This window comes from Miniopterus schreibersii (genome assembly GCF_964146895.1).
Source record: "Miniopterus schreibersii genome assembly, chromosome: 17".
Lineage (NCBI taxonomy): Eukaryota > Metazoa > Chordata > Mammalia > Chiroptera > Miniopteridae > Miniopterus > Miniopterus schreibersii.
In genome coordinates, this window is record NC_138117.1 from 43,667,994 (window position 1) to 43,803,094 (window position 135,101).

Consider the following 135,101-nt stretch of genomic DNA (forward strand, 5'->3'; position numbering starts at 1 on the left):
AGTCCTCTGCAATAGTGCCTGAGCTGTGCTGGGTTTCAGCCTGGGCAGTGACAGCTTACCAGAAACTAAAACCCTTGTTTACATTGGGGGTCAGGTCACTGTTAATGTAAGAAGTCACTCAAACCTGTAAAGAATTTTTATGCATTTATTTGAGCCAAACTGTCAACAATTCCCAGGAAGCCAGAACCTCAACTGACTGAGATAATACTCCAGGGAATGGAAGTTTTGCACTTTATTTTATACATTACAATCAAAAGAGGAGATGTGCCCAGCTGGGTGTGGCTCAGCGGTTGAGCATAGATCTAGAATCCAGGAAATTGTGGTTCGATTCTCAGTCAGGGTACATGCCCAGTTTGTGGGTTTGATCCCCAGTCAGGGGCGTGCAGGAGGCAGCCGATCAATGATGACTCTCCCATCATTGATGTTTCTATCTCTCCTTCCCTCTCCCTTCCTCTCTGAAACCAATAGATATATTTTTTTAAAAAAAGGAGAGGCAAGTGGGTTACATGAAATCCATTGGTGATAGATCGGGGAGGTGGGAGAAAGCAAAGCAGGGAAACCTCTGGGATTGGATAGGAAGTAAAATGATAGACACACACGTCTTTTACTTAGGTGGGTGCAGGATAGTTAACAGTCAGCAATTAACTCAGTAACAGTGAGGGGATTTGTGGTCTCTGCAGAGTACTCTGTACCCTGAGGGCTCTGGAAAAAGGAAAATTACTCTGACATTCCAATGATATGTTATCATAGGTGCAAAAAGATACCAGACGTGTTCAGTTAGGGTAAAGATTGACCTTTGTCAGGGAAGATACTAGCCTAGGACACGAGGACCCCCCCCCCCTCCTTTTTAGTTAGAAAGTTTTCATTTCAGACCATCTTTTGCGGTTACTTTAGGTGTCTGAGTTTGCAAGGCTGCCACGCAGGCCTCCCTGAGCTTGCCAGGTGAGCAACCTTTTGGGCCACACCACTCTCAACGGTGCGTTAGCCCTCGCCCAGAGGCTGGAGATCCCCCAGCACCCAGACAGCCAAACACCCAAAGAGCAAAACACCAGGAACCCCCACTCCCTCCTCCGCTCTGGAGCCCGCCGGAAGTCCAGACCAACGAGAGGCCGCCCAGCCCTGGCCTGCCTAGAGCAGAACCGGAAGTTCTCAGGGCGGGGCCTGGGGCCGGTTTCCGGCCGGAATGCCCGAGGCCCTGCGGGCTTTGTCGGCAGGTCCTGCAGAGCCGGGGGGCCAGAGTTCTGTACAGAGCTGGAGCGGTCTTCTCACGGGTGGGCGTCAGGTGAGTGGCGCCTTCGTGGCCGCGGGCAGGTGGGCTGAGCGCCGCCTTCCCCTCACAGGTGTCCCGGAGTCTGGCGTCTGTGAGCCGGTCTCCCGGCAGCCCCCACGGCCGTCGCGCGGGGCTGCCAGTTCGGCCCTTGGCCCGCAGGGAGAGGAGATACCCGGTTCCACTCTCTTGGCTCCTTTCCCGGTTCCAAGACACCCACTCAGCCGTGGAGCCTCTGGCTTAAGCGTCTGTGTCGTGCTTCTCTAGCCTCCTACCCTCTGCGGTGGCCTTGGGGTGGGGACAGGTGCGGGTAACCCTGCTGTTGCTCTAAGCCGGCCTCCTCTCCTTGGACCCGAGGGACCTCTCGAAACGAGGCTGGGAGAGCGGCCGGGGCCTTGAGCCTCTGTGCTGGAGGAGATGCAGAGCCGGTACCTGCCCTGGCCAGGGTAGAAGTGGACAGGAAGATGAGATGAACAGAATTTCCTTCCACCCTCAGTCCTGAAGGAGAATTGCCAGGTGGGGAGAGGTGGTTTAGCTGCACTGTCTTAGCTCTTTCCTGAAAGTTCCCTTTCCCTAGATGTTTTCATCAGTCCCAGTGGCCATCTCTCTGATACCAGGGACATTGTGTGCTGCCACTGGCTACATCATGGTCGTGGGGTGCTCAGGGCCTGAGATTTATTTCCCAAGGATGTTAGCTGGAGGCAGTTTGACTTCGGAGTTCGTGCTCATGATTGCCCTGCAGCGCTTCTCTACTCTGAGGCCCAGTCCCAATGAATGACAGAAGCATCCCAGAGATGCCAATCTAACCAAGTTTTCAGGTATAACTTGCTCCTATCCACAGAGATGGAACTTTTGTCCCTATTAAAGCTGTAACATTGTAAACAGCATCTTAATACTGGCAGTAACCACAGTATTCCTCTTATGGGAGATACAGAGAGAAATTGGGGAGAGGTTGCTCTGTTTTTTCACAAGCCTCCTCTTGTGGCTTCAGTCTCTCCTGGAGTGATGGTGATGGATTCCTGACTCTCCTGGAAAGGTCTTGGGAATGGTAGGGAGAGGGGGCAGAGCTGAGAAGGCCCAGACAGCATTTATGAACCAGAGATGGAATGGTTGGTCAGGGAAGTAGCTGACCCATGACAGAGCAGTGCATTTGAAGCAGTTCAGGCATGTGCAGTACTGCCTCAAGTCATGGAAGATGACAGGTGAAAGGACACTGGACTTGTCAGGAAAGAAGATTGTTGGCATCCTTGGGCAGAGCCCTGGGAGCAGAAACCAAATGGCCGTGGGGTGGGGAGGAGGAGATGGTACTTAAGCAAGCCACTTTCCTGAACCTCATGGATGGCTGTGAGAAGAACGTAAGAAAACAAGGGAAGCACACACCAGTGCTCAGTTCCCTTCATCACGCAGTGGCAGGAGCACAGGTATGGCAGTGGCAGCTGTGGGTCAGCCACTGGCGTAGGTCGTGAAGAGCTCTAGTCCATGTCTCACTCAGGGGCCCCTGCTTTACTTTTCTTGTTATTCTCAAGGCTGAAACCTTCCTACTTCCTTTCTTTAGGCCGAAATCAACAGACAATGACTCTGACTGACCTGGGAGCCCAAGGCCGTAATGCCCCTTTACCAGTGCGGATGTGAGAACAGTTTCTAGTGCCACCCCCTTGCCACCCCAAAGCCACTCGGGGCTGCTCACAGGTTCCCACTCCCATATTCAGCTCCTGCTCATTTCCAGCACTGAGGATTGCCCCATCTCTTTCAACATCAACTCTGCATTTAGACAATTCATGTTCCATTTATCCAGCAAATTCTAGATAACGGAAGGGTGGGCCATGCTAGCCCATTGTCGTGTGGAAGCAGAAGTCTGGTGTATTTCATTCAGGTTTCTTTTTTCTTTGTCTTTTTTCTCATCAGTGAGGTAGATGGTTCATTCAGGTTTCTTTAAATGAAAGAGTATCAGTTTAATTTTTCTTGACAGAAGAAAAAGGAGCTAAGCAGAAACTGAAAGATTGCTGATTATTAGATGAATGTATATTCAAAGCAAAGTATATTTTGAAGACTTCCTCTAAAGTTAAAAAAATTGTAAAAGCAATTAAGAGGCACATATGTATATTTAAAGCTATATCCCTGTGAGCAGATGCAAGCTGTTTTCAGGTAGTAATAGTCATTTTAAACTTAAAAATCAGAAGATATCACTTACTTCCAACACAAAAACCAACATCCTACTCCTCTTCTTTTAAATTAAGAAAAATAACAAGGCTTAAAATGTAAGCTTACTTTTATAATACTCATTCCAGCTGATCTAATCAAAATATCCTGTAAAAATGACAGATTACACTTGGGAAGGAGAACAAACTTTTCACAATAGGGAATGGGTACTGGAGGAAGACAGGCCTGGACTTGAACCTTAATTCTGCCACGTACGGGCTTAGTGATCTTGGGTAGTTGAGTGTCATAGTCTCCGTTTTCTCATCTGTAAAGTAAAGTAAATACTCATCAGGTTTGGAGGAGTGTAAGAGACAATGCAGGTCCATTGTTAAGCACTGTGCCTGGTTCAGGTTCAAGGGCTCCTAATAGTACCTCTCCGTACCCCCAGTTCTGAACCAGTGAGGCATATGAAGAGTAACCTGTTGCCTTTCTGCTAGTCACAGGGCAGGATGGAGTGACACTGGAGTTCTTCAGGCTAAGGGCTAGTTAGACTTTCCTTCCTGCTCCCAGGCAGCATGGGCTGGCTGCAGCATCTCCTCAGGGGGCCTGTCCCCCACAATGCTGCAGGCTGGTAAGAGCAGAGCGGACTGCACCCTGTGGAGGAGGAGGTGCTGTGTGCCTACATGTGTTCCCACATCTTTCATTTGGTGAACTCTGCACCTCAGGGAACACCCCTCAGGACACCAGAAACACAGGGACAAATGTTCCCTCCAGCGCCTGATCCATCGTAGGGACTCAGTGAGTGAGTGCCTGTGATGGTGATACCATCTAAAGCACTCAGGACATCTGTGGGATGAACTTGAAGAGTGCCAGGATATAAATGGGGAGGTGTTGGAGGTAGATGGGCATCTTGTCTTTATTTCTGAAAATTGTGCATGTACGTGAGCGGGTGACTTTAAGGAGAGGCCTGGATGAATATATCTAAATAGCTAACAGTACTTATCTGTTGAACTTTTGGGGATTTTTAAGTTTTTCTCAGCATAGTTTTAGTTTTATATCTTGAAAAGTAACTAGTTAAAAGTAATTCTTATAAATAGGTGACAGATTATTTTAAACCAAGTTAGTGGGACTTTAACTCAGAAGAACGTTCTCAGTTACTGCCACCGGGCAGTGGCTATACGTGCTGTGTCGTGGCCACACTGAGTGGGCCACTGCTGCAGAAGCTGTGCTGCCAGACCAGTTGGCACATCTTGTGCTCAGCTTCTCATTGTCATCAGTTAGTGGCATGCGAATCCAGTTCCCTTTTCATCACTGGGAGCGTTACATCCAATGGTCAAGTAGTTTATTAGCCTTTTTCAGCGTGGTTTCAAATTGCTGTAACAGATTCAAAAATAGTGTTTCCAAGCAGGAAACTTGATTTCTCATGTTCCTTCTCATAGGCAGGTGGTGGCTGCACCCCTCATTCTCCAGAAGCCTGGCTACTGTGCCTTATCCGTGTGCCCCTGTGGGTGGGAGACAGGCCGTGTGCACACATGCCTTCTGTTTCTGTCTCCCTGCTGGACCTGTCACGGTCACATCCAACCTCAGGGGACTCTAGGAAATGTAGTCATTAGCTGGGTAGCCATGTGTCTACTAAAATCTCAAGTGGGATTGCTGTCACTCAAAGGAAGCAGGGATGCTGGGCAGTGTTATTCTCTGCCACAGTTTACCCCACTGGCCACCCTTCATCCCAGCCAGACTCTGGTGGCGCCAGTGCAGCTTCCCACAGTCACAGTCTAAACTCAGACAGTCCCAGCCTCCCGAGTGCTATCTCCAACACCCAGTGAAAGAGCTGGGTGACCAGGGTCGTTGAAGAGACCCACCCATCAAGCAAGGGGAAGAGCCCCAGACCCACCACAGTCGCTGGTCCTCAGCTGCAATGGATCACAGTGGAATTTGCACATGTCCTGATGGGAGGTACAAAAGTGAAGCAGTACTAGGACGTGTGGCCCAGCAGTCACACTACTGACGGGCACCCCATAGAAATGAGGGCCCATCTGCCAGAAGACAGGACAGGAGCCTTTATAGGGGCTTATTCATGGCCCCAACTACAAACCACCCAGGTGTCTGTGCCTGGGAAGGTGGAACGTGAACTGTGATGTATCCACGTAGGAGGGACTTTCAGAGGCACAATATTGAGTGTTAGCAGATATCTCTGGGGTGATGAAAATGTTCTGGAACCAATTAGTTGGTGGTGATATTGCCACAACTGTAGAAATGTTCTCGAAAATACTGAATCATGCACTTTATTATTTTTTTAATGTTTTTATTCAAAGGGAGGAAAGGAGAGGGGGAGAGAGATAGAAACATCTATAATGAGATAGAGTCACCAATTGGCTGCCTTCTCTACACACCCCATGGGGAGTGAGCCTGCAACCAGGCATGTGCCCTGACCAGGAATCGAACTGTGACCTCCTGGTTCATAGGTCGACACCAATGACAGCCATGCCAGCAAGGTTGAATTGTGCATTTTAAAATGGTGAGTTTTATGGTATGTGAAATGTATTTCAATAAAAGTGGGCACATTTTGAGAAAAGCGGAAGAGAACATACTGTATGATTCCATGTAAATAAAATTTTAAAATGGGATGAACTCACCTATAGTAAGAGAAATGGTTACCATGGGGGGGGGAGCCTTTCTGGCCACAGATGTGGTCTGTGTTGACCAGGGCTATGGTTCCTCAGGTGTACGTGATGACTTCATCAGGATGTTGCACTTTATGGAAATTGTAGCTCAGGTAAAAAAAACCATGTTGGAAGGGTGCCCTTTGGTAACAGCAATGCACGCATCACCTGGTCACAGCACTCTCCTTACCGTGCTCTGTCCTCTGATGCATCCTTGTGCTTGGCAGCCACATAGGAAGTGGGTTTGCAGCGGCCCTGTTTCCTACCAGTGCATATTGGGGTCGAGCAGTGACCTTGTGGCAGCATCCAGATGGAGCTCCCTGAAAGTGGAGTCAACTGGGGAGAGCTCTCAGGTGATGCACCTGTGAAGGCAGGATTGGGCAGTGGGATTCAAACAGCTGTGGCTGATCCCAGGGGGCTATCTTCCAGGCATCACTGGGGTAAGGGAGGCCCTCCAAGATTCCTGGCCCTTAATGTGCACAGCACCCAGCTGTCATGGAGGGATTTTGCTACTGTAATTAAGGTGCCAAGTCAGCTGCCATAGGAGCCCTTGGGAAGCAGGGTTTTCTGCAGCTTGTCACTGAAGACACAGCAGAGAGGGATCAATGAGTTCCTGTCTGGAGGATGCAGGTGCCCCTGAGGAACTGACCGCCAGCAAGGAAACAGATGCTGGCCTGCGACTACAAGGGACTGAATTCTGTCAACAATATGAGTTTGAAAATGGATTTTCCCAGAGCTTCCAGATGAGCCCTCAGCCTTGATGACACCTGTTTCCTTGAGCAAAGTCCCAGTCATGTTGGGTTGACTTTTGGCCTACAGCATTGAGGTGACAGGTGTGTGCTGTTTTCTGCTGCTAAACTTGTGAATTGCTATGCAGCGATGGATAGCTCCATGTGGGCCTTCCTGTGAGAGGGCACAGCCTTGGGGGAGACAGATTCTAGTCCGAGAATTCTAGAGCTGCAGGGAGGGTGTTACTCTGATATCCCAGAGACCATCAGTGTCTTGAGTCTCCCTCTATGGATTGGTTTCGTCTGTGTTTGAACTTTACGTAAATGGAATCATATAATATGAACTCTGTGCCTGGCTTCTTTTCTCAGCATCACATCTGTCAGATTTGCCTGTGCTTTTGTGTAGGGCAGTCCTAATTCCTTGCTGAATGCCATTCCCTTAGAATCCTTGTCGATGGAGCTCTGGATGGCTGTGACTAGTGCTGCTATGAACATCTCCACTCTAGACCTGTGCAGGGCAGGCCTTGTGTCCTTGGGTAGATGAAAGGGGTGGGTTTTAGTGCTCAAGGGGAGGTGTTTGCCTTATATTGGATCAAGGACAGCTTTAACCCATGTCACAGGGAGGGCATGGTGTAGGAACACACCCAGGTAGGTTGGCAAATGTGGGAGATAGGGAACATTCTCATCTCATTGCTTGTCGTCAGCCAAGGAGGAGGAGGCAGGGTTAGACATTTGATAAAAGAATAGAAATCAGGAAATGGTCTCCTAGGAGAGTTAGGGCAGTGTAGAAATTGCTCAGGGCGCCGTTAGGCAAAGCGTTCAAGAACGTAGGGAGCTCAGCAGTGATGCATACACAGATAGGAAGCAAGCAGAATTCAACTTGAGCAGGGTTTCCCACATAAGTATGATAGAGGAAGAAAAGGGCAGGGGAGTTAGGATCAATATGCAAGAGAATGGTTTTAATATATAACCCAAGTGAATATAAAACCGCAGACCAGGGGATCTAAATTGATGAGGAGGGAAGGGAGGACATGAAGGAATGAGGGACAACAAAGAGGTGGTAAGATTGGTAAATTTGTGTTTCTTTGGAAATACATCTTGATTTTGGTAATTCAAGTCATATCCCTACCCACTGGGCACCCGACCAGTCTATCCCCTGGAGTTGGATGGTGGAGCCCCAAGGAAGCCTTCCCAAATGGGGCGGCTGTTTGAGGGTAAGACAAGTGCTGTGGTCACCGTGTGTTGGGTCAAGAGTGTGAGCAGAGGACACATTTTCCTCTCGGTGGATGTGTTTTACCTCCACCCACTCCAGTGGGTTCCTGTCTGTTAACGAGGAAAAAGATGACCATGTTCTATTTTATTTTAGATTCTGATGTAGGAACTGGTGACGAGAAGGTGACTCTGCAGCCTGAATTTCTGAGGATGGATGTCCGCATACGACAATGTCAGGAACACTCACAGTGATGGAGCCCCCTGCCCCTGAGTCGGGGGGGGTTGCTGAACCCAGATTAGGGGGGCTTTTGGGAAACCTGGAAGGGCAGAGTCTGCAGAACTCCCTGTCTCAGGAGGTTGGTCTCAAGCAGGTGACAGTTACTCACTGGAGGATCCAAACAGGAGAGGCAGCCCAAGTGGGAAGTGAGTCAGGAGGCAGCCCAGTTCTGAGCTCAAACCTCCTCATCCTTCAGAGAGAACTTATAGAAGGGGAAGCACACCCATGTGAGACTTGTGGCAAAAGCTTCCCATTTACTTCAGACCTAGTTAGACATCAGATTTCTCATACTGGGGAGAAACCTTACAAATGTGACCAGTGTGGGAAAGGCTTCAGCCAGAGCTCCAACATTGCTGAGCACCAGAGCGTTCACAGCAGAGAGAGACTCTATGTGTGTAATGCTTGTGGGAAAGACTTCGCTCACTATGCAGATCTCATTGAGCATCAGAGAGCACATGCAGGACAAAAGCCATTCAAGTGCACTCAGTGTGGGAAAGCTTTCTGTCACAGCTCAGACCTGATTCGACACCAGCGCGTTCATACCCTGGAGAGGCCTTTTGAATGCAAAGAATGTGGGAAAGGCTTCAGTCAGAGTTCGTTACTCATTCGACATCAGAGAATTCACACGGGAGAAAGACCCTATGAGTGTAATGAATGCGGAAAATCCTTCATTAGGAGCTCAAGCCTTATTCGACATTATCAGATCCACACAGAAGTGAAACAGTATGAATGTAAGGAATGTGGAAAGGCCTTCCGTCATCGCTCAGACCTCATTGAACATCAGAGAATTCACACTGGAGAGAGGCCCTTTGAATGTAATGAATGTGGGAAAGCCTTTATTCGGAGCTCAAAGCTTATCCAGCATCAGAGGATCCACACTGGAGAGAGGCCTTATGTTTGCAATGAGTGTGGGAAGCGCTTCAGCCAGACTTCAAACTTTACTCAGCATCAGAGAATTCACACCGGAGAGAAACTCTACGAATGTAATGAATGTGGGAAAGCTTTCTTCCTGAGTTCATACCTTATTCGACACCAGAAAATTCACACTGGAGAGAGGGTATATGAATGTAAAGAATGTGGGAAAGCTTTTCTCCAGAAAGCTCATCTCACAGAACATCAGAAAATCCACACTGGGGACAGGCCCTTTGAATGTAAGGACTGTGGGAAAGCCTTCATCCAGAGTTCCAAGCTGCTTCTCCATCAGATCATTCATACTGGAGAAAAGCCCTACGTGTGTAGTTATTGTGGGAAAGGGTTTATTCAGAGATCAAACTTCCTTCAACACCAGAAAATTCACTCTGAAGAGAAACTCTATGAATGTAGTCAGTACAGGAAAGATTTCAGTTCTCCGAACTTTAAAAATAATCAAGGTGTTCACCAAGAGAGACTTTCCCTGAGTAAAACCCCCATACATTTGGGTGAGAAATCTGTAAGTCAGAGGGAACATACAGATAGCTTATAAAGTATTCTCCAACTCAGTGATGTTTGGGGAGTGGCATGAGTCCTGAATCACGTGGCTTTGGACATGTCAGCATTTCCCAGAGTCATGGATGGGCCTGCTTTAGGAGTGGGCTGCCACCTATGTTTGCAGCAGTGCCGGATGGCTGTCGTCTGCTAGGAACATGTGTCCTCAGGAGAACCACCTGACGACAGCTGACTCTGAGCTGGAATAGTTTGGGGGCAGGAGCTGGGTCTTGAAAAGTTTCTAGATTTTACTGCACACAGTTCATCCCTGACTTAAATCCCCTTTGAAGGAGAACAATCCAGTCATTACTTTAAACAGTATTATGTAGCAATTTTGATCTATCAAAAAGGCAAGTTGGAGCCCTAGCCAGATTTGCTCAGTGGTTAGAGCGTCAGCCTTAGAACTAAGGCTTCTGGGTTCCATTCCTGCCAAGGGCGCATACCTCAGTTGCAGGTTCAGCCTGGTCGGGGCACGTGCAGGAGGCAACCAATTGATGTCTCTCTCACATCAATGTTTCTCCTCCTTCCAGTCTCTGAAAAGCAATGGAAAAAATATCTTCAGGTGAGGATTTAAAAAAAAGGCAAGTTAGTTGGAGAAGTACTTATTTAAAGCCACAGGTTGGTTCCCTGTGGTCCTTAGGACATTCTAAGCCTCCTTTCCTGAATCCTGAGGTCTTTTGCTTCTTGGAGCCGTGTCTCCTACCACCTAACTCAGTGTTGCAGCAACATTAACTGCTGTTCCTGAATCCAAGCTCTCCCTGCTTCCTTGCCTCCAGCCTTGTTTGAATGTCTCCTCACTTCACCTGGTTAACTCCTCATCATGAGTCAAGACCACTGTGGCATCATGTCATGCTCAGCCCTGTCCCCCTCTGGGCTTCTGTCCCTCAGTTCTCACCTGTTACTACACTTATTTTGATATATAAGAATTGTGTATGTGTGTATATATATCTTCCATTACACTGCTCATTCTTTAAGGACAATGGTAACATCTGATTGATTTGTGTGTCCCTTGTGTCTAGTGCAAGACAATAAAAAGCACACCCCACGTTTTTGTATGTGGTGCCTCTCCTACTTTGTCCTTCTGTACTGCTATTTTAAAACCCTTGGATTTTTGTTGTTGTTTTATAAACTGTAATCTACTGGTCTGTTGGAAATACCTTCTTTTTTAGCCCGGTTGATGTCTGCTGCTTGCCCTTAAGCCAGAAGTTGCAGGCAGTGGCCAGTGTAAGCCTAGTGCCCTCATATTTGCTGCCATCAGAGCTCAGCCATGACCATGCACTTTCTTTGGGGAGCATTGTCTTTCCTTAGTTGCCTATGCATCTTTCTGGTTCACTCCAGGGCATAGAGTCGCAGTGCACTACATAACTTCTTTCTATCTTAGCAGTCCAGGACTGAACTCAACTCTTCTGTTACTCCCCGCCCTTTAGCTCATTTTGTCATTTATTTGAAAATGTATTGACCTGTAAGGACCAGCGGGAAGTCCTGGGAAAATAGGACTATCCAACCCGATGCCATTCCAAGTCTGATGGGGAAGCCAGATCATGGCACACTGAGCAAAATGTAGAAATATACGCATGTGTAGGAGCAGAGGCGAGGAGGTGACAGACGTAACGAAGATCTGCGATAGCTTCACAGAAGAGGTAGCATTTGAACTGGTCTATGGAGAAAAGTAGACATTTGTCAGAGAATAAGGAACTAAAGGAAATCTGAACAGAAACGGGGCATTGCAGATTCCTCTTAGTGGAGCTGTTCTGAAGCAGGCAGGTTTATTACACAGCGGGTAACTGCCTAGCGAGACCACGTTAGTTGTTGACTGAATTTTCTTTATATGAACATTAATCAAAACCACTTTTGAAATTGTATAAAATGTGTTTTTTCTTTTTGCCCATGAATGCATATTTTGAGTTAACAAATTCCAGCAACCCTAGAAGTCTCAAGGGAATAAATAGTTCAAAAAGGGCCTACAGTACTTTCTGGAGAACTCACCATTTGAAGTGTAGGCGGAGGTATTACTAGACCACCTTAATCAACTTTGTTGAGGTCAAGTTTCCACACAGTAAAACACCTGTTTTAAGTGTATAGAGTTTTAATGTACACCCGTGTAACCACCTTCATAATCAGAAAAAGAATATTTCTATCATCCAAAGGCTCCCTTTTGCTGTTTCTCAGTTAATCCCACCCCAGCCCCATGTAACCACTTTCTGTTGGTGTAGAGAAGCTTTGCTTTTTCTAGGACTTCATATAAATGGACGCATGTACTATGTAATCTTTTGCGTCTCACTTTCATTTTGGCATGTTTTAAAGATTCCACCCAGTGTAGTTTTGTGTTATAGTAGCTCTTTGCTGAGTCATGTTTGATTGTATAGATAAACCATTTATTCATCTGTTGTAGAAACTTGAGTTTCCAGTTTGGACTATTAAGAATAAAACTGCTATGAGCATTTGTATAAAAGTATTTATTTGGACATGCCTTTTATTTTTCTTGGGTAAATGACTAGGAATTTAATTGCTGAGTTATAACTGCGTTTTTAACTTTATAAAAAATTGCCAGCCCTGGCCTGTGGCTTGGTTGGTTGGAGTATTGTCCTGTACACCGAAAGGTGGTGGGTTTGAGTCCCAGTGGGGGCACATACCCAGGTTGCAGGTTCGATCCCCAGTTGGGGCGCGTGCAGGAAACAGACAATAGATATTTCACTCTCACATTGATGTTTCTCCCTCTCCCTCTCTCTAAAAAATCAATAAAAGCCCTCAAGGATTTAAAAAGTTTGCCAAAAATTTCTCCATACTGACTGTACCATTTTATACTCCCACCACAGTGTGTCAGGGTTCCAGCTGCTCCATATCTGCACCAATACTTGGCACTGTCACTCCTCTAACTCCATCCCAGTGGAGTTTGTGTCTTCTGCACCAAGTGGTGGTGCTGAGCATCTTCTTACGTGCATGTTGCTGTCCATATGGTCCCTATGATATGTCCACGACTTTTGGGTGGTTTGTCTTATTATTGACTTGTAAGACTCTTTTGAGTATTCTAGATGAAAGTCTTTTTCCAAATACAGTCTTTGGCCTTTTCATTTTCTTAATGGCACAGTGACTGTGGGAGAGCCTTCAAGCAGAAAGTCAACCTTCTCCAGCATCAGCTGGTGCCCAGTGGGAGAGGCCTTTCTGCTGTGTGGACTGCGGGAAGCCTTCCGTACCAATGAGCACTTTTGCCACCACCGGAGGCCCACCGTGGGGAGATGCCTTACATGTGCGACCAGTGTGGCAAGGCCTCCCAGTGGTCCAAGGGCTTCAGTATCCACCAGGACTGCACCTGACCAGGAGGTCCTACAAGTGCAACTGCTGCAGGAAAAACTTCCACCACCTAGGCTTCTTCACCAGGCACCAGAAAGCCCACAGGAACAGACAGGGCTAGGAGCCCCACAGCATGTGTCTGCAACTGTCTGGTACTGTAGTAGCTGGGCGCTCCTAACAATGTGGCAGGAAGAAGCCTTCTTATTTCTAGAATCGCAGGAAAGCTACCATCAGAGCTCCCTAGATCCCCTGAGCAGCTCTGCCAGGAGAAGTGGGTCCAAGGAGCATGGCAGCCCCTGTACCAGCAGGCTCAGTGTAGAGGCACAACCCAGCCAGTTGAGCCCTAGAGTCCAGGCCAAGACAGGGAGGACCAGGCAGGCTCCCTCCCTGTCCACATGGCCTTCCTTAGCAGGTTGGGATGCTGCCAGCACTCACCTCGTGCCCTGATGCACCTCACCTGCCCACTGCCCTGCTCTCTGGCCACTGCTCATGTTGGCATGTGCTCTAGCCCAGCCTACTTGGGCTCACTGTCCCCTCTGAGGGGGTCTCCCCATATAATCTTGGTGCCTGGTGTCCCTCCTACCCCTGCTGAGATGACTGGAAGCTGAACGGGGTCAGTGGCTCTTTTTTGGCAGGGGACATGGCTGCGAGTGGGCTTGTTCTGATCTCTGGCTTAGAGATCTTGGGGAAGAGCTCCAGGCCACCAGTGACAGGGAAACCCCCACAACACCAGCCTGATGAGCAGTGATGACCTGGGGCAGGAACCACAGAGCAGTAGGCAGGTGGTGAGAGGACAGAGGAGGATGGGTGTCACAGTCAGAGGGGGGCTCAGACTGTCCCTTGCACTGCTGGGCATCCCACACGGCCACGCTCCGGCCTGTAGGGTGGCACTCTTCTCCACCCGCACGAGTAGTCAGGACAGCCACTGGCTGGGGCAGACCAGGCCTGAATTTGAGCAGCTTGTTTAGAGGGACAAGCCAGAAAGCTGTGCAAGGAATAAGGAGCTAGCATAAGGACTTTTAAAGTAAACTCTGAAGCATAGCATACATACAAATATGTCCCAAATGGTAAGTATGCAAGAGAATGAATTTTCACAAAGAACGTAACAGTGGCCAATCTATGAGTGATGTGGTTGTCCATAGGTTCTAAACCTGGAAGGTGTGATGGAAATAGAAAGTGTTCTCAGGGTTAGGGGAGAGGTAAAGATAGGATCTTCATGAATTATGAGCTTAAATGTGCATGCTAACATTTTTCAGATGACCACTGAAAAAGAAGAGTATGATTTCCACAAAGTAGAAAAGCAAACGAAATGGGGGAGGGGTCCAGCTGAAACATAAAATAAGAAAATTCAGAAACTATGACATAAACTGATATAAAGCAATACTGCTATTAATACTGCAACTCAACCAGTATAAACTAACTACACTCTAGGGTAAAAAACAAAGATTGTCAGACTGTATTTTACAATTTAAGAACCATTTATACGTTTCTAGGGATGCATGTGAAATATTGACACCCATAGAAAAGGGTGTACAAGACAAAGCTGGAGCAGCCCCAGTAATAGCAGACACGCTGTGGGCAGACGTAAAGAACACTGCAAGTTGGTAAGACGTTCAATTCACAAGAAGAGCTAGTAATTCTAAACTCATATGCAACTAATAATTGCTTCAAAGTACATAAAGTCAATACATGACTACAAGGAGAAATGAACAAATGTCTACTCTTGCCCAGCCAAGCGTGGCTCAGCGGTTGAGCGTTGACCTAGGATCTAGGAGATCGGGGTTTGATTCCAGGTCAGGGCACATGCCCAGGTTGGGGGCTGCAGCCGATCAATGACTCTCTCATCATTGACGTTTCTGTCTCTCTCTCTCTCCCTTCCTCTCTCTGAAATCAATAAGGATACATTAAAAAAAAAAAAAAAAGTCTACTCTGAGTGATGTTTCTCAGGCACTAATTCACGGGAGCACTGGGCTAGAAGGTGCTGAGGACCCCAAATGACAGGGTTTGTACCTGCTTCCTCTATGTGGTTCACTCATGTTATGCTGTTCCCAGCAAACAGGACCTTCATCTTGAACCTGTGCTCTGAACTCCCATCACGGGGCCCAGGCCCAGTCCCTGTTTCCAATGCCATCCCATCCCAAGGGCCATCCCATTTGGAACATCAGGTCCACTGCCTGGATGCCACAAGGTTGTGCCCACCCCTACCAGCATTGTTCCCATGCTGGTCCTGCCTCTCCCACACTGCACTCTCCTTCAAAGACCCAGTTATTTAAAAACCTTCCCTCTGCCCTTGTCGGTTTGGCTCAGTGGTTAGAGTGTTGGCCTGCAGACTGACGGGTCCCGGGCTGGATTCCAACCAAGGGCACGTACCTCGGTTGCAGGCTCAATCCCCTGTGCTGGAGGTAACCAATCAATATGTCTCTCTCACATGGATGTTTCTCTCTCTCTCCCTTCCACTCTCTCTGAAAAGCAATGGGGAAAAATATTCTCAGGTGAGAATTAAAAAAATAAATGAACAAATAAAACCCTTCCCTCTGTGCTCAGGATGAAGTCACTGCCCTGGGGCCAGCACCCCCAGAAAGCCAGGCAGCCCCCTGGTACAGCCACTGATGAATACACACCACACCTAAGGGACATCTTAACCAGCCTCTGCACACTGGGACTGACAACTAAATGTGGTGCATGACCCTGGCACAACAGTGGCCACCAAGGGCACCGTTGAGACAGTTAACATTTTAATGTGAACAGAGGATTAGCTAATACTATTTTCTCCATACTAAATTTCCTGACTCGGATCACTGGGTTGTAGTAATGTAGGAGAATGTCCCTGTGCTCGAGAAACACTATAAGGAGTTAGAAGTGAAGGGGCATGACCTAGTGAACCTAATCTGCAATGTACAGGGGTGGGGGGACGAGCACACACACACCAAAGGGGTAGAAAGCAAACTGCTGGTGAACCTGGATAAATGGTATAGGAGACTTCACTGAACTATTCCTGCAACTTTTCTCTAAATTTGAAATTATATAAAAAATTACCCAACCCCCACAAGGGATTAAACAGAAAACCTCCCTTGCTTCCTGTGGTGCTTTCAACCGCAGGTGGCACCACACTGGCCCTCCTGACCACAAGGCCCAGTCGCCCAGCTTCCCCTGGCCCACCAGGTTCCTTTCCTGCTCCCCACTATCTGTCCGTGCCGGGATGTCCGTCTCTGCCACCGTCAGCCCTAGTGGGCAGGATGCTGATGTCCGGGACCTTCCCCGGCCCTGGCCCCCTGCAGGAGCAGCCAGAGATCAGCCCCGGTGTGGAGGGATGCTGGATCCCAGCTGACACACAGGGTGAAGGGTGCATCCAGCTACCTTGCAGCCTGGAAACTGGAAGCTTGAATAAGTGGTCCCGGAGCTGACAGGAAATGCTGAAGCAGCAAGGCGGGCGTCCAGGGAGGCGTGTGTGAGGGGGTCACACTTTTATTAACAATTGCACTCCCCAAATACGAGTCCTGCACACCGCCCCGCCCCCCCTTCCCGGTAGGTTCAGGCCGCAGCGTCCGTGTTCGCGGTCTCCTTTGACTGGCTCGATCCTGGGACAGGGTGAGTGATGGTCTGTGAAGCCACACGCACTGACGACCGTGAAGATTTCCGGGAGCCGGGGCGGGACAGGGCCAGGGACGGGACCCGGGAGCCCGCTTGCGACGGGTCCTGGGATGGGACTTGCGAACCTGCCTTCGGAGAGGCCTGCGACAGGGCCCTGGAGCCCACACGCAACGGGGTCATGGGCGGGATCCTGGAGCCCGCGCTCGAAGACGCCTGAGACGCGTTCCGGGAAGCCACGCGCGAGGGGCCCGGGGGGGAGACGGCGGGCCCCGGGCGCGAGGCGGGCGGCGGCGGCTGCCACAGCGCTGGGCCCCCGGCGCCCCGGCGCAGCCAGCCGTGCACTCGCTCCAGGTCCCGCGTGTCCTGGTGCTCGTGCTGCAGCTGCTCACGCTGCTCCAGCAGCTGGCGCCGCGTGTCGTGCAGCAGCTGGGCCCGGCGGAGCAGCCGCAGCAGCTCTTCCCGCAGCCGGCCGTTGTCCGCCTTGATGGCCTGCGTGTGCGCGATGAGCTCGCGCGCCGCCTCCCGCTCGGCGCGCCGCGCCAGGGACTGCACGCGTTGGCGCGCCTCGCGCTCGAAGGCCGCGGTGTCCTCCAGGAAGCGCCGCTTCACTCGGTGCAGCAGCTGCGTGTGCTCCACGCGCATGTGCAGCAGCTCGCGCTCCAGCGTCCGGATCCGGGCCAGCTGCTCCAGCTGCAACTCCTGCGGCCGCGGCGCGCGTCAGCGCGGGGGTGCGGCACGCGCCCAGCCCGCCCGCCCCCGCCCGCCCCCGCCCGCCCGCGGGGCGCGCGCACTGGCCTTGTAGGGCTGTAGCTCCTGCACTCGCCGCGCCATCTGGGCTGCGCGCGCCTCCATCTCCAGCAGCTGCGCGCGCACCCCGTCCTCGCGCCCGTGGTAGAGCGACTCCAGGTCGGCCCGCTGCCAGTGGATCTGCGTCAGGTCCGTGCGGTTCTGCTCCTCTAGCCCGACGATGGCGTTGGCGCAGCGTTGCGCGCGCGCGCTCACGTAGCTGGCGTAGAGCCGGTTCTCTTCGCGCAGGCGCAGCGCCTCGCAGTCGAGGAAGGCGTTCTCGCGCAGCACCCGGTCCACGCGCTCCTCGCAGGTGCGCAGCTGCTCCGAGAGCAGCCGGTACTCGCGCTGCAGGTACTGCGCACGCTCCGACAGGCGAGGCTCCGCGACCTCGGCAGCCGCGCTCTGCCCGCGCTTCTTCTTGGGCGCCATGGGTCCGGGCCTGGGGCACCGGGACGCGTGAGGGCACCGCCCCCAGCCCGCTCCTCCACCTCAGCCTTTTCCCTCCCCAGCCTGCCTACGCTAGAGAGGTGGGACGTGACTCGGAGTGACGAGGTTGGGGGGAGGCAAAGTCAGGCGTATGGGATTAATCGGAGGCCAGGGCACCGTGGCCAGCCTTTACTCGTGGGTTCCTTCGGGACCTCGGCCCTTTGCCAGAGTTCGCCCCCTTGAGTCAAGTTGGCGTTCAGCCCATACAGTCTCCGTGGAGACAGAACTTAGCCGCACTTCCCCACTGTCACCGGTTGCTTGGGCAACGGCCCCGCCCTGCAGAGGCCAGCCCACGGCGGGAAGGACTGTGGCTTCCGGAAGACGACCTTGGACTTGCTTCAGAATCAGACTAAGCAGCAGCCCGAGTATCCCCGGTCTCCAGGCGCCAGACTTGATTTAGCAGGCTGACTTCAGAGCCGTGGCGACTCACTCACACAGCTTCACCTGCACGCAAGGTGTGGCGGTACTTCTTAAAATTAGGAACACAATTGAGGCATTTTCCTCCTTGTAAAGAATGTATTTTATAAGTAAAATCAAAATGACATAAACTTTAAGACAACGCAGAATCTCCGTTTATTTTAACATTAAAATATTAAAGAGCCCTAGCCGTTTGGCTAAGTGGTTAGAGCGTCAGTTCGGACTGAAGGGTATCGGATTGGATTCCGGTTACACGTACCTTGGTTGCCGGCTGGATCCCCGGACAGGTCCAGACCGTGGGGGAGGCAACCAATGGATGTGTCTCTCTCACATCCATGCCTCCCTCTCTCTCCCCCTTCCATTCTCTCTGGAAAGCAATGGAAAAAATATCCTTAGGTAAGGATTAATATATATTTAATATATATATTAAAGAAACGTCATAACCTAAAACAGCATCTGAACGTTGGCCTTAAATGATACGGGTTTTTACTTATTTATCAAAAATTTATCTTTATTGTTGAAAAACGGGCTTTTAATATGATATTGGTGCCTGAGTAATAGAAAAATTGACAACAGACCGAGTAGAATCAAGGCAAAACAAAAATCCTTGAACCTGCAAGTGGGGTCTTTACCGAGGCCACTTGGGATGTTTTCCTCTAGCCACTCTCTAGGGCCTGGCATTTCCATACCAGAGTCTCTGCCCCCAGGGGCAGCCGCCTACGCCCTACACCCTGCTACCCTCGGGGTCTGCCTGGGGCCACTGTCCCCATTGGACAGATTTAGAAACTGAGACTGCGGGAGGTGGAGGCCTATTCCCACCCTCTGTCTGGTCCTCCGCACTCTGACCCTGTGCCTCCCAGGCAACGCTGCCCCTGCCTCTCCCGGGCTCCTGCGCCGCACTCAACTGTCACGGGAGTGTCTGGGTCAAACTTGGCCTTTTAATTTCTGTTGCTAGGTGAGGGACTCGATGGGCAGAGTTTTTTAAGTCCTCCCAGCCTCCTGAATTTCTCTGCGATTTGTCCCAGCTTTAAGACTTACATAACGCCTCCTTCCAGGAGAAGTCTGGTGAGGTTTTGTTCTCTTCTGTCCCGCCTCCTCGAGACTTTCTTCTTCCTGGGACTGCAATTACCAGTTGCGCGATCTGGGTGGAAGAGTTTGAGGAGCCGCGCGGACGCTGCGCTCGCGCCCCGCCCGCCCGGGTCCCGCCCGACGGCACCTAAACCACGCCCCGACGCGGCCCCGCCTCTCCGAGGTCGGCTCCGGCCCAGGCCCCACCCCCAGCCCCGGCCTGGCCCCGACCACCCTCAAGTCGCGCGCCACCTCGGCTCCGCTCCCTCCCAGCCCCTCGCAGCGTTGGCCCCTCCCCCGCCAGCCCCCCAACTTCGAGTCCGTCTCTCCCGCCTGAGCCTTCCTCTTATAACCGCCACCCGAGTCCTGGCTGCCGGGTTCGGGGCTTCGCCTCTGACCGGCGGAGATCAGGGGCAGAAGGGGACTTCTCCGCGCCGCAGGTTTCGGGGCACCTGGGTGATTCCAGGCGAAACGCCTCTCGGGGAAGAGGAGGGTGCCCTGCCAGGGGGCGGATGAGACGCCTTCCCGGGTCCCCGGGGGCCTTATCTCAGTGTGTTGGGGAAAGGGTGTCTCTAGTGTCCACCAGGTCCCACCGCTGCCCCTGGGAGACAGAACTCACCTCCGCGGGTCCAGATGCAAAGCCAGGCGTTACCTGTGACGTTACTCCCCATCCTCGAGGTCCCCCCTCCTCCCTTGCCCCCATGAAATAGGTGGTGATCTTTGTTCTTCCAGGGACCAAGACTTTGTCTCCCTCAGACTGAGGCTGAGGAGGGTCTGGGGTGTCACTCACCTCTTGGCCGGGTCACTGAGCTAGAAAGGTCCGGGGAGGAAAAGGCTGGAACCGTCCGTCTGTTCAGTTTCTGCCAAGGTTGCCCCTCCCCCACTCCATATCAGTCAGGTCCCCTCCCCACAGCGCCCTCTGCTGGGGTCGGCCCTGGACTCCCAGGCTGCAGCAGAAGGTTCCCTCTGCCTGTTCCTGGGATGCTGCTCCCAACACCCCTCAGGCCACTCAGCTCACCACCCTTCCCCAGGACCCACTCCCTACCTTGGATGCCCTCCCTGCTCAGCTTATGAGACTTGGCTGAGCGTCCCTCCTCAGAAGTAGCCAGTGGGGTTGGGCTGCTTGCCTGGCCCTGGGGTGAGCACTTCCAGAGCCTCTGCTCCCATTTCACAGATGGAGAAACTGATGCATAGAGTGACTTGTCCAAGGACTCCTGAGAGCACTGGAGTTGTGACTTGGACCTTGGGCCACATCCTCTCCCCATCCCTGTCCTGTGCCCTGAGACAAGGGGCAGAGCCAGCCACCTTTATTGAATCCGAAGCCTGAAGCCAGCACATGACCAGTGCCCACAACCCTTACACCTGCCAAGGCCAAGTGGACCTGTGGTATTAGAGTGGTTTCAGGTGATGCCAGAGACTCTCTCCTTGAAGCTCAGCCTTAGGAGCCTGAGAACCCACAGGGGTGGCCAGCTACTGAGTAGTGGTCAGACGAAGGGACCCTCGGGGATTATCAATATGGATGCCCCAACCCCACCCAAGTGCCTTGTACCTTGATCAGAAGCACGGCACTGATGGCGGTCACCATGGCAAAGGGGAAAGTGAGAGGAACATGAGTGAAGTCCAGGAGAGCCTATATATCCAACGTGTCCTCTGGCTGGCGTCAAGCCCTGGAGACCTGAGCCTGGCTGTCCTCTGGGTGGGACCTGAGTCTGTCTCCTTCCCTGTATCCCAGATTGTGTGCTGCCTGCAGGCCTGCCTTTCCTGCACCACCACCACCACCAGAACTGGCTCTTGGTCATGCATTCAGGCAAGGACCCTTCCTCAGTGGCCTCCCTTCCATAGCCAGGTACCTTGGAACCAGTGCCAGACTCACACCAGGCTCATGGTCAGCCCCAGGTGGGAAGCCCATATCCAGGTCATGATGTGCATCAGCCACGGTTGCCCCTGGAGGAAGCGATCTGCCCTCCCCAGACACATGGTGCAGTGAGGGCCATGCTGCAACGGCCGTTTCCCACCCATTTCCCAGGAGCAAAAGCAGACTGGAGCCAATGGGACCCTGGGCTGCATGCATGGAACACAGGAGAGCCAGACAGGGCTCTGTGGTGATGCCACTGTGGTGACCCTGGCTTTGGTCTGCTCAGGGTCAGCAGAGCCACAGATTGGAGAGGACTGGCTGGAGGACAGGATCTATGGGTTTGGCTCCCCAGTCCTCACTCTCACTGAAGGTCTGGCCAGTAGGGGTGGGACTTGGGGTGTGGTCCAGAGCAGCCTGAGGTCCAGGGGAGCCTCCCCAGGGGCTCCCCTACCTCTGTGAAGAAAGAGGATGACAAACAGAAAAATGCCCAGAGTCTAGAGCCCCTGCACAGGCACCTATGGCAATGCCCACAACCACCTCCTTAGGCTGGCTCAGAGATGACCCTGAGAGATGGCCATGAGGGGGCGCCCAGCAGGACACACCTCCTCTGGCATCCTCATTTCTGTCTGGAGGCATAATCTCAGAGACGACCACAAACGCAACCCCAACTAGTCCTCCTAGGAGGGGCCCAGGCAGGTGCCTGAAGAGTCCATAGCCCATACAGGAAGCAGGGTAGAGCAGAGGACAACTTTGGTGCTGGAGGAGCACACTAGGTCCACCCAGCAGGGTGCGGGAGGCTGTGCATGAGACAAGGACAGTGGCTACAACTGTGACATAGATGGAAACACAGCTGTGATATCTACTCAGACTTTGACACTGAGGAGCAAGGAAGGTGTAGGGCCCCCACACAAGGACTGTGATACACGGGAGCACAGGGTCCAAGCACGTGGACTGGGAAAGAATGCAGTCTGGGAGATGGGAGCCCTGTAAGTCTGGTCTCCTAAGTTACAAGGAGGCTGGTGATGGTTGGAGCTGGAGGTTCCCACCCGGTTGTTTCCTCCTAGGAGTTTTGACCTGCCACTGCCCACTCCCCCCTGACTCTGGGTCTCCTGGACAAAGCCTCCCCATATTGCCCATGGTTCAGCCGAAAATTAAGTACATGGTGTACTTTTTATCTAATGCATAATAAATATCCCAAGTTGATAATGGGCTCACTCAAAAGAAAGGCAAAGATTACCACGCATATGATCAAATTTATTGTTGACTAACAAGTGAGAAAACCTTTTTGACAAGGTTAATATCTGCAAGAATATTTGAACAAGAGAAAGTGGGACTTGGTAGAAATAATAGCCCTGAGATAAAACACATAATAGCAGATTTAAAAACAACTAATGGATGAGTCAAATATCCACTAAATTTGTGACATGATAATTGATTTAATAAGTGTAATGAAGTTCACTCTGCAGATTTTTTTTTTTTTCTTTCTGAAATTCACTGATGTTGGAATAATTGCTTATTGGCCACATTCTCAGTGGCAGAATGGCAGGGTCAAGATCTCCTCTGGCTTGGGGTTCATGGAGGAAGGGGAGAAAGAAGGGGCTGGGGTGGGCTCCAATCACAGCCCCACTCCTGGCCTTGGGGCCTCCATGGGTCCAGCTCTTATTCCCTTCAGTCTGTCCAGACAGTTATCAGTCCTCCCTCCACTTCCATCGATGTGCCTTCTACTCTGCCCTTTGTCCTCATGGGCATGTAGCATTTCAATTCACATTTATATTTAGGAAATACTCCCACTCGTTCAATGAATTTGCCATTTCATCTAAGTTATCAGGTATGTTGGTGTGAGGTTGTTAATAAACGAGGGTCATTATCTTTTCAATGTTTGAAAGGTTTGGTAGGAATGTGCTGTCTCTCATTTAATTTTAATCAGTCCAGCTACATTTTATTCCGTTTATTCAAAGAACCAGCTTTTCATTGGTTTTTCTCCTTATCCATTTCAGTGGTCCCTACTCTTATCTTTATTATTTCATTATCTGTACCTATTTTGGGTTTAATTTTCTTTGTTCTCTTTGTTTTCTTAAGGTGGAAACTTAAACTTTTCTAATATAAGCATTTAAAATTATAAATTTCCCTCTCAGGTTGCTTTGGCTGCATCCCACACACTCTCAGGTGTTCTCGTTTTCATTATCTTTCAGTTCAAAACAATTCATAATTTCCCTCGTCACTTCGACACACTGTTTATTTAGAAGTGAGCTGGTTAATCTCCTAATTTGGGGGGGGTGTCCAAACATCTTTGCTATTTATTTCAGTTCTGTGGGATCAGGGAGCATAATTTGGCACCGCTGGGGATGGCGTGGGCCGCTGCCCCCATCAGCAACGCAATGGACGGGCTCCTGCGAGCGACGCGCCACCCGCCAGCACGGCCGTCCCGGAGCCCGCAGGAAGGCCGGGGCCGCGGGCCGCGGCGGGTCCCCTCCCCGGGCAGAGGGCGGAAAGGGCGCCGTCCCGCGCGCCGGGCGCCTGCGGGGGGCTCCGACGGGCCCCGGGTTGGGCGGGGCTTGGGCTCGTCCGCCCCGCCCCCGGCCTGGCGCAGGCGCCCCGGAGGCGCCGCCGGGTTCCCAAGGCGACCGGCTCGGCGGCTGCCGCGGGCCGCGCGCGCCCCGGCATGTGCGCGGCCGAGGTGGACCCTCGCGTGGCCCGGCGATACGTGCTGAGGCGGCGGCTCGGGAAGGGGGTGAGGCCCCCGCGCGGCACGCGGGGCCGCGTCCGCCGCCGCCGGCGGGTTCTCGCCGCGGGGCGGCCGCGGGCTCGCCGCCGAGCCGGTGCCTGGGTTTCCTGTAGTCGGCCTGCGGCTGCCTCCTCCCAGGACCCTCGGCAGGGGCTTGGCCCTGGTGCTGGCGCCGCGCGCCGCCCCGCCTGCCCTCGGCTGTCCCCGTGGCCACATTCCGCCCTGGGCGGCTAGGCGCTCCTGCTGCAGTCGCGGGGGGGGGCGGAGAGGGTAAACGCGGTAGGCACGGCATGGGAGCCAGAAGCCCGTGCATGTCCGTGATTGTGAATGAGCATGTGGAATTGTGCCTGAGTGTACGTGAGGGTGCGTGACTGCGCGTGTTAATGGGGAGGGGGGAAAAAGCGGTTCAGTCAGTGCACACAGCAAGTACAAAGGCCCTGAGGTCAGAACCTGCTTGGCTTTGGGGCGAACCGCAGAGTTGTTGAGACTGGATATAAGTGATCGGAGGTGGGACTTTGGCTTCCACTTTTTAAAAAAGATATCTTTATTGATTTTTCAGAGAGGGGAAGGGAGAGGGAGAGAGAGAGAAACATCAATGATGAGAGTCATTGATGGACTGCTTCCTGCACACCCCCTGTTGGGGACTGAGCCCAAACCCAGGCATGTGCCCTGACCAGGAACCAAACCACCATCTCCTGGATCACAGGTTGCTGCTCAACCACTGAGCCATGCTGGCCAGGCTTGGCTTCTGTTTTTAGTGATGCAGAGAGCAGGCTCACCCTGCCTGTTGAGGATGGGGATGAGGGGGAGCAAGGGAGATTAATCAAGATGTCAGTCTCCACTAACCAGGTGAAACATGCAGGAGGCTCAGGCTGAGGTGGGGGCAGCAGTGATGGTAGAAATGGCCGGATTCTGAGGCATTCTGAAGGAACCAGCAGGATTTGCTGACAGGCTGGATAGAGTATGTGAGTGAGGGGTTAAGGTGCCTGGAGAAGGGTCCTGCCCTGGACCCCAACCCACCCTGGCCTCCATCTCCTCTTGCTGTCACCCTGCTCCAAAAGGTGCTGGGGTCCTGGGCAGCCTGCAGTGCCCTTACCATACTCCCATCCCTCCCTGCAGCCAGAGCAGGAAGGAGGAGCCTTGTCTGCAGGGCAGTCTGGTAGGGGGCTGGTGGGGCAGGAGGCTGACCTCACTCCTCTCCAGGCCTATGGAATTGTGTGGAAGGCCATGGATCGGAGGACTGGCGAGGTTGTGGCCATCAAGAAAATCTTTGATGCCTTTAGGAATAAGACAGATGCCCAGGTAATCAAGGGAGGAAGTGTGGGAAAGGGTGAGGGCAGGGCTGTGGGCTCACCCCTGCTGCTTTGGTACCTGGAAGCCCAATCACAGTGTGTTTCTGGCACTGCTCTAAGAAACAGTACCCATGGTTCAGTGGGTGTGTGGGTGAAGAACACCAGCCCCTCTGGGTCCTTCTGGCTTTGCACACACTTGTGTTTCTGTCTCATTCCAGAGAACGTTCCGGGAAATCATGCTGCTCCAAGTAAGTGGCCAAGGCATCTGCCCACTTCCCCAGGTGCATTCTTCCCAAACTGGGGGAAACCTGGCCCCTCCACCCCAGAACACAGATCCTGGCTCTCTCCTCAGGAATTTGGGGACCATCCAAACATCATTAGGCTACTGGATGTGATCCAGGCGGAGAATGACAGGGACATATACCTGGTGTTTGAGTCTATGGGTGAGCAAGGCCTCATCAGCCCCCAGCCTCACCTCTGTCCTAGCTTTGGACAACCCCCCCCCCCCCCAGTGACCTGGCTCCCTCTGTATGTCTCTCTGCTGCTCAGGTCCCTGCAGTGGCCAGCACCCTCACCTTGGGCAGTGTCCCTGTGCCCAAGGACAAACAGTCCTTGGCCGACCCTGGCAGTAACTACCTTGACTCCATCCCCACGAGGCTCCTGCTTTGTTCACTCTTCACAGCAGCCCTTTCCTTTCTCTACTCGTTTTATAAAACAAAGGCACAAAATAAAGTACTAAAAATAATTCCACAAACTTCTTGCTGTACCAACAAAGACAGTGAGCAGGTCCAAGAGCCCTGTGGGACCACTGGGAAGTGTACACGCCCAGGACATGGCCCTGAGGATGGCCAGTGGGACCTGGGGACTTCAGGCAGTGGGCGGACAGAGGTGCACCTGTGAGGGTTCAAAGTAGGACAGGCCTACCTGCTCTCTCCAGGACCCCGGGGTTAACCCAGACCCCCTTACTAAATTGCATGCCCCCTAGACACGGATCTGAATGCCGTCATCTGCAAGGGCACACTGCTGAAGGACATCCACAAACGCTACATCTTCTACCAGCTGCTGCGGGCCACCATGTTCATCCATTCAGGACGCGTCATCCACCGGGACCAGAAGGTGCTGCCCAACCTCTTTCCACTGCCCCCCAGCTCCGTGTGCACCCACTGTCCTGGCCCATCAGCCCTGAGCCCACCTCCTCTTCCCCAGCCATCTAACGTTCTCCTGGATGCCAGCTGCCTGGTGAAGCTCTGTGACTTTGGCCTCGCCCGCTCCCTCAGTGGCTTCCCTGAGGGGCCTGAGGGCCAGGCCCTGACAGAGTACGTGGCCACACGCTGGTACCGTGCTCCAGAGGTGCTGCTGTCCTCGAGCTGGTAACAGTGACACCCTCCTATCCTGTTGCCACCTTCCCTTTCAGGCCCCCCATGTCCTCTTGCCCAGCTAGGGCCCCTAGGCCTTCCTATGCCCCCCCACGTGTCCTCACCCACCCCTTCCCAACCGCCTTGATTTTCCCTTTTCCAAGCCTGCCTCTGCCCCAGGTACACCCCCGGGGTGGACATGTGGAGCCTCGGCTGCATCCTGGGAGAGATGCTGCGGGGAAGGCCCCTGTTCCCTGGCACTTCCACATTCCACCAGATGGAGCTGATCCTCCAGACCATCCCACCACCATCTGAGGAGGGTGTGTGTGTGCAGGGATCCACTGGGCAAGAGCACAAGGCTGTGGGGAGACAGTGCCCAACAGGCCAGGACTGATGGGGAGGATGACAGGCTGGGTCCAGAAGCCTTAGGAAGACTGGAAAACGCTGGGCAACAGGGAGGAGCTACTGGGGGTTTCAGGAAGCACCTGGACAGTCTGCAAGGCAGGTAGGGCCTGGCCTCATGTGTCCTCGAGGGTCCAGCAGTGCCCATGAAGGTTCTAGCCAGGTCAGGACAAGAGTGCTAGTCCTCTGAGTGGTGGTAGGGGCAGAACCCACACTGTTCTGGGAGCTGGGGAGGGGAGGTTGGGGGAAGAGGTGGAAGAAAGCAGCAGTGGGGGCATAGTGGAGCATACGGGGTGTCCTTCTTCTTCCTCTGAGGGGGGTGGGGCAAGAGAGGCAAGGACCAGGTCATGGGAACCCCATTCTCTCCCCAAGTCTCCACTTTCTTGGGTGGAAAGGGCAAGGATGGAGGTGTGTGAGCATGGCCATATGGTGAAGGTGTAAAGTTGTGCAAGGGCAGGCACAGGTGCGCATGCACATGTCCAGATATTCAAGGTCTGAGCTCTGCCAGGCAGCCCCAGACCTGGAGAGAGGAGGTCACTCCAGGGGCCAGAGGGATGGCTGGACCCAGACTTCCCTGAGCTGCTCCACCAGACCACCCCCTCCTGATCACACCACCTTCTACCACCCACCCTGCAGACCTCCTGGCTCTTGGCTCAGGCTACAGTGCCTCAATTCTGCACCACCTGGGGACCTGGTGAGTTGCAGGTGCTTGGGAGCCCGACTCCAGCACTCTTCCTGTATCCTTGCTTACCAGTCTAGACCCCAAACCAGCAATCGTTGGTCATACTAAAAAGAGGTCCCCAGTGTGGGCCCAGCTCAGGGTAGGGTGGAACCCACAGGAGCTGCTTTGAGTGGGTGGGTGGGGGACAGTGGACAGGAGGGGACCGGAAAGCAAGGCAGAGATCTGGTGACCCTTCCAGAGGGTGGTGAATGAGTTGAGGGGATCCAGAGACAGTTAAGTGGGGCAAGGCAAAAGGTTGAGCTTGGGTCACAGATGTGGATGTGGGGAGGAGCCCAGACCTGGAAAGGAGAGAATTCACTGGTACCAGCAGGCCACGGCAGACGCTGGACACCCTCCTGCCGGTGGACACGCCTCCAGAGGCCCTGGACCTCCTCAGCCGACTTTTGGTGTTTGCCCCGGACAAGCGGCTTAGCGCAGCCCAGGCACTGCAGCACCCCTACGTGCGGAGGTAGGGGTGGGAGACGCTGAGCTCCGTGGGAAAGGCTGGCTTCACCGCAGCCTGCCTCACTTCTCCTGCACCTGCCTCATGGGCTCCTGCAGGTTCCACTGCCCGGCCCATGAGTGGACACTAGAGGCGGATGTGCAGCTCCCAGTGCACGAAGGAGTCCAGCTCACAGCCGCTGAGTACCGGAGCCGCCTCTATCAGGTGCTCCAGACTGCGACCCGCATCATTTCCCATCCACTGCCCCCTCCAGGTGTCCCCTTGCCTAAGAGTTGCTCCCAATACTCTCACGCCCAAGCCTCGCCCCCCTGAGCACCCCTTCCCTCCCACAGATGATCCTGGAGCGTGGGGACAACAACCGCATTCTGAGAGAGAAAGACCTGGGGGATGTCCCATCAGGGGCAGAGCCCAGCGCCCCCCTGCCCCAGGCGTGTGCACTCACACCCAGAGCCATCCCCCAGCTCCCCTCCCTCTGGCCTGCGCAGGATCTTGGACACAGGCCTCAGAACAGCCCTGGCCACGATCTCCCTCACGGTGTGTGATCTGAGCGGGCTCGGGCCCTTAGGTGTGGGCGCAGCAACCCTCAGGCCCAGGACTTCTAACCCCAGGGCTCATCCTCCTACCCCACAGATGCCCCCTGGGGAGCCAAGAATGTCCCCAGGCAGAACTCCGCCCCCCTGCTCCCGTCTCCACCCCCTGGAGGTCCTGGGAGAGGGGAAAGGCTCCTCGGGGCATCGTTGGAATACCCCTCAGCACCCTCGCGGGTAGGTCGTGCACGGGGGACCCCTCCGCTGTGCCTTTGGGAAGGCGGACAGCACCCCAGACCCGCGACCGGCAGTGACCCCCTGACTGCGCTTCCCAGGTGCAGCCCCGGGGCCAGGGGGCGGGGCCTTCCCCGGCCGCGCAGGCCGCCGCCCGGGTGGCCGTCCACGCGCTTGTCCGGAAGGACCGGGGCCCGGCGCCCGGGGCGAGGGCGGCGGGCGCTCGGCAGGTGAGCCCGGCCCCCAGCCCTCCCCTCCCCGCCTCGCTCGGGGGTCGCCTCGCCCGCCCCAGCGCTCAGGGCCCCCGCTGCTTGCAGGGGTCTCTCTCCCGTCCTGGGGCGGCCCGGCTCCAGTCCCGGCCCGGCCGGAGGACGTCGGGCACTTCGGCCTCGCGGGGGATGCAGGGCGCCCCGAGGGCCCTGCTCGGGGGCGACTCCCACGCCCGCGGGACCGTGCGCCGCCCGCCCCCGCCCCCGGGACACCGCGCCTGAGCGCCGCCCGCCCCCGCCCCCGGGACACCCCGCCTGAGCGCCGCCCGCCCCCGCCCCCGGGACACCGCGCCTGAGCGCCGCCCGCCCCCGCCCCCGGGACACCCCGCCTGAGCGCCGCCCGCCCCCGCCCCCGGGACACCGCGCCTGAGCGCCGCCCGCCGCCGCCCCCCGGACACCGCGCCTGAGCGCCGCCCGCCGCCGCCCCCCGGACACCGCGCCTGAGCGCCGCCCGCCCCCGCTCCCCGCCCCCCGGGACACCGCGCCTGAGCGCCGCCCGCCCCCGCTCCCCGCCCCCCGGACACCGCGCCTGAGCGCCGCCCGCCCCCGCTCCCCGCCCCCCGGACACCGCGCCTGAGCGCCGCCCGCCCCCGCTCCCCGCCCCCCGGGACACCGCGCCTGAGCGCCGCCCGCAGCCGCAGCCGCCCCCGTCCCCGGGACACCGCGCCTGAGCGCCGCCCGCCCCCGCTCCCCGCCCCCCGGGACACCGCGCCTGAGCGCCGCCCGCCCCCGCTCCCCGCCCCCCGGGACACCCCGCCTGAGCGCCGCCCGCCGCCGCCCCCCGGACACCGCGCCTGAGCGCCGCCCGCCGCCGCCCCCGCCCCCCGGACACCGCGCCTGAGCGCCGCCCGCCCCCGCTCCCCGCCCCCCGGACACCGCGCCTGAGCGCCGCCCGCCCCCGCTCCCCGCCCCCCGGACACCGCGCCTGAGCGCCGCCCGCCCCCGCTCCCCGCCCCCCGGACACCGCGCCTGAGCGCCGCCCGCCCCCGCTCCCCGCCCCCCGGACACCGCGCCTGAGCGCCGCCCGCCCCCGCTCCCCGCCCCCCGGACACCGCGCCTGAGCGCCGCCCGCCCCCGCTCCCCGCCCCCCGGGACACCGCGCCTGAGCGCCGCCCGCAGCCGCGCCGCCCCAGTGCCCCAACGTCCGGCCGCCTCAGTCCGCTAACTTCCCCCAGTCCCGGCGCTCGCCACTCCCCCCCCCCCCCCTTTGCTTGGCCGCGTCGGAGTCCCAGGAAGCTTGTCCAGTGAGGTTCCCGCTCCAGCCCCAATCACCTCCAATAAAGCCTTGTCTGTCCGCAGCCTGCCTGCCTGTCTCTCGTCCTTAGTGAGGGACTCGGTCTTCACCGCCTTTCCGGGAGCCCATCCCCGTCCCACCCGTTACCCTGAGGTTCCTGTCTGCCCAGCATCCAGCCTTTCCCTCTAGGCTCATAGTGGTTCCTAAGGCGGCCTGCGGGGCGGGGGGCACCTTGGGGCTCGTCTGGTGCTACAGCATAGGGCTAAAGTTTGCAATATATAGTTGGGTGATTGCATATATTTGGGAACATGTTAAAGTATTTTGTGTTCTTGTTTTATTAACATCAAAATGCTAAGAATCACATTTGAGGAGCTGTGTTACTCAGCAAGACATGGGGAATGCAGACAGGAGGCTCCAAGAGCCCCCAGCCACTGGCCTCCAGCGGCCAGAAGGCTCCACTTCCCTCTTGGGCCCTCCCTAAGCACCAGGCCATGTGGAAACATTTGTCAGCAAACTCCAGTTCATCCAGCTCCCCAGACCTTTGTCACCTGGATGAAAGTCCTTGCTGTCACCCCTACCTGGGCAGTTGCTTTGGTAACCAGACTGTGAGCTACCAGCATATGAAAGGGGGCCTAGAGTCAGAACTGCAGCCTTCACTCAGTGCCCTTGTTTCTTAAATCCTTTCCCATTCTGAGTAATAAGGATTCTTACACTTAAAAAACCAGAAGCTATTTGAAAAGAAATAGCAGAGCCCAGCTGGTATGGCTCAGTGGTTGAGCATCGACCTATGATCCAGGAGATCTTGGTTCAATTCCTGGTCAGGGCACATGCCTGGGTTGCAGGCTAGATCCTCAGTATCCCCAATAGGGGGGTGTGCAGGAGGCAGCTGACCAATGACTCTCATCATTGATGTTTCTATCTTTCCCTCTCCCTTCCTCGCTCTGAAATTTAAAAACACACAAAAACAACCAAAAAATAAAAAACACAAAACACATTAAAAAAAAAAGAGAAACAGCAGAAACACTCATTTCTGAGTGTTTGTATAGTGCTTATATAGTGGGGAGACTTTCTAAGCATTTGGTGCCAAAATGTCATTCCAAATCAAAGTTACTCTCTGATGGTGAGAAAGATACAAGAAAGGTAAGCAGGAATGTTGGACAGACTAAGTTGGTGACAAAGGAAAGGATGCAGAACAGGGTGGAGCTGGGCACCTGCAAGGCAAGGACCATGCCCAGTGCATGGGACGGACGCAGGACCTCTTGGACCAGTGGGCTGGGGCTCAGGTGCCACTAGACCAAGTCCTCTGCCCCTCACCTGTTCACATACAAACACTCCGCATCCAGCCTCTTTCTGGCTGTGAATGTGTCTGTCAGGGCATGTGGAGACCATTCATGAGGCTGGGGCCACACATCATCCATCACCGAGGCCTGGTGCTTGCTGGAGGGGTGGCCAAGTCTGCTTCAGGTCTTGGGGGCAGGGCAGTCCTTATAGGTTCCCTCAGTAGCCCCCCCCCCCCCACTGTCTGCAACCATCTCTGCCTCCCTACAGTGAAAGGATGGGCTACCAAGAAAGGGGTCAGGAGGCAGGAGATGGACAGGGCAGGAAGGGAGCCTCCAGTGGCCTGAGATGGAGGTGGAGTCGTGGGCCCTGAGGAGGTGGGAGGCGCAGAGGAAGGATGGCGTGGCCAGGACACAGCAGAGGCAGTGTAGCCAGGAGGCCATGAGCAAGGGGAGCCCTGAGACACGAAGCCCTGAGTAAACTGGGAACTAAGGCACAAAGACATGAGTCCCTGAGGTGAATGAAGGCCCAAAGAGGACATGAAGTCCAAAGAGATGGAGGAGGCAGATGCCTAAGAATGGGAAGGTGGGGGCCTAGCAACAGGTGCTGGGAGGAGACAGAAGTTGGGCGAATAAGGCATGGGCAGTGAACAGCTGCAGCCCAAGAAGGGGAGGCCAGGGCATCCAGGGGGTGAGCCCCAAGGGGAGCTGAGCTCTGGTTGTGCTCATCCGGGTTCCAAACTGCTGTGGCCTGAGGGCCAGGAGGCTCATTTCTTGCTTTTGAACGTACCCAGGATCTTGGGCATGAACTTGCCCACTTTGCTGTCCCTGGCATCTTCCTCTGTTGGGCCCTCTCCTCCCCCTGGGCCCCCGGCCTCCTCCTTCTTGCAGAAGACCTCAAAGCGGCTGTAGACACGCTTTTCCTTGCGCATGCTCTCCATGCGGCGCAGCAGCCGGTCACGCTCCTCTGCACTGGCTGGCAGTGTGCGGCTCAGTCGGCCTTGTGTCCCCAGACTGTCAGAGCGGAAAATGGCCGAACACTTGTCCTTGTCGGACATGTCAGGGGCCAGGCCGCTGGCAGCTGGTGGGTGGCCTAGCTCAGGGCTGCTGTGGGCCGGGGAGGGGGTGGGGACTCCACGGTGCTTCTGGCCGTGGGCACTGATCTGCTCCAGAATAGCTTTTGTGTCGTCTCGCAGGTTGCTGCTGTACAAGGCATTGGCCGTGGCTGAGGTCATGCGCGCCCGCGGGCCCCGCTCCTCTCCTGTGGCAGCTTCTGTGCTGTCACCCCGGCTCAGTGATGGCCGCTGGGGGCTCTCAGGCTGCCCGTTCTCCTGTGGCGCTGAGAAGCTGCCCTCATCCTCTGTGCGCCGCTCACTCTTAGGGCTCAGCAACTGCCTGAGGCGCAAGGACCCCTTGCGCAGGACCTCCATGGGGCCAGTAGGCGCCTCCTCCACTGGCCCAGTCTTTGGAGACTCTCCAGAGAAGGTAAGGGTGAGGCTGCCCCTGCGCTCTGGCACGGGGGGCACCGGGCTTCCCCTGCGCTCTGGCACAGGGGGCACCGGACTGCTCCTGCGCTCAGGGTAGGCTGAGGTGGGGCTCCCCTTCTGCTCAGTAAATCCTGTGGTTGGGCTGCCTCTCCGAGTGGGAAACCCGGGGGTGGGACTCCCCTTCCGTTCGGGGTAGGCTGGGGTGGGGCTCCCTTTTGGCTCTGAGTGGGGCGCTTCCACTGGGGGGCTGTCCCGCCCTTGAGGGGAGGTAGAGAGGCTCTGGGCCAAGAGGAAGCGGGAAGGCAGCCTGTCGGTGCCACTCCGGCCCAGCGTGTCAAGCAGCTGAGTGGCAGTGAGTGTGGCAGCTCCTGGCTGCCGCTCAGCTTCCTGGTGCAGCCGCTGTGTGAAGGAGTCGCGGAGGTCGAGCAGGCAGCTCTCGAGGCTGCGTTGCTCACTCCCTGTGTTCCCTGGCACTGCCACCTCCTCCCCGCACGCCTGGGACACAACAGCCTTGCTATGGCTGGCGGAGGTGACTATGGCTGTACTGGAATCTCGAGCGGGGCCCTTGTACTTCTCCAGAAGCTCGGCCACCTTGGTGGAGGCATTGGAGCGCAGGGCCTCACCCCCAGGGCCCAGCATCTCGTCGATTGCCTGCTCCTTGTGCAGGAGCTGCACCTTTTCAGTGGTGGCCACAGTAGCCCCACCTGCACCCTCTGCCTGCGAAGCAAAGATGAGTGAGGAGCGAAGCCGGGAGCTACGCTGGATCAATGGGTTCAGGCGTGAGCGGAAAGAGTCCTGCTTGGCCAAGCCTGCGTCCTCCAGGCCCTCGCGCTCTGGGCCACTGCCGCCACCACTGCTGGAGCCAGGCACAGGGCCCTTTGCTGGGAAGGACGTGGGCACACGGAAGCCTGAGGGAAGCAGGTCCCCACCAGCCACCCTGCCCCCGGAAACCAGCACATCATCTTCATAGGCCTCGGCCTCCATGGGCGCTGGCAGGCCCTCCTCACCTGTGTCCTCTCCATGGCAACCGCTCAGGTAGGAGGCAAGGCGCCAGTGCCTTAGCCCAGCCCGCCCCTCAGGCCCAACCCTGCGTTCAGGCTCCACCTCCAGCCCAGTCTCAGGGCCCAGCCTCCCTGCTGCCTGGCAGGGGAAACGTTGGCCCACGTTGGGGCGTGGGGCCCCGCCAGGTTCCAGGCAGCGGGGTCCTGACTGGAACCCGGGACCAAAGGCCGGTTCTGAGCCGTGGCGTACCTCACGCGACTCACTGGATGGCACGTAGTCTAGACGCTGGTGTCCATCCAGGCCAAGCTCAGGGAAGCGTGGCCCGGCACCCAAGGCGAAGTCCTCCGGATCTGTGAAGCCAGGGCGGCCAGCGCGCAGCTTTTCGAACAGGCCCTGTGGGCGCACCGATGCAAACTGTGGGTCCCACTGGTAATGCTGCTGGTAGAGCTGGTCACGGTGGAAGTGGCTGGTCTGGAAGCGGAAGTCGTCACCATGGCTGAGGAATGTCTGTCTTGACACCTGCCGAGCGGCAGCAAAGTTCTCCACCGCACCGGTGCCATCTGCGGCAGCGTAGCTGTGCCGTTTGAAGGAGTCCATCTCCAGGTGCCGTGCCTGGAAGAAGCCCCGTGGGCCTGCGAGCTCAGCACCTGGTCCGGCCTCTGTGTCCCACCGTCGTAACTGTGGCCGCAGCCCTGCATGAGGCTCCAGGGCACCCCCAGGCATCCGCTGCGGCTCCTCCCGGCGGAAGGCCGACAGGAAGTGGCGGTCAGGGTCGAGGAAGGAGGGGAAGCCTAGGCTCTCTTCCCGAGCCGGTGGGAACAGGAGGTGTGCTCGTTTGGGAAAGGAGAAAGGAGTTGGTGCCCCGGCCACCTGGCCGCCCATCAGGGGCCCAGCCCCAGAGTACGGAGCCAGGGCATAAGCATCCATGCGGGCCAGCGCCCCAGCCGCGGGCACCAGGGGCTCAGACTGTGCAAAGAGGATGCGGAACTCTTCATCGAAGCTGGAGACCAGCTCACCCTGGAACACGTGGGCCAGGCTGCGGTGGATCTTCTCGAAGGACCACATGAAGCTGGGGGTGGGATAGGGCTAGAGTCAGGGGAGGGGGCGGGACTCAGCAGCCTGTGGCTGGGGTGTAAAGTCTGCAAAAATGCAGGGGAGGGCAGGCTGGGCGGTGCTGTGATGGGCTACAGGAGGGGTTCTGGAGAGGAGGCCATGGGGCGGGGAGGTGTTGGGGCTTCAGGGCTGCGCACCTGTAGCTCCCACTCATCACCACGGCACAATCCACCAAGAGGAACTTCTCCTTCACGTGGCCCTTGAAGGACTTCCCAGTGCGGCAGTAGTAGGTGGGGCCTGCCACAGTGCGCACTCGCAAGAACTAGGGGGAGAGAGGCCTTAGGTCTCTGCGGTGGGGTTTCCCGCCTTCCCTGCACCTCCCCAGGTCACTCACATCCACATGGTGCAGGCTGACACGGCACTTGTCCGCCATGTCCAGAAAGTGCTGTGCATTCATCTCGTCCAGGAGAATGTAGACTGGGATGCGGCGGGCAGCGGCCTCCAGCACTTCGCTGAGAAGGTCCACGTCGGTGAACATGTCCATCACTACGGCCACCACCTGCGGGGGTTGGGTCAAGGACCAAGGGAAGAACCCTCTGCTCTCCCCACCATTCTCTAGCCACACCTCTCAGCCCAGTGATCCTCTGAATCACCCACAAACTGAGCAAAATAACCACTAGCCCATCCCAGGGGAGAGTAGGGCCATCAGGGAATGGGGTCAGGAGGAGGGGCTATCAGAAGGGATGTGGGGCTGCTGGCCAGGTGGGTGGCCCATGGAGCCCTAGGTAGGCACAGGGCCTGCATCCTGTTGGGGAAGGGCTGTCCTGCTGGGGGTGGGTGCTCACTCCTGGGCAGATCCCTGGATGGGGCAAAGGTAAGGTGAGTGAAACTCCTGCAACCCCACCTGCTCCACAGATGTCTGAACCCCTCACCCTTGGGCAGAGGCAGGAGTCTTTAGCATTTGGACCTACAGCCTGCCTCTGTGGTTTAACAGGCCCCTTTGCTGCTTGCCAACTGCTTGGTGAGGGGTAAGAAACCCTCAGTTGGGTCAAGAGCAGGACTAGAGGTAATTTTATGAACAACAGAGCTTGGCCAGGAGAGGGCCCAACCATCCCAGAGTCCCTGAGTACTGCCCATGGCCACAGACAAGCAAACCTATGTAGAGAAAACAGCCTGCAGCCTGGGATAAGCCAACCCTTGGCGACCCTAGGAGTCTGCCAGGAAATCCTTGCTGAAGCTCGCCTCACCCTCACCCCTAAGCTGGTAAGCTCATCTCTCTCACTCCTCAGGCTGCCCTCTCCCCCTGCCCACTGAAGTCCACAACAGGCACCTGCTGGGCAGAGCGGATCATCCTGCGAGCCTCGTCCTTGATGCTGGGGCTGTCGGGCGGCGGTGGCTGCACCAGTGTTGTGACTTCAGTGCCCTGGAAGCCGAAGGTCAGGGGCCAGCCCAGGTCGAGCTCAGGCACCGCCTGGTCCGAGTTCACGGGCCAGTAGGTACCCGAGGAGCCATCCATGTCCACGTTGGGAGGGCTGCCTTCAGGGGGCTCCTGGGCAACATGTTGTGGGGGCTGCAGGTGGCGGCTCACGTGGTCTAGTTCCTCAGGACACAGGAAGGCAGGTGCCCCCTCAGAAGCCAGGAAGCGGCTATAGGCCTCTGGCCCGCCCTCAGCCAGTGCATCCACTGCCAGGCGGTAATACTCTTTGTAATGAGGTGGCAGGTATCCTGGTGCCAGTGGGTTGTCTCCCTGGGAGGAGCTCTGGGAGCGACGGGCCATGATGGGGCCAGGGGCCTGGGGGAGGGGCAGGAAAACGCATTACCAGGGCAGGGGCACTGAGCCCACACCCCTCATGCTCAAGTGTGGACACACTGTGTAAGGGCTGTCTGAGACCTTGGGTGTGCTGGGAGTTCTGCCCAGGCCTGGAGGCTTTTAGGGCACCCCAAGACCCTAGGACCCTAGCTGGGAGACATCAGAGGAGCCATGCAATTAGGGCCCTTGCTCTCACCAGGACCCAGGGAGAGCCTTGCGCTCCAGGTTCCAGACGGGCTCCACACAACCCCTACTCAGGGTTACTTTATATCTTCAGCGGCCCCACTCACTTCTGCTTTGGGGGCCCTTCCTGCCATAATATTAATATTTTATGACTGTTGGTATAAAGAAAACCTAATTCAGTCTAGGTTCTTTATTATGATATTCTTATTTTTCTTCTGATTTTATGACAATGCTTTTTTGTGGGTCCCTGGCACTCTGAGAACTAGACAAACTGAGTGGCCAACTGCCTGTCCCTGGTGCTGGGCCTTGGGGCCAGTTGCCTTGCCTTCCTGGCTCCTTACCTCCACCATAGTATTCAGCTGTCAGGGCTGACCAGATACCATGCCTGGCCCAAGGTGAGCTCAGTATAGAGCCTGTCACTACATTAGTCTAGCCAGAGGACAGTTAAGCTCCACCCACAGCCAATAGCCACACCTGCACCCATCCTACAAGGTCTCACACTCAGAGTCCCAAGGTTCTAACCTACCCTGCCCTTTGACCCGCCCCTCCCTACAGCCCCGCTTCACACTCCAGCAGACCTGGGCTGCCGCTTCCTCCTCCTGGGGAGCTGAGTCCTGACCCAGCCAAGCCCAGCCCTGTGTGGCAGCAGTGATCTTTCCTAGTCATCACTGCCCTACTCACTGCTTTGTTCCAGATGAAGTCACAGCCCTTTGCTGTGACCACCAGGCTGTCCTGGGTTCTGAATGTGCCTCTCCAACCATACCGCTCACATCAACTTCACAGCTGCCTGCCCAGGTGGAGGCCTCTCCTGAGCTCCCAGAACCCATCTACCCACATCCCATAACATGGATACCTGTTCTCCTACCCCAGGAGGAGAGCCCCAGGCACTGCTCACCCCACCCCTGCTGCTCCTGCCTAGCTCTAGGCTCCTGGATGTTTTTTTTTAATATATCTTTATTGATTTCAGAGAGAGGAAAGAAGAGGGAGATAGAAACATCAATGATGAGAGAGTCATGGATTGAGCCCACAACCTGGGCATGTGCGCTGACCAGGAATCGAACCCTGATCGCCTGGATCCTAGGTCGACGCTCAACCGCTGAGCCACACCTGGCCGGGCTAGGCTCCTGGATGTTGATCCTGGCTGAGGGAAGCAGTTCTGCCCCCTCCTCACATGCAGTTGGCTGAGGCTGACTGGAGGGGTCAGGGCTCTGTTGTGTACAATGAACTGGGGAAACTTTCTGGTCCACCTTCCCTGGGGATGGGAGGTGTAGGATACCTGTGTGCCATTCAGTTTACATTGGGCAGAGCTGCTACCTGGTCCCAGGGACAGTTGCTGACATTCCTTTGTGTGGGGATACTGTCCTGACAGCCCACAGTTGCACAGGGGTGGCCATACAATCCTCATTGTACAGAACCAAATTGAGGAATACCATATGGGGGTGTGAAGGGTGGGCCTGTCCGACTGTACCAGGGTCTGTGTCTGACCACAGTGTGTGGGGGAGTGCCTCACGCTGATTACAATGTGTGGGGATGTCACACTGTATCTGACCACAGTGGGGAGGTGCCTCACACTGTATCTGACCAGCATGTGTGGGGTGCCTCACATTATATCTGACCAGTATGTGTGGGGTGCCTCACACTGCATCTGATCACAGTGGGGGGCAGGGTCTCACTGTATCTGATCAGTGGGGGGGGGGGTGTCTCAAACTACATCTGACCACAGTGTGTGTGGGGGGGAGTTCTTGCACTGGATCTGATCACAGTGTTGGGGAGTGTCTCACACTGTATATGATGGGGGACACTGTGGTATGTGGCTACACAGGGTCAGTCTGACCATGCAGGGCTTGATGGCACTTTCCATGTTGGGGCAACACACTAAAAAGGGAAGGGGGTCCAACACAAACTGCCCAGATTGCATGCAATGGGGGTTGGAGGTATCCCATGGTGGGTGAAGAACCTTCTCATCAGACAGGACTGGTTGGGAAGGTGGCCCTGCTCAGCCTCACATAGCAACACCACCACCTCAGTGTCCTGTTCCTCTGCTGGTTTCCTTTCATGGGTGTCTGCACACCCTGAACTGTGGAATGTAAAGTGGCCATTCCTCAGCCCGAAATGTGGAACCTCAACCAAGTGCCTCCCCACACATTTGCCTACTGCCACCTGCCTTCGGGGAGGGAAGGGTTCTTTTCCCAATGACTCAGCAAGAATCAGCTTCCCGGTGCTGACCTCTGACCTCAAGCCAGCCGGTGTCCAGGGGGCTCAGGGCTCCAGTGGGCTTGCGCTAGGGACTTCAAGACCATGGACCTGTCCCATCTGGCAGGAGGGAGGTGTGGGGCTAAGGCTCGCGGGTGGGGACAGTGTGCCAAGTATGGAAGGGCGGGCAGGAGGAGGGTCCCCGAAGGAAGGACTGCGGGGTATTAGGAGCCCGGAAGGATTCCAACGGATGGGCTCACAGACTGGAAGTCCAAGAGCTGTACTTTTAGGAGCGCTCACCACAGAGTTGGCGGGCCCCAGGGAGTTAGCGGGGCCTGGGCGAGCGTCCCACTCCCCCACCCCAGTCCCAGGACGCGAGCACGAGGGCGGGGGCCTTCCGCTCTCCCGACACCCCAGGTAGGGAACCCGACGGGCCCGGCGCCGAGGCGCCTGGGCGGGGCACCCCTGGGGAGGGTCCAGGCCGGCCCAGCACTCCCCCCAGGCCCCAGCCCGCCTCAAGGGCGGGAGGGCGTCAGGGCCGCCGGCGCCCGGGCCCCTTCCCACTCCGCTCCTCCTGGGCCGGCCTCGCGCGAGGCCGCCTGCCGCCCGCCGACGGGCTCTGGGCCAAGCAGCCCCGAGGGGGGCCGCCGGCGAGCCGCGACGTGGGGGCCCGCGCGCCCACCCTCCCGCGCGCCCCGCCCCGCCCCGCGCCCCGCCGGGGAGGGCCCTACCTGGCCAGGTGCGCGGGGTCTCGGGACGAGGACAGCAGGAGCCGACCGCCGCCCAGCGGCTTCGCGGTCCGGTCGGTCCGGCAGCCACTCCCTGCCGCGGCCCGCCCGCCGCGCGGCCTGATTCACGCGCCCGCCCCCGCCCCGCCCGTTCCCGCCGCCGGCCTGCCCGGGCAGCACCTGGAGGCGGGGCGGCCCCACCCGCGGCGCGCCCGCATTCCTCCGCCCGCCCGCCGCCGCGCCGCCGCCCCGCGCGCCCCGGGGCCCCCCCGGCCCCGTCGGGCCCCCCGGCGGCGCGTCCGGGAAGCCCCGCCCGGCGCGCCCGCACACGGCCAGAGCCCCGGACCCCCATCAGTTCACCGGAGGCTCGAGGTCCCTACGCTTGACCCCTAACCCTCGCCCCGGAAGTGGAGGTCACTGGGAAGTTCCGGCTCAGTCGCTAGGAAACGGGCCGGCTCGACGCGAGGGGCGGAGCTTCTGGTCGCGGCCGCGGCAGGTGAGGCGGGCGAGGCTGCGGGGCGTGGCCGGGCCGGGGCCGCGGGGCGCTCCCCGCAACACCCCGCCGCCCCCGCCCCGGCCGGCGCAGAGGCCCCTCCCGCGCACACTGACTTCGGCGAGAACCGGGGCCCCTGCGGGTGCTCCGGAGCCCTGCTCGCATCGACCCCACGCTGACACCCATCCCTATCGGGAGCCACACACACAGGGGACACTAGTCCACAAAAATGGGCCCTTTTGCGGCGGGTGTGGCCCAGTGGTTGAGTGTCACCCGTGAACCAAGAGGTCCCCAGGTTGATTTCGGGTCGGGCGCGTGCCTGGGCTGCAGGCTGATGCCTGCAGGGGGCGTGCGGGAGGCAGCTGGTCGATGTTTGTCGTCCATGTTTCTCTCTCCCTCTCCTTTCCTTTCTATTTCAAATCAATGAAAACTTATTCTTAAAAATGGACCCCACACCTACACCAACCCCCACACACATTTTCTGGCCCCCACAGGCCACACACACAGGCTCAGGGTGTTCTGCACCCCCCCACATGGTCAGGGGACACGCACACACACTGACCCTCACACACCAGTGCCCACACATATAGGGGACCCTGCACACACCAGCCCTTCTGCCACGAACATGGGACCTCACAGGCAGACAGGAACCCGCACATAGGCGGGAAGTACGTGCACACCAAGTCCCACACATGCCTGTTACTCGGTGTCCACCCACAAGCAGGGGACCCACATTCACTGACCTCCACACAGGGACCCTCCAGAACTCTGCACACATAAAAGGCCCTGTGGGAACACTGAAAAGCCCCCCTACACCAGGGACCCTGCGAGCACCGACCGCACAGGAGGGGACCCCACTCACACGGAGCCCCACATGGACACCTTCCCTCCACGCACACAGTGAAGCCCTCAGCTGCCCCTAGGTGCCTCAGTCCTGCCAGTGTACCCCCAAACACTGTGGACCCTGCTCAACCCATTTCCCATCAGAACCTCCCTTAGGGCCCCCGCCAGCCCCCCAAGCACTTTCCACTGTCACAGCGCCTCAGCCCCCCTCTGTCAACCTTGTCACCTTCCTCCTCACCCCTCTCCCTGCCAGACCCCGTTTTCTCAGTTTTCAGGGTCATTCTGTCCCCAAACACAGCAACACTCCAGCAGAGCCAACATGGTGGGCACAGGGCATGGGGTCAGACCAGTGCCCAGGCAACAGTGCTGCAGTGGGTTACCTGGCAGTGGGGGAGGTTGAGGGGACCCCGACCCAGCTTGGGGTAGGGCAGGTCTCCCAGAGACATAAACTTTGGGGTCAGTCAAGCAGACCAGGGAGAGGGGTGTGGCTTCCAGTTCCTAACAACACCTGCCAAGGCCAGGCTAGAAGGAGGCTGGGCGTGGAAGGGTGAGGGGACTGGGGCTGGGCTCCAGCTTGTGCATTAAGACAAAACTTGTCCGACTGGCAGCCCAGTGGTTTGGAGCAGGGAGATGGGTACGGGACACCCCACCCTGGGGGTTGTGGTCAGGTCCTGGGACTGGAGGATGGTTGAGCCAGGGGTGGAGGGGGCAGGTGAGTGAGGGTGAGGGGGATGAGCTATTGCCAAGCATTCCCAGTCAAGCTGCTGGCACACACACAGCAATAACCAGGGTCAGACAGGTGGCCAGGAAGCCAGCAGGGTGCTCTGTTAGGGCACCTGCAGTCCTTTTTTCCCATTTGGCACCTGCTGACTGTCCACCGGGCCCAGGGAGTGTGTAGTGCTGTTCCCACTGCCCCTGCCACTCTGAGCACACCCTTCCTGATCTTTCCTACCTTCCCTCTAGCAGCATGAGCAGTAAGAAGGGGGTGCCCAAAGCAGCATCAGGAAAGTGGCAGACATCCCTCCCTGGAGCCAAGCCCAGAGCCTCTGCTGGTGAGTGAGCGTGCCTTCCAACCTCCAGGGCATCCCACTCAGACCCTAACTTGTGAGACCCTCTACGCAGCCACCCGGGACACTCCGCCTGAGAAGACCCTCTCCCCTGAGTTAGGCGTGGGTGTGGTAGACTGAGGACTCAGAGCTCAGATGTCCATTCCAGGCCCTGGGGGTGGGGTCAGGGGTCGGGGGCCCAGGGGCAGTATTCAGAGGAGCACAGCTTTAGAACACATGGAGATGGGAAGCAGGTTCTGAAACAGCAGGGTCTGAATCTGTGTTGGGGAGTCTCAGACTAAGTATGTGGTCCACTCTGACCCTTTACTCTGACTCATGGCTATCCCATGTTTTTCCCTGCCTGCTGCTGTTCTCTCAGGCCACCCTCTCCATAGCACTTCCAAGCTGAATGGGGACAGCTTGTCCTGGGTTCAGTCCTGCTGTGAGTCAGGAAGGGCACCTCCTGCCATGCCCACCCCCACTGGTTGTCACTCCCCTTCTCTGAGTTCCATTTCTTCTCTGTCCCGGCACTCATCGGAGATTTTGCTAAGATGCCAACCCCATCCAGGCTGCTGCTCCAGGTTCCTCAAGCACCCAGGCCTGCATGGGGGTCTGTGCTTGCTAAGAGAGAGCCTACCCTATTCTCCAGAAGCAGCCCTTCCACTTGGAGTGGGCCCGCTGAAGACCCGAGACCTCAGAGGGCTCCAAGGTCATAGTACCTGGCTGGATGGTGGTTACTGCTCTTCAAGCCAAGCTGGGGTTAGGCCTTAGTTCCCCTAAATAGCCCCAGCTGCGTCTGAGACAGCAGCCTTCCTGGAATGAGGATGACGGGCCCAGGTGGTGCTGGCTGCTTCCGTGATGAAGCCCTGGAACACGGCACACTGCAATACATACGGGGGTGGCAGGGGCACCTGGAAGCTGTGCTGGGGCCTGTTCTTCAGTTCTGCTGCCTGCCTCCTGTCCACCTAGCCTATCATCCTATCCACCCCAAACACTGCCCTGGACAGCACCTGGCCAGGATACCTAGGGCCTGTGCAGGAACACCTGTGCCTCAATCTCCCTGAAGAAGCACACTACCTGGGCACCCTCTGCCTGTCAAGCATTGGCCTGAGGGAGCGTGCTCTGGCGTGGCCTTTGCAGTGTCCTGCGCAGTAGGCGCCAACCTCACTTTGAAAATGTGAAATAGGCCCACAGATGTCCTGCAGCCAGTCTGCCTCCCAGCCCTCTGCAGGTACCTATAGGTTATTCACATGGTCACCACACCCCCCAGATTGTCAGAGCCTCTGCCACCCCCATGCCCCCCCAGGCCTTACCTGGCCTTGTGTCTGCAGCACCTCAAGGCCCTCGCTCTGGAGTTGCTCCAGGGCCATGGCCAGCTCCATCCCCTCCATGCGCACCCAGGCCTGCTCTTCCTGGAGCTGCTGCAGCCACAGCTGTTCCTCCTGCCACAGCTGCTCCCGCCACAGTTGCTCCTCCTGCCACAGCTGCATCTGCAGCTGGACCTGCCTTCGACGGTCCTCCAGCAGCAGCTGCTCCTGGGCCAGGCACAGCTGGACCTCGTGGAGCCTTAGCAGCTCGGGGCCCAGGCTCCGTGTGAGGCCCACAAGCCGGTGGTCTTCCATGTCCTCCTGAGTGGGGACTAGCACCAGCTCAGACCCCAGAGCAGTGGCCTGCACTGGCCTCTCCACTGCCTGTGGGTGCTCTGGCCTGGCCACTTTGGGGTGTCCCTGGGGAGCTGGTTTGCTGCTGGTCACGTGCCCCACAGGGGCCACCCCTGTCTCCTCCAGAGGGCCCCCTGCGTCAGGGGGCGGGGGCTTGGCCTCCGGGCCCTGCTGCCCTGTGGCCTGTTGTGCCCTGCCTGCCCTCCTGGCCCGGGGTTTTCGAGCTCGGTTCCGTTTCCCAGACATGGCCCCAATCCTGCGTATGCTCCCCAGGGGCCCTGGCTCATTGGCAGGTAGCCTGGATCCTGTGGGCCCAGAGGGCAGCCCCTGAGGCCACGGTGCGCCCTCTGTGACTGCTGCCCCTCTGCCTGCCCTACCCCTTGGCTGGGGCCCACAGCGCTGCAGCTCCGGCCCTGGCTCTGCCTGTGGGCCTCATGAGCCGACTTGGCGGGCTAGGCCACACCGGGGAGTTTATAGGGACTCGGCTGCGGTGGCTCAACCGGCACAGAGTCTGACTAACGTGCTGACACAGGGCGCAGGACTTTACGGGCCACAGGCCTCACTGGCCAGACTGGGAGGGAGACTGAGAGAAACTGGAGGAGGTGACTCTCCACAGCCAGACTGCAGGCTGTGTATAGGGCGAGTCTAGTCCTGCCCAGGGCGGGCACCCCACCCAGTTCCACCCCTGATCTTAAGACTCAAACTCCAGCCCACAGGGCCAGGAGCTGCATCCCCTACCGCGCTGACTGTCTTGACAAGGCCCCCATTTGCCACAGACAGTGCAACCCAACTAGCACAGGAGACACTGGCCACGGGCCACACTGAGCACCAGCCCCCCAGCCAGCACAGCGGAGAGGCCCTTGGCCCCAGCCGCCAGCGTACTGTGGAGTGATGGACCCTTTGGCCCAGCCTGGGGGGCTCCCATGCGCCCAGGTTGCCCTGGTGGCTGGTGGCACTCACTAGGCCCTGAAAGCTCCATCTTGTGGACTGAGGTGGGACAGCAGGAAGGTCCAGCCTGCCCTGGGGTGCAGGTGTGGCAGGGGCTCAGAGGCCATCCTGGTTGGGGGTCCAGGTGTTTTGCCCACAGAAACAGAGCCCTGAGGAGCCCCAGCCAGCCTTTGGATGGGGGGACGCAGGGCCAGCTTGAGTTCTAGCGTCCCCTGCGCTTCCTGTTGGGAGGGAGGCTCCAGAGGCTTCCACCCCAGCGTTTCCCCAGCCTGGGGCTGCTGACTCACACCCACGCCCAGGGCCCCATTCCAGCCAGCACTACCACACTGGCTGGACTGGTTTGCCTGGCCTAGCCCTGCCTGCACCCACCCCCCCTTCAGCCTTTGCCCCAGAGGCTCAGGGGGGCGACAGACTGCCGCCGCAGAACATGGGTCGATGCACAGAAAGGAGGAAGGGCCTCTGGAGGGAAAAGGCACTGGCGTGGGGCTGTGTTAGGGTGGGGAGGCAGGCAGTGGGGTGCCAACCTGGGCATCGCCACTCCTGGGCTCACCAGAGCCTGGGGCTTCAGGGCCCAGGTGCAGGGCAGTCCTGCAGCACGTGTGTGGCCTGTATTTGCTGTGCAGGACGCGGCCTGGTCGCTCATTAAAGCTGTTGCATGGGTGGGTGCCCCCTAACAACCAGGACACAGCTGCCCTACAGGTGACCCATAAATGCCTCCTGAGGCTGAGGAGGTGGGATGGCCCACACACCAACCTCACTGATACACCCCCACTCAGGGAAGCCAGGAGAGAACCGCCAGTTGCAAAGGAAGACTGGCCAGCGGGCGAAGGGACCTGCGCCCCCTGAGTACCCAGAGGCCCCTGCAGGTGAGAGCCACACCCATGCAGCCCCTCTTTGGCCAGGTGAGGATGGGGAGGACTCAGGGCTGGCTGTCAGAAAGCAGGCTGTCCTGGGCTGGGTCTCACTGGTATGCATGAGTGCATGTGTGCATGTACGTGTACCTGTATGTGCAGGTGCATGTGTGCAAGTGATCAAGTATGAATGTGCATGTATGTGAATGACTGCATGTGCTCATGGGGTGAGCATGTCCCTCCCGGCAGCAAGTGGGGAGCCCTGTTTTTTCTCCTCCCACGGCCCCAGCCCCTGCTTTTTGGTGAGGGCTGGGCTGGGCAGGTAACACCGTGTACCTCCCAGGGGTGCGGCCTCTCCGGGAGCCTCCTCCTTTCACCCTCCAGCACCCTGAGCTTGGGGGCCACGTTCCTTCCACCTGGATCACCGGACATGGTGCTGTCTGCTCTGGGTGCCGTCGCCCTCTGGTGGCAGGAGCTAACCTCGGGGAGGGCATCCTAGCGATGGGAGCCGAGGCACTGCCTCAGTGACCCCCAAGCTTCTCTAGCTCCTTCCTGGGCACCTGCCTGGGGCCTCTGTCTCAGCCCTGTCTTTCCTGTGCAGCCTCCATTGTGACCTCCAGAGCTATATTTTTACATGAACCTCCCCCTTTTGTTCCAAACCCAGACTCAGCTGCTACTCAGCCCTCTCCTGGGTGTCCTCAAACCCCACAGCACATCCAAACACATACCGATCATCCCCTTGTCCTCCCTATCTGGTCCCCCAAGACTGCTCCCAGTGACACTGTGCCCAAGCCTCCACCCCCACAGACAGTGTGTTCTCGGCTCCCCCACTCCACTTCTGCCCTAGAGCAGGTCTTCTTGCCTCCTGACCCAGTGGGCTCTAAACTGGTCTTCCACCTCCGTTTTACTTCTAGTCTGTTCTCTACAGAGGAGTCAACATTGGGTCTCATGCACATTTGACCCTTCTTAGTGGTGGCCTTACCCCCAGGTGAACCCCTGGTACCACCTGTTACTTTTGCCCCACCCAAGGACCAGGATAGGGAGCCTGACCTTGTCTGAGGACAGTGGTGAACTTCAGAGATTTGTGACATCCTGACTGTTGATTTTTTTATAAAACCCAAAGATATGCTTATTGATTGTTTTTTTAGAGAAAGGGGAAGGGGGGAGAGAGAAGCATGGATGTGAGAGGGAACACTGATTGGTCGCCTTCCCATACGTGTCTGACCAGGGGTGGAACCCACAACCCAGGTATGTGTCCTGATCAGGAATCGCACCTGCAACCTTACCATGTACGGGATGGTGCTCCAACCAACTGAGCCACCCGGCCAGGACCTGACTGTTGATTTTGTAGAAGCTTGAGTGTTCAACTCGGGTTGGGGCTCTGGGAGTACACAGCAGGGACAGTAGAAATGTGATTTATTGGAAGAACACCCAGTATCGAGATTGGGGCTTGGGAGCAGGTGCAGGACATGGGCCAGGTCAGGCCCCAGAGAAAGTCAGGTTAGATATCCCTTCTGTCACCAGAGGCCAGCACCACTGCTGTACTCTGCAAGTCCCTGCAGCCTGCACTGGGGCGGCCCTCTGGTTGTCAGGGAATGAGGGACAGACAACCCCTCCCATTTTGGTTTTTGTGGTGGGAAGTGGGCTTCCACCAAGTTCTCCAGAATGACATCCGACTTTCAGCAGGCCAATCGGCCCTTCTTGAAGGCCAATTGCTCTGTGGGACGAGCAGGGGCTGGGGTGGAGCATGGAACCCAAGGGCCCTGGGCTCCCTCTTCTGAGGGCCTGTTGGCTCATGGCTGAGACCTCGCCAACCTCTGCCTTTTCAGCCGGCCTCTGGGTGTGGTGCCTGAACACCTTTGGGGGCTCAGCCCAGTGGGGCCCACAGTGGCTTCTCTGCCCCAGGCCATTTTTCTTACCTTCCCTTGGCCTCCTGCTGGGATCATGTCCCAGCTGTCTGGGATGGGGACCATCTGGGATGGGGACCTGAGTCCTCCGGCCTCGTTTGCTCTCTGTGTGGCTGGACCGTTCTGGCTGGGTTTGTGGCTTTAGAATATTGGCCCTTTAGTCAGGTCAGAAGGGGTGGCCTGCTGCACCGGCTATGCTAACACAGGCGCGTGGGAGCCCAGCTGCTGCCGACCACAGCTTGGAGGGGTCCTGGATCCATGAATCCTCTCCCCGCCCCAGGGCCAACTGCAGAGGACCAAGCGGCCACTGTCATCCAGTGTGCCTTCCGGCAGCTCCTGGCTAGAAAGGAGCTGGCCCTCCGCCGGCAGGAGCACGCGGAGTATCTGGAGCAGATGGAGAAGCTGCAGAGGGAGGTGAGGCCGGGCCAGGGGCCAGGATCCCAGGGATGGCGCCCCAGGGAGCGGACCGTGACATCAGGGGTGGGAGCCCGGGACCCTGGGCCGGGACCTTAGGGCTGTGTCCCCGGCAGGCCTTCCTGGCCCTGGCGCACCGGGAGCGCGAGGCCGCGCGGCGCCGGCGGGAGGCGGCGGCGGCGGCGGAGCGGCGGCGGCGGGAGGAGCGGCGGCGGCAGGCGCGCCTGCGGGACGCCGCCTTCGACGGCAACCTGGCGGAGATCGCCGCTGTCCTGCGGGAGGTCGGGGGTCGCGGGGGCTGCCGCAGGGCGCGCGGGACCTGGCCTGGGCGCAGCTGGACGAGCTGCTGACCTGGCCTGGGCGCAGGTGGACGAGCTGCTGACCAGCGAGGGCGTGGGCCACGACGAGGCGGGCCTGGCGCGGCGGCGGCGGCGGCGCGTGGCCCTGCTGGAGAGCGAGGACGCCGGCGGGAACACCCCGCTGTCCGAGGCGGCGGCGGGCGGGCAGCCCCTGGCCATCCAGCTGCTGGCTGAGCAGGGCGCCAGCCCCAACTGCAAGGTGGGCACCCGGGGAGCTGCTGGCTGAGCGGGGCGCCAGCCCCAACTGCAAGGTGGGCACCCGGGGAGCTGCTGGCTGAGCGGGGCGCCAGCCCCAACTGCAAGGTGGGCACCCGGGGAGCTGCTGGCTGAGCGGGGCGCCAGCCCCAACTGCAAGGTGGGCACCCGGGGAGCTGCTGGCTGAGCGGGGCGCCAGCCCCAACTGCAAGGTGGGCACCCGGGGAGCTGCTGGCTGAGCGGGGCGCCAGCCCCAACTGCAAGGTGGGCACCCGGGGAGCTGCTGGCTGAGCGGGGCGCCAGCCCCAACTGCAAGGTGGGCACCCGGGGAGCTGCTGGCTGAGCGGGGCGCCAGCCCCAACTGCAAGGTGGGCACCCGGGGAGCTGCTGGCTGAGCGGGGCGCCAGCCCCAACTGCAAGGTGGGCACCCGGGGAGCTGCTGGCTGAGCGGGGCGCCAGCCCCAACTGCAAGGTGGGCACCCGGGGAGCTGCTGGCTGAGCGGGGCGCCAGCCCCAACTGCAAGGTGGGCACCCGGGGAGCTGCTGGCTGAGCGGGGCGCCAGCCCCAACTGCAAGGTGGGCACCCGGGGAGCTGCTGGCTGAGCGGGGCGCCAGCCCCAACTGCAAGGTGGGCACCCGGGGAGGCAGGGCCCCGGGGTGGCACTGGGTGCAGGCCTGGCTCAGGGCACCCTTCCTGCAGGGTGCCTTTGGCCGGTCGCCACTGTACCGAGCGGCTTTCGGGGGCCACCTAGAGGCTGTGGAAGTGCTTCTGAAGCTTGGAGCTGACCCCCGGGTGTACGCGGAGGACGGGAGCACCCCCGTGCAGGTGGGAGCAGAAGGGGGGGCATCATTCCCCACAGGAACCAGGAGCTGGTGGCCCTGCTCTGACCCTTCAGGGTCACCTGCAGTCAAGACCGTAGTTCCTTCTGGTTTCTGCGTGCCACCTCCGGCTAGGGCTCTCCCGCTGTCCCTGGACCCTGGCATCTGCCTTGGGAAATAGTGTTCCCCTTGGGGGTGGGGAAACTGAGGTCGACTACTTCTGGAGTTGGGCCCACTCACCTGGCCCCTCATTCTTGGCACATCCTGTTTCTGCAATCCCAGCGCCCTGGGCTCCTGGGGAACTACCACATCAGCCACACTTTTCCCAGTGTGGGGCCCTGCTGGCAACAGAGTGCCTGGGCTTCTCCCAAGCCCCTATAGGCCAGTTCCTATGGGCCTGTGGGAGCATCAAGAAGCCAAGTGGCCAAATTCTACTTCCTTAATTTCTTTAAGTGAATCTGACTTGAACCACAGGCCATGTCCCATCTCAGTCGTCTGTTTCCCATCCCAGCTGTGAAGCCCCAGGGTTGGCCTGGGGTCTGCTGGTGGACCCCCACCTCCACATGGGGGCTGCCAGGGTCTTTGCTCAGCTGGTGACCCTGTGCCCAGGGCCCCCTCTGAAACCGGACACAATGGGTCTGGGCTGCCTGTTGCTACTTGTCAATTAAGCAGAGACAGGGTTGAATCATATAAGGCCGTTTATTCCAATAATGCCCGCAGTATGGGAGAGCAGCAGGGCACCCATGAAAATCCGCTCCACCCCCGCACCGCCTTAAGCCATGAGCCAGCTGCTCCTATGGGGCAGAAGGACAGAGCTACATGGGGAAGTGGGCAAAAGGAGTAAGAGTGGACACAGTGGTTACAGGTTATGGGAAATGCGGGCTGGGGGGTTTGCAAAAGGGTGGGGCGCCTCTGGGACCACTTTGTTTCCGAAACAAGGTGGTTAATCTTCCCATGATGACGGCAGGTGAGGACAATGGACCGCGTCCCGACTGCCCGGGGTTCAGCCCTCAGCCAGGTGAGAATGTTATTTTCAGAGAGAGTGAAGGAGAGGGAGAGAGAGAGTCACTGATCAGCTCCTTCCTGCAGGCCCCCCACCGGGGATGGAGCCTGCTTGAAACCCTGGCATCTGCCTCGACTGAGAATCAAACCTTGACCTCCTGGCTGGGCGTGCTTAATATTTTTTAAAACTATAGCTAACGGTCACACTCAACAGAGCACGATCAACATCACTGCCCCTAGCACCTCCGTTCCTCGACTGCCTCTCAGGATGCTGCTCTGGGGTCCCCTCTCCCCACCTGCCCCCCAGGGCCCTCGACTTCCTCTCTTTAATACCCAGGAGGTGGGAGACAGCTGAACGCTTCTGGTCTCACAAAGGGAGTGAGGCCAGGAAGACAAGGGCCTGGCTGCTGCCTCAGGGCGGCCTGCCCACTGCGCCTGCGGGTCAAGATGGTACCCAGCCTCTGCCTGAAGGGTGTCGATGTTCGCACCCAGCCGGTGCCTGAGGGATGAGGGGCACGGTGGGCCAGGGAAGCGAGGGTGGGTCGTGGGGACAGAGCTCAGAGGAGAGCAGCACACGGAGTGGGGGAGGGGTGGGCCAGAGGCTCCTGGGGGACACGGCACCAGAAAGGACAGTCTTCTCAACAGATGGTGCTGGAGCATCAGGACATCCACAGGCAAAGAGATGAACCTGACCTCCCGCCTTGTACCAAAACTGACTCAAAATGGATCATGTATTTAAATGTAGAGTGATAATACCTTTAGAAGAACACAGGTTAGGAGAACACAGGACCCAAGAACATCTTCAGGACTTATGGCTCGGTAAAGAGTTCTTAGATCAACAATGGACTTCATCAAAATGTAGGACTTTCACTCCGTTAAGAAGAAAAAAGGCCTGGCTGGGTGGTTCGGTTGGTTGGAGCACCGTCCATACCCCGAAATGTGGTGGGTTCAGTTCCCAGGCAGGGCACACGCCTGGGTTTTAGGGTTGATTCTCGGTTGGGGGTCATACAGTGCATTCCCCACTGGAGGCGACTGACTGATGTTTCTCTTTCACATCAATGTTAAAAGGAAGATGGAAAGACAAGCCACAGACATGAAACACTGCCAACCGCACGTCTGAAAGAGGGCCCACACCTGGGATACACAAAGAATTCCCAAAACTTGACAGCTAATGGATCTACAGTCTGGTTATAAAGTGAACAAAGGACATGAAGGGAAATTTCACTTAGGAGGGTGCAGTGACGGAAACAGACATGACACATTCAACAGCATCACACACCCGGCAGAAGAGCTGGAGTTAAAAGCAGGAGGCAGCACCTGCTGGTGAGGATGCAGGGAACCCAGAGGGAAAGTGAGATGGGGCAGCTACATGTTCTGGAAAACATTTCTTAAGAAAACGAACATTTACTGTGTGACTGAGTGATCGTGCTTCTGGGCATTCATTCCAGTGAAGTGAAAACTGTCTGCACAGCAAGGTGTAGCCACAGCTTTCTGTGCAGTCGCCCCAAACCGAAGCCACCTGTGGGTGGCAGGTTAACAAACTGAGTCTGTCCGCAGCAGGGTTACTTGCTCCTCGGCAAGGAGGTGTGTCTGTGATGAAACAGCACCTGGAAGGCACCACACTGAGTAAGAAATCCAACCTCACAGGTTACAAAATGACAGGATTATGGCGATGGGACCAGCAAGTGGTTTATGGGGTTGAGGACGGAGCAGGGAAGAAAAAGGGGGAGAGGTGGCTGTGGCCAGAGGGGTGACATGAAGGAGCTCTGTATTGGGGCCGTGCTGGTGGTTACACAAATTGACATGTGACTACATCCACACACAAAGGAACGTGTGTAAAATTGTTGCAATGGAACAAGCAGGGTTTGTGTGATGTCCGTGTCCTGGTACATGTATTGTACCAGTAAGACACCATCGTTGGGGGAAACTGGCTAAGGGTACACGGGAACCCTTCTGTTGTTGCGACTTCCTGTAAATCTATCATTGTTTCCAAATAAAAATGTAATAGTTACCAGGTATGCAAGGAAACAGGAAATATACTCACAGTGAAGCATGAACTCAACCAATCAAGTGACTCAGAGATGACACAGGTGACAGAATTAGTGGACAATCACATTGAAACTTACAACTACCATCCACAAACACCCCCATCTCTATTTCTACACACTCCTAAACTTCTAGAGATGAAAACTATGCCTGAGATGAGAAATACGCCAGATGGGATTAATGGCAGGATAGACATTGAAAAAGTATATTAGTTTATTTGAAGATGCAACAGAAACTATGCAAAATGAAACAGAGAGCAAGAAGGTTGGGGGAAAATATGAACAGCAATTTCTGCTTCCAGGATAGAGTGACAGGGCCCTGACTGACCCTTCCACCTGGTACAACAGAACGGAGGTGGAACCTATGAAACATGATCTTCAAGAACCTGGACATCAGGGAATAATAAATCAGTGGTCCCCAAGAGGCTGGACATGAGCCAGGTGATTGCCCAGCTTACCATGTGAGAGAATCCCAGGCTGGGTGAGGCAGGCAGCGTCCAGGCAGAGCCTGGCCATTTCCTGAGTTAAGGAGACAGGGTTCAGAGTCAGGGTTCCCACGGCAGCTTGTGACTGCAGGCATCCATGAGAAGAGACCTGTACAGAGGAAGAGGGCTGTAGAGGTGTGCAAACATCTTCAAAACTGAAGGCAGAATAAAGACCTCTGTGGCCTGGCTGGTGTGGCTCAGCAGTTGAGCACCGGCCTAGGATCCAGGAGATCGCGGTTCAATTCCTGGTCACGACACATGCCCGGGTTGTGGGCTTGATCCCCAGAGGGGGGCGTGCAGGAGGCAGCTGATCAATGATTCTCTCTCATCATTGATGCTTCAACTCTCTCTCTCCCTCTCCCTTCCTCTCTCTGAAATCAATAAAAACATATTTGAAAGAAAAATAAAAGACCTCTGTGGACATACAAAAGCTGAAAGAACCAATCACAAACAGACTCAGACTATAAGACATGTTAATGCAAGTCCCACAGGTAGATGGAAGGCACACCAGTTAAAGATGTTTCCACACAGAGGAATTAGAGACACTAAAAAGGGTGTCTACACAGGCACATATATAAGATATGCTCTCATTGTTTAAATTTATTGAAAAGATAATTGAAGAAACAAAAGTAATAGCAATGTGTTATGGAGTTTTATAACATATGAAGATGTACACACTGAAAATTGCACAAATTATAGTTGTTTGGCTCAGCTGTGTGACAAAATATGAAGTCTGGGAGGGGGAACTGGAAATATATTGTTTCAGGTTCTTATATGTGAAGTGGTATAGCCTCACTGGAAGGTTGATTGTGATAAGTTACAATATGTACTGTAAACCCTAAAGTAACTACTAGAATATCAAGAGTTGTAGCTAATAAGACAACAAAGGAGATTTAAAAAACACACAAAAGCAATCAAAGGAGGCAGAAGAAGATGAAAAGGGAAATAAAGAACAGATGGGACCCGTAGAAAACAGTGGGTTTTAAACTCAGCTGCATCAGTAATCTCATTAAATGTACCTGGTCCAAACACCCCAATTAAAAGGCAGAGATTGGCCCCAGCTGGTGTGGCTGAGTTGGTTGGAGTATCATCCTGTGCACCAAAGGGTGGTGGTTTCCATTCCCAGCCAGAGCACATACCCAGGTTGCAGGTTTGATCCCTGGTCAGGGCCCATGTGGGGTGTGGGGGGCAACCAATCAGTGTTCCTCTCTTACATCAATGTTTCTTTCTCCTTCCTTCCTCTCTCTAAAAAGCAATAATAACAAAGAGGCAGAGATTGTCATTTGGATTTACAGACAGAATCTTACAGATAGAATCCAGTTATATTCTGTTCATAAGAAACAAACTTTATTTTATTTATTTATTTATTTATTTATTTATTTAAAATCAATTCTTTTTTAAAAAAATATATCTTTATTGATTTCAGAGAGAGGAAGGGAGAGGGAAAGAGAGAGAAACATTAATGATGAGAGAGTCATCATTGATTGGCTGCCTCCTGCATGCCCCCAACTGGGGATCGAGCCCGAAACCTGGGCATGTGCCCTGACCGGGAATTGTATTGCGATATCCTGGATCCTAGGTCGACGCTCAACCGCTGAGCCACACCCAGCCGGGCACAAACTTTAAATATAGACATATATAGGTGAAAAATTATGGAAATAAATATGCCACGATAATGCTAAACATAAGAGAGCTGAAGTGACTATATTAACATCAGAAAAAGCAGACTTCAAAACAAAGAATCATTTCATAATGACAAAGGGATCAATTCCTCACCAGGACATAAGGATCCTAAGTGTTTATGCAGCTACTAACCAAGACCAAACACATGGAGCAAAACCCAGTAGGGCTACAAGAAGAAAAAATCCACTATATAGTAGCAGATTTCAACACCCCACCTCAGTAATTGGTGAAACAAGTAACGAGTAACCATCCCTGTATCATTCATCTCTCCACTGTCCTCGTCTTCATAGATGTGCCCATTTGGTCCAGCCTATGCCCAGTAGTTGATTTACTTTTTTATCCATTTATTCTCTCATTGAGTCATTTGTTCATAAATGTATCAGTCTATCCACTCATCACTAAATCTGTTTTACCCTCACATCTTAAACCATCCTTTATTTATTAATTTATTGACTATTAATTCAAACATCCATCTCTCCATTTATACACACATTTATACTGTTTATTTGACAGACGATTCTGAAAAGGCAGGCACCATGTTTAGTCCACAGCTCTGTTCTCAGTGTCATACATCTTGGTTGTCACAGGAAAGGCACTCAAAAATTGTGTTGAACGACTGAACTAATCCATCAGTCCATGTACGCATTTGCTCAACCGTCATCCATGATATCCCTTCATCTATTGATTTTTAAAATTTATCTATTTACTATTTCATCTATTTATTCACTCCATTAATGCAATATTCATTCTTGTATTATTCAATCCATCAATATTTTATTTTTTAAAAAAAATTTATCTTTACTGTTGAGAGTATTACAGGTGTGTCCCATTTTTCCCCCCAATTGACCCCCTCCACTTCACTCCCACCCCCTTCCCAGGCCTTCACCCTGTTATTAACTGTGTCCATGGGTTATGCATATATGCATATAACTTCTTTGGTTAATCTCTTCCCACTCTCCACCCCCTTCTCTCTTCCCTCTGAAATATGATCATCTGTTGCCTGCGTCAATGTCTCTGGATCTATTTAGTTCGTCAGATTCTTTTGCTCATTAGCTTCTTCTTAAAGAAGACCCTTCAACTTTTCCTGTAGTGCTGGTCTGGGGGTGATGAACTCCTTTAGCTTTTTCTTATCGGGGAAGCTCTTTATCTGACCTTCAATTCTAGTTGATAGCTTTGCTGGGTAGAGCAATCTTGGTTGTAGTTCCATGTTTTTCATCACTTTGAATATTTCTTGCCACTCCCTTCTGGCCTGCAAAGTTTCTGTTGAGAAATCAGCTGACAGTCATATGGCTGCTCCCCTTGTAGGTAACTAATTGCTTTTCTCTTGCTGATTTTAAGATTCTCTCTTTGTCTTTAACCTTTGGCATTTTAATGATGATGTGTCTTGCTGTGGGCCTCTTTGGGTTCCTCTTGTTTGGGACCCTCTGTGCTTCCTGGACTTGTAAGTCTATTTCTTTCCCTAGGTAGGGGAAGTTTTCTGTAATTATTTTTTCAAATAGGTTTTCAATTTCTTGGTCTCTTTCTTCCCCTTCTGGCACCCTAATGATATGAATGTTGAGCCTCCTGAAGTTGTCCCAGAGGCTCCTTATACTATCTTCATATTTCTGGATTCTTTTTTCTTTTTGCTCTTCTGGTTGGGTGTTTTTTGTTTCCTCATGTTCCAAATTGCTGATTTGATTCTCAGCGTCCTCTACTCTGCTGTTGATTCCCTGTAAATTATTCTTCATTTCAATTCATGTAGCCTTCATTTCAAATTGGTACTTTATTATGTTATCGATTTTCTCAGTTATTTCCCTAACAGTCTGCTTAAACATCCTTATAACCAAAATTCTGAACTCTCTATCTCTTAGCTTGCTTGGATCTATTTCATTTAGTTCCTCTTCTAGAGATTTCTTCTGTTCTTTCCTTTGTGACATGTTTCTTTGCCTCCACATTTTGGCTGCTTCCAGGTGTTTGTTTCTATGTGTTAGGTAGAGCTGCTGTGTCTCCTGGAATTTGTAGAGTGGCTTTGTATAGTAAGTGTCCTGTAGGGTCCAGTGGCTCAACCTCCCCAGTCACCTGAGCTGGGCCTTCTAGGTGCTCCCGTGTGTGGGCTGTGTGCACTGTACTGTTGTAGTTGAGACTTGGTTGCTGTTGGCATCACTGGGAGGAACTGACCCCCAGGCCAATCGGCTGTGAGGACCAGCTGCAACTACAGCCAAAGAGCTGCTGTGCTGGAGACACCCCTATGGAGCAGGATTTACTTCAGTGGAGCTTTGGTGTTCACCAAGTGCGCCCCTTGAGTGTCACTCGTGGATGTGGTAGGGTTGTAATCCAGCGTGGTCGGGTCTGACCACCAGGTGCACTGTCTCTGGGGCCTCCCGGGAGGTGCAGAGTCAGCCTCTGCCAGTGCCTTGCCCAGGGCCACCCAGCATGAGCTACACAGCAAACCGTAGTTGGCTGCTACTTGTGCTGGGCTTTGGGGTGTCCAGGAGAGGCCAAGCCATGAGCCAGGGCAGGCTGCTGCTAGTGCCAGGCCTGGGGCCGCTTATCAAGCTGTATGGGGCAGCTGTTGCTTGTTTGAGAGATTTTAGGAAAGTCCTAATCATGAGGCTGGAGAGGCCACTTGCACAGAAAAGCCCCTGGAAATGGCCTGGATGAGCTGCAGGTGGGGAGGGGCGGGGCCTCCGGGAATCACAGGGTGGGGCCAAAGGTGTGAGTGAGGTGCTGGCGATTCAAATATGGCGCCTGCCTGCCGGCTGTGTGGGGGGAGGACTCGCCAAAGGAGCCACGGCCTCTGCCAGCCCTTCTGCCTGGGAGGAAGCTGCCCCTCCAGCTCTCGCCCCAACTTCAGGCAGGTTAGTTCCTCCCCGAGTGTCCCGGGTCCTTTCAAGCTGCTGCCCGGCGCTGGGCTCCGAGGGAGCGCATCTGGATGAGTCCGTGTGGGGCCCTTTGAGAGGAGCTGCTGGGGCTCCCGCAGCCTCCGCGACTCTCAGGGACAGTCCCCGCTGGTTTCACAGCCCGAAGGTGTGGGACATCTCTTCCTGGCCCTGGAGCCCTGGACTGAGGGCCCGATGTGGGGCTGGGACCCCTCACTCCTCTGGGAAACCTCCCCTGCGGAGATTCCCTTGTGGGTTAACCAGAGGCACCCGGTGTGGGCCCCGGCGCATCTCCAATTCAGCCCTGATCCGCCCGCGTCTCCGCCCCTCCTACCGGTCTCAGTGCTTCCTCAGTTCCCTGGTTGTGGGGCTTCTGTTCAGCCAGATCTCAGGAGGCTCTGAGTGATGGTGGTTCTGTATTTTAGTTGTAATTTTGATGTGGTTGCGGGAGGCGGTGGGAGCAGCTGTTACACCTCCAGCTTGTTTTTCCTCAGGATATCATTTGCCTCTATTAATATTTCCATCCACTCATCTTACTCATAAATTCACTCATTACACTATTTTTTTTGCTTTTTAAAATTTTATTGATTTAATAGAGAGGAAGGGAGCAGGAGAGAGAGAGCAACATCAATGATGAGAGTCATTGATGGGCTGCCTCCTGCACGCCCCCCATTGGGGATCCAGCCAGAAACCCAGGCATGTGCCCTGACTGGGAATCGAGCCGCGATCTCCTGGATCAGAGGTCAATGGCCCACTGCTGAGCCCCGCCAGCCTGACACGTTACACTGGTTTTGATTTCATCTGTTCATTCATTTTGTTTTCTATTTATTCCAGTTCTATTTACAAACTAACCTTTGGCAAATTCTTAAACTTATTTGAATCTCCATTTCCATATATTCATAAACAGGGCTATTTGAAGATTAATGAGATAATGAATGAAATTCCTTAGTAAAAGTGTTGGCACAGAAGTGGAGCTCAATAAATGACAGCTATTAGTCTTTTAAGTAAGAATTCACAATTTCCTTAAGTTACTGATTCCTTGGCTCATCTGTTCATGCTTCTGTACATTTAAAAAAAAAAAGTCTTTATTGATTTCAGAGAGAGGAAGAGAGAGAGAGAGATGGAAACATCAATGATGAGAGATACGTATTGATCGGCTGCCTCCTGCACGCCCCCCACTGGGGATTGAGCCCATCGCCCTGACTGGGAATCGAACCGGAGTCTCCTGGTTCCTGGGTCGACACTCAACCGCTGAGCCACACCGGCCAGGCCAGCTTCCATACACTTATCTGACTTGTTCTCCCTTTCCCCCTCTGACCTGCCATCCATTCATTTGTGTCTTGATTTTATACATTTTGAACTTTCTTTTGTAAAATACAAATCAAAGAGAGTGGCTCAACTGACCACCAGGGAAATACTCATGGAGTTAGCACCTGAGACTAGAACCACACCCTCTTCCCCAGAGAACAAGGTCTGGTCCCTTTATCACTGCTGGGTGGGTGGGTGGGACTTGGGAGGAGCCAAGTGGTGAGGGGCTGCTGCTGGGGAGGTTTGGGCAAGGGTGACCCCAAAGAGCTGTGTCCTCTAGGGCGAGGTCTGAGGGGGTCAGCAAAAGAGGGAACTGCAGGGGACCCTGTGTGTGGGCATCGGGAGGTTAGGCAGTGACACAAGCAGGGACCTGGGGCTGGCTGCAGAGGGAGGAGGGGAATGTGGAGGCCCAGCCTGGTTCCACAGGGAGACTGACAGGACCCTAGGGCATCTCAGTTTTGGGAAGAGCTGCACCGTGATGGTCAAGGATTCCAGGCGAGCAGCAGGAGCCCCATCTCTGCAGCCGCTGCCTTTCCTCTAAAAGGGACAGTACAGCATGTCCTCCCCAGGCTCCATGCAACACAGACCCTGACCAGGGTCCTGTCACTAGGTGGCCTCACTGGACACTGTGGTCAGCGTGCTGCAGTCCTGGGACCTGAGCCTCACGGAGGCCATGCTCCAGAACATGGAGGCGGAGCGGCGGCGCCGGGCCCAGGAGGCGGAGCAGCAGGAGGAGGCAGAGGCCCAGCGGTGCGTCAGAGGGAGGCTGCTCCCCAACGCCCCCAAGGAGATCCTCTGACAGGGCTGTTCCCTCCCACTCCAGCATGAACCTCAAAGTGCAACAGCTGGCTAAGGAACAGCAACAGTGTCACAAAGAGGCGAGCAGCTACCTGGAGAAGCTAGGGAGGGAGCGCTGAGGGGCAGGTGGGAGAGGGGAGGGGAGGAAGAGCTGGGTTAGGAAGGGCCCCCGAGTGGGGAGGTAGAACACGGGCAGAACTGACCTGATCTGAAGGGCCCAGGCCAGCCTTGCCCACCTCCAGCCCTCCCTGCAGCTGCAGCAGGCCTACTGCGAGCTCAACCGGAGGGTCACCGAGCATGACAAGTGCCGGCAGAGGCGCGTGGACAAGGTGGAGCTCACGCTGCAGGTGGGGTCTCTCCCTCCAGGCCTGGGGTTCTGGGGCCTGTCCTCCCGTCCCAAACATGGGCAGCACCTTCCAAGAGCAGCTCCTGGGAGCAGGGTGGAGGGATAAAGCCGTGCTCCGAGGGTAGAGTGGGGCCCCTCCTCCAGGCCATCAAAGACGCAGAGGCTCAAGTGGACCGGCTTCGGCAAGAGGCCCAGAAGGTGGAGGAGATGCTGGCCGTGGCGAGGCTGGAACTGCGGGAGCACACGCAGGAGGGTGTGTGGGGCTGGGGCTGGGGGCTGGTGAGGCCAAGCCCAGGGAGGGGCACGGGCGTTGGGAGCTCTGGTCGGCCCCACCCTTATGCCCCACAGGTGACGAGGAGGTGCTTGGGCTCAAGTGCCAGGTCACCGAGCTGCATGACGTGCTAATGAAAGATGTGGGCGATCGCATCCGCGGGGATGGCCGGTCAGTGCTCTGGGGTGGGAAAGGGCCAAGCAGAGGGTTCCCACAACGGCAGTGACCTAGTGGCCGCCCCTAGGTGGCCTCTTGTCATCGACCCTTCAGGCCAGGCGGCCACCTTCCTGCGCTACCAGGATACCAACTACATGGATACCGTGAACCCAGACCACCTCCAGCCTGAGAGGATTCGGTTGGCGCTTCTGGGAGCACTCAGGTGAGGTGGTGGAAGATGGGACTCGCCCGCCCCTGCCCAACCCAGCCCCTTATTGCTCACCCTGCCCTGCAGGTACGGGAAGCCGCTGGTGTTCGATCTGCGTGAAGTGGACTTGTTCCCGGTGGTCCAGCGGCAGCTGGAGGCGGTGCAGCAGGGCCTAGCGCAGGATCTGCTGAGCCACCGGCTGCTGGAACAGGACAGGTACCTGTCACTGCTGCGGCCCACCGATGGTCCTGAGTACGACCCTACCCAGTTCCAGGAGGCCCGCGTGGGGCAATTCCGCCTCTTCTTTGTCACCAAAGTTCGGTGGCCCCCTGCTGAACAGCTGCAGGTTCTGCTCCCTGTGCAGGTACAGCTGCCCAGTGGAGGCCTTTAGCGATTGGCACCAATAAAGCAGAGCTCTGGGTCCACCACTGTGCGCCTGCCTGTCCATGTGAGTGCATGCACCTGTGCAGGGAGGGGGCAAAGTGTGCTCATCCACGTTCCAGACCAGGTGGGAGCTCCAGCTGGAGGACACTGGTTTGCTGGACTTGGGGTGGATGTCCACTGCCTGGAGGTAGATGGGCCAACCAGTCCCCCTTGACATGGAGCAGCACTGAGTGTGGGGGAGACCTGCCCCAGGGGCTCCAGTCATGAAGGGGCAGAAGGGGTGGGTGTGGGTGGGTAGACACAGGCAGACAAAAGGTAAAACGTAGTCAATTTTATTCTCCTTAAACCACAAAATAGAGTCTTTGGTTGTACAAACATCACTAGTTACAGTCTTGCTTAGAGGTTCCAGCTGGGGAGGGGGAAGTTAGTCGGTGGCCAGAACTCCTGAGGGGTCTCTAAAACGCTAACACCCAGGTTAAAAGACTTGGGGCAAGGGTGGTGTTGGAGCTGGCAGGGCCCCACCCCAAGTCCGGGGGAGGGACCAAGACCCTCTAGGAGGGCACTGGGCCCAGGCCACGGCGCCCTGGCCGCATCGGGCGGCGGCTGCTGCACAGTGCCACTTCCTCGGGGCCTGCGGCGTCTGGCGAGGGTCTGCCCAGGAGCACCACAGCCACTGGTCCATCGTCCCCCTGCAGGCCTGGCAGGCAGAAGCAGGGCAGGCAATGAGGCAATGGGGGTCAGGCACCCTGGATACACCCCTGGGCCTGGCCCAGCAACTCACCAGGGCTGGGAGATGGTTCCAAGGACCTCAACTCTTCAGCAAAATCTGGGGACTGTGAAGAGAAGGGCTGGGTCAGGACTCTGCCCAGACCTTTCCGAAACCACCCACGTGAACCTGGGTGGGGAGGCCCCACACCCAAGAAATAGGTCTGGCCCCAGAAAGAGAAACAGGTAAGGTGCTGGAGATGGGGACAGGGCTGGGTGAGGCCCAGGCGGAAAGGTGGCAGCAGCTGCGCCGGGCTGTCCGCACAAGGGCCAGGAGGGCCCGGAGGGCCCGGTACCTGCATGTCATAGACAGGTCTGGAAGAAGGGAGGGCGGCGAACACCCTGTAGTCGAACTTCCTCCCAGACAAGGCCTTGAGAGGACAGCGTGAGGGGAGAGAGGCAGAGGCACAGAGCTGAGAAGAGGAGTGGGGGTGGGGTGGAGCCTGGATCCCCACCCCCATGCCACTGTGATGTGTCGGGAAGGGCAGTGGTAGCTGGTTCTCACCAGACGTCCAGGGGAGGTGTTAGCCTGGGGGCCGAGGTCTGGGGAGACAAGAAATGGACGTTGGGAGAGGTCTGCGCTGCAGGTCACACCCCCGACTCCCCTCGGACACACAGACCTTCCAAGGGGGTGGGTGATGGGGTGGGGGCGGGCGAGGGGGTCTCAGCCAGCCGCTCCAGGGGACCCCGCTTGCTCCGGCCATCCTGGGACTTGCTGAGAACCATCTGAGCACGCAGGGCATCCTGCTCCAGAGACTTCATCCTGCCAAGGGGCCGGAGGCAGGGCTGAGCGGGGTACAAGGGGCCACTGGGCGGGGAGACAGAGGCCAGTGGGCCAGGTGGCAGAGCCTCACCTGGCGGCCCTCCACAATGCTCGCTTCTCTGCCTCCAGAGCACGGCGCTCGGCAGGGGACAGGGCCCGTTCAGGTACAGGCAGCTCTGGGCTCTGTACCCGCAGCCGCTCCTGATGGCGCCGCTCAGCTTTGGCGGTCCGCACTGGAGCACTGCTTGCCATGGGTGGAGAGGACACTGGGAAGAGCCTGGGGAAGAGAGAGACAGGACAAGAGGACCAGGTGGGGCGCAAGTGGGTGGGGCGTCGGCGGGAAGGGCGCTCCTGTGGGGACAGTAGGTGTCGGCCCCTCTTGCCCCTCACCCTCCGGCAGGGCTGCTGGCCCAGACAGGTTCCTCCTCTGGCTCTTCGCAGTCCTGGGCCTCCCCGTCCAGGGTGAGCCCTGTGTCTGCAGCCTCCCGCAGCATCTGCACCCTCTTCTGCTGTAGCTTTCGGGCTGGTGGGTGGGTGATGCAGGTCAGGCAGGTAGTAGTAGGGGTGCACCTCCCTCCCCAGTGCTAACTGCCACCTCACCTTCTTCCTCCTGCATCTTCCGCAGGTCATCAGCACCCACCAGTGACACACGCTTGGGGGGGCCCTCAGCATGGGGCGCCCGCACCTCCAACTCAAAGTACTTCTGCCGCTCTCGGAAGGACAGCTGCTCTGGGGAGGCTGTGGGCCCAGGCGTGAAGGGCTGTGGGAAGTGGGATCTGAGACCAGGGTGGCTTCCTCCTCTGGCTTGCACCTCACCCCGCAGGTGCATGCAGCTGGGGAGGGGTGGCCACCACACTTACTTGGGCAGCTGCATCCTGCAGGGTGTGCAGGCCCGGCACAGCAGCGAAGGTCCTGTAGGCCCGCTTCACATCAGAGGGCAGCTCATCCGGGGAGGGTGGGGAAGAGGGCTGGGGAAGGGGGTCAAGGCTTTCCTGAGATGTGCTGAGACAGCCCTGGAGGCTGCAGCCACCACCCACCCAGCCCACAGCTGTTCACACTGACAGCATCTGACCCCCACTTGCCATGGGTCAGGGCACTCACAGAGTGGGAACTGCCTCTGCCCCTGGGGGCTGGGGAACCCCTTGGCCAGGCCTGAGCCAGTGGCTGGATCACCCCGGGTTTTGTCTGCAAAGGACAGGGGCAGAGGCCAGAGAGAGGGACCATGGATTCAGATAAGGGTGGGGTGGAGGAGGAAAGACAGAGGTGGAGCCATACAGCAGAAACAGGGAGCCTTGGCAGGCAAGGGAGGAGGGGCAGGGCCAGGTTGGCCCCAAGGTACTGGGGAGGAGACCTTGACCAACCAGCCCCATTTGCCCAGGGGGCTGTCTCTGTTGCCTGTCAGGTCTGGCCAGGAAGGTGCTCACAGGCTGTACCCTCCCAGAGTGATAGGTGGCACCCGGTGGGGAGTGCTGGCCCCTGGATCACTTTCCCAGAGAAGGCACTGCACACAAGCACCCCTCTGCACTGTCCTTCACCTCTACGTGGTGGGCACTCACCTGTTGGTGGCCGGGAGAGCAAGGGGCCTTGGCTATCTTCCCTCCAGCTGCACCAGTTGGTACCTGGAGGAGCCAGGAGCCAGGTGGTGGGTGGGGTGAGGGTCAGGCAGGGCTGGGGGCCCACAAGGAGGAGTTGTGGGGTGGGCTGCTTGCCTTGGTGACACACAGGCTGGTCCTCAGCTCCCTGACCTGACCGTAGCCCCAGGGATGTCCCCAGATGGGCCTGGACTACTGCTCAGCCAGCACTAAGGGGTTCTCCCCAGAAGACCATGTCCTGGAGTCCACCAGGTTCTCCCCTTCCCTGCACAATGCTGGGGGAAGAGGGCGGCCTGGAGAGTGCTTGGCCTCTGCCCCCCAACCCCAGGTATCCATCTGTGGCAATGGGCAGTCTAGAGCTTCACAAGATAAATGGGGACAGGTAGACAAACCAAGACCAAGAGGAGACAGGACAGAGTAAGAGCTAGGGTGGGGGTGGGAGCAGATGGTGGTGAAAGCTCTTGAGGCCCCAGGCTGAGGCTCAGTGTGCGACTATCCCACAGCTGCCCTCCCCATGAGTCCCAAAGGCATTTGAGTCAGGGATGCCCGATTTTGGCCAGCTACCTCACAGCTGTGCCCTTTTGGTCAGAGGACACTGCCCCCCCCCCCAGGGGGGGCTTCTTGCTGTTGGCTGCTGTTCCTGGCTAAGGGAGAGTCAGTGCCAAGTGAAGCTCCTGAGCAGGCTCCCTCAGCCCCTCACACCTCCCTGCCCCTCTGAGGTCCTCATCCAGCAGCCCCTGGTGCCCACCCACCCACCACTCACATTCCTATGGGGTGTCCTAGTGGCGCTTTCTGGACACAGCCTCTGGGAGGTTATTTATACCTCCTGGGGAGGAGTGAGGACTGAATGCCCAGCGCCTGCCCCCAGCCCAGCTGTCGGCACTAGGCCTCCCCCCCAGCCCTCGTCTTCATGGCTCCTGGCAGCTGCTCCAGCCTGTCCTCCCCATGGCAGCTTGTGCCCCGTCCCACCAGGACCCTGATAGCTCTGGGGCCTCCAGGGACCTCTGCCCCACCCTGAGCCCCCTGTCTGCAGGGGGCTTGGGTTCTCCCATACCCAACCTGCTCTGTGAGTCTGAGGGCAAGGGAGCAGGGGCTGTGGGCCTTCACAGGAGCCCCCACCTTCGGTCCCCAGGCATATGGAGGCGACAGCAGCACCAGCCACACTGCTTGACTCAATGATTGAAGGAGACACAACCCATGCCAGGCTTAGAGGCAGAGCTCCAGTCTGGGTACCTCTGACCAGTCTAGCCCTGCAGGCCCTGACTCGGGTTCCTCAGTCCCTACCCTGTTCCAGCAAGGGGCCTCCACCTCAGTCTCAGCCCTGGCCCTGGGGACAGGAACCCTGCGGTGCTCTGTCCTACAGGATCTCAGGTGAAGGGAGGGAGCTAACGCAGGAACAAGACCAACAAACAGGTGAGCAGAGGCCAGACCACGAGCATAACTGAGGGACATTGACCCTGTGTACGCCGCCAGTGCTGCACATGACGGCCAGGGCATGGCCGGCCAGCTTCAGGCTCTCTGGGCTTCAGCCCTGGGAGCAGAGTGGACACAGTGGTAAAAGGGGTGTCTGTGACGGAGTGTGGGGTAGGCAGCTTTGAGAGCCGTGGAGCAGGGTCTGGGGCATGGCTACCCACTACCTCTTGGGCTGTGTCCACCCCTGCAGTGCGCAGCAGGGAGGGCCCACTGGAGATCAGAGCCAGGGGCTAGTGTGCAGGGCAGTGATGGCCCGACACTTACTGTGGCCTCTGGTCCCCACTGTGGCGTCTGTCCAGACAGCTCCTTCTCCTGTGTGCAAAGCAGACAGCAGTCAGAGACCTGAGGCCTCAGGCTCCCAGCCCTGGGGCAGGCAGTTCTGACCTTAGCAGGGCCCTCAGGGCTCAGCTCCCGGTCAATGGAAGAGATGCTTTCCAGGCTGTTTCTGCGGCCGATGCCTGCTGCAAAGGGGTTGGTGATGATGCCCGGGGATACCTGAGGGGGCAGTGAGCACACTCATGTGTGAGGCAGTCTCTGGAGGTGGCTCTGTAAACAGCACTGCTGGCTGCCCAGGACATTGTGCCACGATCTGTACCACAGGATGGCTGCAGGTCATGGGGGATACATGGTGGGTGCCAAGGCAGCAGCACAGGGCTGGCTGGTTGCTTGGTGCAGGGACAGAGCAGGCTGGTGCTGTACACCTCATCCCCAGCAAAGAACAGCAGCAAGCCTCAAGCAGGGACTGCGAGATGCCTGGTGACACAGGGCGCCACCCACAGGCACGTCTGTAATCTCTAAGGTGAGCACCCAGTAAGGTTCTCAAACACAGGTGACCACAAAGGAAAACCTAAAGGGCCTGAACCAAGAGGAGCTCAGTGCTGTCCCAACTGGGAAGTGGAAGCCGGGTGGGCCAGAGAGCGTGGTCACGAGCACTAAGGGCAAACACAGCTCGCTTCCAACCCCATGAGGGACAAAAGGGGCCATTGAGCCTCCACTCACAACAGGAATCAGAGGAGGCAGGGAGGCAGGTGGCAGAGGGGCTCAGAAGACCCTTCCATGTGAGCACAGACCACGGACCACAGGACCCTGAGTTCCTAACCACAGTAAACAAAACCCGAAACACCTCACTGCTGTCCTGGGGGGTTTCCAAAGCATCTGCTTGTCATTCAAGAAGGTAACAAATGAAAGAACCGAGCATTTACAATGCCTTCAGAGTGAGAGAGCAGCTGGTAAAAGCTCTTCCCCCAGATGGACCTGCAAACGGCTGCAGAAGGGATAACTACCAGGTTCTCCCTGGAGCTGGAGTGGGAAAGGAAGGTGGGACCAAAATGCCAAACTGGTTTTCATATGAGGCTGCTCACACACACAAAACTGGCAAGTGTGATGGGGGAACAAGAGGGTACGTGACCATGGAAGAACACTAGCAGGAGTGTTCACCTCGTCTCAGACAACTTTGGGGCAGGTGTCAGGCCTTTAGGGTGGACAAGTGGCTAGGGAGGCAGGTGTGTGCCATGCCTTCTACTCAATCCTCCTAGTCACCCTAAGAAGCCATGACCCTGCTGCTCAGAGGAGGCACTGCAGCCCCATAGCAAGTGCGACAGGACGCAAGGCCTAAGTGCAGTCTGGCACCACCCGCAGCTGAGCACTGTGGGGAAAAGCGGCCAGTGCGCAGATGACATGAAGACAGGTTCAGAGCCAAATGAAGTCAGGACGACTGCAGCAACCCTGACTCCTGCAGGCTCAGCCAAGTTAACAGGTGAGTTGAGTGGGCACCCTGCTGATGCCCTGTGGGAACCAGGACTCCATGTGGCAATGAACGGGGCCTGACGTGTGGCCCCTGCTCCCTCACAAGCTGAGCAGTGGAAGGAAGCCTGTGGGCTGAACCCCAATGCTACCCGTCACAGGCCTGTAAAGACCACTGAGGGCAAGACTTCAAAAAATTCAAAACCTATTTGTAACAATTCTTACAGGTTATAAATAGCAACCCCTTGCCCCCAAACTTAAAAAGTGTTATGACAGAAAAGGTTACAACAAACATCAAACTACAAGATGAAACAGCCTCTTAACCGCATAAGGCAAGGCTACCGGTGCCACCACTGTCCCCACAGCACCAGGGGCCTGACAGGGAAGGAGAGCCACAACATTGTTCAGGCTGCTGGGCTCCTGCCAAAGAAACAAATTAACAAGGAGATGACAGCAGCCTCTGAATGTGCTGGGAACACACGGCAATAGCTCTGAGGTGAAGGCTGATCCCAACCAGCTTTCGTTATGAAACTGCAGGTTCACTTGGAACAAAATACACGAAAAGAGAAAATTTTCAAAAGGAGAAAAAAGTAGGCAACTTAACCGATTAGGCATCTAAACATACCACACAGTAACAGTAAGTGAGACAGAGACGGTCCTGCTCTGCAGGACCATGTCCAGAGCACAGCCTGGGACTGAGGGTATCAGTCCCCATGTCACCCTGGGGGTAACATGGGTGACAGAGCTGTGCTTTAAACTAAAGGATCACTGGAGAAAAACACAGGACAGTGTCTTCAGTCCTGCATGGGGAGATGTTTCTGAGCAGGAACCAGGAGTCATAAAGGGAAGAATCTGAAGATTTAATTCATGAAAAGTTTACAGACCTCTGTAACCCCAAAGATACCATTCTTAAAAAGAGAAAATGACAAGAACACTTGCATCCACATAAAGATGAGATATTTATGACAGCCACTGCATGTCACGTGACGAAAGACACTTCCTGAAGCAAAAGGACACAGAGACGAGACAGCACTGCCTGCCAGAGCCTGGATGCACAAGTATGTGCCATGCAGAAACTCCCCATGGGCACAAACAGCTCCTGCACTCATGGGGACAGCACACATGCCACGCTGGGAGAGATCTCCAGGGCTGTCAGCATAAGAACACTGTCAGACAGTGACGTCAACCATGGCCCCTGGCACACGGGGTATGTGAACTCAACATCACAAAGCTGGATTTATTCTACACAAAAGGCTTGGAAATGTAGTGTGCTGACCAAAACACTTCCACGTGTGCTTCAAATACACAAAGGCAAAACCCCTTCTGGGGAAAACACAGGACAGGACCTAAGTCCCACGAGCAATTCCTCCCTAGAAGCCTCCAGGATTCCTGTGAAGATGAAGGCAGAGGTTGGCACCAGGGCCCAGAGCCCGGGAGGCACAGCCTCCAGCCCAGGGCCCAGCCCGTTAGCAAAGGGCATGGCTGCAAACCCCTTTCCCACCCTCTGCTCTGCAAGGAGGCTGGCAGAAAAGTCATATCCTGAAGATCCACTGCAGACAGGACAATCCTCAGTGAACACCTCATCCCAAAGGTCCTGCCAGCAGAGACACCCTCAGGGTGGAGCTGGTGGCCACTGTGGGTGAAGGGTCATCCATGTCTGTGTGGGGATGAAGCCACATCAGCTTATGCCAAGGGGCCAGGGACAGCAGTGGAAGAGGAAGACAGCAAGACCCTCTCCCTTTTGAGTGGAGGGGACACTGAGGTCAGAGGCCTGGTTTGTCCAGGATACGGGCCAGGTCAGGTGACAGGCCTCAGGAGCCCAGCTGGCAGCCCCTGCATGCCTCACTCTGGTGCTGCTCTAGGAAAGGCCTGGGCAGCAAGCTCTCTACTCCTCGAGGGGCTGCCCAGAGGAGAACAGCACCTAGGCAAGCTGGATAGGGTTGCCACGTGTGTATAGCACCATCTGAAGGGGCCCGACTCTTGAGTCATCCTGTCCTGGCCTAATGGCCACCTAGAGGTAGGTGGTCCAACCTTTTCTTCTAGGATTGGCCATGCCACGGCCCCCATCCTACCTGGGCTAAAGCTCAGACACATCATGAGCAGGTGGCCTAAACTGTGGCCTGGCGCTTGCCTGTGTCCCACAGCTCCTGCCCCAAGCTGGGGGCCAAAGTATCAGCTGTCTGGCCCACACGGCGTCAGCTCATCGTGACACCTCCAGGCTGCACTGGGGCACTGACCTCAGAGGAGGTGGTGGTGCTGGTGTCGAAGCCGTCACACACAAGCACGGTGAGGGTATCACCCGCGTTGCGCAGCAGCTGCACGGCCTCTGCGTGTGTGAGCCCGAGCAGGCTCTGCTGGTTCACCTCCAGCAGCCGCAGCCCCACTCGCAGGCGGCCATCACGCCCGGCTGCTCCCGTGGGGCTCACCTGCAGGGATACCAGGCCCTGCACCTCAGAACTGGCCGCCCTAGGTCCCTTGTCTGCCCCAGGGACCCGGCGGGCAGGCCCTCACCTTGGAGATGAAGATGCCCTCATCTGTAGGGTCGCAGGGATTCCCCGCATGGCCCTTGGCACCCCCACGGATGCTGATGCCCAGCTTCTCCCCGGGGGCCTTATGGATACAGAGCTCCCGCAGGCCCGGGGGTGGCGGGTCCCTTCGCACCAGCAGGACCAGCTCCAGGCAGGGCCGCAGCAGAGCACTGACTGCTTCTTGGTGTGTGGCCTCCCTCACATCTTGCCCGTTTACTGCAAGGATGCGGTCCCCAACCCGCAGGCCACTTCTTGAGGCCAGGCCCCGAGGGAGCACCTGTGAGGGAGGGCAGGGTCCAGTGGGTGGGGCCTCAGTGCCCACAACTGGGTGCCCGCCTTGCACAGAGGCACCCAGGGCACACTCTACCTTGGAGATGAACACACCAGGCTCCTGGACTCCAAATGGATGGCTAGAGTGATCAGAGCCCCCAACGATGCTGAGCCCTAGCGGGCCCCCGGCTCTCGGCAGGCAGATCTCCTGGGGATACCAAGGGGTGTGAGGGGCTGGCCCGAACAAGCCTGTCAGAGCAGCAAAAGGCTGCTTCTCCAGCCCCAACGGCGTGCAGGCCCCAGGGCAGCTGCAACCAGAGTGCTGCATGTGGGGGTGTCTGTGCTGGCTGGAAACCATGTTGGGTGTGTGGGGACCACAGGGAGAGGATGCTATACTAGGAACAAAGCCCCAGTATCTTGGGGCCTGAGAATCCACTTTCCCATCAGGAGCTATGTGGACATGGAGGGGCTGTAGGTGGGGAGGGCTGAGGTCTCACCTCCACTGGGTACGGCCCCTCCAGGGCAGCGGCAAGCAGGCTGGAGGCTAGCCTCAGCGGCCCGGGGTCCCCAGGAGTGGCAGTGACCATGGTGGTGGTGGCAGCAGTAGGGGGTGGGGGGGAGTGTGGCGGGGAGCTGGGAGAAAGGGGACCCCCAGCCTCCCGCTCCAGTAGCAGGGCGATGGTGGGGGAGGCAGCGGTCAGCAGAGAGACAGCGTGGTCGTGCCTGGCCTCCGTCATGTCCATCCCGTTGATCTGTAAGAGCGTGGCTGGTGAGGAGGCCTAGTGGGGTGAAGGGTGGAAGGAGCTGGGGGGGGTGCGCCCACTACCCTCACTCACTGAGAGGACACGGTCGCCAACCTGTAGAGTGCCTGCCCGATGGGCAGCACCTCCCTCGGCTATTCGAGAAATGAAGATGCCCTGTGGGGAAGGGACGTGAGCCATGCGGCAAAGACTGCAGTTGGTCCTGGTCCCAGCCCTGCCCCTCCGCCCCTGCTGCCAGGCTCACCCCGTCGCCAGCCCGGTAGGGTGTAGAGCCTTTCCCACCAGCGATGCTGAAGCCTAGTCCCTTCTCACTGCGCACCAAGCAGGCCACATGGCGCTGCCGGAGGGGCCCAGGGGTCTCAGGCTGGGGCAGGCGCAGACCACCACACCGCCGCTCCCGGGGGCTGTAGTCGTCCTCAGGTCGCAGGGGTGTGACGGTGACAGCATTTTCAGGTTCCACCATGCGCTCCCGCCACAGACGCATCTGCACGGTGGTGCCCGCCCCCCGCAGCGCCTCCACAGCCTGGTGGTGCTCCGCATTGTGCAAGGCCACGCCATTCACCTGCAGACCGCAACACACGTCAGAGCGGGCCACAGCTATACCTCGACTCTGGGCATGCCCTCCACAATGGGAGAGCAGGGGTCAAGTCACAGGGCTCCTGGTGAGTCCCACTCCCGTCTGCAACCCCAAAACCAGAACATGAATTGGCTTAAGAGAGCAGGTGAAAGCCCCTCCTGCTGCTCCACACCTGTGTCCCCAGTCCAAGAGACTCCCTGCCACTTGTCTGTCACTAGAGTAGTTCCACCACCCGGGGCCCCTGGGGTAACTAGGTTTCCAACTCTGACCTGGTGAGGATCTTCCATCCTCAGCTTTCCCTGCCGTCTAGGATGGCATCAGCCCCACCTGGACAAACACCCATGAGCTTCCTGACACACCTGCAGGGGCTGGGAGGCCAAGTGCCCAGGCAGGGGCTCTAGTGCAGGAATCAACCTATATCCACTAGAGGTATGACTGCCTCCCTGTCAGCGCCCAGGAGCATCACCCCCTGGAGGCGTCTGTGCCAGGTGCAGCCAGCGCCAGCCCAGATGGGAGGGGGGGTGTCTCTGCCTCAGGGGTCTCCTGAACCTCTCCTCGCCTAGGGCCTAATGCTTGGAGTCCCCTATCTCCTGTAGGGTGGTAGCCTGTGTGGGGATGGTGTGGACCCTAAGGGCCACTGACTCACCTCAAGGAGTTTGTCACCCACTCGGACTCCTGCCCGGGCGGCAGGGCCCTCCTCAGACACCCGAGAGATGAATATGCCCTGGAGGATGAACAGGAGCTGAGCCTGAGGGCATCACACAGCCAAGGCCCAGGGCAGCCCCCAAGGCCCAGGGCACACTGAGAGGAGCAGCAGCCCTGGACATCAGAGAGGCTAGGCTCAAGCTGACACTGCAGTCCCCCACATGATGAAGGTGGAACTCCAGAAAAGTTTTTGATCTAAACCAGACTCAGAGGCAACCAGCCTGTGGGTAGAGCTGCCCTCTGAGGAGTCCTCAACTCTAAGATCCCACCTGAGTCCAAGTTCAGTCCTGGGTCAGCAGTCAGCTCTCAGGGAAGGTGTGACCCAGGACCTGACAGGCAAGAGACCAAGTCTCCTGAGGCCAAGGAAGCAAGCGTGAGGGCAGCACCCAGCAGAAAACAACCTGTGAGGTTAGAAAGTGCTCCCAGGGACAGTGGGACAAAGAGGGTGGTGGCAGAGGTAGCTCCTCACCTCATCATCTCCCTTATAGGGGGTGGAGCCCTTGCCACCTGCAATGCTGATGCCCAGGCCCCCCGTCTGCCGCACGATGGTGAGCACCAGCTAGAAACAGAACAGACACGCAGTGTTCAGGGAGGGCTGGGAGGTGGGCCAGGCCTCTGCACTGACACTTCTGTCAGGGCCCCTCAGGCACGAGAAGCTGGAAGAGGAGGGCATTACTGGGCAGTGTGGCAGCCCAGGGCTCGATGGGCAGCCTGCCTGTGGGTGATGAGGCCAAAGGCCCTGCAGACAGGGTGGTGTGGTGGGAAATGCCCCACTACTCCTGCCAAAGATTGGTAGCCCCTGCCCGGAGGCTAGCACTCTATTCCCACCCCGCTCCTTTGGGCCAGAGGGCCAGCGGGCCCCTCAGGGACATGGTGGAGGGCAGGGCTCCTGTGGGAGGGGGCTGTGCAGGAGTGAGGGGAAGGGAGACGAGAGCCCGCAGCCCAGGAAGCGAGCCGGCAGCAGCCCAGGGCGTGGAGCACAGAGCAGTGAGCGAGTACAGACCTCTTCTTCCTCAATGCGAGCGGGCTCTATCAGCAGGTTATTGGCCTGGTCAAACGACACCCCCTGTTAGGACAGGACCAGCGAGGGCATGCAGGTGAGCCACCGCTTGGCCCCGCCACCACCTTGCCCGGCCCCGCTGCCAGCAGAAAGGAAAGAAAAGACCACACCAAGCTCCCAAAGCCTGAGCACCAGCCCCTTGTCCCCTGGCATGTGTGGCTGCTGCTGCTGACCCACCAAACAGGGCAGGGTTGGCAGGTGGGTTAGGCCCCACTGTGGGCTGGGCCTGGCCTGCTGTCCCAAATTTGACCTTCCTGGACCCCTGATGTTATGATGCTACCATGATGTTATGTTTGTGCTCAGGGCAGAGTGACCGAAGTGTCAGAAACAGGAATGCCATGGGGAACAGGGCACCCCCAGGGAGCAGGCAGGACCCTATATGGGCCCGTGAGAGCCACTTGAGGGCCAGAAGAAGGGCGTCAGGGAAAGCTCAGCCCAAAGGAGAGCCTGAAAAGGCAAAACAGCTAAGGCAGCGAGAGGGTGGCCACCAGGTGTCCAGGATGGGGCTGCAAGGCTAGCAGAGGCCTCTGGGCCCAGCCCAGGGAGAATGGTGGAGTCAGCAGCCCTTGGAGAGGGGTCCCTCCATCGAACTCAGAGCTGCACGAGCATCTCCTGAGACTGATGCCCGCAGACCTGGGGCTTGTCAAGGAACAGTGACAACATGGCCCAGAGGCCGGGCAGCCAGGGTTAGGTGGGTGAGCGGGAAGAGACCCACCTTGACAGAGGGGACAGGGGCCACGGCCTCGTCCTTCTCCTCAGCCGCCGCCGCCGCCTCGTCCTCCTCGTCCCCCTCGTCCTTGGCCTGAGGAGCCCAGGGAGTGTGCAGGCCGTTGTGCCAGCCAAGCCCCGCGGGGCCCTCGCTATCTGGCTGCGTCCCCTGCAGCAGGGCCACGACGGCCTCAGGCTGGGGCAGCTTGGAGACCTTGAACTGCTTCTTGTAGTGGGGCGTGTCCTTGCGGGTGAGCCGCTGCCTTCCAGGCAGGGCCCAGGGGGCCTCCAGAGGCCCCTCCTCATTCTCACCATCTTCCCCAGGTGGCAGCAGGGTGTCTTCTGCAAATCGCACTGTGGGCTGCAAGGGGCAAGTGTGAGGGAAGCTTAGCTCACCCCACCCCTAGGGTCCAGAGAAGCCCATGAGCAGGTGGCAGCAGACAGGAGCTTGAGAGGCTCCCTGTTATTTAAAGACCAAGAATGGGGGACTGCCAGGCAAGGAACATACAACAGCCCAGGGAAGGCCAGGGAGCCAGGAGGCTCTTCTCATTCCACACACACGGCTCAGAGCAGTCGGATGCTGGAAAGCACTGTCAGGACCAGTAAAAGGTCTGCTCATAGAGCCCTCCTGTGCGTCCCAACTGCTCCCTGACTAGTCCTGTGGGCATACCTGCTTAGGAGGGAGGGGAAGAGGCAGGGGCAAACAGCCTTGGCTCCCAGGCAAGTGGCCTCCAAGGCAGCCTAACCTCCTCATAGGTCTCCTCTTCAGCCTCCTCCTGGGCGGCTGGCATGGCTTCTTGCTGATGTGGCCCCTCAGCCTCAGCTAGCAGGCTCTCGGGCTCACCCTGGGAGGCTGTGCTTGTAGACAGATGCGAGTCCTCACTCAGACCAGACCCACTGCTCAGCCTCTTCTCCTGAAGGAGGGTCAGGTGGCTAGTCAGGCTTTGAGGGTCAGGCAGTCCAGTCTACCTGCCCCTGGTCTTCTTGCTGCCCCCTCGAAGCCACCCAAGTCCTGCAGAAAGGGGTGGGCTTAGCTCTCAGCCACTCTGTGTCCCAGGGAAGCCACACTGCCACCAAATGGAACTTTGGGCACACACAGACACAGTTCTTTGACACAGCCCCTCAAAAGTCTTCCCAAAAACGAAAAGAGCAGAGAGAAAATTAGTTCCCAGGAGGACAGTCTGAGAAAGGCCAGGTGCCCAGGCATGAACACAGCTCCCCAAGTGGGCTGTGGTAGCTTCACAGGGCCAGCAGCCGAACACTGCAAACAGGCCCTGCTAAGTATCCTCCAGGAGGCACAGATGCCTGGCTGCACCTCAGGGGCCTGCAGCTCCTCCGAGTCCTGTTGCTAGAAGCTTCTGAATGAGCAGAGCTGGGCCTGCCTGGCTCTGGACTCAATCCCCTTCACAGAAACTGATAACACCTGTAGCAACTAGGTGGGCACCCAAGGGACATGCCAGCCCACAGGCCCAGATCCCTGTCCCCAGTGCCACCAAGGAAAGGGCAGCTGAGTTGTCCCACACTCCTGCCCTGATGCCTATACCATGTGTTCCCCCGTTTCCACTCCAGCACCCCTGCATTTCCTACCCCCATACCAGGCTCACCCCTCCCATGTGCCTCCTGCCCACCCTGGGCCCTCAGCCCCACACCCAGGACGGATGAAAGGCCCAGGGCTCCAAGAGGGCAAAGACTGTGGGCTGGGGTCCCTCCTGCACTGTGTGTCCCATAGGCACCTCCTCCAGGGGTGAGGACAGCCCGGGGTCGGGCCTGCAGGAGGCTTCACTACGTCGCTCCTCCACACCCTTCTTCATCACCTTGAGCTCGCTGGGGTGTGGTGTAGCCCGACGCTGCAGGCCCTGCAGTGGGCACAGGGGTGAGGGGTGGGCAGGGCAGGGTCAGGTGGGGATGGGGAGCAGGCCATTTGCCCAGGGACCCCATCCCCCCATACCCGCTTCTCAGAGGCGGCCTCCTCAGCATCCTCATCACTCATGGGGGCTCCCAAAAACTTGATGACACTGACACGGCTGAGTGGGGCATCGCTCCAGCTCTCGGAGAGGCTGCTCCGCTGCCCAGGGTCCTCTGCAGGAGGGAGCGTTAGGGCTCAGCCTTGCCTGAGGCCTTGCCCACCCCTGGTTCTCCACCGCCAGCTGGCAGCAACCTACCGAGGCTGGGCAAGGGCTGCTGGGGCAGCAAGTAGCAGGTGAGCACCTTCTCGCCAGTCTGGGCATCGTCCTCTGTCTGGAACCTGAGCATGGGCTGAGCCTGGTTCTCAGCCAGCCACAGGGCCTTGAGGTTGAGGTGAGTGAGCGCAAATGGCAGACTCTGCAACCTGGGGGCCCACGGCATGGTCAGCTCAGGATGAGGTGGGGGGGCAGGGCATGATCAGCTCAGGGGGGCAGGGAAGGGCAGGGGGGCACTTACCGGTTCCCAGCCACGTCCAGCACATGCAGTTCAGCTGTGTGGGCAAGCTCAGGTGGCAGCATGGCCAGGCGGTTGTCCCTCAAAGACAAGACACTGAGTGCCACACAGCCCCCAATCTCAGGTGGCAACACCTCCAGGCGGTTCCGGTCCACATTGAGGTTGGTCAGCTTGGTCAGCTTCCCGAGGGAATGGGGCAAAGCCTGGCCAGGGGTGGAGGTGAGGATTTGGGGAAAAGGTTCAGAGGTCGGGAGAAACACATTGGGGGTAAGGAGGGAGATGACAGCCCCTGGGGCAATCTCTAACTGGTTCTGGCCTCTCCTCTTCTTCCCATTGTCCAAGCTAATGTCCAGCTCCCACCCCATACTGGCACCCACTCTTGCTCTGCAAACCTCAAGGCTTCTCCTGTTCTCTACCTCCCATGCTAACTCTAAAACCGACACTGCCAGGGACAAAGCCCACAGGGCTCGGCCTACCGTCAGCAGGTTCTCTGTGAGGATCAGCTCTGACAGGTTCTCACAGTCCCCGATGGCCTCAGTCACCTCACACAGGCGGTTCTGGTCCACCTTCAGGATGGACAGCTGCTTCAGCTGACCTGGTGTTGGGGTGTCGTGGCAACAGGGCTGAGTGGGGTGGAGGGCCAGTTGCCCACTCAGTGGAAATAGCTTGCCCCTCGCCCCTCATCCTGCCTCTCCCCACACTCCCTGCTTCCTTCATGCCTCAGCCTTTGAAATGAGCTGCCAGCTCTGCCTGTACATCCTTTCTGGCTATTGTCCCTGCTTAGCTCCAAGAGCGCCTCAGGTGCTCCTAGCAGTCACCCCATCCCGACCTCAGCCTGACACCTTTCCTCAGGGATACCTTCTGGTGCCCAGGTGGTACTGACCAATGCCGTCAGGAAGCCGCTGCAGAAGGTTCTGGGACAGCAGCAGGTCTGTGAGCAGTGCTAGCCCCCCCAACTCTGCAGGCAGTGCTTCTAGCCGGTTCTCCGATACATCCAGGCACACGAGGCGCCGCAGGTTCCCAAGCTCCTGAGGGTGGGTGCAGAGGGTCAGGGCACGGCCAACTGTGTGAGAGGTGGGGGTGGCTACACCCTCACTCACCGGCGGCAGTGCTGAGAGCTGGTTCCGGTCCAGCCACAGCTCCCGAAGGTTGGGCAGAGCCCCCAGGGTGTCAGGCTGCAAGAACAGAGAGGAAGAAGTGACCAAGGCTCACCTGCAAGCCTGGCCCACTCCACCCCACCCCACCCACGATGGCATGGTCTTCTCCGCACCAGCACTTCCAGATCGTTGCCTCCCAGATCCAGCTGTTCCAGCTTAACTAGGAAAGACAAAGACCTGCACAGGAAACAGAACAAGTTTCATTTTAGATGCATGGCCCAAGCCCCTAGGGTTGCAGCCTAAGCTGCCACTGGTGGGGTGCCTGGCCACTCACGCAGGCAGGGACTTAAGCAGGTTCTCTCGGAGCTCCAGAGTCACCAGGTTGGCGAGGCTGAAAGAGAGACCGGGGTGGGTGTGAGCAAGGCAAGGATGGCGGAAGAGGGGAAAGAGCAGCGCTAAGCCAAACCTCCCCCACCCAAAAGGACACTCACTTGCCCACGTCCCCTGGCAGTGCCTGCAAGGATACATCATTCAGAGCCAAGTGAGCCAGACTGCGCAGCTGAGTGAAGCCCTCAGGGAGTCTACACCGGAGAAGGGGGGACTTCAAACATCCAGGCCGGGGCGGTGGGACCTCCCACCCCCACTACCACCCCCACCATGGTCATCACTCACCTGGACAAGGGATTCCCGCTGAAATCTGCAATCTCCAGGGCCTTGCAGAACTTGATACTCTCAGGGATCTCTGGAATGTCTGTGACAGGAGTGGGAGGTTACTAGAGTCACCCACAGCATCCAGGAGCCCAAGGCCCTTCCCGCCACCTGCAGGCTCCACCCCAGACCCGCTAAGGGCTCCACACCGTTCCGGGACACGTCCAGCTCCACCAGCTGCATGAAGTTGGCCACCTCAGGAGGCAAACGCTGGATCTCGTTGTCACTCAGGCCCAGCTTGCGCAGGTTCAGCAGTCGAAAGAAGGGCTATGGGCAAGGGGTGAGGTCAGGGAGACAAGCTCTGTAGCAGAGGCCCCTCCAGAGTAGATGCAAGTTCCCAGATCATGTGTCCCCTGGGCCTCTGCCTGCTCCAGGCCACACAGGAACCCAGGGTCCTGCCACCTTGCCCCAACCTGCAGCATGAAAAGCAAGGAGAGGAAAATGCGAACACACACTTTGCTGCACCCGACTATTGACACTGGGTCCCCTTCTGTCACCTCAGACGTGTTCCCCACTCCCCTGCTGCCATCCTGCCTCACATGTTCAACTCTCATTGGAGCACTCACCTCCTCCTGACTTGGCAAGTCTCTGCTTTCTACCCCATGTGTTTCCTGAGGACTCCACCTACCACCTGAATGACCTATTCCCCCCACCCAGCAGGTGAGCCCTTGAGTGGCTTCTGCTGCTGCACTCTGGCAACCAGCCAGGCCCAGGCAAGAACTTGACATGACAATCATCAGAAAAAGGCATGAAAACTAGAGCACCACATGTGTGTGGTGCTGTGTATAGGGGCTGCAGAAAGCATGGGGGACCTGGACAAGACCTGAGGGACAGAGCCCTGGCACCCAAGTCCAGAATGGAGCCACATCCTTTGTGGCACGCAGACCCCAGGCACCAGTCCACTTAGCACCCTGTCTCCAAAAAGGAAATCCTTTTGATTTGGTTCCTTAAGCCTCCTCTCCAGAATGGCCTTATGGGAAGAAACAGCTGACCCGAAGGAACAACAGTAGTAGGAGGTCGATAGTGGGCAGAACTGGCACCTTAAAAGGGCTGCCCTGCCCCCACCCCAGGACAGAGGAGAAAAGTAGTACCGAGATTATACGGCGGCGGGGGGAGGGGGGGGCGGCGGCGGCGGCCCCACTCCTGAGCAGCCCAGCAAGTGAGTGCCTATGCACAGGGCAGGTTCACCTTCCACTCTTATCTACCTTATTGGTTCACTTCCCCCAGGGCTTTCACTCTGGCTCAGTGACCATCCCGCTCCCAGGCAGGCACCTGATGATCACTGCCACCTGGTGCCAGCGCCCGCGGTGGGTAAGGAGGGTGAGGCTGGCTGGGGTGGGGCTCTGACCAGTAAAAACCAGCAGGACCGGCTGGAGGTGCCCTGCCCAGGTCAGGCTTGTGGAGGGCTCGGACTAGCGGGCGGCGGCTCACCTTGGGCAGCTCACGCAGCTGGTTGGCGTCGAGAAGCAGCTCCTCCAGACTGCGGCTGTAGCGGTAGATCTCCTCGGGCACGGCCTGCAGTGAGCAGTGCCGCTTGTCCACCGATTCCACGTGCCGGTTGCAGCGCCAAAGTGGGATGCACTTGAGCATGGTGCAGGCAAGAGGGCGCGCGGCGAAGGCGCGGGCTCCGGCGGGGGGCGGGGCTCGGCCCGCATGAGCGCCGGAGCGGCCGCGGGAGAGAGGGGCGGGGGCGGCCCGGCTGCAACGGCGTTGGGCCTGGCCCGTGCTCCGGAACACTCGGCCCGCGCAGGGGGCGAGGCCCTGCCAGCGCTCAGACTCTCAGGGGACCACGAATGTGGCTGCGGCCCCGCATCTCGCCTGGCCCGCCCCAACCGATCGTCCGCAGCCGTGCCGCAGCCGGAAGCGCCGCCGCTGCCCGCCGGACTGCCCCGCCGACTACCGCCGGCCGCCGCGCAGCCCGCCGGGAAGCCGAGGCCCGCCCATCGCCGCAGGAACTGCAAAACCCACAAGGCCGTACGGCGCTGGCGCCTCCGAGGACCCATAGCAATTCCGCGCACAGCCTGCTGGGAAGCGCGGCTCCGCTCTTCGGCGAAACCAACAGTGGGAGCTGAAGTCAGCCTTGGTGGGAGGTCCACCGCATCCGCCGCGTGCGGGCCTGAGCTCCCCTCTCACCTGGACCCTCCCCGGCGTTGGCCCGGTGACCACACGATCCAGCCCACCGCCCCTCTTTTCATGAGCTCAGTTACCGCCCTCCTCCCCCTCATTTATGGGGCAGCCCAATGGGGCTTGCCCTGCCCTCTCCCGTCCCCCATCAACCCAGGCTGGGCCTGGGAGCCAGTAAGCACAGGACCACTGTCACACAGGGCCTTCAGGGCCAGCAGCATCTGCACATTTATGGGCACGGGGCAGCTGGGCCCAAGACACTATAAAACCCAGAGGAAACAAGAGCAAGTGCAAGTCCGGGGAGCGGGGCCAAGGTCACGCGGAGAGGTCACTGTTATCAAAACGCTCCTGGTCATACACTTCAGCCACAACCTTGCGGCCAGCGAACCAGCGCCCATTGAGGGCCTGGATGGCCTTGTGAGTCTCGGAGGCCATGGAAAACTCCACAAAGATCTTGACGATAATCTCTGCATCCTCCTCCTCGCCCTGCTTCTCCTGGTAGATGATGACACGGTTGACAGCACCAAACTTGCCACACTCCTCGGTCACCTCCCCCTCCAAATCGTCGTCGATGTCCTTGGGGTCCACCATGTTGCGCAGAACCATCACTGTGGACTGTGTGTGTTGGGGGGATGACAGCTGAGTGCTGTGGCTGCTGAACCGCCCCACCCCCATCCACCCCACCCACCTGGCCACCCACCTCCTGCTTGCGGAGCAGCTTCTGCATGACCATGTGGCGGGCGCTGCTGCCTGAGATGCTCATGTGCTCCTGCTCACTCAGCATCTCTGGCCGCTCGGACTCGGGAAACAGTTCCTCCTCCTCCTTCTCCTTCTTGGGCTCCAGGAGACCCAGCGTCGGAGGGCTGGCGAGGATGGGGTTCACCACTCCCACAGAGGGGATGGTGACTGGAATGGGAGGCCGGGCTGGGGTCACACCTGCAGCAAACACACCAGGTCCAGTAGTCACTCCCCCTACCTCTGTCCTTCTCAGAAAGGAGCACGGCACCACTCAACCATGGCTTGCCGGCCCTGGGTGCAGAGGGTTATGCCTGGAAGCAGTGAGCACAGAGGGGCAAGGGAAGGAGGGAAGCCTTGACCCACCCAGGCTCACCTGTGATGACTCCAGGGGCCTGAGCAGCCATGACAGCCTGGGGCAAAGCCCCCAGGGGCTGGGCCAGAGTCAGTGCAGGGGACACCAGTCCAGGCGTGGCAAGGGTACCCAGCACCGCTGCTCCGGCCACTGCTTCCTGCAACCCAAAAGGCAACCATACTTAGTCCCCAGTCTGGCTGCCTCCACTCAATACCACCCAGCCAGCCAGTCAGTCCGCAAAGCACTGGGGGCCTATTGCCCAGGACTGAACCCATACAACTGCACTAACCCTCACCTGAGCCGTAATCTTGGCTGTGGCTGCAGCTGCGGCTACAGCAGCAGCTGGCGGGAGGCCTCCAGGTGTGGCAGGTGTAAGCAGGGGCATGGGGGGTGTGACAGCCTTGCCCACCCGTAAATACTGGCCACCCAGGTCAAAGAGGTTCATGGAAGACACGGCATCTTGAGACGACTGGGCCTTCTCATACTCTGCAGGGTAGGAGCAGCAATGAGGGCCAGCCACAGTGTGGGGTGGGCCCCAGCCCAGGCCCTGCCTCAGCCTCCCCAAGCTCACCAATGAAACCATAGCCCTTGTGCTTGCCAGTCGTAGGGTCCCGGGCCAGTGTGCAAGATTTGATCTTGCCAAAGGCCTCAAACACGCTCTTGATGTCATCATCTGAGAGGTCCTGGTGCACAGAAGCCACATAGATTCGGTTGAAAGCACGTGCCTCTTCTGCCAGCTGGTCTATGATGGGCTGGGCCTGCCCTATGTTGCTGGGCCTGCCCACCTAGGGGAAAGGCAGGGGACGAAGAACCCCCCGTCAGCCCAGGCTTGGCCACTTCAGGCTTCTGGAGGGTAATTGCATCTCCTGGGTGACTGGACAGAGCACTTCATGCACCAGCCCCAGGGCCCACCTCCCTGGCCCTCACCTTGATGTTCCTGCCACCCAACATCACGGAGTTCATCTGCTCCAAGGCCAGCTGCGCAGCTTCTGGGACCTCGTACTCCACAAAGGCAAAGCCCTGGACACAGGATGTGCCATTAGGCCCAGAGAGCCCAGGGTGGGGCGTGGGGAGGAACAGAACAAATCTCACCTTGTGCTTCATAGTGACAGAGTCCCAGGACATGTCAATGCTCTTTATGGGCCCAAAGGGGGCAAAGGCCTGGCGAATGGTGTCCTCACCCAGCTCATAGTAGATAGAACCCACGTAGACCCGGCACATGATGGCCAGTGCCCGCTGCCGCTGAGCTGCCATCTGGAGCAGGACACAAGGGGAGAGAGTGCCACTGGCTTGTGACGGGGTGGCAAGAGGCTAGGCAGCCCACACCCCTCCTTGCCCACCCACTCAGCAGCACGGTGCAGGCTCAGCCCCTGCAGACAGGGTGGTGAGGGTCAGCAGGACCCTACCCCCAGGAAGGAAGACCAGGCCCAAAGGCAGGACACAGACGCACCCTGGCCCACCCAGGTCCTGGGCAGACCAGCAGCAAAGCTGACAGGTGGTCAGGAGGCAGGGCTGTGTGCCCTCCCACCAAGCCCACCCCTCCAATCTGGAGGCCAGGAATCCTGGGCTGGGCTATCCTCCAAGGGTCCTGACCAAGTGTTCTGACAGAAGAGGGAAGGGGGTGCCATCCAAGCTGGAGGGACCCACTGGTGTGGAGGCAAGAGGAGGAGAGAAGACAGGGCGCCCAGAAGAGACCCCCAGGGAGGTCAGGAGCCCAGATGGGGAGAAAATGAAGAATAGCTACTTGTGAGGGCCAGCTCAAGTGGGGGCTCAGTGATCTACAAGATCCCCATGCCTTGAACCCCTCACAAAAAAAGAGCTGCCTGGAACCCACACCCGCAACCCAGAAGGCCTGGCCCCAGGAGCATCAGGAGGTGACAGGCCCGACAGGCCCAGGGCAGACACTACCTCTGCATTGGGGCAAGTTTGGCCATTTTGCTTAGCGACCACCCCATGCCCTCAGGGAAGGGGTTCCCATCCCTGCCACCTCACACGCAATGTGCCAGGTAGGGGGGGATGCCCAGAGCCACACAGGGTGGGCCACCGGGAGGAGCTGGGCCCTGAGTAAGAGACCACGGCCAAGGGCAGGCAAAGATGATGGGGTTCTGGTTCTACCTTCTCCACCAACAGGGGCTCCCCTCACCCTCACAAAAGTCCCCATAACCAGAGGACCATTTCCTTTAGAGACCAGGTAGCTTGGTATAGGCCGAGCCTCCCCTCCCTAAAAGAGGGACCTAAATAAAGGTCGGCAGTTCCCCCAAAGTAGGAATTCCCCCAAAATGGGACACCCTCCTCAAACTAGGCTCCCAACAAATAAGCCTCAGGTTCCCTGTTGAGACCAAGGACCCCAAAGGTGGAACCATGTCCCCTCTCACACTAGGCACCTGAGACATGAAACCAACTGTCACTCAGGTCAAAGTTTCCCAAGATACAAGCACGTCTCCTCTTCAGTGGGAGCTCCCCAACAGCAGGTGGGCTGAAAGAGCTCTCTCCCTGACGTTTCCCCACAGAGATGCTTCCCAGAGAGGATACTCGGTCTGTCTGGCCCCTGAGGACAGGACCTTGTCTACTCTGTGAGAGCAGTATGCCCAGGGATGGCCCCCAGAGAAAGGGCCATGTTCCCAGAGGGGTCCCTGGCCTCTTCAGCCTGTCTCTGGGGAATGAAGGGGTATCCCCTTCCCAGACTCCTCTGCCCATGGCAGCCAAGGCCATGGCTACCACCTCCTCCCTGTCTGCATGGCCTCTACCCCTTGCTCACAGCTAGGCCCAAGGCCCAAGTTCTTGCCCTTCCCTCTCTCGCTTGCTCGGGTCCCCCCAGCCCCCACCCTGTCCATCCATCCTCCCTCCAGGGTCTGATGGGGCCATGAGTTAGGACCCTTCTCTCCTCAGGGCCTGACCCCAATCCAGGAGCCCAGGCAGCCTGGAGACTGGCGGAACTGGAGGCCTGGGTGGTGAGCCCCGTGTGTGCAGGTGACACGGGTACAGGTGGGCCAGGCAAGGGCAGCTACCCTCCTGGCCGGCTGCCCTCCGCAGTTACCTGACCCTCAGAGCAGATGGAGGCCTCCCCGGGGCGGTCCCGGGTGGGTGCCCGCCCACACCACTGGCCCCGCCACGCCTGGCGCTCTGCTGCGCTCCTCCGAGCTGGCGGGCAGGGCCGGCTCGGGGAGCAAGGTCCCCAGCACGCGGCTGCACTGCCCCCCTCTAGCCCTGACTAAGGACATGAGCCCCGGAAGAAGTGAGCATTTCTATTGACCGATTGCAAAGGTGAGAGAGGATCTCCAAAGCCCATTGTCACTGCTGCCATCTGAAAGACAGTAAAGACAGAGTTCAGTCTGTTGGAGCCGAGCAGTCTCCCGCTCTTGTCACACCTCACGCAGACAGCAGCAAGGCCCGGAGTCCCCGCCCTGCCAAGAGGCCCGCCTGCCTTCCCACATGGCTGGCCAGTGGCGGCACCTGCCCAGAGGGGGGCTCAGAGCCCCAGGTGCCCCGCCCCTCAGCCTGGCTGGCAGGGGCAGAAGGGAGAGGGGAGCGAGAGGAGGGGCACACATGAGCACAGGGAACAGCCGGGGCATCACTTGGCAGTGTGAATGTCTGGGGCTGGGCAGGGGCTCAAGGCCCAGGCACCTGTCGGCCTTGCCTGGCCTCACTGAAACTTCTGGCCACAGGTCTAAAACAGGGCCCTATGGAGGCGCCCCCCGCCGGTCCTCTTAGTCCTGGGCCCCAGCCCAGGTGGTCTGGACTCACTGCAGGGGTGGGAACCTGACCGCTCTTATCCGAGGCCACGGGGGCTGGGAGGAACGCCCCTGCATGCTGCACCATCAGCTGTGCAGCCAGGGACACAGGCGCAGGGGCCACCTGAGGCAACAGTCTGAAGTCCAAGAAGAGGAGCTGGCTTGGGAGCGGGCAGAGCTACAGAGAAGGGGTGGGGAGGGGCCGTGGGTGCTCAACAGGCAGATAAGGCTGGGTTACTCGTGCCTCAGGGAGGAACCCAGGCGTCCCAAGAAGGAGTCCTTGAGAAACCGAGAACCACAACACCTGGTGGGGATGGCCGCAGGCGCAGGAGGAGGAAAAGAAGGAAGAGGTGGTGGGGAGAGGTGTCGAGGGCAGGCCGGCGGCTCACCTGCAGGTTGGTAAGCTGCTGCTGCTGGTGTGCGATGGTCTGCTTCACTAGCACACTCTTGATGCTCTGTTCCATGGCGTACTTCTTGGCCTGCGAGAGAAGGAGCACTGGGGGGACTGGCCTGTGGGGAAATGGGCCTTCTTCCACACCAACTGGCTCCCCATGCCCACAGTGCCCTGGGAGGTACACTCTCACCTTCTGGAGGGCCTCCTGCTGCTCAGGCGTCAGGGGAGGCAGTCCCAGCTTTGTGGCTGTGCTCTGCCCATTCTCCATCTTGATGGAGTCTGTCCCCTAGTGGCGGGGAGCAGGAAATCATTAAGAACAAGCTCAAGACCTCCTTCCTTCAAGTGGAGCCAGGAAGCCCACCCACCTGTCTCCCCCAACAACTACATATGGCCTCTAGCCCATTCCCAGGGTAGACAGGTCACAGCACAGATTTGCCTGTATGGCCTAGACGCAGGTCTCTCCCAGGACCCACCGTCAGGACATACACTGAGGCAGGCTGGTCCCTTGGGGGCCCTGGACCAACCTGGAGCAGCTGCCAAACCCAGGTCACAATGGCCTTCTTAGGAGCCATCAAGACAGGTGGCAAATAGTGGGAGGAGCCCAGCCCTTGTGGCCAGCCTGACTCCAGAACTTCCATCCCATGCCATGCAAGAGCGTGGCCCTGGCTGTACTCCAAGGCAAGGGGAGGGGTCAGGGCTCTGGATGGTCCATGGCTCCTCACAACAACTGCCACCTGGTCAGACTCAGCTCCCCTGCTGGGTAGGAGTTCTAGGGACCACTGAAGGAGCATGTATGGGAAGGGCCACCACCCTTGTGCAGTGCTCCACCCCCCACTCCTGCATGCTATGCACACTGCCCAGAGGGCCAGATGTTCTCCCAGGCCACACAGCCCCGAGCAGGGCTCTAGCCCCTCTGCCAAACTCCTCCCTGTGTTTAGACCGCTGTGAGAAGCCAGGAGCAGACCAGCCATGGAGGGACAGAAGGATGAGATACCCAATAGCACCCTTGCCAGGTGAACACAGGACCCAGGAGATGCTTCGGAAGAAGGCAGGCATAGCCCACTGCAGACCAGAGCAAATGATACTAGGATTATTTTTATATTCCTCTATCAAAATTAATTTCTAAGCTGTTTGCAAAGAGAACACAGCCATGTAAGCAGAAGTACAGCCACCAGATCAAGGAGAGTGTGGGTGTCTTAGAGCACGCCTGCCTGCCCACCAACTCGGGGGCCTGGGGCTACCCAGCAACTGCAAGGAGAGACCACTGCTGGCTCCTCCAGAGGGGCACGTTCTGTAACCCCCAGCATGCAGCCTTGGGAGAGACGGCAGAGAAGAGAGGCAGGTCCCCAGCACAGGAGTGACGATCAAGGACAGAGGTATAAAGGAGTCAGGAAGGGGCCAACTGAGCCAAACCCCAGAACTACCATCCTGACCAGCACAGGGTGAAAGGGCAGGAGGTTCCTCCCCTGGCAACTCAGTCTGGCCCCTGGGAGGCTTGTCCTCCCCAGTGGGAGAGAAGCCCCAAAAGCCAGGGGCTGCATGCTAGAGCAGGCTGTCACCATGGTCATCAATGCCAACCCCCTTTCAGCCCCTTAGAAACCTTTCAATCTCCTCTTTGTCTTGGTAAACAAAAGGCCCTTCTCCCACGACCAATGGCTGGCTCTACAGCCAGCCAGGGCTGGGGAGGGCTGGTTAGAGGGACTCCTGACCCCCTTGCCCATCAGTTGCAGCCCCCACAACTTCCCAGGATCCAGGCTGTATACCTCAGCCCTTCTCCGAGTGTGGGGGCGGGGAGGGGCAGAGGAGGGCCTAGCCCCACGAGTTACCCAAGGCTTCCTAGTTGAGGCCCCACTGAAACCCCCTGGAGGCAGGCACTACCATGGCGAAGCACAAAGAACCCTATTACCCAGCGACAACAGGCCCACTCCACCTCCCACAGGACACTGCCAAGGGCCAGGCGCCGGAGCAGGAAAAGATCTGCCCACACCCACCCTGAAGCCCAGAGTCCGCCTAGACCTGTGCTTTGACTTGCATGTTATTCTGCTTTGTTGTTTATTTAGAGATCCGAAATGGAAATATGTACTTCTGGCTCTTAACAATACCCTGCAAGCTCTGGAACAGCACACCAGCTCTTCTGCACAACACCAATGGCTCAGAGCTTGCCCGGCTAAGGTTCAGCTCCCACCTGACTGCTGTCACTACGAGCCTGGTGTCTGGAGACACGCAAAGCTGCAACCCACCACAGGAGCAGGGTGGACGCTAAGGGGAGAGACAGGGACAAGGAAGGTGTAGTCTGGCCTGAGGCTAGGTGGCCAGGGAGCAAGACAGGCGCCTCTGCTCAGAAGGCAGAGAAGAGTGCCTGGGGCTTCTCCTGCCTGGCCCTTGGCCAGTTCTTTCTGGGCCCAGGGACGGGCAGGCAGGCAGGCAGGTGGACAGGCGGGCCTGAGGACGAGGATGCTTAAGGTCAGTACCTGTGGCGGTTTCCATTTGTCTCCCGCTGCCACCACTGCCGCCGCTGCCGGCTCGGACCCCCCTCCTTGCTGGCCATTGACCTGCTGCAGGCAGGAAGGAGATGTTGTAACGAACAGTCACAAGACCCACCCACCCAGGCCCTCTTGTCTTCCTTAGCTAAGTAAGGGCTGAGCTCCCTACAACTAGCAAGGGAGGCTGGGCAGGGACACAGAAAGGGACTGGCTCTGGCCTGGCCCCTGAATATTTCTGACACTACTCCATTCCACCCTGTCCATTCCTCCAGCACACGTACAGCTGCCCAGGGCCCTGGCACAAGGGGCTGGCCTGATAGAAACCACAGCCGAATCTGGGGCAGTCCCCAGTTGGCAGCAAGTCCCCAGGAGGGGACAGACAGGGTAGAGAGCCAAGGAAATGCAACCTCTCTAGACCTGAGGGTCTAGAGTGGCCCTCTGGCCACGAAGCTTGGGTTCTAAAGATCAGTTCTTTTCTTCCCAGCAGAACAAGGATATACCTCTCTAGCACCCTGCACTCATGCCTGGGCTGGCCCATAGTTCAGCATCAGTCCCAATGCCTTCCACAGGCTCTGGCTAAGCCTAGGGCACAGGCCCCTCTTGAAGACATCTCCAAGGAAGGCTGCCCTCTGAATGGCAGAGCCAAACAGGTGGTCTGCACATGCAAGAGTTCCCCCAGCAGTCAAACTATCCAGGGCTGTCTAACTCCAAAGAGGGCAGCTGAGAGCTTGGTCATATCCCTAACCTACACCCAGAGGGGTCATGCAGCAGCACTGCCATGCAGAGTGATGGACGGAGCAGCTCCCCACATGGCTTAGCAGATGGTGGGACAAAGGCCAAAGTCAGAACACAGGCAACGTCATAGGGGTGGGGGCCTTGGTGGGAGGGCCCTGAGACCTACACCCCCTTCTCTGAAGCCACACAGCGAGAACCAGCTGGGTGAGAATGCACCCAGCTCCCAGCTCAAGGACAAGACCCACAGGGATAGCCCCGCTCACCCTTTCGAGCCCTATGCACAGACAACACCAGAGGCTGGAATGACTCAGCCAGAGCACGTCTCAGGCACTCTAGCCTCAAAGGAGGGACAGCAACACAAGCCTGGCTGCACTGAAGACATGGCCAGCAGGCACTGAACCTGTGGCTAACCCAGCCTTGCACCTTGCCTGAAGCCAATCTGAACTTGGCACCACTGCTACTGCAAAATGGTGCCCTAAAGAGTCTCAAAGGAGAGGGAAGTCCCTCTGACATAAGCCCACCCAGTGGGTGCACAGGAGCTGGACATAAGGTCAGAGTTGGACCTTGGCCCAAGTCCCTTGACAGCTCCCAGAGCAGAGGCTACCTCTAAAGGCCCATAGCAAGAGCTCACTTCAGCTCTGTGGAAGCAATCCAGCCCCTAGACCCTTGTCAACAGGGCCAACTGGAGGGCACATTTATAAATAACTTCCTGCTTTCCCAAATTACTGTAACAACTGACACAGGAACCAGGACAGGGCTAAGAGCAGAAGAGTCTCAGAAGAGCCTTTCCCAGGGCCACTATGCTGTACATCTGAAACTAATACAAAGTAAGTGTTGAATGTACACTGATTGAAACATGAAATTTAAAATAAAAAAATAGAACAAAAACAAAGCATCTCTGTACCAGTATAAATATATTTTTAGTAATCACAAATTAATGAATGTGGTCCTTGTGATTATAGTTTAACAAATAATATATGAATTATTTCATCATTGTATAGGTTTGTTAAAACTATGTATCTTAGGCCTGGCTGGGCAGCTCAGTTGGTTAGAGCGTTGTCCCAATGCACCAAGGTTGTAGGTTTCATCTCCGGTCAGGGCACATACAAGAAGCAACCAATGATGCATAAATAAGTGGAACAAGTTGATGGTTCTCTCTTTCTCTCTCCCTCCTTCCCTCTCTCTCTTCCCCCTACCCCCCCCCCCAAAATCAATTTAAAAAACACACACAACTATGTATCTTACAAATAAACTTGAGTGTCAATGAGGCGGGGGTGGGGGGGGTGGGGGGGGGCGGGGGCGGGGAGAGATGAAAGAAAAGATTTCCCAGAAGTAGTCAGACCACCAGGGACTCTACTAGGATATCTTACCCTATCTAGCGCAGAAACTGAGCCTAGGGTTCTGGTATAAGCAGACACTGAGAGCCTGGAGGAAACCCCTGTATTGTCACAGCTAGTCACATACTGTTCTCCTCTGGCAATAAAATGGAGGGCTATGAAGTCATAGCCCCCCATTACCAGACAGTAGTGCTGCGAGGAGTGAGAAGGCCCCTCGGGAAGGCAGTGCAGTGCAGCGCCAGGATTATGGAACCCAAACTCCAGCCCTGCCATTGGTCAACAGCCCAGGTTAAAGAGGAATATTTCCACTGGAAAACCAGGAAAGTGAAGTAATTACTTAACGTTTCCAGGCCTCAGGCTCTGAATTCAGGCCTGTCTCTACATGTGAAGTACTTAAGGGAGTCCCTGTCCAGTGTCAAAGCTCAGACAGCACCGCTGACTTCCCCTGTTCAGTCCCTCACCAGTGCCAAGCTGGGCACTGCAGATGCAGCAAAAACAGACAGGAGGCATGCCAACCAGTGCCACGGAGCATAACTGCAGCAGTTAAGGAGCACTGAGAAGAAAACCAAGGGCAGGGTGGAGAGGGATGGTAAGGCACTCTGTGTGGTGATATGCAGGCCAGGACCTATGGGAGAAAGCAACTGCCAGACAGAACCCAAGGATAATGGCTCCAAGTGGAGTGCCCTTGGCTGTTGCTGTTGGAGGAAGGGAAGAGGGAGCACTGAGTCAAAGGGGCACAATGCATCTGGAAGACCCAGTCCCCAGCTGGAAAGGGGCTGTGGCCTGCTTCTGCAGCCACCAGGGAGAAGGCACACCCGTGTAAGAAGAGGCACTTCTACATCTTCCTGTACTCTTCCCTCACCAGATCGCTGTTTGGCAAGTTCAGTGCCACTCTCCAATGCCTCACACGAGGGCCAAAGCCACAGCTTAGGACAGCAACCACAGTGGCTCAGCCTGCACAAACCACAAGACAAAGAACAGGACAGCAGGGAAACAGGCAACCTTTCTAGAAACCTGTCCATTCAAAAGACTAGAAGAGGAACATGTTAGACCACAGGCTGGACCTCACTCCCAGAGTCTGAGGCAGTAAGCCTGGACCTTTACAGTTTATGTACACCTATTAACATATGCTAACCTCTTGAGAGGATTTGGATGGGCAATGAACACTCCTGTGGAAAAACCCAGTGTACAGGGTTCACTTATTGCTCATGTCCACCTCTACAATGATACCAACTGTCTGGCACTGTGCCATGCCACAGCTGAGCTAAGGCCCAATTCACACTTCAGTCCCCATGAGCACAGGGTGCTGCTGACTCCAGCTTATAGGGCCCAAAATGGCTGGGGCTTAGTGGTTACACTGCTCTGTGGATGGTCAGGGAAACAGGCACCCACTCTCACTGGTCTTCTCCTACACCTTCCCAAGAGTCTCCGGCCTTGCCTCAGCCTCCCTCTCCTTCACCATCCAACTCTGACTGCTGTCTAGTATAGTCATCAAGTCCTTAACCCTCACTGCTTTTCTAACTTTCCTTTCACGAATGTCATTTATTCCTGTGGCTTCAACATGAAGCAGGACAGGTTAAAGGGAGGACTACAGTTAGCTGCCCCGCCCCCCCTCCGGGAGTCAGTCTCTGCGCCAGTGAGAGACAGGTCCAGCTCCCTCACTGGCAGCCTAAGTACACTTCCTGACCCTCAAATGTCTCCCCTGTCAGCTCAGCCTCTAGCCACCTGCAAAAGATGCCTTCTCAAACAGACCTCACCGCATCATCCTGGGTGTGGAGTGGGGGAAGGGTGGCAGGTAAATAAAGAAACGAAGTGCCACTTCGAAGGGTGGAAGAGGGGAGTCAGATACATAAGCCAAGTGGGGAAGAGAAAGGGTCAAAGGGGACCTCATCACAGGTGTTGTGTGCATAGAATTCCTGTCTACGCTAATCGTTCCATGAGGTTGAAAGGGAGATGAGCACTGAGCAGGGCAGGGAAGGGTTCCTTCCACCAGGCACTCACACCACCTCGAGCATGGCTCCCTTGGGCACCCAGTATAAGGCATGCTGGGTGGGAACTGGTCTCTGGTGCCCATCAGACCCCCAACACTGCCCCACTGTGCCCCCAAGTCCTCGCACAACGTTTGGGACAAAGTGATTACGAAAGAACACGTCCTTCCCTTCCTGAGTGGGAATGACAGGACAAAATGTCTGTTAGCATGTGCCCAGTTCCCCGCAGAGCATCAGCGGAGAGCAGGTTCACAGCTCTGGATGCAAGGAGTCAAGGCCACCCTTCCCACGGGGCCTGATCCCGCCCGGCAGTCCCCTTCACGGAGGCGGGAGGAGAAACGCCACCAATTCCAGGTACCCCGCCTTCCAGTCGGGGCCACAGGCGCACGCCATCGGCAGAGGGAAACACCGGCGGCCTAGCTCTGCCCCGCGGCTGCAGCTCGCCAAGGCCTGGAGGGCGCCTGGCGAAGGGGCCGGGCTCGGTGCGGCTCCCACTACGCGCTCCGGACCTTCGCCCGGTGGGCCCTTACGCGCCCGCCGCCGGAAGCAACAGTCCGCGGGCAGGAAGCTGCGGCCTCGGCCCGGCCCCCGCCTCGCGCCCGCTCCGCCCCCGCCTCAGGCGACCTAGGGCCGCGCGGGCCCGCGAGCAACCGCCGCGTCCCCGGGGGGGCCCTCGGCGCCTCGGCCAGACGGACGAGCCGCTCCCGTCACATGAGCTGAGTCCTGCGGTCAACCAGGAGCTAACTTACGAGAGCTATAGTCGCCGTCGCCATCTTGCGTCCGTCGCGGCCGCCGCGCGCGCCACACGCTCCGGCTCCCTGCGCGGTCTCGCGCGATATAGGTGCTGGCGGAGGCCTCCGAGGGAAGACGGAACTATCGCGATAAAAGGCCCTTTCAACAGAGAAGTGGAAGGAGAAAGGAACGCGCTTCCGGAGCAGGACAGGCCGGGCGGAAGGGGCGGGCCCGATAGACGGGGCGGGGCCAGGGCCGGAGGGGCGGGCGCGCGCCGCGGGCCGAGGCCTCTCCGTCTGTCCAATCAGAGCCCGCTGCTGCGTTTCTCTGCCTCCTTCGCAGCACTTAGGTGCTGTCTCCCGGTCGCACCCGAGAGCGGGACGGAGGTCGGCCGGGCTCCCTCCAGGTCTGAAGGAGTCGCATCCGCCCAGACGGTCGAGAGAGGTGACAAAGTCGCCGTATTTCGTCCTAATGCATCCTAACATTTCTGAAGTCAGGGTGCGCCTACCAGTGGGTGGTATGTCCTCATTTAATGGAAAAGGTTTTCTCTTCCCTAGTGACTCATAAACGGTGGCGTTGTAAGCCCAGTGACGCACAGGCGGGAGAAGTGCAACCCACCGGAAGGGTATGTCCCCAGACTCCCTTAGTCCCTCAACGAATTCTTAAAGGCTCAAGGTGCCTTTCCCTGGCTTGGAGCTGTCCTGGACTTTTGCCACTTGGGGCACCCAGTAAGCTCGGGCCCCGAGGTTGTCAGCCCCGCAGCTTCAGCCTTCCTGAAGCAACCAAGTGTCTTCCCCAACTAGGCAGGTCTCTTCTCAACCCTGGGAGAGCTTAAAATGAAATATACGCATGGCTAGTTAAACATGGCAGAATATTTTCCTCATTTTCCTCCCCTCTAAAATGATGGGGAAAGGATTCTATAAACGCAAAAACCCATGATGACAGGGAGGTGGAATATTGCAGGGCTGGAGGAAGGTGGACAGTGAAAGTGGTTTTAGCAGACTACAGCTGTGTCATGCATGAAAGTGCAGTTGGTAAAGGAGGAGACCCCAGACCCCAGACCTCTCTCCCTCTGGACAGTGGCAGGGAGGTGAGCTCTGGCAGAGCTCTGAGGACTGGCCACTGGGGCAGGTCCTGCTGTGAAAGTTGGGGAGTGAGACTCCTGCCCTTTCCACCATGTGCCACTAGGATCCTCAGAGAGGAGAGTTCCTCTGCATCAGCTCCTAGCTCGGAAGAAGACAGACAACTGTGTGTGGGGGGGTGCTCAAGAGATTGGCCTAGATTGGCTAGATCCGTGGTCTCGGGCAACAAGCCCCACTGCTAAGAACGTCTCACTCTTAAATGGAAAGAGGAAAAAGACAAAGGAAAAGTGTCTCCGAAGGAACAGAGACAGTAAGGCAAGAAGGAAAACTACAATTAGAGCCTCAGAGACACTGAAGAGGGTGTTGCATTAAAAAACAAGAGGCTCTAAAGAAAGAACATTCAGCAAACGAAAGAGCTTACAAATGAAAAATATGAGAGGAAAACAATTCAATAGAAGGGCTGAAAGATAAAGCTGAAACCTTCCAGAATGTATAACAACAAAACTAGATAGCTAGAAAACAGAAATTGTAATCATCATGCTAGTCAGTACTGTCCAGAGCTTAGACTAAGCCAGACATCTCAGGCCTCCGTAATGGGGGGGATGGCTGAAGGGGTGGGTGGCTGAGGTTCGTTTGCCTCCACCATGGGGGGGCGGGGGACATAAGCAGCCACACCCATGCTCTAGTGGCAGCTTCCCCTGTGAAACTGGTATGTAATATGGCACTCAGTGTGGTCATGGCTGAACACTGTTCTCATGACACACCTCACCTCGTGTGATCCTCACAACACACCATGGAGTGGGTGCTATTATCCCCATTTTCACAGATGACAAAATGGAGGCACAGACCAGTATCACATAGCAGGAAGCAGCAGAATGGCTCCAGAGCCTGGGCCCTTGACCATCACATATTGTGCCTCTCAAAAGACAAGTCCAACATCTAAATGACAAGTTACAGAAACTAAGGAGAGGGGTAAATCCACAAATAAACAAGTAAAAAAAAAAATTTAGAACCAAAGGGTTGGGATCTCTGGACAACAGATGGAAGAGGTATACATCAAGACATGTTGCTGAGAATTTTCAAAGCACTGGGGCAAAGAGAAAATCCAGAGAGTGAGAGCTGGGGGCGGGGGAGAATGAGTAGACCATTTCTTGGGAAGTACTGGCTCTCAACTTAGCTAAACTATTGTATCTGGGCACACTGACGAGCAGATGTGAGTTCAATAAGAACAAACATGCAAAGTTCCCACGACTTTCCATGCATCCTCTCCCAAGAAACTTGGAGTATGTTCTTCCTCTAACAGGGCCAACAAGAGAAGGGGAAAGCATGAGATCCAGAGACCAGCAGAAGATGAAACTGAGCAGTCATTTATGCAATGAATCCCCCAAATTGAGAGAAGTTTCTCCCTTCTGCAAAAGAATGTAAGGATGAATTGAGACATGTATAGAAAACTAAGTAAACAAACAAAAAGGACAATTATTAACTCCAGGGAAAATAGAAAGTTGTGCAAGAAAGCAAATATAATCCTTGGACACTTTGTTCTTTGCTAAGACCTGTGGTAACGAAGCTGTAATAATACTCATCACTCTGAGATGATACTGGGTCAGAGGATTGAGGCCAGTGACCCACCTCCCTTCCCGAGAGGATACCAGCAGGGGACACCTAATGTAAAACACATACAATAAAAAGCAATGAAAGCATGTGTGGCCTTGTGAAACATGGGTTTTAAATGACTGAAGAAACAGCTAAGAGTGAATTTGGAAAGGATCAGGGTTAGAGACTACATTTGTTGTTTATTTATTATTTGCCTAAAAAAAATTCTACTTTTTAAAATAATATGCATTTGATAAAATTTAAAATGAAAACCTCAACATAAATGAAGCAATGGTAGTATGGAGAGTTCTGAGTCCAATTTAATCGCTGGTACAAACTGTTACTCATTTGACATCAAACTGTGTAAGACAATGTGAATCAGACAGCTTAGCATCAGGATTTCCAACTAGGCATGTAAATTATTTTAAATTTGTAATTTTAGGCTGAAAGGTATGAGAATTTGAATAATATTGTAGAGTGTTGAAATGTTTAAGATAACTTAAGATTCACTATTTGCATTTAATTTATTTCCTAAGCCTTGGTAAATTTTTGTCTTGGGATTTGGTTAGGGTCATGCGGTAGGTGAAATACTGACACCCCACCCCCCAAAGATGTCCATGCCCTAATCCCCAGAACCTGTGAAGGTTACTGTCCATGGCAAAAGGACCCTGAGATGGGGAGACTATCATGGATTGCCCAGGTGGACTCAACCTAATTATCTGAAGCTCTTCTGGCTGCAGAAAACCAGACAGGTGGTTCATGAGAAAGACTTAACCTGATGTTACTGGCTTTCAAGATGGAGGATGGGGCCATGAGCCAAGGAATGTGGCAGCCTCTAGAAGCTGAGAATGGCTTTCAGTTTACAGCAGGCCAAAAATGGGGACCTCGGCCCTACCACTGCAAGTAAATGAATTCCTGCCCAGCGCCCAGGGCCATGCCATGCCTGACACCACAAGCCAAACACCAACCTAAAGGAGCAGGAACTGGATCCTCCCCTAGAACCTCCAGAAAGAAATGCGGCTGGCTAACACCTTGATTTTAGTCTGGCGAGACCTGGGCCAGACTTCTCACCTATAGAACCATAATAAATTGGGTGGTTTTGAAAGACTAAGTTTGTGGTAAATTCTTGTAGCAGCAATAAGCAACTGATACAGTGGTGAGCTTCCGTGGTTTGGCATTTGAAATGCTTTAAAGAATACCAAATACACTAAATTTACACATGCATTTAAAAATGTTCAAGAGTGTTTACATTTGAAAAGGGAGGGGAGGTGGTCCAAGAGAACCAAGAGCCCAGGGTAATAGGGGGTGGTAGGCAGAACCCAGGGAGGCAGCTGCCATGGGAGGAGGTGAGGGCAGTCACTGGGGGATGGTGAGTTTGGAGGAAGCGCAGTGAGGAGCAGGGAGGAAATCTGACATGACCCCTCCGGGCCAGGGAAGGTGGGAGAAAAAAGAGCCCTTTGGAGGGGGGTGCAGGAGCCAGAAAAATGTCAGCAGAAGGGGTGGCGGGACGGTCCCAACCTCAGCAGTGCAAAATCAGAGAGGGACTCTAGCGCAGGTCTTCATTGGACATTGGATGGAGGTGCAAGAACCACATGGTGCTGGGAACTGGGGTGTCTTGGAGTGTCTCTGCCGTGTTCTTTTCCCACCAGGTCACAGTCCTCCTTAGCACCCAGCACCCTGCCTGATGCCTGCAGGTGCTTGACCATTGACTTAAGGTGAGAGTTCCTTGTGTGAGTCTGTGGTACTCCCAAACCATGGCTCCCTGAAGGGGAACCTCCCCCATTTGGTGGGCTCAGGCACTGACCAGACAGCTTGGAGGGTGGGGTAAGGATCTTGGACAGCAAATGGAGGATATGGGAAAGAATGGTGAGTTGTGGAGGCAGGCTGGGTGAGGGAATCCTGGTCCTAAGCATGTGTATGGCCTAGTCACAGCCCCCCATTGGTGGACTCCCTTGTGGGCCCAATCCCAATGCCCTCACCCCAGCCAGGGCCTCTCAGCAGCTGTGCAAGGCAGAAGGAGGTTCCTCACTAGCAGGCTGTGGTCCTCAGCCCCCAGGCACACAGGCAGAAGGCAGCCCCTGGTCCCCAGACCCTCGGTGCCTGGCTTTCACATGTGGTCCACCAGGTGCCCTGTCACTGAGCTCCCCGGTACTTGAGGAAGGCGCTCTCCAGGAAGGCAGCCAGCTTAGTTCGGTCCTCCTGCAGGGTGGGAGGTTGACATGGGGGATGGGCCACGGCCCACCCTTCCCCCTCCCAACCAGGCTAGGCCCTGCCTGCACACCTCGTGGACAAAGCCATAGTGCACGAGCTCCGCTGCGAGGTCCTGGGCGCTGTCAGCTATGGCAGGGGCACGGGCGGGGACGTGGGGGGCAAGGCGTGAGGCCACCGCGCCCCCTGTGCCCACCCCGGCCCAGGGTCCCCATCCGGGTCCCTGCCCAGCCTACTTGGGAGCAGGTCGTAAGTGAGCTGCCGGTGCAGCCGGTCCTCCAACACCAGAAGCAGAGTGAGCTGGGGAGGCGGGAGGGCAAGGTCAGCTCTGCCCTGCCCCCGCCCCGCCCCTCCCCCACCCCTGCTCCGTTCGCCAGCCTGGGGCCCTGCTCACATGCCAGCGAGCCTTGTCCTCGCTTCTCTCCAGGTTACACTGCATCTGGATCACCTAGGGGTGGTGGGGGCTCAAGGTCACCCAAAAAGGCTCATACTCAGCAACTGAGGAGTAAGAGCAGATGCACCTCAAAGGGGCCCAGAGGGACAGTTAAGATTGGAAAAGGGGAGCCTAGAAGGCACCTCTCACTGAAGGATGAGTAGGAGTTTTCACCGTGGAGAGAGCACCTGAACAAAGAGGGAGCTGTGGGAAGCAGGGGAAGGCAGAGGTCAGCAGAAGCACAGGACGCCAGCAGAACCAGGCCTCAGAGTTCCCGGGGGTGGGGGGTGGGGTGGGGTGAGGACCCCCAGGATCTCTGTGGGCAGCTTTGGCTGTTAGGACATGAATTCTGGCTGCAGTGTAGAGGGAAGCCAAGAGGAAGGACGCCAGGCAGGGGGGCTGGAGAAGCATCCAGGCAGGGAACAGAGGTGGCCCAGATCAGGGAGTGACCATGAAGATACACACAAGGGCAAAGCCAAGGCCTCTGGAACCTCTGGGTGTGGACATGGAAAGAGAGGCAGGGAGGGCCCTGGCCAGGAGGGAGATTTGCAGGAGGAGGGGTTGGGAAAACAATGCGGAGGGGGCAGGGGAGGCAGGGCTTGGAGGAGACACAAGGACACAAATGTCAGGGAGTTAACAAGCCGAGAGGGAGGATCAGAGAGGGTCGGGGGAGATGAGATTCACAGACAAAGGCTCTTGGAACAGGTGGGATCAGTGGGCAGCTTGTATGGAGATAGGCAGCAAGGGGTATTTGTAGGGAGCAAGGAGTCTCTGGGAAAGGGGTATCCCAGCTTCTCTTAACACCTCCCAACCTCCACAGAGGGAAGAGGCAGGACCTGGTTTCTGGCAGCCTTGAGGAGAGCTGGGCTGGGGGTCCTCAAAGCCCAGGCATGTGAAGGGCACCCTGCTGGGCAGTGGAAAGCAGGATGGGGGGGCTCACCTTTCTGGTCTCAGAGTCAAAGGGTTCTGGCGTGGGGGTCTTGGCCTTCTGGGCCTCCTCTGGGGGTGGGGCTAACACTCGGGGCAGCCCCAGGGGCCGAGCAGCAGCAAAGTTCATCAGTGGGTAGATCCCGTTTCTGGGGACACATCAGGATGGCTGGGGGCTCAAGCCTGGCAGGTGCCTGTTCCCCAACCTCATGCCAGCTCTCACCTGACATCCTCTAGGAATTTGTCCAGCTCCATGCAGGAGACCTCTGAGTACCTGGCAAGGGCATGAGAAGCACATGAAGGTGGGTGGCCAGCCTGCCCTGCCAGTGGGGCAGGACTAAGTGGGGGCTGGCCAGGTGGAAAAGGGAGGCTTCAGGGTCGTAGTTGCTCACCGCCACTGCAGGGGGGGCTGGGGGGGCCGGGCGATCTCTGCCAGGACTGCGTGCATGTCCATTGACTTGGTCTTCTCCTCCACCACGTTCTCAGGCATGAGGTCTGTAGGCCACAGGATCACTCAGGGTGGTGGACCCTGAGCCACAGGTCCTGCAGTGCTCCTTCTCATCCCAACCCCAGGCCCTTGACCCACCCCCAGGCCACCTGCCCCTCACACTGGTGCTGAATGAAGCAGTGAGCTGCCAAGAGCTTCAGCGAGTGCACCTCGAAGAGCACGCGGTGGAAGAGGAGGTTGTGGGCAGAGGGCCTGTGGGCCGGGTCTCGGGCCAGGCAGGAGAGGATGAACTCCTGGGGGGTGGAGAGAAGAGGCCGAGGTTCATGGAGTCTCTCTGCTCTGGCCCCAGTGTGAGGAGAGGAGGCCCTGAAGTCCCCAGACCACAGGGGTCCAACCCCCGTGGAACTTTCGTGCAGGAATGTGCATAGGGAAAGGCATCCTGCCAGCAGCCAGGACATGATCCTACAAATAGGACAGTCAGGCCCTGGGGCCAGAACTTCCCTCAATCCTCACAAATATCAGGGTGGCGGGGGAGGCACTGTCATCCCAATTCAAAGAGGAAGTCTGCACAGAGTGCCAGCAGGTCAGCCCAGGCCCCCAGAGGTCATGTGACCTTGCAGGAACCCACCTACCACAGCCCACCCCTCTTCTGGTTGCCTCAGCTGTGGGCCCAGCTCTGGAGATGACCTTGATGGGTCCCTGCCCCCCACCCCTATCCATGCCTTGCACCAGTCTGCCTCTCCTGTCTATTTTGGCTCCACCTCCCCACCAGCCCCATCCAGGCCCCATCACTTCCCTCTCCCATCCCCAGAGGCCATGTGGTTAAGCCAGATAGTTCCCAGACTCTGGCCAGAGAGGTTGTGGATGAAGCTTCTACATACACCCTTTGACAACCCCCCCTGCTGCCCACCATGCCTCCCCTCTGCCCCACAAGTTGGGGCCACATCACCTCTAGCCTGTCCCCTAAAGGCAAGGACATAGAGTCAGGCAAACCTGGTGCAAGCACTGGCTCTACTACTTACTCTAGAGCCTTGGGTAAAGTACTTAGCCTCTCTGAGCTTCAGTTTCTTTACCTATAAAATGGTCATCACAATAGTGCCCTCCCTCTATGTCTCTGGTTTCCCTGACATTAAGATGTGTCCACAGAGCAGGGGTGGGGAACATCATTATAAGGCTGAGAAATCTTTTGGTCTGGCCCTGCCAAGGCAACTGCAGGCAGGACTCGAAATTCAATAAACCTAAGAGCTTTTCTCATAGCTAATTTTTACGTTGACAATTTTGTATGGCCCTAGAATGATGTTATAAATATTCAAATGGCCCTTGGCAGAAAAAAGATTCCCCACCCCTGCCTTAGAGCCTTTAGACCTAAAACTCAACATGCACTCCAGGTAAGGCCCTCCTGGTAGGCGGGCACTTGTGTGACAGGGACTTCACATGCCTCAGTAGCACTGGCTCACTGCACCTCCAGGCCTGCCTGGAACATTTCAGGAGCCCTACCTGGAAGCTGCTTACCCGCATGTTGGGGTCACTCAGCGAGTGCCTGGCACCAGCGATGGCCTCCTCTGTGACCCGAGTGTCTCCATTGGCCTGGATCTCCAGCACAGCCATCTGGGGGCAGGGCCAGGTCAGGTGCCAGGAAAGGGTAGCACAGGTGAGACAGAGCAGGTACCTGGAAGGAGGCCAGGAGGCCATGGGGCCAGTACCTCCAGCGCACACATCCCGAAGGAGAAGATGTCCACGGCAGTGCGGTCAGCAACCTCTGAAAGAGGGACAGCGACTCAGGGCGCGGCGCGGGCGCGGGGCCGGGGCCGGGCCTCCTGGACTCACCGCCATACTCCGGGGGGAAGAAGTGCAGGTTCCGCAGTTCCTCCCGCTCCGCGCGGATGGGGCTTCGAAGGTCGTCCGGGAGCGCTAGGGGGAGCGCGGGGATGAGCCGGGCGGGCCTCTCCACCGCCCTCCATTCCCCAGGGTCCCCACGCACCGTTGGAAAAGATGCGGTGCCACACTGCACAGAAAACGGGGGAGGAAGAGCGGGGTCAACGGGATGGGGCGTCGGGCGTCCTCTGCCCGGGTCCGCGGGTCCCCAGCTCCGCCCCCGCCCCGCCCGCGCGCACCGGAGCCGATCTTGATGAGGCCGTTGTGCTGTATGAAGATGGTGTCGCTAGTCAGGTTCCCGTGTATGATGGGGGGGCTGCAGGCGTGCAGGAAACTGTGGGCGAGGGGGGAGAGGGCGGAGGGGTCGGGAGGCGCCGGGCCAGCGGGGCGGGCGTGCGGCCGGCGGGCGCTCACCTGAGCGCGGACAGGATCTGCGTGCACCAGCGCTTCCAGGCCTGGAGGCGGACGCGCTCCGTCGTGGGACCGGCAGGGAGAGGCGGCTGGGCCTGTGGTGTCCCCCGCCCCGCCCCCGGCCCCCCAGTCTCAACCCGGGTCCCGTCCCCGAAGCCGCCCAACGCCTCGCACCGTCTCTGTCCCGGATGGCACCCCGACCCCGTCCTGTCCTCGACGCCGCCCCTGCCCACTCCCCATACCCGGGCGTTCATGGCCTTGTGGTTCTTCTTGGTCTTTTTGAGGAACTGCTTGAGGCTGCCCGAGGACACGTACTCTGTGATGAAGATGACCTACGGGGCAGACAGGCTCTCAGGCCCCACCCCCGCGGGCGGGTGCCCAGGACGCCCACCTGCTGGTGCCCGCCAGCCCCGCTGAGCCTGGGCTCACCCGCGCGCGGGCCTCGGAGGCGTCCAGCCAGTACTTGTGCAGCTTCACGATGTTGGGGTGGTCAACCAGCACCAGCTGCTCAAACATGGTCTGGATCTTCTCCTGGGAGTGTGTGGGGGGAGCGCGGTCACGAGGCGGTCACGGGAGGTAGGGTGGCAGGGGCCCGGCGGGCCTCACCTCGTGCGCAGAGAAGGCCTTTCTGTCGCTGAAGTGCAACTCGTTCCACACCACCTCCACTCCCTCCTCCGTGTCCATGGCCAGGAAGGTGCTCTGGACCCCGGGCATGTTCCCCTGGTTCACCTGGCGGTGGTGGGGATGTGACTGTGCAGAGGCGTCACGGGAGGCAGTGGGGGCTTAATCTCTGCGCGTTCCCCTCCCGCGGGCGCCAGCCTGCGATGGAGGCCCCGGCCCGCTGCGGGGAAGCTGAGCGCATCCAGAGGCTGGGCTGAGGGGATTCGGGGCTGTTTCAGGGGCGGAGGATGGTCCCCAGGGGCTAGTGGCTGGTTCCAGAGGCACGGGGACGTGGTCTTGCCAGACTGGCCTTGAGGGAACCAGAGTTCCTCACCAGGGCATGGGGGCCAGGCTAAGGGGATGCAAGAAGGGGGTCGCCCACTCGAGGCCGTGGAGAGGTTTCGGGTCTCCTGCTCGCCCAGCGGCCGCCCCCCATCGTGCCCACCTGCTCCCGCCGTTTCTGCCAGCGGCCGCACGGGCTTTCTTCCAGGATGTCGCTCTCGTCTTCGCTCTCCTCCTCCCGCTCCCGCTCCCGCTCCCGCTCCCGGCCCCGCCTGGGCGCCGGCTCGGGGGCCGCCATGGCTCGGCGCGCCCAGGCCACCGCCCTCCGGCGATCCCCGCCGCCGCGGCCCCGCGCACAGAAGCCCAGCAGGGAGCCGAGCGGCCGCCGCCCGCAGCCACGACTCAGGCTCCGGGAACTGGGCGGCTCGGGCGCGCGGCCGGAGAGGTGGAGCTCGCCGCCCCTCGGAGCCGCCTCCCGGGACTGGAGCCCGAGCGCCGCTTCCCAGCCAAGGGCCGGCCCACGCACTGGCCCGAGGAGGCCCCGCCCCGGCGAGCCCCCACCCCCAGCCACGCCCGCCCCGGAGCGCGGCCGCCCCGGGCGCCGCCCTGCCCGAGTCCCGTCCGTCCCGGTTAAGGCCCGCCCCGCGACGCCCGCCCCGCGAGCCCCAGTCCTCCAGCCCCGCCGGCGGGAGCTCCGCCCCGCCTTAGGCCCGCCCCGGTCAGGCAGCACCTATCAGCGCTTGCCCCCCGCAATCCTCCCCTGCCCGACGCCGCCCGAAGCCCCGGTCCCCGTAAGCCCCCGCCCCCTTCCGCCGGCTGGCCCGGGACCGAAGGGTGCGATTCCGGCCAAGGGCACGTACCGCGGCCCCAGCCCCAGTCCCGCGCCTGCTGGAGGCCACCGATCCATGTGTCTCTCACATTAAAAAAAATCCCGCCGGCCTCGCTCCTGCGGGTGCTCCGCCCCTCGGAGGCCGGCGCCCAGCCCCGCGCGCCTCGGCCGCACCTGTCGGCGCCCGCGGGCCCCCCGGGCCGCCCGCCCCGCCAGCAGGGCCCCAGCGGTGCCGCCTCCGGAGCGCGTGTGGGAGTCAGTGAAGGCGACAAAGCGCTGCACAAACAGGCTGCCAGCTGACTTCCACTCACGACCCCACCCCCCACTGGCCCCTCCTTCCGGGCTTCCCTTTCGCTGGAACGGCGGCGCCGCGAGCCCACCGCACTCACGCCCTCGCCGGGCGGCTCCTCGCCACCGCCTCTAGCGCCCCCAGGAGGCACGCTCCAGGATTCCGTCCGAAACCGCCCTACCCTGCAGCCCCGCGCCCCTCCGTGTCTCCCTGCTACACCCGCTGACTTCTCTTCCTGGGGAGAGAGCAGTGGGCGCACGGGCCTGCCTCCTCTAAACGCAGCCTCAGCCCTCAGCCGCTGCTTCTCCGTCGCGGTTCAGCCGCCTTCAGCCCTAATGGTCTCTCAGCATTAGGTGGGACACCTCTCTGGGGACACCTCTCTTTTTCCTGGCCTGCAGCATCACAACATCTGCCTCCTTTCAGGACGAGCATGGTCACCGGCCACTGCAGCAGGCTGCTCCCTCTGCTCCAGGTTTCCACCCAGCACCTGGCAATCCTATGAAACGTCGCTCACCTGCTGCCAGGTATGGACCTTTCACCTGCCCAAACCACACACTGTGCAATTAATGACTGAAGTTTTGTCCTCGTCCAGGGATCTTCTGCAATATGGTTTTATGTTGTCCTACGTTTTCCATGCTTATTTTCCTTGATTAACCTCATGGCTACAATGAGGATATAAAGTTTTGTGGATAAACCTTCAAAATTCTGAAATCGAAGAAGAGAGCTTCATTCTAAACATTTCTTTACAAACTGCAAAAGCCATAGTTCTGGCCAGGAAAGAGCTGCACCATGAGACAAAATCATGCTGCACATTCACCTGGCAAAGGACTGCGATGGAGGGCCACCAAGGGTGGACACTAAATGCTGAGCAATAAGCGAGGTAAGTAACACAGGATTTGAACAGGAACGAATCAGTACACAAAAGTCACAATGACATCATAAATGAAAGAAATGCATTTAATAAAAATCATAATACACAAAGTAATGTGTACACCTCAATGTCATAGGCTGAGGAGCCAACAAAAAGAGTTCCTTGATCTAAGTGCAGGAGAGATTGCCAGGGATGGTCACTGCCAAAATCCCGAGAAATAAAAACAGGAAATCACGGGAGAGAACACCAGGATAAGTCAGGATAGAAAAAATAAAAACAACTGGAAGGACAGTGAAAGATATAGTGTTACCTGACTAATAAAAAAGGTAACTAAAATCTCATTAAAGAAAATTTTAGAACATTGAGAATAGAGTAAGATATTTTTAAGAGATGAAATAACACCATATAAAGGTTCATTCACTCTCAGGAGACAGAAAGAAGTAACAGGCCAGTATCAGGGTCAAGAGTAGCCTTGTGGAGCAGCTGCATGTAGGTGAGGTTCTCGTGCGTGTTGGGGTCGAAGAAGCCCTTGGTGTCGTCGCTCGGGTCCGCCAGGACGCGGTTCATCTCCTCGTCGAAGTAGCCGCGCTGGTAGGCCACGGGCACGGGCACGCGGTGGCTGTGCACGGGGTCGATGATGCCGCCCGTGGCGATCTGGGCCTCCAGCAGGCGGATGCCGTGGTCCCTGACGATCAGGTCCTTCTTCATGGCCTGGAAGAGGGAGATCTGCTCCCCGGTGTAGGGGTCGGTGTAGCCGGTGACCGCGCGCTCCGCCGACAGCAGCTTGTCCCGGATCTCGCCGCCCACCACGCCCGCGGCCACCGCCTCGTCCACGGACAGCCGCTGGTTGCGCACGGGGTCGATGACGAAGCCGGTGGCCGCCTGGGCCTCCAGCAGCACCAGGGCCGTGCCCGGCCGCAAGAGGCCCTTCCACATGGCCTGGTAGACGCTCATCTTCTCCTGCCTCCCGGGCTCGTCCTTGGCGGGCACCAGCACACCCGCGATGCAGCTCGTGCCCTCCAGGTAGAGCCTGACCGAGTCCATCTTCATCACCTCCTGCGGGCTCTTGGTGCCCTGGGCCAGGCCCCGCAGGGTCTCCGGGTCCAGGATCCCAGATACGCCCAGCTGGGATGCAGATACCTGGTGCCTCAGGCCCCGGAAGGACACCTTGCTGAGGCGCTCCTCCGTCTCCTCGACGACCTGGGTGAGGGTGGCCACCAGGCCGGGCAGGGCCAGGTCGCCGGCCGCGTGCTGGGCCAGGAGCTCCTCCCGGCGGGCCTTGCTCAGGTAGGAGGAGGAGAGGACGTCCCACACGGAGACCGGCTGGCCTCGGAATCGTCCAGCTCGCACCTCCATGGTGGCGGCACGCAGGTCCTGCTCCTGGAGGCGCCTGGCGGCCTGGGGGTCGGCCTCGCCATCACCACGCCCGAGTGGACTGGACTCCCGCTGGCCGGAGGCGGCGTCCCCCTGCGCGTGCTCGGTCCCCTGGGCCACCTCAGCCTCCTCGATGATGGTGGTCAGCCGGCGGGTCAGCGCGGGCAGGCCCAGCCTCCCCGAGCGGAACTGGGCCAGCAGCTGCTCCCTGCTGACGGCGCTCACGTAGCTGGACGCCAGCACGTCCCACACGGGCACCGCCGGCCCCTGCAGGCGGCCCACCTTGACCTCCATGGTGGCGGCCCGCAGGGCCCGCTGAGGGTCTGCAGGGGTCCGGTTCGGGCTCCCTTCCTCGGCCCGGGCCAGCAGCGAGGTGAGCGAGGCGCCCAAGTCCTGCGCGCTCAGGGTGCCCGCCCGGTACTGGACCAGCAGGTCCTGCCGCAGGCTCTCGGACACCTCCCGGTAGAAGAGGAGCTCCCAGACGGAGACATCCTGGCCCCGGGTGACCCCCGCTCCCGGCGGCGGCGTCACGCGCAGGTCATGCAGGGCGCGGCACAGCTCCTCACCGAGCTGGAGCACAGCGGAGCCCTGGCCGGCCAGCTGCAACATGTACAGCCCTGTGTCGGGGTCACGCACGCAGCGGCGCAGCAGCTGCATGTAGGTGAGGTTCTCGTGCGTGTTGGGGTCGAAGAAGCCCTTGGTGTCGTCGCTCGGGTCCTCCAGGACGCGGTTCATCTCCTCGTCGAAGTAGCCGCGCTGGTAGGCCACGGGCACGGGCACGCGGTGGCTGTGCACGGGGTCGATGATGCCGCCCGTGGCGATCTGGGCCTCCAGCAGGCGGATGCCGTGGTCCCTGACGATCAGGTCCTTCTTCATGGCCTGGAAGAGGGAGATCTGCTCCCCGGTGTAGGGGTCGGTGTAGCCGGTGACCGCGCGCTCCGCCGACAGCAGCTTGTCCCGGATCTCGCCGCCCACCACGCCCGCGGCCACCGCCTCGTCCACGGACAGCCGCTGGTTGCGCACGGGGTCGATGACGAAGCCGGTGGCCGCCTGGGCCTCCAGCAGCACCAGGGCCGTGCCCGGCCGCAAGAGGCCCTTCCACATGGCCTGGTAGACGCTCATCTTCTCCTGCCTCCCGGGCTCGTCCTTGGCGGGCACCAGCACACCCGCGATGCAGCTCGTGCCCTCCAGGTAGAGCCTGACCGAGTCCATCTTCATCACCTCCTGCGGGCTCTTGGTGCCCTGGGCCAGGCCCCGCAGGGTCTCCGGGTCCAGGATCCCAGATACGCCCAGCTGGGATGCAGATACCTGGTGCCTCAGGCCCCGGAAGGACACCTTGCTGAGGCGCTCCTCCGTCTCCTCGACGACCTGGGTGAGGGTGGCCACCAGGCCGGGCAGGGCCAGGTCGCCGGCCGCGTGCTGGGCCAGGAGCTCCTCCCGGCGGGCCTTGCTCAGGTAGGAGGAGGAGAGGACGTCCCACACGGAGACCGGCTGGCCTCGGAATCGTCCGGCTCGCACCTCCATGGTGGCGGCACGCAGGTCCTGCTCCTGGAGGCGCCTGGCGGCCTGGGGGTCGGCCTCGCCATCACCACGCCCGAGTGGACTGGACTCCCGCTGGCCGGAGGCGGCGTCCCCCTGCGCGTGCTCGGTCCCCTGGGCCACCTCAGCCTCCTCGATGATGGTGGTCAGCCGGCGGGTCAGCGCGGGCAGGCCCAGCCTCCCCGAGCGGAACTGGGCCAGCAGCTGCTCCCTGCTGACGGCGCTCACGTAGCTGGACGCCAGCACGTCCCACACGGGCACCGCCGGCCCCTGCAGGCGGCCCACCTTGACCTCCATGGTGGCGGCCCGCAGGGCCCGCTGAGGGTCTGCAGGGGTCCGGTTCGGGCTCCCTTCCTCGGCCCGGGCCAGCAGCGAGGTGAGCGAGGCGCCCAAGTCCTGCGCGCTCAGGGTGCCCGCCCGGTACTGGACCAGCAGGTCCTGCCGCAGGCTCTCGGACACCTCCCGGTAGAAGAGGAGCTCCCAGACGGAGACATCCTGGCCCCGGGTGACCCCCGCTCCCGGCGGCGGCGTCACGCGCAGGTCATGCAGGGCGCGGCGCAGCTCCTCACCGAGCTGGAGCACAGCGGAGCCCTGGCCGGCCAGCTGCAACATGTACAGCCCCGTGTCGGGGTCACGCACGCAGCGGCGCAGCAGCTGCATGTAGGTGAGGTTCTCGTGCGTGTTGGGGTCGAAGAAGCCCTTGGTGTCGTCGCTCGGGTCCTCCAGGACGCGGTTCATCTCCTCGTCGAAGTAGCCGCGCTGGTAGGCCACGGGCACGGGCACGCGGTGGCTGTGCACGGGGTCGATGATGCCGCCCGTGGCGATCTGGGCCTCCAGCAGGCGGATGCCGTGGTCCCTGACGATCAGGTCCTTCTTCATGGCCTGGAAGAGGGAGATCTGCTCCCCGGTGTAGGGGTCGGTGTAGCCGGTGACCGCGCGCTCCGCCGACAGCAGCTTGTCCCGGATCTCGCCGCCCACCACGCCCGCGGCCACCGCCTCGTCCACGGACAGCCGCTGGTTGCGCACGGGGTCGATGACGAAGCCGGTGGCCGCCTGGGCCTCCAGCAGCACCAGGGCCGTGCCCGGCCGCAAGAGGCCCTTCCACATGGCCTGGTAGACGCTCATCTTCTCCTGCCTCCCGGGCTCGTCCTTGGCGGGCACCAGCACACCCGCGATGCAGCTCGTGCCCTCCAGGTAGAGCCTGACCGAGTCCATCTTCATCACCTCCTGCGGGCTCTTGGTGCCCTGGGCCAGGCCCCGCAGGGTCTCCGGGTCCAGGATCCCAGATACGCCCAGCTGGGATGCAGATACCTGGTGCCTCAGGCCCCGGAAGGACACCTTGCTGAGGCGCTCCTCCGTCTCCTCGACGACCTGGGTGAGGGTGGCCACCAGGCCGGGCAGGGCCAGGTCGCCGGCCGCGTGCTGGGCCAGGAGCTCCTCCCGGCGGGCCTTGCTCAGGTAGGAGGAGGAGAGGACGTCCCACACGGAGACCGGCTGGCCTCGGAATCGTCCGGCTCGCACCTCCATGGTGGCGGCACGCAGGTCCTGCTCCTGGAGGCGCCTGGCGGCCTGGGGGTCGGCCTCGCCATCACCACGCCCGAGTGGACTGGACTCCCGCTGGCCGGAGGCGGCGTCCCCCTGCGCGTGCTCGGTCCCCTGGGCCACCTCAGCCTCCTCGATGATGGTGGTCAGCCGGCGGGTCAGCGCGGGCAGGCCCAGCCTCCCCGAGCGGAACTGGGCCAGCAGCTGCTCCCTGCTGACGGCGCTCACGTAGCTGGACGCCAGCACGTCCCACACGGGCACCGCCGGCCCCTGCAGGCGGCCCACCTTGACCTCCATGGTGGCGGCCCGCAGGGCCCGCTGAGGGTCTGCAGGGGTCCGGTTCGGGCTCCCTTCCTCGGCCCGGGCCAGCAGCGAGGTGAGCGAGGCGCCCAAGTCCTGCGCGCTCAGGGTGCCCGCCCGGTACTGGACCAGCAGGTCCTGCCGCAGGCTCTCGGACACCTCCCGGTAGAAGAGGAGCTCCCAGACGGAGACATCCTGGCCCCGGGTGACCCCCGCTCCCGGCGGCGGCGTCACGCGCAGGTCATGCAGGGCGCGGCGCAGCTCCTCACTGAGCTGGAGCACAGCGGAGCCCTGGCCGGCCAGCTGCAACATGTACAGCCCCGTGTCGGGGTCACGCACGCAGCGGCGCAGCAGCTGCATGTAGGTGAGGTTCTCGTGCGTGTTGGGGTCGAAGAAGCCCTTGGTGTCGTCGCTCGGGTCCTCCAGGACGCGGTTCATCTCCTCGTCGAAGTAGCCGCGCTGGTAGGCCACGGGCACGGGCACGCGGTGGCTGTGCACGGGGTCGATGATGCCGCCCGTGGCGATCTGGGCCTCCAGCAGGCGGATGCCGTGGTCCCTGACGATCAGGTCCTTCTTCATGGCCTGGAAGAGGGAGATCTGCTCCCCGGTGTAGGGGTCGGTGTAGCCGGTGACCGCGCGCTCCGCCGACAGCAGCTTGTCCCGGATCTCGCCGCCCACCACGCCCGCGGCCACCGCCTCGTCCACGGACAGCCGCTGGTTGCGCACGGGGTCGATGACGAAGCCGGTGGCCGCCTGGGCCTCCAGCAGCACCAGGGCCGTGCCCGGCCGCAAGAGGCCCTTCCACATGGCCTGGTAGACGCTCATCTTCTCCTGCCTCCCGGGCTCGTCCTTGGCGGGCACCAGCACACCCGCGATGCAGCTCGTGCCCTCCAGGTAGAGCCTGACCGAGTCCATCTTCATCACCTCCTGCGGGCTCTTGGTGCCCTGGGCCAGGCCCCGCAGGGTCTCCGGGTCCAGGATCCCAGATACGCCCAGCTGGGATGCAGATACCTGGTGCCTCAGGCCCCGGAAGGACACCTTGCTGAGGCGCTCCTCCGTCTCCTCGACGACCTGGGTGAGGGTGGCCACCAGGCCGGGCAGGGCCAGGTCGCCGGCCGCGTGCTGGGCCAGGAGCTCCTCCCGGCGGGCCTTGCTCAGGTAGGAGGAGGAGAGGACGTCCCACACGGAGACCGGCTGGCCTCGGAATCGTCCGGCTCGCACCTCCATGGTGGCGGCACGCAGGTCCTGCTCCTGGAGGCGCCTGGCGGCCTGGGGGTCGGCCTCGCCATCACCACGCCCGAGTGGACTGGACTCCCGCTGGCCGGAGGCGGCGTCCCCCTGCGCGTGCTCGGTCCCCTGGGCCACCTCAGCCTCCTCGATGATGGTGGTCAGCCGGCGGGTCAGCGCGGGCAGGCCCAGCCTCCCCGAGCGGAACTGGGCCAGCAGCTGCTCCCTGCTGACGGCGCTCACGTAGCTGGACGCCAGCACGTCCCACACGGGCACCGCCGGCCCCTGCAGGCGGCCCACCTTGACCTCCATGGTGGCGGCCCGCAGGGCCCGCTGAGGGTCTGCAGGGGTCCGGTTCGGGCTCCCTTCCTCGGCCCGGGCCAGCAGCGAGGTGAGCGAGGCGCCCAAGTCCTGCGCGCTCAGGGTGCCCGCCCGGTACTGGACCAGCAGGTCCTGCCGCAGGCTCTCGGACACCTCCCGGTAGAAGAGGAGCTCCCAGACGGAGACATCCTGGCCCCGGGTGACCCCCGCTCCCGGCGGCGGCGTCACGCGCAGGTCATGCAGGGCGCGGCGCAGCTCCTCACCGAGCTGGAGCACAGCGGAGCCCTGGCCGGCCAGCTGCAACATGTACAGCCCCGTGTCGGGGTCACGCACGCAGCGGCGCAGCAGCTGCATGTAGGTGAGGTTCTCGTGCGTGTTGGGGTCGAAGAAGCCCTTGGTGTCGTCGCTCGGGTCCTCCAGGACGCGGTTCATCTCCTCGTCGAAGTAGCCGCGCTGGTAGGCCACGGGCACGGGCACGCGGTGGCTGTGCACGGGGTCGATGATGCCGCCCGTGGCGATCTGGGCCTCCAGCAGGCGGATGCCGTGGTCCCTGACGATCAGGTCCTTCTTCATGGCCTGGAAGAGGGAGATCTGCTCCCCGGTGTAGGGGTCGGTGTAGCCGGTGACCGCGCGCTCCGCCGACAGCAGCTTGTCCCGGATCTCGCCGCCCACCACGCCCGCGGCCACCGCCTCGTCCACGGACAGCCGCTGGTTGCGCACGGGGTCGATGACGAAGCCGGTGGCCGCCTGGGCCTCCAGCAGCACCAGGGCCGTGCCCGGCCGCAAGAGGCCCTTCCACATGGCCTGGTAGACGCTCATCTTCTCCTGCCTCCCGGGCTCGTCCTTGGCGGGCACCAGCACACCCGCGATGCAGCTCGTGCCCTCCAGGTAGAGCCTGACCGAGTCCATCTTCATCACCTCCTGCGGGCTCTTGGTGCCCTGGGCCAGGCCCCGCAGGGTCTCCGGGTCCAGGATCCCAGATACGCCCAGCTGGGATGCAGATACCTGGTGCCTCAGGCCCCGGAAGGACACCTTGCTGAGGCGCTCCTCCGTCTCCTCGACGACCTGGGTGAGGGTGGCCACCAGGCCGGGCAGGGCCAGGTCGCCGGCCGCGTGCTGGGCCAGGAGCTCCTCCCGGCGGGCCTTGCTCAGGTAGGAGGAGGAGAGGACGTCCCACACGGAGACCGGCTGGCCTCGGAATCGTCCGGCTCGCACCTCCATGGTGGCGGCACGCAGGTCCTGCTCCTGGAGGCGCCTGGCGGCCTGGGGGTCGGCCTCGCCATCACCACGCCCGAGTGGACTGGACTCCCGCTGGCCGGAGGCGGCGTCCCCCTGCGCGTGCTCGGTCCCCTGGGCCACCTCAGCCTCCTCGATGATGGTGGTCAGCCGGCGGGTCAGCGCGGGCAGGCCCAGCCTCCCCGAGCGGAACTGGGCCAGCAGCTGCTCCCTGCTGACGGCGCTCACGTAGCTGGACGCCAGCACGTCCCACACGGGCACCGCCGGCCCCTGCAGGCGGCCCACCTTGACCTCCATGGTGGCGGCCCGCAGGGCCCGCTGAGGGTCTGCAGGGGTCCGGTTCGGGCTCCCTTCCTCGGCCCGGGCCAGCAGCGAGGTGAGCGAGGCGCCCAAGTCCTGCGCGCTCAGGGTGCCCGCCCGGTACTGGACCAGCAGGTCCTGCCGCAGGCTCTCGGACACCTCCCGGTAGAAGAGGAGCTCCCAGACGGAGACATCCTGGCCCCGGGTGACCCCCGCTCCCGGCGGCGGCGTCACGCGCAGGTCATGCAGGGCGCGGCGCAGCTCCTCACCGAGCTGGAGCACAGCGGAGCCCTGGCCGGCCAGCTGCAACATGTACAGCCCCGTGTCGGGGTCACGCACGCAGCGGCGCAGCAGCTGCATGTAGGTGAGGTTCTCGTGCGTGTTGGGGTCGAAGAAGCCCTTGGTGTCGTCGCTCGGGTCCTCCAGGACGCGGTTCATCTCCTCGTCGAAGTAGCCGCGCTGGTAGGCCACGGGCACGGGCACGCGGTGGCTGTGCACGGGGTCGATGATGCCGCCCGTGGCGATCTGGGCCTCCAGCAGGCGGATGCCGTGGTCCCTGACGATCAGGTCCTTCTTCATGGCCTGGAAGAGGGAGATCTGCTCCCCGGTGTAGGGGTCGGTGTAGCCGGTGACTGCGCGCTCCGCCGACAGCAGCTTGTCCCGGATCTCGCCGCCCACCACGCCCGCGGCCACCGCCTCGTCCACGGACAGCCGCTGGTTGCGCACGGGGTCGATGACGAAGCCGGTGGCCGCCTGGGCCTCCAGCAGCACCAGGGCCGTGCCCGGCCGCAAGAGGCCCTTCCACATGGCCTGGTAGACGCTCATCTTCTCCTGCCTCCCGGGCTCGTCCTTGGCGGGCACCAGCACACCCGCGATGCAGCTCGTGCCCTCCAGGTAGAGCCTGACACCCTCGTCCTTCTTGACATCCTCCGTGGTGGTATGTCCCTCCTCGAGCTGCTCCAGTATTTCCTTGGTGATGATGGCTGATTCAAAGAGTTCGGAGGCCGTGATTTGTCTCCTGATACCCCTGAACCAGAACTGCTTACTGTTCTTTTCTTTCTCATCGATCAGCACAAAGATTAATTTCACCACCTTGTCTAGTGCATTTGCAGTTTCTCTTTTGTATTTTTCAACTAACTCAAGCTTTTTCTCCTCTGTCACATATTCGGAGTTCAGCAGCTCCCACACTGATGGCCTCTGTCCCATATACCTGCCGACTGTGACTTCTACCCGCTCGCTCTCGAGGGCCCTTCTTGTGGCTTCATCAATGTATGTGGAGTCCTTTCCGTTTCGGTTCACAGGGAACAGAGCCCAGGCCGTCCTGTCTTCCCAGTGGCTTCTCTCCTGAAGCTCCTGGTATGTCACCTTCTCATGTGTGTTGGGATCCACGAACCTCTTATTCATATGCTTCTGATCAGACACCAGTGGGTACGTGTCTCTGTGCAGACATCCACGCTTGTAGGCCGTGTCTAGTGGGAGCCGGTGGTGGTGCAACGGGTCGATGGCGCCCCCCGTGGCCACCTGCACCTCAAGCAGCCTGAGCCCCTCCTCCCGTTTGACTAACTTCCTTTCCATGGCCTGGAACAGCGATACTGTGTCCTTCGTGTCAGGGTCAGTGTAGCCTTTGGCGGCCTTCTCGGCATTCAGGAGTCTTTCCCGAAGCTCCTCGCCCACCAGGCCAGCAGCTACAGCCTCGTCCACGGAGAACCTCCGGTGGCTGCGGGGGTCCAGCATGAACCCTGTGGCTGCTTGGGCCTCCAGCAGCAGGGCTGCAAACCCTGTGGGGATGAGTCTCCTCGTGCTGGCCTCATAGAGGCTCATCACCTCCTGTGTAGACGGTATGATCACCCCCGCAATGCAGCCACTGCCTTCCAGGGAGGTCCTCACGTGCTGCAGCCTGTGGAGGGCCTGTGCCCCGTGCAGCGTGTCCAGGGTCTTTTTATCAATGATTCCAGCGTTGAACAACTCTGAGGCTGTCACCTCCCCACCAATACCTGCTACCCGGATGACCTGGTGTTGCTTCTCTGTCTCTTCGACTATGGCGGTGACGATCCCCAGCAACTGCTGCAGACTCAGGGTCTGGGCTTGGTACTGCTGGACCAGCTCCTGCCGCCTCTCCTCTGAGAAGTACTGAGAAGAGAGCAGGTCCCAGATGGAGATGCTCTGACCTGCAAACCTCCCCACGCGCATGGTCGTGGTCTGAGATCGCAGGACTTGTCTCGTGGCCTCATCGATATACATGTACGTTTCTCCTTTCTCTACGATTTGTAACATGTACAGGCTGGTCTCAGGGTCTTGCACACAGCGCTCCAGCAGCTGCAGGTACGTGAGGTTCTCGTGCGTGTTGGGGTCGAAGAAGCCCTTGGTGTCGTCGCTCGGGTCCTCCAGGACGCGGTTCATCTCCTCGTCGAAGTAGCCGCGCTGGTAGGCCACGGGCACGGGCACGCGGTGGCTGTGCACGGGGTCGATGATGCCGCCCGTGGCGATCTGGGCCTCCAGCAGGCGGATGCCGTGGTCCCTGACGATCAGGTCCTTCTTCATGGCCTGGAAGAGGGAGATCTGCTCCCCGGTGTAGGGGTCGGTGTAGCCGGTGACTGCGCGCTCTGCTGAAAGCAGCTTCTGGTAGGTTTCTTTGCCAAACATCCCTGCTGCGAATGCCTCCTCCACGGTAAGCTTCCGGTTCTCTACAGGATCGATGAGGAAGCCGGTGGCTGCCTGGGCCTCCAATAGCACCAGGGCCGTGCCCGGCCGCAGGATATCCCTCCTAAGGGCCTCTGAGATGCTCATCTTCTCCTTTGTGGCCTGGACAATGACCCCGGCAATGAAGTTCCTTCCTTCCAAGAAACGCTTCACACTGTCCATCTCTGTCACCTCCTGCACGGTCTTTGTCCCCTGATTCAGCTCATCCAGTGTCTTCTTGTTGATTACCTGGGACCTGAACAGTTCACTGGCTGACACCTGTTTCCGGAGCCCCCTAAAGACGGCCTGTGAGGGCTTCCTCTCCGAGGCCTCGACCAGGGCGGTGACTGCGCTGACCACCTGCCTTAGGGCTGTGGCCCTCCCAGACTGGCAGAGAACTGCTAGCTCCCGCCGCTTATGAATGCTGACATACTCTGAGTGCAGCAGGTCCCAGAGTGACACGGTGAGCCCTTTGAATCTCCCAGCACCCACAGGCACCTTCATTGCCCTCAGGGCCACTGCTGTGTGGTTGTCCACCTCAAGTGCTACATCCTGGGGAAGAGGCAGCAGCCATAGGCCGGTGTCAGTGTCAAGAACACAGCGCTCTTTGAGCTGCTGGTATGTCACCTTCTCCCGCGTGCTAGGGTCGAAGAAGAACTTGCTGTCTTTGTCTGTCCCAGTTAGCACCTGGCTCATCTGCTCGTCCAAGAGGCCAAGCCTGCAGGCGGCCACTTGGGGAAGGTGTACCCCGTATATGGGGTCCACTGCACCCCCTGTAGCCAGCTGTGCCTGCAAGAGAGGGAGGCCCTCGCTCTGGGGCACAAGCCCCTTCTCCATGGCCTGCCACAGTGAGAGGGAGCCCCCTGAGTAGGGGTCTGTGTACCCAGCCACTGCCCTCTGGGCCTGCAGGAGCTGCTCGCTCAGTGTCCCGCTCACCAGTCCAGCCTTGACAGCACCTTCCACAGATAGTCTCTGGTTGGTCAGAGGGTTAATGAGTGAGCCAGATGCCACCTGGGCCTCCAGCAGACTCTGCCCCAGGCCCATGGGCAGGAGGCCATCCTTCATGGCCTGGGTGATGCTGGCCGTGGTCCCCGAGGGTTGCAGGAGCACGCCAGCCACACAGCCCGTGCCCCACAGGCAGGCCTTCACTGTAGGCTCCTCAGCGACTTCGGCGGGCGATTGTGTGCCCTGAGCCAGTGCCACCAGGGTCTCCTGGGTGATGATGCCAGTGTCCAGCAGCCAGACAGCGGGAACCTCACCCCTAGGGCCAGGCACTGTGACACGGGCCTGTGCTAGGAGCTTCACCCCCTGCACCCAGCTCTGCACAGCCGCCTGCAGCTGCTGCACAGTGGTTTTCCCCATCTGGAAGTCCTCTAAGAAGGCCTCCCGCTGCTCCTTGGTGAAGTGGCAGGAGACCAGCAGCTCCCAGAGGGACATGCCGTCTTCTGCCCCTTGCGTGGCCTGCAGGGTCTCCTGAACTTGCTGGTCTGTGGGGACGGCAGGAGCACTTTCTTGCAAGGGCAAGAGGTAAAGGCCGGAGGCCTCGTCCTTCAGACATTGTCCCAGAAGCTGGGTGTAGCTGGTGTGCCCCCGGCCGTCCGGCGTGGGGAAGGTTGCAATGGAACTGGACAAGGATGTCTCCATCTCCTGATCAATGTAGCCACGCTGGGTGGCCACGGGCATAGGGAGGTGGTAGTGGCCTGTGGGGTCAATGACACCTCCTGTGGCCACCTGGGCCTCTAGGAGGCGGGCAGCCTGCTCCTCACGTACAAGGCCCTTCTTCATGGCCTGGAACAGGGACACCCGCTCCCCAGAAAAGGGGTCTCTGAAGCCAGTCACAGCGTCTTCAGCCCGTCTCAGCCGGGCATACAGTTCTGGCCCCACCAGCTCCCTGCGTACAGCCTCTTCCACCGACAGGGTCTCCAGACTGTGGGGGTCAGTCAGGGCTCCAGTGGCTGCCTGGGCCTCCAGCAGCGCCAGGACAACTCCTGGCCCCAGCAGCTTCTGCTTCATGGCCTGGTAGAGGCTGAGCCTCTGGTTGGAGGACTGCAGCAGCACACCGCCCACAGCACCCGAGCCACTCAGGTACCTTTGGACGTCACCCATGTGGAGCAGAGCCTCGGGGCTGATGGCCCCTGCCAGCAGCTGGTCCAGGAGTTTCTGGTCGATGATTTGGGCCTCTAGGAGCTGGTAGGCGGTGACCTGGCCCCGCAGCACAGGCAGCATGATGTCTGTGCACCTTGCCGTCTCCCTCTCCAGCAGCTTTGCGATCTGTTCCAGGGAGACCTTGCGCAGCCGGTAGTTGTGCAGGAGCTGCCTCCGCCAGGCCTCGCTGAAGCATTCAGAGTTGAGCAGCTCCCACGCAGACACCTGCCGCCCCCGGAACCGCCCGCACTTTACGGACAGCAGCAGGCTCTGGAAGGCCCGTCGGGTGGTGCCATCCACCAGCTGGGGCTGTGCACTGCTGAGCGGTAGTAAGTAGAGGCCTGTCTCGGGATCGCGCACACAGCGCTCCAGTAGCTGCATATAGGTGAGGTTCTCATGAGTGTTGGGGTCAAAAAAGCCCTTGGTGTCGTCATTCGGGTCCGCCAGGATCAAGTTCAGGGTCTGGTCAAAGTAGCCGCGCTGGTAGGCCACGTGCACGGGCACGCGGTGGCTGTGCACGGGGTCGATGATGCCGCCCGTGGCGATCTGGGCCTCCAGCAGGCGGATGCCGTGGTCCCTGACGATCAGGTCCTTCTTCATGGCCTGGAAGAGGGAGATCTGCTCCCCGGTGTAGGGGTCGGTGTAGCCGGTGACCGCGCGCTCTGCTGAAAGCAGCTTAGCAAACACATTGGGCCCGATGACGCCAGCCCTCAGTGCCTCCTGCACAGAGTATCTCTTGTTTTCTTTTGGGTCGATGATAAAGCCGGTGGCTGCCTGTGCCTCCAGAAGGATGAGGGCTGTGCCAGGCCTGAGCAGCCCCTTCCTGTGAGCCTCGTAGATGCTAAGCCGCTCCTGGGAGCCAGGCAGCAGCAGGCCGGCAATGCAGCCTGTGCCCTGCAAGTACCTTTGCACGGAGTCCAGGCTGCCCACGTGCTGGGCAGTGGTCTGTCCTCGTGCCAGCTGCTCGTACACATCCTGGCCGATGATCTCTGCTTTCAGCAGTTCTCCTGGTGTCACGGGGACCCTCAGCCCAGAGAAAGTGGTCCTGGCAGTGGCTGCAGCCTGCTCCAGGGTGGCCCTCAGCACAGCTGTCAACTCCTCCATCGACAGGGCCCCTGCCTTGTGCTGCTGTGCCAGTGCTGCCCTCTGCTCCACAGGGATGGCTTCAGAGAAGAGCAGCTCCCACAGCGACATAGGTCGGCCCTGGAACTTACCCACGGAGATGGTGGCCGTGGCTGTACTCAAAGCCTGCCGAGTGCTGTGCTCAATGAATGGCACTGCCTGTGGCTCCTCTCCAAGGGCCTCCTGGGGTAGGGGCAGGAAGGCCAGCCCCGTGTCAGGGTCGGTGACACAGCGGGTCAACAGCTGCCCGTAGCTAAGGCTCTCCTGCGTACGTGGGTCCGAGAAGCCAGCAGCCTGTGAAAGATGCTGCTGTGTTGCCTCATCCAGGCAGGCGAAGCGCAAGGCAGCCTCCAGGGGCAGCCGGAACCTGCGGGCCGGACACAGTAGCCCTCCCGTGGCCAGCTGCACATCCAGGAGCCGTAGTGCCAGAGACTTATCCACCAGCTCCTTCTTCATAGCCTGGAAGAGGGGGATGTGGGTGCCACTGAAGGGGTCATGGAACCCCGTCACCGCCTGTTCCGCCTCCAAGAGCTGCCCATGCAGCTCTGGGCCTACCAGGCCTGCCCTGACTGCTTCGTCCACGCTCAGCCTGCGGCCAGTGGCTGGATCCACCAGAGCACGGATGGAAGCCTGAGCCTCGAGCAGCGGAAGTGCGGCACCCATCGGGAGCAGATGCTCAGCAACAGCCTGGAAGAAGCTCTTCTTGTGGCCAGCAGGAAGCAGGACGACCCCTGCCACACCACCAGAGCCCTGCAGGTAGCGCTGAACCTGGGGGCGCACACTCACATCCTGCACCACCAGCCTGCCCTCCTGCAGGGCCTGGACTGTCTCCTCGTCCAGGACTCCCGCCTCCAGCAACTCAGATGAGCTTGCTGCCCCACTCAGGGTGGGAAAGGTGGTCTTGAGGGGCAGCAGAGCCAGCCCTGTGCTGGAGGCCTGCATACACCTGCCCAGCAGCTCACTGTAAGACAGCTGCTCCAGCGTGTTGGGATCCTGGAAGTCTGGTTTGCGCTCCAACAGGCCACGCCGCGTCTCCTGGTCCAGAAGGCCCTGCTGGCAAGCCAGCTCTGGGGCCACTCGCAGGCCCTGGATGGGGTCCACCAGGCCCCCCGTGGCCAGCTGGGCCTCTAGCCAGCTCCACCCCAGTGCCCTGTCCACAACCTCCTTCCCAATGGCTTGGAAAAGGGCCAGCTTCTCACCCCCATAAGGGTCAGGGTACCCAGTGACAGCACGCTCTGCAGCCAGCAGCTTCTCCTTCAGCTCCAGGCCCACCAGACCCTGCTGCAAGGCCTTGGACACGGGAAGCAGCTGGCCCCCGGCAGGATCTACAAGGCCCCCAGTGGCTGCCTGGGCCTCCAGTAGCGCCAGCCCGAGCCCATCCGGCAGGAGGCCCTGCTTCATGGCGGCATAGATACTCAGGGCCTGGCCTGAAGCCTCCACATATACCCCAGCAATGCTCTTGGCCTGGGGCCCAGAGGGAGTGCTAGCTTCCAGCACAGCCTTCATGTTCTTGGGGACGATGGCAGGCTCAGTGCCATTGGTGACCAGGACATCACGAGGAGAGGTATAGCCATTCATGGTGCCCACTGGTTGTGCAGGACTCACTTGCCCGAGATCTGCTGTGTCTGCTCCCTGCAGAGGATGAAAAGGGTCCGTTAGGGGCCCTGGGATGGCCCAGGTGGGCAGTCAGGGGTCAATTCCAGATTCTGGGTCCCCCTCCAAGAGGACTAGGATCAGTATCTAGGTGAGGTCTCTCCACTCTCCTCACCCGGCCCCAGGAGGGACCAGTGAGCACAGGGACCCCAGGCCGGTCACGGAAGCCTCTGTTTTCTCCTGTAGGCCATCCTTAGGCCTCCAGCCCAGCCCAACACCCTCACCACCCACCCTGGGCGAGGGGGCTGCATGCTTGCATCTGGCCTCAGCCCTGTACCCCTGCAGCACCCACACCTCCAACAGTATGGCCTTCCTCTTGCTCCCCAAGGCTTCACCTCATCACTCTGTGTTCATGGACACCAGCTCCCACCTTGTACTTCTCCCAGTGACCTCCTTCAAACTCATGCCCTCCCTCCAGCTCCCTGCTGGGCTGCAGCCATCCCCCCACATTCCCCTCCTCCACCCTCTGACTCCACGCTGTGTCTCCTCAAGATCCTCCCCCTTAGCCTGGCTCTGTGTCCTACTCTGGCCACCCCAACCAGTCCTCTCTCGGTATGTCCTCTCTGCACCCACACCTGTGCACACCTGGGGGGCCTGGGACACCAAATATTCAGTGCCGGCGTGTTGGTCCTGACAGGCTGTGGGCAGGGCCAGGTATAGTTTCCAGCCTTGCAGGTGCTCGTCAGCTGGCTCAAAGCCCAGCACCCCCATGGCCATCCCTCTCACAGATAGCTGTGTGCACGATTCTCTGAGCAGCGGTGACAGATGCCTACCTCTTGCCCAGGCCTGTTTCTTTTGTGCTGGTTAAATTGTGTTCCCCAAAGAGATATGGCTAAGTCCTCACCTCCAGGCCCTGTGACTGTGGCTTTGTTTGGATATAAGGTCTTTGCAGATGTAATTAAATTAAGACGAGGTCACCCTGGAGCAGGGAGGGCCCTGATCTGACAGGTCTGGTGTCCTTAGGAAGACAGACACAGGGACCATGCCTGTGATGCTGGAGGCAGATTGGTGTGATGCAGCCCCAAAACACCAAGGGTTGCCACCAAATTCCAGAAGCACAGATTTCAGATTCTAGCGTCTGCATGGTAAGAATTTGTTTCTGTTGTTTTAAGCCACCCAGGTTGCGGTAACTGTTGCAACAGCCTGGGAAAGGCGGCCTCCCTCCTTCTCTGCCCGTGAACCGTCCACTCTCCTTTCCCCAGAACCACACCTGCAGCCCCTGCCCTGGTCCACACCCTCATTCCCTGCTGTCCTGATCACCCCGCCCACACCTGTCCTTGACTCCCAGACAGCTCCCCAGACACTTCAAACTCCCACACCCCACACAGAGTCCAGGGAGAAGCTCAGGCCCATGTCTGCCCCTCGCCCCCCACCCCCCAGCCTTTGTTGAGGTGACCGTGGACTCTGGCTGCCAAATCTGACAAACCTATTTTGGGTCTGGCTGCCCCTGACCTCCAGGTCATGGAGTGTAGGGACCCTTGTCCCTGGTGACAGGATTCTGCTCCATCTCCACTTACCCATTAACTCAGAGAGTTCCTCAAGACTGCTTCAGTCTCCCAAATCACACATCGAGCCCAGCCTGTCCCAGAACCATGAGCGCAGCTGCCTCCTGGACATCTGTGCCCTGTGGCTTCACAGTAGCCTTGAACACCATGGTGCCCACAGCTGCTGGCCCACTCCGAGATCCTGAGCCCTGAACCCCCCAGCTGGCCCCATGAAAGGTACCCTTCCACCCTGGCCCATGTCACGTCCGTGCCCATGGCTGTCCTGCAGCCCAGAGCAGGAACGGTCAGCAAGTGAACACCTGAGCGGGGGCTGAGACCTTGTGGGGCTGAGGCCTTGTGGGGAAGACCTTTGCAGAAGCCAGGGCTGTGCAGGGGGCAGTGTGGTGGAGTGGGAGGCTGGGCTCCTGCTGTCAGCAGTAAGAAGCCAGGGCTTTGATATAGACCAAGGCCTCGCCCAGATCCCATCACAGGGAGGGCTGTGGGCAGATATTCCTACAGCTGCCTCTTGGAATCAACCCCTTCCGGAGGTTGCACAGGCATCCCTCTGGGGGCTGCCTGCTGAGATCCCCATCAAGCCCACCCTCTCCTCACCCCCATGTGTGAAATTCTGCTCCCTCCCCTTCCTTCTCTTGCACAGATGCTGGGCCAGAGGCTCCTGGGGACACCCTGCTGATCAGAGGGCTGGTGCCAGGGCAGGCCAGAAGAGGAGTGATTGACCAGCAGGGGAGCTGACTTGACCACCAGGAGGGGGAGGGCCTGTGACAGGGTAGGAGCAGGGAGTGTGCCCTGGTGGCCCACCTGGTTCTGTCAGCAAATGGACAAGTGCAACTTTCCTGGCCTGAGAGAGGACCTCAGGGATGAGGGTCTACAGACTGAGTGCCCTGTGTGGCCAAGACCCATCATGGCGGCAGGAGTTGGGGTCCATCGTACTCACCTTCTCCTTATGTGTTTCCCTAGGGAGATGCCCATCGGCACCTGGGAGTGGGCTTGGTGTGATCATGGTGGACACAGGGCTGCCCTGACATCCTTCTAGGGGTCAGTGAGACTGTATTACAGGCCAGCTTGTCTCTTTGTGCATCTGCTTTCTCTCTTCCCATCCATAGGGGCCATCCTGAGGCACGCCCTAATGCTCTCTGTGTCAGATTCTGTGCCCGGGACCGACCTGGACAAGTGCTTCGTTGCCCACCAGCATCAGTGACGGCATGTTTCCTTTCAAATGTGTGCCATGCAGGCTGGCATCCAGCCCTGCCCTGTCTCAGCAGGAGCACCAGATAACAAGGCTATCAGGGCAGCTGGAGCAGCGCACCTGTCCCCAGTGTCTGGAAGGGACAAAGGTTGGGAGAGAAGAGAGGCACCTCTCTACCCAGTGAAGGGCTTTCCAGTCACCTTGGAGGTAGGGCTGCCAGTTGGTCACAGCTGAGTGTGGCCCTTGGCCTGGATACCCGCAGCCAGCCCAGAGCCCGGACAGGCTGTGCTGCAGTGAGGAAGGGCGGCATCAGGACAGAAAACCCAGAGGGGCCCAAACAGGTTCAAGTTCTGGACACAAAGTGGAGTCCTGGTGGGAGGGAGGGGCTGGGAGCAGGGTGGGAGGGAGGGGCTGGGAGACAGATAGCAGGAAGTGAGGGAGCTGCAGCAGGGCCAGGCCCCAGTCAGTGAGTGGGCAGTAACCTAGGAGCAGGTGCCTGGAGTCTGTAGTGGGGATCTAGGGGTCTTGGATTTGAAAGAGACAGACCAGGGCCTGTGAGGGGTGTCCAGAGTCTGGGTAGTGGGACACCCAGGCAGCCCAGTGTCACAGAAATTAAAAAATGGGTGTCCCAGCCCTAGCTGGTTTGGTTCAGTGGTTAGAGCGTTGGCCCGCGGACTGAAGGGTCCTGGTGACAGGGTTCCAGATGCCTAACCTCTTGCCCAGGCCTGTTTCTTTCATGCTGGTTAAATTGTGTTCCCCAAAGAGATAGGCTAAGTCCTCACCTCCAGGCCCTGTGACTGTGGCCTTGTTTGGAAATAAGGTCTTTGTAGATGTAATTAAATTAAGACGAGGTCACCCTGGAGCAGGGTGCTCCTTGGTTTGTACCAAGGACATGTACCTCTGTTGAAGGCTCGATCCCCAGCCCTGGTCAGTGCTCCAGGGGGAGGCAACCAAACAATGTGTCTCTCTCTCCCCCCTACCCCCTCTCTGAAAAGCAATGGAAAAAACATCCTTGGGTGGGAATTAAAAAAATAAAAATGGGTGTCCCAGAGGGGTGGCCACCAGCAGAAGTCGGCTCCGTGTGGGAAGGGGTTGGTGGCTGTGGGGTTGGAAGAGGGAGGCTGAGAAGATTCACCCCTCCCTCTCACCAAAAAAAAAAAAAAAAAAGGCAAAGGGAATCTGAGGAGGGTGGGCCTCCTGTGGCTTCCCCAGAAGGGCCCCACCTCCAGGGCCCCAGGGGAGGAGGGGTGGGAGGCAATTCGGGAAGACCCACGGGAATTCCTGGGGGGGGGGAGGCACGGCGCAGTGGGCACCTACAGCCGGTCACCTACGGGGTGGGGGCTGGAAGCTAGCTGGCTGTCCACTGGAAGCCAGGGCACAGCAGAACCAGGTGGCCAGGCTGCCTCCCGCAGGAAGGCAACAACCTTCGCCCTGGTGCGGGCAGTGCTGGAACACCCGCGGGTGCAGAAGAACAGGTATCAATACTCGGACGAAATCTTGGCAGCAAGGGCGGTGGGTGGGGCAGCAGGGTCTTGAGGGTGGGGCCCGGGATGAGCAGAGCCCCTCTCACGTCTGCCTCCCGAGGTCCTGCGAGGACCTCGCCTAGGTGTCCCTGCCCCGCCAACCTGGACAGGAGGCAGGTCCCGCAGTGGGTCAGCACAGCCCCTCGCGCAGGAGCCACGCCGCCCTCAGCCGTCAGCCCGCTTGCCCCGCCCCTAGGGGCCCCGGCGGGCTCCAGTCGCGAACGCTCCCTCCCCGCCCCCCGCCCGACGGGGGACGGGGCGGAGCGCGACCTGCGGGGCCCGCCTAGGGAGGCGCACCCGTCCTGCTGGGAAGCCGCGGGGGCTAGACCCCCGCCCCAGCCGCCGCGTCTCCCGAGTCCACACGCGGACCCTGGGGCTTTCCACCCACACCCCGGCTCGGGGCTACTGCCAGCAGCCGCGCCCACGGCAGCTGGAAGGGCAGGGACCGGGCCGCAGCGCCCCGCTCTGCCCCTGCCCCGAGTCGGCCCGGAGTGAGACCGGCCGGGGGGACAGCAACCGAGCCCCAGCCCGCAGCCCCGCCGCCCCGACCTGCGCGCCCCGGCCGCGCGCCTCCCCCCTCCGGCTCGGACGTCCCACCTGCGCGCCCCGGCCGCGCGCCTCCCCCCTCCGGCTCGGACGTCCCACCTGCGCGCCCCGGCCGCGCGCCTCCCCCCTCCGGCTCGGACGTCCCACCTGCGCGCCCGGGCCGCGCGCCTCCCCCCTCCGGCTCGGACGTCCCACCTGCGCGCCCGGGCCGCGCGCCTCCCCCCTCCGGCTCGGACGTCCCACCTGCGCGCCCGGGCCGCGCGCCTCCCCCCTCCGGCTCGGACGTCCCACCTGCGCGCCCCGGCCGCGCGCCTCCCCCCTCCGGCTCGGACGTCCCACCTGCGCGACCCGGCTCCGCACGCAGCCCTCCGCTCGCTCCGCAGCCCGCGCCCTGCCCCGCAAGGATTTAAACCTGCCGGGGCCCCTCCCCTCGGCGGCCCTGCCCCGTCTGAGGGCGGGGGCCGGGTGGGGGCGCCCCGAAGCCGGGTGGGGCGGGCAGGTACTGGGAACCCCGAGCGGGCCGGACCGACGCCCCACACGCGACCTTTGGCCGTCCGTCTGTGACCACCCCGAGGCGAAGAGGGGCCCCCGAGGCGGCGCGGCGGTGGAGGTCGGGTTCCTCCCCGCTCCCCCTCGCAGGGCTGGGGACGGTGTGGGGGCGTTTGCAGTCTGATTTCCGGGCCGACTCGGGGGCGGAGGATCAGCGCCCCCACCCCCACCCCTCCCCGAGTCGCCGCGGAGGAATGCGGAGCGCGCAGAGGCAGGGAGGCGGGTGCGTTCCACGCACGGCCGGACGCATTTGAATGGAGTTTGCATGGGAAGTGCGGCCCGCCAGGGCGCGCGGGTGTAGTTTCCAAAATGCGGCTTTATTGCCCAAGCAGGGCTGGAAGGCGGGTGCAGGTGCCAGTGTCGCCCACCCCACTCCCCCGCCGGTGGCTGTACTCAGAGTGGCCCTGCTCACTCCCTGGAGGCTGGCCTCCCCAGCTGCTGCTTAATGCTGAGCCCCCTGAGCCAGGGTGGCCTCAGCGGTTCCCCTTCGTGTGTTCCTCCTTAGCCTTGACTTTGAAGATCTGGGGTCTCTGTACTCTCAGTAGGGTCCCAGTCCTGTCTGGAAGGGATGTCTAGGCCTCACCCAAAGCGTCTAGCCCCTGGACCTGGGCTCAGAAGAGATCCCCTGTCCACCCTGGAGTCCCTAGGCTCCCTCTCAGATGCCCATTCCAGCACCCACCTTCCTGGGCAGGGGGCTGCTGGAGGCACTAGGGATGGAGGCCCAAAGCCTTGAGGACAGGACCTTGGGGGCTGGCCTGCTGGGGACCACGGCCCAGGACAGGAACCTCTCATGGATCTTCTGGCTGGTCCTCCTCTTTGTTGCCTAGAGATGCCAGATGGACAGAGGCAGAGCAGGTGTCCTTCAAACCCCAGGGCAGGACCCAAGGCCTCTCCTCTGTCTGGCCCTGAGGGTCCAGGCTGCCCTCCCCCAACCCTCACCTCTGCCCAGGTCATTTTTAACCAGATATTTATCCAGGGCTACCCAGCCACCTCCACCGCACACCATGAGGGTACCTTGAGACGCCAGCACAGGCACAGGGGCTGGGGGTCTGGGCTTCCGGGAAAGGGTGCTGGGGTCAATTCCCATGGCTCTGCCCTCACCTCCACCCGCCAGGCCCATGTTCACACCTGCTCACGGAGGCTCCTAGGACCCTGGGCCGGCCTCTGGCCACCTGTGTGCTCCTCTCTGTCCATGTCCCCCGCACTGGCCATGCTGTGTGGCTGCTGCCGGCCTCTGGAGAGACCTGACCTGGACAGAACAGTGAGCTCTGGAGTGAGCCCACATGCCCCCAAGGTGTGTGGGCCAACCTCATCCATCCCCAGCCCTGCTCACCAGATGCCAGGATATTGTCCACGATGTCCTGAGGGGAAGCATGGCTCGTGGCCTGGAGTGCACCTCTGAGCCACTTCTTATTGTGGCCAAACCATTGCAGGCGGTGCTGCCTGGGTGCAAAATCCAGGTGTGTGCCAGCCCCTTGCTGTGGAAGGAGGTGTGAGGCTGACCAGTCCTGGGTCTCTGTCGTGTGTCCAGGGTTGAGCAGGCTGTTGGTGGCTGGCCCTGCCCCAGCCTTTTCCACTGGTCTTTGTTCCTATGACTCTTCTCCCTGTGACTCCAGCTCCCTTGGCCTCCAACTCAGCTCTTCCAAGATGCCCCCAACTCTGGGACCTGGCCATTGTCTTACTCCCCAGGCCCATGGGCTGTCCCTAGTTGGGGTCCCTCAGAGCCACAACCTTCCCTGGAGCTCTGGGCTTGAGCCACCCACACAGCAGGGAGGAGTGTCAGGAGGCTAGCAAGGTGAGCCCCATGCCCAATCCTGCCTTCTGCTCTCCCTGCCACTGCCGCCTCCTGAAGCTGGTGCCCTGATCAGAGCTGGCCACTGGGCACCCAGACCTCCCCACCCCCACCCCCACCCCAGGAGCTGTGCACAGCTCTGCAGGCCACCCACTTCCCCCAGGGCATCTGAGGATCAGGGGTCACTCAGAAGGCATGGTCTCAGGGCACCCGAGAGCAGTGTTACCGTGCTGAGCCCAACCTGGTCCAGGAGGTTGCTGTGTGGGCTTTGGCCCCCAGCCATAGGTCCCTTCTTGGTCCCACAAGGCTTGGCCTGGCTCAGCCTATGGGGTAGTGCAAACAGCTTCTCCACAAAGTGGCCCTCATTGACCATCACCGTCTTCTCCAGGACACACAACCTAGAGTGGCAGTGTGGCAGAAGTTGGCAGGATGCAGGGCTGAGTGGAAGAGGGGTGGGCACAGAGCAGAGCGTCTCTGTCAAGGGCCTGGACGCTACAGCCCAGCAGCCCAGTGGCTTCTGCAGCAGGCCCAAATGTTGGGTGCCCTTGCAAGGGGTTCTTCTTCTCAGAGCAGTGCTCCACGTCAAAGACCCCGGTGCTCCCCACAGCTCCCACAAGAACCCTGCCATCAGAGAAGCCTCACAACTTGCCTGCCTCTGAGAGGCCTACTTCCTCCATCAGCAAGGGGGACATGACACAGGTTGACCCACTCAGCACAGGGGGACCACAGCCTCTGTCCAGCTGGCACCACTGTGCTGGGCCCTCAGAGTTGGGGCGAGAAAGGCCAGCAGAGCCAACAGCGTTACTCTCTGTTATGGGTTGACCTGTGGCCCCCTATATTCACATGTTGAAATCCTAACTCCCAATCCCCTTGAAATGTGCCATTATTTGGAAATAAGGTCATTTGAGATAAAATCAGTTAAGGTGAAGTCCTACTAAAGTATGAGAGTATGTGGTCCTAAGTGTCCTTATAAAAAGGGGAGATTAGGCCCTGGCCAAGGTGGCTCAGTGGTTAGAGCATCAGCCTCAGCACCAGAGGATGGTGGGTTTGATTTCAGCCAAGGGCACATACCTGGATTGCAGCTTCTATCCCTGGTCCTGGTCAGGGTGCATGTGGGAGGCAACCAATTGATGTTTTTCTCTCTCTCTCTCTCTCCACCCCCATCCCTTCCACTCTCTCTAAAAATCAATGAAAAAAAATACCCTCGGGTGAGCACTAACAGAAAAGGTGGGGGAGGATTAGGACACAGGCACACTGTCTATCAGCAGAGGACAGAGGCCTGGGGCCGACTCTCCCTCACAGCCTTCCTAAGGAACCAGCCCTGCGTGCCTCCAGAGTCAGTGGTTTCTGTTGTTTGAGCTGTCCAGCTCATGTTGCTCGAAAAGCCCGTGTGAACTCAGTCCCAAATCTGAGAGCTAAACCTGGTGGGCAGTGAGGAAAGGGATGTGGGACTTCAGGGCAGGAGGAAAACCTGGAAGCTGCATCAAGAGAGCCCCGGTTTCCCCCTGTTACAGCAGGGAGAAGGGAAGGGGGAGGGACGGGGAGAGGAGCAGAACCAGGGTGGAACCCATTCTAGGGATTCCAGACTGGGCCACAAGTTTGCATCAACCCAGGAGAGATGCCCAATCTTTACTTCAGAATTAAATTTTTTTTTAATAGTTTGCTCCAAATATATATTTCCTTTCCAGTTCATCAATGGAAGTCATAAGTAGCATAACTGTGATCTTAGTCAGGGACTCTACTCAACAGAAAAGGTAGAAGGTGAGCCCAAGTACTTTGGCCCTCTCTGTCCCACCCTAAGACAGTTCAGAGGCTGGGCAGTGCTGTCCCCACAGATACTATCCTTGGCTGGCCAGACCTACCTCTGACCCTGACCCTGCTGGGAGAGCAGGCCAGTGTTGTTGTGGGGACCTGAGGTTGTTCAAGGGATGGGAGGCAAGTCTGGAAAGTGCCACAGAAGTCCTCTGGTCCATCCTGTCTGCCCAGCTCTCCTCCCTAGAGGGCAGGTCTCCCCTGTAGGCCCCTCCCACTGGCAGACAAGGGCCAGCCCCAGAGCCCTCAAGTTGCCCAGCTTCCCTATGGTCACCCCTCTTCTCCCACAGAACTCTTCCCAAGCCCCCCAGTCTTCCAGAGCACCTGTAGGGCTTGGGCTCAGCTGCTCTCAGGCTGCAGTCCCTTCTCGCCAGCCCCTAGACCCCACCAGATCAGCACTGCTGGCCCCCATGTGGCCCTCAGCCCCATGTCCCCCTCCTTCAGTGACACTCCAGAGGCTCTATTTCTGCCCAGAACACAACTGGGGGAGAAAGGACTACCTTGGAGCTCAGTCTTGGGCACAGTATCCTGCCCCCAACCCACCTGGCCCAGCTTCCTGTGAACCTGGAGATCCTGAGCCCACCGTCTGGGCCTGGCCGTGAATCCTGTCTACTGCGAGCCCTCTGGTCCCTGGGGTACCAGTGGTTGGTACAGTTACTGGACAGATGCTATATGTGCCACCACCTGACCGGGGGCCTTTGCCCACTCAACCAGCTGCTCTAGCCTCTCTGCCAGCTGGACCAGCTGGGCCCTCAGCTGGAGGAGGAGAGCAGCGTTGTCCCAGGCAATCCTGCCTGGGGTCGGAAAGCCCTCTGCACCTCTCTCAGCCATCCCTGCCCACAGCCTGAGGAAATGGGGCAGGTGGAGACCCCTCCTTCAGCTGCCAGCCCCTAGCCCTCCTGGCCCACCCTGGGGCAGCCAACGTGGTGCAAACATCTGCTCTTGGTTCTTGAGCTCTTGATATCCCTAGGCTGCCACAGCCAGTTCCAGCTGAGCCCTTGGGCTTGCTGGAGGTGAGGGCTCAGTGGAACCAGGCCCAGGTCACACAGCAGTTTCCGCTGAGTGCAGACAGCGTCCCTGTTCAGCTGTGCCCACTCCTGGTGCTGCTGCAGCTGCTCCCGCACCAGCCTCACTTTGTCCTCTGTAACCAAGCCAGAGGGAAGGGCTGGGGTCAGAGACCAGCGCACTGGGAGAGTTCTTGGACTCTAGCACCTGGACCATGCTCTGAGGCAGGGGAGGAGGGACTGGGTCCCCAAATATGAGCACTGAGAACACCTTGGCTGGCCTCCCTGGCCTGTCCCACTCACCACTTACCTGTGAGCAGCTCCAGCAGCATCCAGACAGCCTCTAGGGCCCTCTCCATGCCCTCAGCCTGGGGTCCACAGACCCCTCGGAGACACCCTGTGAACACACCCCCACTGAGTCTGGTGCTAGCTCCCTTTGCCCCACCCCGGACCCTGGGCTGCAACTGCAGGTGCCTTATGGCCCCCTTTCAGCCCTCAGGCCCCAGCTGGCCCTGCCCCAGCTGAGTCAGGAGCCGCTTGCCCGGGGTCAGCAATGCCAGGAAAGCACCATGGGCCTTCTTGAAGCTCTGAGCTACTGGCACAAGCTGCTCCAGGAGCCCCCACCTGGGGACCAAGACAAGGTGGTCAATGGTACCCTCCCTGAGCCAGCACTCTCTGCCCAGGTCCCCCAGGGCCTCACCTGGCCTCTGCCCACTGCACCGGTGGGCCGGCAGCTCCACTGGGCTCTGAACCTCCTGCAGCCCGAGCTTCACCTACAGCGCCCGCTCCCACAGCAGGGACCAGAGCAGCTGCAGCACAGGACAGGAGACACAGGGAAAGGGCATGGGACATGGGACAGGGCTGGGTAAGGGTGACACCTCTGCCCAGCCCTTTCATCACTGCTCCTCTGGTAGTGTCTGGGGCCCAGAGCCTGCAGTCCACCAGGAGCTGCTTTGGCCTGTGGCTCAGTGAGGACTCGGGGTCCCAAAGTGTCCCCACCTGGCCCTGTCCTCTCCACCATGTACCTCCTGCTCCAGCAACTGGGCAGCAGCCACCGTGACATCAGGGGCCAAGGGTGCCTGCAAGGCCTGCAGCTACTCTCTGACATCCAGCCAGCTGTTAAGGGTATCCAGGGGCCCTGGGGACACCTGCAGAGGGGTTCACTGAAGTCCCCCTGGGCTGAGCTTGACCTGCATCCCACCTCGGAGCTGCCCTGCCTCACCAGCACTGGCCGGCCAGGCCCCTCCTGCACAGCTTTTGTCACCACTGTCACCTCTGTCACCTCAGTCACTTCAACGCCTGGGGCCCCACCCGTCCCAGGAGACCCCTGATGGGAGTGGGCCTTGAGGAGTTGTTGGTGAGGAGGGGCCCCCTTGGGCCCTCGGGCTGACCCTGGTGCAGCACCTTCCCAGGCAGCCCAGCGCTGAGGCCTGGTTTCCCCTGTGCAGGACACCGTGCAACCTGCGAGGACAGGGACACAGGGTGGTCTGCAGTGGCTGGGCCAGGGGACCCACAGCAGGGAGGAGCCAGGAGCCCCTGGAGCCAGGCCACCTCTGCCCCTGGCCTTCCCTCTTGGGACTGACAATGGTCTAGCTGCCAGTCCCAGCACTCTCTTCTTGGCCTTGTCTCCCAGCAGCCTCAGCCATGAGGGTGGGTCAGGGGCTGCAGGGTTGGAGCTCCTGACCCCTCCTCCTCAGTTCCCAGCACAGTGAAGGAGGGCACGGTGCTCTCACTCCCACTCAGGCCCCATCCAGCCCATCCACACTGCTTTGGGGCTCAGAGTGGTGGCTGCTGGCTATGGGTTCCAAGCCTGCCTTGATGCAGACCTGGGGTCGGAGGAATGGGAGGCAGTGCACACATTTGGGGGGGCCCTTGTGCCTGGAAGGCTGAGCTAGGGGTTGCAGAACCACCCCTGGGTTCACCCACCTCCTTCTCTGCAGCCACATAAACCCCTGCTCAGCCAGACCCTGAGACCCTGGGCTGCAGCCCACACCTCCACGTGGCGCTCACTGGCCTCTCCCTCCTCCACCCTTGGGGCCTAGACACCCCACCCAAGGCTTCCTGGCACCCCAGACTTGTCAGCATACTTTGTCCACACCCTTCCCCACCCTGCTTAGGATGAACCCCCTCCTCCAGCCAGAAGCCCCTCCTCCCAGGCCTGCTGGACTATGCGGTGAGGCCCTGCAGGTGGAGGGCTCCCAGGTCCCTGCAGGATCATGGTTTTCTAATGTGTTTTTGTGGCCAGGTGGGCACCCAATGTGGACCCATTTATAAGTTCATTCATTCATCTGTTGATTCCTTCATAGTGGATGCTGTGTGCAGCAGACAAGCCACGCTGGGTCCCAGACCCTCCCAGGAGCCTACCCTGCTTAGGGAGGGGGTTCCCTGCCTTTGAGGGAGCCAGAGGCATGGACTGGCCCCTCCGTGCCTGACAGTAGAGTGTCCTGGGAGGCTCTGAGCCTCTCCCTCTCCCTTTACCTCCCCCTCCCCCAGCCTGTGACCACTCAGGCCTGCTCCTGCCTAGGCTCGTATTTTTCCCCAGGTTTGTGATGCTGTTGCCTTGGGAATGTTTCATTGGAAAATGTTGGGTGCGGTGGGCGGGCAGGCCAGGGCAGGCAGGCAGGCAGACTCTGTGGGTGGATAGGTGGGCGGTGCCTCTCTTGGGAGGGGCTCACACTTTAGCAGGGCCCACCCTGCCCTTCCCACTGTGTTCTCAGCCCCCACCTCCTGGCCCAGGGAACACCTAGCGTGTGGGCCCTTATGGAGCCTCATTGGGCTAGAAGAGGTGCATTCCAACATAGGCCTTCCCCACCTAGCACACAGACTGCCTCGTGCCCACCTACCTGCCAGCTTGTCCTCACAGTGCCAGGCAGTTTCCTGGAGCAGCCACCCCATCTGGCCTCAGAGCCTCTGCCCTGGGGCTGCGTGCCCCTCCCCCACGCTCCCCATTCTTCCTCAGGCCTCCCACGGGGGGGGGGGGCATACATGTGCCCCCCCCCCCCAGGCTCCTGACACTCGGTCCACGTGTTCAACTCCCCACCCAAGACAGGGCTGGACAAGACTGGCGAGGGCCTGTGACTGAGAAGCAGGAGGCCAGGGGGCCCTGGAAGGCCACAGGGCTGACTTGGAGCTGCCTCTGGCCTTTCCCATCAGGCACCTGGGACCAGGGTCCTAGGCTGAGCCAGGGTCCTCCTGGACAGGGACGGCAACACCCACCCAATAGGATCCTGAGATGGCCTTGCTTTCCTTGGCAGCTCAGGCTGGCCACGTGGCCCACTTTCCACCCTGGGGCTCTCATATCGCAGCAACTGACTGATGTGGCCCATGAGGGAGGAGAGGAGAAAGCAGAGGCCCTGACCCCAGCTGCCTCATACTCCTGCTCACTCACACAGCTGAAGCTGGTTTGCGGCAGCCCATGGCCCTGTGCACTGTAACTCCAAGGGCCTGTCCTCGGTCCTGGGCCTTTGCACAGGTCATGTCCCTGGCCAGGATCTTCCTTCACGGTGCCCTCCCCTTGCACATCAAGCTGGTGCCACCTGGGCATTTTTTCCCAAGGCCCCGCATGACCTAGTGCCCCCTCCCCCCATCCTCTCTCTCACCCCCATCTGGGCTAAGCACAGGCCCAGCTCTTCCCGCACCACTCTCACCCTTCAGGTGGCAAGCGCTGCAGGCACCACTAACATGCATGGCAGGGGCTGAGCCAAACAGAATGCAGTCAGAACCAGGTCTGCAGATGAAGTCCAAATCAGTCCCACTCACCCCCAACAGCAGTGACTCCCCAGCCCTCTTAGGGGTGAATCTAACCGGTGAGCAAGCTGCGGCATGTCTGACGGTGGCAATGGGCCCAAGTGGGACCTGGGTGGCCATGGTCGGGCTGGTGTGGACGAGATGGCTTTGGCAGGGCAGCCCGATGTGGGCTAGAACCAGGAGCAGAGCCAAGGTTTGGGTGGGGCGATCCTGTGGGGGAGAAAGCTGAGATGGCCCAGGAGGGTCAGGAGGGAGCCGGGATAGAACCTGCTGTCACCAGGCCTGGGCTGAAGACATCAGAACCGAGGGCACAGCAGTTCTCATGCCTGAGCTTTTCGCACATGTGGAGGCTCCAAGCCCTGGAAGAAGGGGCTGGGGACTCTGATTCAGGCAGAGAATTGTCGCTTTCTAGATTGGCAGGAGATGCACATGGAGGTAAGAAGAGGCTTTTCTTTACAAGATAGAGATTTACCAGGCAGAAGATACAGCAAGAGTAATAGTTTGTAAGTCACTGGTGTGTTTGTCTGTGCGACTGAGAAGCCCAGAGAGTCTGGGAGACCTGAAATCCCAGGGACCTGCGCCCCTGTCCCAGGTGGAGGAGACATGGCCAGGAGGCAGGTCCAGGCAGACTCTCGGCTACTCTCAATCACCAGAACCCAAGTCAAACTGGCTTTTTTTTTAAAAAAGAGAGAGACATTGTTGGCTCAAAACACAGGGAAACAGTGAGGGAGGCCTGGCTGACGGGGGCTTGGACGCCGCCTCTGGGCTGGCTGCTGTGTGTGTTGGCTCCACTCTCAGACTCAACCTGCCTGTGCTGGCAGCTGCAGGGGGAACCAGGAGAAAAGGAAAACCAGGTGTTTGTCTCCCAGCAGACCTGGAAAGTCTTCAGCAAGTGTCCTGGCAGTACCCAGGGCTGGAACAGCATCCAGAACCTCTGCCTGCTGCAGGCCTCATTGCCAGTGCAACACCTTTGAGATCTGTGGACACGGGTCTGCTTGTAACCTGTCACTCCAGGGCGACAAGCAGA

The 135,101-nt window shown here is 58.9% G+C and overlaps 9 protein-coding genes across 33 annotated transcripts; 3 read left to right on the forward strand and 6 right to left on the reverse strand.

Moving 5' to 3' along the window:
* Nucleotides 1-1,151: 1,151 nt before the first annotated feature.
* On the forward strand, nt 1,152-12,502 carry ZNF623 (zinc finger protein 623). 7 transcript variants are annotated; one of them, XM_081116399.1, is made up of 4 exons: nt 1,167-1,282; nt 2,823-2,895; nt 5,722-5,924; nt 8,164-12,502. In XM_081116399.1, the coding sequence occupies exon 4, from the start codon at nt 8,240-8,242 to the stop codon at nt 9,746-9,748; it is 1,509 nt and encodes a 502-aa protein (XP_080972525.1). In that variant the 5' UTR covers nt 1,167-1,282; nt 2,823-2,895; nt 5,722-5,924; nt 8,164-8,239; the 3' UTR covers nt 9,749-12,502. The 7 variants fall into 7 exon arrangements, with proteins under 7 accessions (XP_080972523.1, XP_080972525.1, XP_080972524.1 ...); XM_081116398.1 differs by lacking the exon at nt 5,722-5,924; XM_081116401.1 differs by lacking the exons at nt 1,167-1,282; nt 5,722-5,924 and adding an exon at nt 1,764-1,783.
* A 4,070-nt stretch (nt 12,503-16,572) lies between these two features.
* On the reverse strand, nt 16,573-18,453 carry CCDC166 (coiled-coil domain containing 166; the record flags this gene model as incomplete). Its single annotated transcript, XM_081116488.1, has 2 exons — nt 17,428-18,453; nt 16,573-17,331 (listed from the first exon to the last, which is right to left on the reverse strand). Exons 1-2 carry the CDS (start codon nt 17,848-17,850, stop codon nt 16,573-16,575), a joined length of 1,182 nt encoding a protein of 393 aa, XP_080972614.1. The 5' UTR covers nt 17,851-18,453.
* A 5,418-nt stretch (nt 18,454-23,871) lies between these two features.
* On the forward strand, nt 23,872-29,457 carry MAPK15 (mitogen-activated protein kinase 15; the record flags this gene model as incomplete). Its single annotated transcript, XM_081116489.1, has 14 exons — nt 23,872-23,978; nt 25,176-25,274; nt 25,483-25,512; nt 25,617-25,707; nt 26,250-26,380; nt 26,471-26,634; nt 26,800-26,939; nt 27,658-27,715; nt 28,074-28,211; nt 28,304-28,409; nt 28,538-28,739; nt 28,836-28,969; nt 29,068-29,196; nt 29,284-29,457. Exons 1-14 carry the CDS (start codon nt 23,910-23,912, stop codon nt 29,455-29,457), a joined length of 1,665 nt encoding a protein of 554 aa, XP_080972615.1. The 5' UTR covers nt 23,872-23,909.
* Nucleotides 29,458-30,786: 1,329 nt separating this feature from the next.
* On the reverse strand, nt 30,787-40,365 carry FAM83H (family with sequence similarity 83 member H). Of its 3 annotated transcripts, XM_081116690.1 has the most exons (6): nt 40,206-40,271; nt 39,508-39,594; nt 36,619-37,080; nt 35,683-35,847; nt 35,486-35,610; nt 30,787-35,304 (listed from the first exon to the last, which is right to left on the reverse strand). In XM_081116690.1, the coding sequence occupies exons 3-6, from the start codon at nt 37,063-37,065 to the stop codon at nt 32,514-32,516; spliced, it is 3,528 nt and encodes a 1,175-aa protein (XP_080972816.1). In that variant the 5' UTR covers nt 37,066-37,080; nt 39,508-39,594; nt 40,206-40,271; the 3' UTR covers nt 30,787-32,513. The 3 variants fall into 3 exon arrangements, with proteins under 3 accessions (XP_080972816.1, XP_080972818.1, XP_080972817.1); XM_081116692.1 differs by lacking the exon at nt 39,508-39,594 and having other exon boundaries at nt 40,206-40,365; XM_081116691.1 differs by lacking the exons at nt 39,508-39,594; nt 40,206-40,271 and adding an exon at nt 37,295-37,478.
* A 2,140-nt stretch (nt 40,366-42,505) lies between these two features.
* IQANK1 (IQ motif and ankyrin repeat containing 1) lies at nt 42,506-61,289 on the forward strand (the record flags this gene model as incomplete). The annotated part of the gene is made up of 13 exons (XM_081116693.1): nt 42,506-42,590; nt 45,970-46,059; nt 48,232-48,365; nt 48,482-48,646; nt 48,732-48,923; nt 49,620-49,745; nt 59,730-59,869; nt 59,943-59,997; nt 60,172-60,264; nt 60,408-60,516; nt 60,612-60,705; nt 60,779-60,913; nt 60,986-61,289. The coding sequence occupies 13 exons, from the start codon at nt 42,506-42,508 to the stop codon at nt 61,287-61,289; spliced, it is 1,722 nt and encodes a 573-aa protein (XP_080972819.1).
* Nucleotides 61,290-61,598: 309 nt separating this feature from the next.
* Nucleotides 61,599-80,363, reverse strand: SCRIB (scribble planar cell polarity protein). 9 transcript variants are annotated; one of them, XM_081117216.1, is made up of 36 exons: nt 79,882-80,351; nt 78,600-78,717; nt 78,415-78,493; nt 78,234-78,323; nt 78,077-78,133; nt 77,916-77,979; nt 77,746-77,820; nt 77,529-77,673; nt 77,122-77,240; nt 76,649-76,848; nt 76,390-76,556; nt 76,176-76,306; nt 75,961-76,083; nt 74,974-75,141; nt 74,235-74,588; nt 73,463-73,525; nt 72,929-73,018; nt 72,401-72,478; nt 71,422-71,739; nt 71,253-71,333; nt 70,914-71,168; nt 70,514-70,624; nt 70,130-70,423; nt 69,856-70,044; nt 66,260-66,370; nt 66,140-66,187; nt 64,367-64,429; nt 63,671-63,778; nt 63,411-63,570; nt 63,201-63,333; nt 62,902-63,087; nt 62,668-62,810; nt 62,553-62,590; nt 62,344-62,418; nt 62,064-62,115; nt 61,599-61,979 (listed from the first exon to the last, which is right to left on the reverse strand). In XM_081117216.1, exons 1-36 carry the CDS (start codon nt 80,038-80,040, stop codon nt 61,834-61,836), a joined length of 4,791 nt encoding a protein of 1,596 aa, XP_080973342.1. In that variant the 5' UTR covers nt 80,041-80,351; the 3' UTR covers nt 61,599-61,833. The 9 variants fall into 9 exon arrangements, with proteins under 9 accessions (XP_080973342.1, XP_080973345.1, XP_080973344.1 ...); XM_081117219.1 differs by lacking the exon at nt 73,463-73,525; XM_081117218.1 differs by lacking the exon at nt 64,367-64,429.
* Nucleotides 80,364-80,769: 406 nt separating this feature from the next.
* PUF60 (poly(U) binding splicing factor 60) lies at nt 80,770-93,548 on the reverse strand. Of its 8 annotated transcripts, none has more exons than XM_081117433.1 (12): nt 93,082-93,548; nt 88,261-88,344; nt 85,980-86,075; nt 85,785-85,874; nt 84,918-84,968; nt 82,757-82,918; nt 82,592-82,684; nt 82,236-82,449; nt 81,960-82,150; nt 81,686-81,821; nt 81,275-81,510; nt 80,770-81,189 (listed from the first exon to the last, which is right to left on the reverse strand). In XM_081117433.1, the coding sequence occupies exons 1-12, from the start codon at nt 93,103-93,105 to the stop codon at nt 80,890-80,892; spliced, it is 1,677 nt and encodes a 558-aa protein (XP_080973559.1). In that variant the 5' UTR covers nt 93,106-93,548; the 3' UTR covers nt 80,770-80,889. The 8 variants fall into 8 exon arrangements, with proteins under 8 accessions (XP_080973559.1, XP_080973560.1, XP_080973565.1 ...); XM_081117434.1 differs by having other exon boundaries at nt 88,261-88,341; nt 93,082-93,201; XM_081117439.1 differs by lacking the exon at nt 93,082-93,548 and adding an exon at nt 92,691-92,875.
* Nucleotides 93,549-96,947: 3,399 nt separating this feature from the next.
* Nucleotides 96,948-103,500, reverse strand: NRBP2 (nuclear receptor binding protein 2). 2 transcript variants are annotated; one of them, XM_081117444.1, is made up of 18 exons: nt 103,147-103,356; nt 102,648-102,770; nt 102,471-102,572; nt 102,284-102,373; nt 102,045-102,085; nt 101,870-101,964; nt 101,737-101,760; nt 101,583-101,666; nt 101,459-101,514; nt 101,268-101,363; nt 99,916-100,048; nt 99,700-99,802; nt 99,531-99,581; nt 99,321-99,456; nt 98,342-98,395; nt 98,184-98,247; nt 98,021-98,076; nt 96,948-97,938 (listed from the first exon to the last, which is right to left on the reverse strand). In XM_081117444.1, the coding sequence occupies exons 1-18, from the start codon at nt 103,279-103,281 to the stop codon at nt 97,873-97,875; spliced, it is 1,509 nt and encodes a 502-aa protein (XP_080973570.1). In that variant the 5' UTR covers nt 103,282-103,356; the 3' UTR covers nt 96,948-97,872. The 2 variants fall into 2 exon arrangements, with proteins under 2 accessions (XP_080973570.1, XP_080973571.1); XM_081117445.1 differs by having other exon boundaries at nt 102,045-102,373; nt 103,147-103,500.
* Nucleotides 103,501-105,042: 1,542 nt separating this feature from the next.
* Nucleotides 105,043-125,550, reverse strand: EPPK1 (epiplakin 1). Its single transcript, XM_081116470.1, has 2 exons — nt 125,510-125,550; nt 105,043-120,389 (listed from the first exon to the last, which is right to left on the reverse strand). The coding sequence occupies exon 2, from the start codon at nt 120,333-120,335 to the stop codon at nt 105,396-105,398; it is 14,940 nt and encodes a 4,979-aa protein (XP_080972596.1). The 5' UTR covers nt 120,336-120,389; nt 125,510-125,550; the 3' UTR covers nt 105,043-105,395.
* Between the last annotated feature and the right edge of the window lie 9,551 nt (nt 125,551-135,101).

Excerpts from the sequence above, each read along its gene's own strand:
- ZNF623 (XM_081116397.1), top strand. The coding sequence starts at position 8,240 with ATGTCAGGAACACTCACAGTGATGGAGCCCCCTGCCCCTGAGTCGGGG.
- FAM83H (XM_081116692.1), bottom strand. The coding sequence starts at position 37,065 with ATGGCCCGTCGCTCCCAGAGCTCCTCCCAGGGAGACAACCCACTGGCA. Across the intron at positions 35,848-36,618 it reads TGATCCGCTCTGCCCAGCAG|GTGGTGGCCGTAGTGATGGA; the intron begins GTGCCTGTTGTG and ends CAACCCCCGCAG. Across the intron at positions 35,611-35,682 it reads TCAGCCTGCACCATGTGGAT|TTCTTGCGAGTGCGCACTGT; the intron begins GTGAGTGACCTG and ends CTCTCCCCCTAG.
- SCRIB (XM_081117215.1), bottom strand. The coding sequence starts at position 80,040 with ATGCTCAAGTGCATCCCACTTTGGCGCTGCAACCGGCACGTGGAATCG. Across the intron at positions 78,718-79,881 it reads AGCTGCGTGAGCTGCCCAAG|CCCTTCTTTCGACTGCTGAA; the intron begins GTGAGCCGCCGC and ends CCTTGCCCATAG. Across the intron at positions 62,116-62,552 it reads ACACCTCCCCTGGACGTCTG|TCCCCAGATTTTGCTGAAGA; the intron begins GTGAGAACCAGC and ends TTCTCTTCACAG.
- PUF60 (XM_081117433.1), bottom strand. The coding sequence starts at position 93,105 with ATGGCGACGGCGACTATAGCTCTC. Across the intron at positions 82,151-82,235 it reads CAAGGGCTATGGTTTCATTG|AGTATGAGAAGGCCCAGTCG; the intron begins GTGAGCTTGGGG and ends CCTACCCTGCAG. Across the intron at positions 81,190-81,274 it reads AGCTGCTCCGCAAGCAGGAG|TCCACAGTGATGGTTCTGCG; the intron begins GTGGGTGGCCAG and ends CAACACACACAG.
- NRBP2 (XM_081117445.1), bottom strand. The coding sequence starts at position 103,281 with ATGGCGGCCCCCGAGCCGGCGCCCAGGCGGGGCCGGGAGCGGGAGCGG. Across the intron at positions 102,771-103,146 it reads GGCAGAAACGGCGGGAGCAG|GTGAACCAGGGGAACATGCC; the intron begins GTGGGCACGATG and ends CACCACCGCCAG. Across the intron at positions 102,573-102,647 it reads AGGCCTTCTCTGCGCACGAG|GAGAAGATCCAGACCATGTT; the intron begins GTGAGGCCCGCC and ends ACACACTCCCAG.
- EPPK1 (XM_081116470.1), bottom strand. The coding sequence starts at position 120,335 with ATGAATGGCTATACCTCTCCTCGTGATGTCCTGGTCACCAATGGCACT.